Source organism: Dufourea novaeangliae, unplaced genomic scaffold (assembly GCF_001272555.1).
Source record: "Dufourea novaeangliae isolate 0120121106 unplaced genomic scaffold, ASM127255v1 scaffold64, whole genome shotgun sequence".
Lineage (NCBI taxonomy): Eukaryota > Metazoa > Arthropoda > Insecta > Hymenoptera > Halictidae > Dufourea > Dufourea novaeangliae.
The window spans coordinates 2,231,627-2,358,238 of record NW_015373954.1 but is presented as its reverse complement, the minus strand read 5'-3'; the positions used below and the strand labels follow the sequence as shown (position 1 = coordinate 2,358,238).

The following is a 126,612-nucleotide window of genomic DNA, read 5'->3' as shown; positions in this document are numbered from 1 at the left end:
CTTTCCCTTCCACTTTTAGCCAAGGAATATCGTCATCGCGGCCGTCGAGCAACTACCCTGGAGATTTCCGGGATCATAAATATCCCCGACATCGAGACATGTGTCTGCCTTAATGCTGTAGACATGTTTCTCGAGCAACCGTGCGCTATCTTGGGGTCTCTATATTTTTCCAGTTTCGTGTCTTGCGTGATACGTAGAGTGGTTATATGCGGGAAGTAATCAGTAGCTGTAATACACCGTAGAAAATAATAGAGGGGTTGGTCTTGCCAAACGTGATGTACTTATTGTATCGATCTCAAGAACATAATTACTTCATAAAAACTTTAAGGGTATTCCAACGAATCCTTTATCGTGCTTCTTGACCGATGATACCTCGACGACACTAATTATTATTGAGTCGCACCACTAGCAATCAATCGAGATGAAAAATCTTCACTGAACCATGTAGTATCGAACCCCTTTTTCGCATAAAATATATTTACTTCGATTCCGTACATTTTTATTTTCACTGGAGAACGCCTTCACACGCTCGAAAAGAACAGACGCATCGACTAGGTAATCGAATTGCGTAATTACAGTATCTACGGAGAGGATGTGATTGATAGATTTCGGAATTTGTGACTAGGTAGATTAAACTCGATTAACCCGACACCCGTTGTATGTGGCGCTTCGTTAACCCAGGCGCATCGACTTCCTCAGGATTAGGTTTGGTACGTTAGGCTGCATCCTCAAGGCCTTTGCACCTATAGGCACCTCCACCACAGAGGTCTTCTACGACCTACGCTGTAGCTACACCTCAAGGAGACGATGAATCGCGAGTACAGCGACTGCTTTTGGGAATTTAATCATCCGGTTCGAGTAACCGCGCCACTCGCTCCAACCCCCTCGAGATCTGACGGAGTTTCTGCGCTTCAAGGGGCGCGCGTTACTCTGCCTTAACTAAGGAAAAAAACAGTAATTAGCGCCGCTTGTAATAATCACTGTTTCTACCATCGCTTAGTAATTAGAAAATGTAGACGTCGAAATATAGGAGACTGGCGTAACTCGGGGAATTTACAGATTACGCAAGATACGATTAAATGGAATTGTGCTTTGGTGTTATGGAACAAACTTTAGCCACCTTTTCTTCTATCGATTTATTAGGGGTACTGATAAATAATCCACTATCTCTCGACGTAATCAGTATTCGATTCTATGGAAGTCAAGAATCTATACTGTTTTCTGTATCGTTTTCATTCAGCGAATGATCGTGAAGATATTTATAATTTAAAATACAACATAATTAAAATAAATAGTGGATGATTTATTGGTACACCTAATAACCTGCATTGGTCCATACTATTTTTTTCTTACAATTGAAACTGAAGTTTCTAAACAATTCGAAATCGGTAAAGGTATAGATCATCTGTTCCCGTTCAAATCAGATATTAAAAATTCTTGCACAGACAGTCCAAGAAAAGGTATCTAGTATCCGTGATTAAATTGACTCGTTCCTGAGGAAAATACCAAACGACTCGAAGCTCATCGACAGCAGCAGAATGCGAAATTGATTGTCAGCCCCGTGACTTTCCCACTTCCACAGCCGTCAGCTTTTGTTTTTTACGATCACACGACTTGTCACTGAACCGCCTTCACCTAGTTTTTTTCGGTCGTTGCACTTGCCCATCCGCGCGCTTAAAGGCGAACACACACCAACGGGCGACTCCATCCAGTTAGCTTGAAGCCGTAGCCAACGGGAAAGCATTTGTTTTGCAAACTTATTAACATCCTTCGGCTTTGAGAGAGCTCCCGGCTATCGTCGTCATTCATTTTTTTTTTCCACCACCACCACCCCCCGAATAATCTTGCTCGAGAGAAAAATCGACCATCAAAGCTTCGCTAATGAAAAGAATACATTTCGTCCTGTTTTCCTTTCCTGTCTACATCAGCGTCCGCGCGATATTATGGGGCCGAGGGCTTGAAGTTAAAGATGACTCGCAACGACGGTTTTACAATGAAATAAAAAAGAAAAAGGTGGACCGTAAAGAAAAGGGGAACGGTAACTGTACACAGTGATCAAAATCTCAAATTATACACGGCCGGTTTCGAGTATATACCGGGTCTTTCGAGCACGAAATAAAGGGGAAATAGCGGTAGCGGAAATAACTCGGATCCGTTGTGGAATCGGCTTAAACGAAAGACGGAACGCATCACGCTATGAGCGTCTTAGTTCTAAGTTATACGTATCTTTACGACTGAAACCAATAAAAAGCCTCGACTCGTTTTATCGGAGGGCTTTTCCGCGTGAGCTTCGTTTCGCCCCGGGGAAAATACTCGAAAATATACAATTAACCGATACCCCGCCCGACTTCGGTGGATTACTGGTCTTTAATTCCAACCCCTAATTCTAACGGGATCTTTTCAGCTAAAAGAAAAAACAGGTCACAGTCGGGCGATAACGAGCAGGTGGAAAAAAACAGCGAAGATAGATGGAGGCAAATGGAAAGAGGGGACAAAAAATACAACCCGGGAATTAACTATGCGTTAATAAAATGAACGGGAGAAAACGAATGCTTCCTACACTTTCTACCCTGTATACAAGTGAACGTGTATTGTTAAAAGAGGAAGAACAGCTACGAATACCGATGCATAATTTTTATTCTGTCACGAGCCGTCAACCCGTTCCAGTTTATTTACTTCCGAAATGTATACTGCTAGAAATTCTTCCCAGGACAGTCTGAGCACTGTCCTGAGAAAAATCCTTTTACGCCATTAATGTTTCGCCCGGTGAAATCCCAGGAGTTTTACCGCGAGATCAAAGCGGAATCCTTTAGCTGACACTTCCAATATTTCGCCAGCGTCCCCTCTAAATGTTCATTAAGCTTATACGCAACTGGTCCTCCAAATTTGGATCAAAGTCCCCCTTCTTTTTTCGGAGGCGAAACAGGACGGAGTGTTTGTCAACGGGATTAGACGACGGCTTTTCAGAACCGTGAAGGAAATTTTTTTTTTTGTGGACGGTTATTTTGATAACTAATTAAAAGAGTACAAAAAAAATTGCTGGTACGAACAGAGAGAAGAGAGATGTTTTCCGATTTATTTCGTTTCTTTTAATGGAAGGTTATCCTACAAGCTTCTACAGTTTCCGAAATTTTAATGAGTTGTCTGAGGTATGCCTAAACAAAAAACACTAGGAACATAACCACCATATTCATATCCTTATGAAGTCATTATGCTGATACTCGACAATTTTTCCACTAAAATGTACTATACTACTTACTTTTTTTAATCCACTAAAAATAAAATTGACAGATGTAAAGTATTAAGCAGCGAGCTGGACTTATGCAACTTTATGAAACGTTTCTGATCTCAGGTAAGTTTAGAGACTCCCCTGATTGCAACGCCGCCGATCCGAGTGTGCGTCGAAGTTACCTCGGCACTGTATGCATAAAACGAATACTCTTTTGATCCGTTTTCATGCGAGCGAAGGGACCACTTCAGATGGAAACGCGTAGTATAGTATCGCCGACGAAATCGCGAAAAGTTTTTCGTGGTTCATTCGCCTGTCTCGGCGAGTTCCTTGGTCTTCGGGATACCGATTTCGTGGAATAAATTCCGAGAAGAATGCGAAATTACCCGTAGAATAGAAAGTTTCTCCCCCGTAAGGCTCGTTTGAAGGGGGAGGGTCGCGCGAACGGGCGAGGACAGGCAAAGGGAAGACCGTGTTCCTTTGTGAATTCGCTTCTGGCAAACACGGGATTCTCTTTTTTCTTCAATGACACAGCCACCTGCTGCCTTTGCGACATATCAGGTTAGTTTCTGCAACAGTTACAAGACCGCTCGAAGAAATTCTCTGTCAACTGCAGGAACACCAACGGCGCATTGGCGAGATAATCGCAGTACTTTGCATCAAAGATTTCGATTTGCTGCAAACGTTGATGAGGTTAAAGTTCTTTGCACCTTGGCCGTAAATTTCGAGCAATCGGCTATGTTTATTTATATCGGATGAATTATGATTTGTTCCAATTATTTTCAACTGTTATTCAAGGTTGTATAACAACAGGTAATTCAAGACACAGAAGGAATATTTCAAACTGTACGTCGATCTGTGATACGCAAATATGAGTTATGTACATATTAAAATGAAAGAATGATGTATGGAAAATCCGTAACAAATGTGAAAACAGACTTTTATATTTCTCTTTGATAGGATTGACTTTAGGACCTATGTCAATTATAAATTTTTCACTCCTCTCGGTGAGTAGGTACTATAAGCTCCGTCAAAACTTTCAGACCCATTCTTTGTTCACCCTGTCTGTTTTTTTATATCGTTGCACTTCAAACACTCTACACTTTTCACAGGAGAGATATCAATAGAACTCTTCAATATCCTTATCCCAAGATCGTTCTTCGTAATTCAACAAACACGATATACACAGACACTTATTTGAAACACTATCACATAATCCAACACGTCCAAATTCACCACCACGACACATTTCCATGTTGTGTACTATATAAATAACATTACTCAGGCCACACAATGGAACATACATCACTCGTCATCGCGTGTTCGAGTTTGCCAGCCCAGATATATGCATCTCAAAGTCACAGCGTTCTATACAGAGGCAACTTGTTATTCGCGGTGATGCCGCTTTACAGCGCGCGTTCAATCGCGTCCCCAGGAACAAAGGGAGGAGAACATTGAATTTGAAGAAATAGAGCGCGACCCCGCATCGTCGACGGGTCTCATTTTAATGAGGCTACAAAGTGGTAACAGAAGTGACTGCGCGTAACCGGAAACGTTCTTCGGGATCGCGTCCCAAGATGAAACGGTGAACCGTGGCCTTTCGAGGGGCACACGGATGGGAAAAATAAAACGAAAAAGCAGAGATGAAGACGTTCCTCTGGGGGGAGAGGAATACTAACAATGCCTCCCAAGGTACTGACTAGAACCGGCGATTGTATTTATACAATTAAAGCTTATCCCCACCCTCTTTCCTTCGTCTCGCCCTAGCCCCAGACGCCGTTAACGCGCCAGTGAAATGCAAGTGGATCGTGTTATGATTATTGCGTTGATGCGCCGTTTCTAATAAAGACACTTCATCCTATTCCGGGTTAGCGAGTCGTAGCTTTATCTCCGACTTCCACAGTACCCTGCGAAACGCTACACTGCACGGAATTGCTATTCGCGATTTCTGCTTTTCTCCGAAACGGAAAATCGATATTGCAATTAGCCCCTTCGCCGTCGTCTTTCCCCGCCCGACAATCCGAGCGGCGTGTTTACCCAATGTAAGGGTAGCGATCTTGGCGCAACCGTACCGGTTCTCGCTTCTGGATGCGCGAACACGTTGTTTCGTAATACGACGGAAGCGTAGACATTATAATAAATAAACAAGTTCCACGCAGAATATACAGATTGCTTCTTCGAAGAAAACTTAATCCCTGTGGCAATTAAAATGTAAATACCTATCCCAAAAATCTCTGATGAAACACAAGGGCGCACTCTAATCTTTTGATGGATTCTTTGGTGATTCTTGAATTTTTCATTGAAGTATTTTTTAAGTAAATGGTAATCTACAACGAAGTCAAGAAAGTCAAATTTCTTATTCGAGCGGTATTCCTTTTTAACGTTTTTATCTTTCGTGAAAATTATGTTATTTTTTCTTCCACACGTTTCACCGCCATTACTTTCCTTAAGTTCAACGAATGAGCTCAGTTTATGGTGGAAGTAATGGTTTTAATAGAAATTCTAGCCCAAAGAAAGTATGGATGTGTTAGAACAATACTATATTTTCTTTTATATTTGAAACATATTTCTTTCCTATTCACTTTGTATTTGAAGCTGCGCGCTGGTGGATCGATATTGCTGGTCGGAGAGACTCCAGGTGTTCTTGATTTCATTCATAGAACGTTGTACACCATGTTCAATGATCGTAAAATAACTCTTTAGATCTTACAAGCGGCACTTTAGTAATTTCTGAGAAACTCATATCTAAAGTGGTACTATATTTCATGATACACCCAGTACGTATCCTAGGGTACTATACGCAACTAGATTCTTCAGGGTGAACAAAATGGCCATCCTAAAAGTATCTAGATGGAACAGAAGGGCGTGAATTTCACATAGTTATATTACACTATACAAATTGATTAATTTTTACAAAGTATAATGATCCACTGACATCAGAAAAATAAAATTGAATGTAATTATAGTTATCGAATATTAAACAAATAATACTTTCTACCCCTTGTATGGTAGCGTAAGAAACGTCACGCAGATTGTAATCACTTTTAGCAAGAGATTTCTCTCTATACTATATTTCTATGGTGTTAATGGGAATTTTGGCTTGGCAAAGATATAGCCCTGATGCAACGAAGGTTTATGACAAGAACTGTCAAAATATTGGATTATTAATTTTGATGGTGTTCAGAACTTTTACATAATGGACTTTTAATAAACTTATAGTAAGTTTAGTTCTTTATAGATGCATATCATCTTCTATTAAAAATACCTTCATTATATGTTGAATTTGGTATTGTTATGTTTCCCATTCAGTTGTTTTAATAATCATTTTTATTGTTGAATGCAATAGCTTTAATTAAACAGTGAATTAACTATGAAAGATGCATGTAAGTTAATTTAGACTATAATTTAATATATTCTTATCTGTAATTGATAATTTTGTTATTTTTGTAAAATATGTAGTGAAATTTTGGAATTCTAAGTTATTTAATTTTTCAATATAATATCTAAGACATTGCAGAAGGAATATTTCAACACAACATTTATGATGTCATCTGTACAACGTGCTTTTACTCAGAAATTAAGTAAACAACATGCATCTGATGTCAGACGTCAGATTGCTACTTCTACCTCATATTCGCGTGATTTATCAAAGAGTGGCAGTTCATTCTCAGGCTTTTCTTCAACAGTATGTCAAGTATCTACTACAATGTATATATTAATTCATGTACTCAAAGCATTTGTAAATATAACAATAATGTGATTTATTCAAGATGTCTCTATGTGAAGTATTAGAGCCATTAGACTATGAAGAATTTCTAGCACAACATCAGTCAGTGCTCGATCGTGATCCATTAAAATCCATATTAGACTTTCCACCTGGAGATGTGGAATTACAAGTTGTTAAAAGGAAAATTAGAACAGAAGAACCAGTTGTTCCTCATGAATCTCTGTAAGATTTTTTTCTCTTGAATCTACTAAAATTTTCATTATCATTCCACTAAATTAAATTTTGTTTCCGTTTAGGGATATTGTGTCTCCATATGTTAGAAGATGTATAGAAACCTTCACTTCCGACTGGGTAGTGGTGCACCGTAAATACAGGCGTAGAGTATCTCCTATTGCAAGGGACAGACTGTTACAGGACACCCCAAGACAAGATTTTGAGGTACTCAATTGAAAATACCTATGTTACAAATGATCAAAACTTCAGTTTAAAATAAATCTAAAATAGGTGGATCAAGAGGACACAAATGGCTCAGGATCACCAAACGAAGAGGAAGATTTACCAAACTGTGGAGATACACCAAGAGGATCTTGGGCCAGTTTAGACTTGAGGCATTCCCAACATGATCCTCTTCTTCCAAGTTTGCTAGATCGTGTGTGTCCAGAAACTATTGACCAAATGAATGAGCAAAAGCGTTCAGAAGACCGGCAAGTGGGTATTAAATAAAGTAAAAAATAGAAAGATTTTGATGATGATAAAATAAATAAATATGATTATTAATTTCAGGAAGGATTATTTCCACTTTATGCACCCCCAGCTTCCCCGGATGATGAGTGGCAAGAAATTAGTATCGCACCAGAGCCCACAGAGCCCTTTTCTCATAAGATTCTTGTGAAATGTCTTCAATTAAAACTAGAATTAGAAGTGGAACCAATTTTTGCAAGCCTGGCATTATATGATGCAAGGGAAAAGAAAAAGGTACTTTCAAATTATTAACTTTTAAACATGATTTCTATCTAATTCTTACTGTACAACTGCAGGTGTCTGAGAACTTTTATGTGGATATGAATTCAGAAGGTTTAAAAAGGATGCTTGGTAGTCATATCGCATACAGTGATGCCAGCACTTTGGCAAGAAATTGCGTTATGAATATTAGCAAACCGAGTCCAGATTTATTCCTAGTTGTTAGACTTGAGAAAGTATTGCAAGGCGATATTTCGGAATGTGCTGAGCCATATTTGCGTGAAGATAAAAATAAGGAAAAGGTAACTGTATATAATTAAACAATCCAATATGATTGTTAAATAAAATGATTAAATTAAAAATAGGTAAGAGCAGCTGCGGTAGCAGCGTGTGAACGATTGGGGCGCTACCGAATGCCATTTGCATGGACCGCTATCCACCTTTCTGGTGTCATAGGAGGTGGTGGAGACACAGATAGCACCGGAAGTGCTGGCTCTCTAGACAGAAAATCGGGGGGCCTCGAACAGTGGCGCAAAAAGGTAGAACCACCGACTCGGAGAGGTTCCCTTGAAAGAAGAAGTTCTGACAAAAGGCGTAGTTGGTCTCCTGATGATTTTGCTAATTGTCTTGACACATTCAGGTGGAGTATTTGATATAACTTCAAAATCTAACGTGTTATTCTAAATATCTAATATGTTTCGTCTTTCAGGCCTATAACGTTAACTGTTTCAAGTTTCTTTAAACAAGAAAGTGAACGCTTAAGGGACGAAGATCTTTACAAACTGTTGGTTGAGCTACGCAAACCAGGTTCCAATTTGAAACGACTAAAATGTCTGCCAGGCATACTAAAATTAGACCTTAGTCCAAGACCTGAAGAGCTGCCCAGATGTTTAGATTCTGATCTTAGAAGACTATTGCCATACCCAGACGAGAAAAGTCGACCAGTAAAAGAAATACTCGAGTTTCCAAGTGAAGTTGTTTCGCCAGATTTAACATATAGGAATCTTCTGTACATTTACCCTAAGGTAAATTAATATTTGTCATATATCTATTAAGTAAAATCGTGGTCTCTTAAGTGAAAATCTCTAATGCTGGTCATAGGAAGCAAACTTCAGTTCTCGAACTGGTTCAGCTCGAAATATCGCTGTAAGAATGCAGTTGATGGGCGGTGAACAAGAAGCGGATGCCCTAACAGCCATATTTGGAAGATCATCCTGTCCCGAAATGACGCACGAATGCTTCACTTCTGTGTCGTATCACAATAAAAATCCAAATTTTTATGACGAAGTGAAAATTCGACTTCCCGCGGACCTGAGCGCAAAGCATCATTTGCTATTCACATTCTATCACATCAGTTGCCAGAAGAAAGTAGAACAACCAAATGTCGAAACTGCTGTAGCATACACGGTAAAAATAATTCACTGCAATAATGTCCTTCTATTGGACTTCTCTTCTATAACTGCTCATTATTATTTTCATTTCACCATAAAAAATTAGTGTTGATCCAACATACTTTCAGTGGTTACCACTTTTGAGGGATGGACATCTACAATCCGGCGAATTTAGTCTTCCAGCAATGTTGGATCCACCTCCAGCCAATTATTCCTACATTGCTCCTGACGTTCTTCTACCAGGCACAAGATGGGTAGATGCACATAGAGGAGTTTTCACGGTGATTTTGGAACCAGTCTCTAGTGTTCACCCACAAGATAAATACATTGACAGGTATAGCTTTAGTATGCCGTTAATTTTGCACATATTCCGTAGCTGGCATTAAGTTGTTAAATTTATAGATTTTTATCGCTATGTGGCTTCTTGGAAACTGGCCAAGTACCGCCACGTATTGGTGAGGCCGGAATGGAGTCAGAATTAAAATCTGCCCTCCTTGAATTGGCAAGGGCTTCACATTCTGCTCTGGTGAGATCACTACCTCAACTATTGGATCAATTGATATCGCTCTTAGTACGTCCTCCCACGTTACCGTCTCAACCACTGAACGTGGCAGCGACAGTCTTCGAGGCTATAGGCCTATTGGTTCGGAATATCACTAATTTACCGGACGGTCAATTAGATGCACATGGACGACACGCACTGTTGGCTACTTATGTAGCGTATCAGTGCTCTCTACCCAGAATGACCAACACTCCAGGTATCGTGAGAGCCCAAAGTAATCCCGATCTACCCCTAGAGGATTTAGAAATGGAAATGCATTCACGAGGGTTGGATCGAACTGCGTCAATGCGCCAAGAATCACCTTCCATAAACAGTCAACCAACTAGAAGACTGTTGCACGAGGAATTAGGTTTACATTGGGTCGTATCCACCGGACAAGCAAGGGAATTAGCAGTAACATATTCATGGTTCTTTTTGGAGTTAATCGTTCGCTCTATGGTCGTAACACTGTCGGAAATGGGGATGTTGGATGCGCCTCGAAAATCAAGATTCTCTCCTCAGTTTTGTGATGACGTAGCTACACTCACAGCAGCATTGACGTCTGAAGTAGTATCTCGTTGCGGAAAGGAGAATAGAGTGCCCAATAATTTGATATCAAGTCTCGGTAACTTCCTGTCTGATCTGTTATCGATAATGGACAGGGGGTTTGTTCTGTCCCTTATTCGGGCTACATGTTGCTCTCTGTCAGATGCTTCTATGCATATTCCTGATTCAGCTGCTTTATATGCACTTAAATTGGATCTCGTTCGAACTGTATGTTCTCATGAACACTACGTAGCTCTCAACCTTCCTTTTGGAACTGGATATACATCAGGATCAGCACCAGCATCCCCGAGTCCATCTACTGGAAGTTCTGGTAGCTTGATATCTACACTTGTCCCTGGAGACCGCGCCAGATTCTCTGAACTCAGTCAGGAATTCAGGCAACAACACTTCCTAGTCGGGATCGTTTTATCCGATCTATCGAACACCTTGGAAATACCTAATCCGATGCTTCAGAATAAAGCTATTGGAACCATTCGACATTTGATGGCGTGCCACGATGTGGACTCAAGATATTCCGACCCTGCAGCTAAAGCTAGGGTCACTGCCCTTTACCTGCCACTACTAACTATCATAATGGATGCGTTGCCTCAACTTTATCACTGGGATTCAAAGGATAAAAGCGTCTATCCAGATGAGTCTGGATCAATCACACACTCTGTAGCTCTGGCTATAGCTGGCGGAGTCTCGGCAGACACGGCAGGAACTCAGTGCAGAGTTTCTTTAAGTTCAGAGGCCACGCGACACCTTTTGATGTGCGTGTTGTGGGTGCTAAAAGGACTGGAACAGTCTGCATTGGCACAATGGTGTTCGGAGCTAAGCTCCAGGCGTATATTGTGCCTTCTTCAAGTCCTAAATATTGCTACTGCAGCCTTTGAATACAAGGGCAAGAGAGCCTTGAAAAGATTACCTCCTCAGGCTGCGGCTACCAGCGACATTAGATCGCGATTGGAGGATGTAATCCTTGGTCAAGGTAGTGCAAGAAGCGAAATGATGTTGCGTAGAAAAGAACGGATGAGTGGAGATAAATTGAGATGGCGTAAGGACCAAATGCCTTACAGGTAAGTCGGGAAAGATGTAAGTAGACTTGCTTCGTGCAAGCGTGTGAGTAATTTTTTATCTCTGAAGATCCTGCGAGCAATCAGAAGGAAGGGCTGTAGAACAAGATGCTCACATAGAAGGTGCCTTAGCAGCAGAAGCTTCCCTTGTAGTTTTAGATACGTTAGAAACAGTTGTGCAGGCTGATGGTGGAGGAGGTAAGCAGAAACTTTCAATATTTTAAATTCTGAACAGTATTTTCTAATTATTGTTCTCATTATTCTTTAAAATGTTGTAGGGGCAGTTGTAGGAGCAGTACTAAAAGTTCTTTTAAGAGCTTTAGCAAGAAATCAGAGTACATCTGTTTTACAACACATGTTCAATACACAGAGAGCTTTGGTATTCAAATATCATAGTGCTCTGTTTGATGAGGAAAGTGAAAGATGTGGTGACCTTTGCTTAACACTGCTTACCAGATGCAGTTCTCCGTTAAGTGCTGTTCGCAGCCATGCAGCTGCTAGTCTTTATCTACTTATGCGACAGAATTTCGAAATTGGCAATGTAAGTGTTGAAAAATATCTCGTATTTTTCATATCCAACTATGACAGGCAGATAATAATTTAGGATCATTTCAGAATTTTGCTCGAGTTAAGATGCAAGTTACAACATCATTGTCAGCTCTTGTTGGAAGGGGAAGAGCTCCCAGTGAAGGTGCACTTAGAAGAGCATTGAAAACGGTATTGGTATATGCTGAGAGAGACACAGAACTAGCCGATACAAGCTTCCCAGAACAGGTGAAAGATCTTCTGTTCAATTTACACATGATATTGTCTGATACTGTTAAAATGAAAGAATTTCAAGAGGACCCAGAAATGCTATTAGACCTTATGTACAGGTAAACAGTCTTTGAAGCAAACGAAACTAAAACAACCTTGAAATACGATGATATATATTTAATGTTATAGAATTGCAAAGGGATATCAAGGATCACCAGACCTTAGATTGACATGGCTAGCGAATATGGCTCAACAACATATGGAAAGAAAAAATCACACTGAAGCAGCAATGTGTTTAGTGCATAGTGCTGCTTTGGTAGCAGAGTATTTACACCTCTTGGAGCCAGGAGGTGGTGGTAGACCAGTAGGAGCTGTTGCTCTATGTCCTGTTACTCCAAATTCTTTAGAAGAAAGTGCTGTAGGTGATGATGTATTGGCCAGAAGGGAAGAAGGCCTGTGCTTAGGACCTGATTTCTCAGAAAGTGGGTTAGCAGGTTTATTGGAACATGCCGCCAGCTCTTTTCATGCGGCTGGAATGTATGAAGCTATACCTGATGTGTACAGAGTTTTACTGCCAATAGCAGAAGCTGCACATGATTACAAAAAATTGGCGAATATTCATGGGTAAAGTATATGTACTCCTTTTACAGAAGTTTGGGATAGAATTACATTGTAATTTATGTTGTTTTAATCACAGAAAGCTTCACGAAGCGTACACGCGTGTTGAACAATTGGCTGGAAAAAGAGTATTTGGCACATATTTCAGAGTAGGTTTTTATGGAGGACGATTTGGAGACCTAGCTGGCGAAGAATTTGTTTACAAAGAACCTACTTTAACAAAATTGCCGGAAATATTTTCAAGGCTGGAGAATTTTTACGCCGAAAGATTCGGCGCGGAAAATATTGTAATAATAAAAGATTCAAATCCTGTAGATCCAAGCAAATTAGAACCAGATAAAGCCTATGTTCAAATCACTTATGTAGAACCGTATTTTGAACCGCATGAACTTAGACACAGACCAGCTATTTTTCACAGAAACTTTAATATCAGTAAGTATTCCTCAAAACATGCTATATGGGCTGATAATAATGTGTTTTATTACTTTAAAATATTTCCAGGGCGATTTGTATATGCAACACCTTTCACACCTGGTGGTAAGGCTCATGGGGAATTGAGGGAACAGTGTAAGCGTAAAACAATTCTGACAGTAGCTACACATTTTCCTTACTTAAAAACAAGAATTCGTGTGGTTGCCAGAAAACAAATAGTCCTAAGTCCAATTGAAGTTGCAATTGAAGACATACAAAAGAAAACAGCAGAGGTTCTTATCATTTAAAGATTGGCTGCATTTTGTTTTTGTACTTTTATCTTATTTATTTGAACTTTTTTAGGTTGCTGCAGCTACAGCCCAAGAACCACCTGATGCAAAAATGCTGCAGATGGTTCTTCAAGGTTGTATTGGAACCACAGTTAATCAAGGACCTGCGGAAGTTGCAGTTGTCTTCCTATCTGGATTACGTGAGCAAAATGCACAGCCTAGTCGACTCCAACACAAGTTGCGTTTATGTTTCAAAGATTTCTCAAAAAAATGTCTGGATGCCTTGAGAAGAAACAAAAATCTAATTGGTCCAGATCAACGAGACTACCAACGAGAATTGGAAAGAAATTACCAAAGACTGACTGAAAGATTGGCCCCCCTAATTGCATGGAGGTATAAGGAATTTCATTTTAAGTCATAATGCTTTTTCCAAGTATTCTTTGTATAACTCATTACATTATTATGCAGTGGACCGTCTCTAATGAATCAACAGAGTGTACCACAAACATCACCACGCTGGTAAAATGACTGAATGCTGCTCAGAATTACCAAAGATACATGACATATGAGTGGTATATTCAGAAAGTATTAGCAGCATAAACTATGTACGAATTAGACATTAATCATATATTTATATATATTCATTTTTTATATCGATAGACATTTTGACCTGCTAATACACAGAATGTCTGCTTCAAACATTTTAATATTAACTCATATGTAATATGTTAAAAAGAATTATTGCTAGTCTTATATTTAGCAAACTGCAATTCTGTTGCTACAAATATTCCAATATTGATAAAACGAAATTTAAATTTCATAAACGCTGCCTTTGAATAATACTAATACAATTTTTATAATATTGAACATAAGTGAATGATATAATAACTGCCTTTAGTAATTTGTATAGCTGAGTTATACATGTAAGTATCGATTCAATTTTTTATTAGCTACATATCAGGTCAGTCTATGAACTCCTACACATTAAATATATAAGTATTTATGTATTTAGCTGCTAAGAAAGCTGTGATCTTTCAATTATATTATATATACATAACAAATATTATCAACCTTTAAACAATTACAGAAACTTATAATAATAGATTTTATACCAAAAAACTGGTATTTTTTATAGAAGCTATGAAATCATTAGTCAGGATGTAACTTATATTTTTATCAAAAATACTAATTTGTTATTTATAAGGTATAAGTTACTAACATGTTAATATGCTAATAGACACATAATATTCCAAATATCTGTGGTTTATATAACCATTTTTTTATTGTTCGTGCTAAAAGTCTATCGTTAAAAGTTTCTCTAATATTTAAAGAAACATACTAACTAAAACATTTGCATAATGCAATAAATAAATTATGTAGTATGTTTTTACCATATAATTTATGAAAATATAATGTTCACATTTCTAAATTTATAACATTCTTAATATATGATAGAGACTTAAAACTCAATGCTTTGTATTAATTTATATTTGTGACATAAAGTTGTTTACTGCAAGTGTGCATAATAATATTTCTATATAAAAAATTCATAGATTTCTTTTAAAAATTACAAAATGTAAACATTGAAAGTATTATTTAATTACCTATAGTAACAGTACACATTATATTTATACATAATTCGGCAGAAGTAAAAAATGTAAACTTTTATATGTCATAACATATTCGAAATATATGCCCATTTTGTACTTCCTTATTTTCGAATTTTTTGTACATTTTAATATGAAAAATAATGTAACTCACCAAACAACAGCCTCAGAAGACGATCTGCGGTTTCTTGGATGCACATACACAAACTAAACAAGTAAAAATACACTAAATATTTCTATTAGCAACCGTTGAAGACCTAGATTTGATCACCCGTTAATAACGAAAATAAAAAACTGTTATAATTCGTTAAAAAATATTAGGAAACTATTGTCATTAGTTACAGAGACTCTTTAAATACTACTAAACAAGTTAACACAATGATACCGATTAAAATTGTTTAAATACTTTTAAAAATTAATTAAAAAACGCGCAGCGGATCTTCACATCACAAAAGACCGGGAACGAAAGACTGTTTCAATATTTTACCCAGCATCCCTTGCGCGCGAACGTTAACATGAGACAGCAGTATATTTCCATCCTTGTCTAACGTGCACACTTCAGAATATACGAAACTCGCGGGATAAATTGAAATTACTTCATCGAAAACATTTTTCTAAATTTAGATGCTCTTCAATTTTTTTTTTTTTTTGATAATGAGATTTTTAAGGTGTATTTATAATATTGTCTCTTGTGATTTCTTCATTCCAGCAATTCAAATCATTTGGAAAGGTCGATCAATCGATTGGTCGATTCGAGGCATCTCGCGGCGTAAACGGAAAGGTCATTTGAATCAGCTCAGTCCGTAACGTGTTAAAGGAAAAAGTGTACGAAAAATTACGTTAGAATTTTGTGTATGTAAAACATTAATGCTTATAACAATCGTAACGGAGACACGATAAAGTAAGTACCCATTTTATTGTTTAATATGGTTTCTTATTAATTAGTAAACACAGTGTTTTTGATGTTATACATTTCTACTTTGGTTTTTGGACCTATGGTATGTCTATCACAAATAATAGCTAAAACATTTTTATGGGAATTATACACTTTTATGACAATATACCACATGAATCAGGAGTATTTTCGGTTTTGTTGTATTCGTTGAACAGAACTCGTTATTTGTGAGCACAAAAATGAAAAAATCCATCAATCGATAGTTTGTTAAGTATATGGTGCTTTAATTGGTTATGTGTAACTGTGTTTTTTTCATTATAAACGTTATTTATCACAAAAGTTATACATCCCTTGTGCCTAGATGTATTCGGAACACGGGTACAGTCCACCGTTACTCTAAATTAAACGTCCGAATCCGATTTTCGACTTAATCCCTTTGTCCGGAACAAAAGGTTACAGCGCAGATAAAGATATCCCTTGCCCAAAGGGGTACTTAATTAACACACGCGGATCAAGTACCGATACTATGTATCAAACGCTTTGTATTTACGTTAAATCTTCAAGCTTACAGCTAAAACGCGTCTACATACATAACGTATGTAGAGCTAATAGCCCTATACGTTTCAATTACAATTGAAACATTAGTGAAATGTTAATTAAACTTCAGTCTTCAACCCTATACAGGATAAGGGAAACTATTATACAGTCATTGGTTTAGACATAAAGAAGTTGGACTTTCAGATGTTAGAAAATTAAGTTTTTCAATATTAGACGAATACAATTTTAGAAATTAGGTAGTAGGCTGTTAGACGTAGTTTCCTTTAAGCTTATACAACTTAAAATAAAATAATTTCTCTATTGGATATGGTTTCATATCAAAACGTTCCGAAACCATAAACTCAGACATAGCACGCTCGAGTATTTACAATATAAGGATATTACACAGTGTACAGCCGCCACAAATTTATTACGCGAAAAGCATAAAAGGGACAAAGGGCATAAAAACGGGAACAGAGAGAAGGGGAATGAAAGTTCCGCGGCGTTGCGTGGATGATTTCGGAAAAATAATATTCCTCGGTAACCCCTGTGGAAGGAATGCAGTCACATAACTGACAGTTCTAAATAACGTTTCGTCCTGTTGTCGGTTACTAATCCGTCTAATCTGTCCCGAAATGAAATAGTTGCGATTCTTTCGGTGGCAGTTCTTCCCCCCTGCTGATGCAGAAACACGACGCGTTTAAGTGGGTGGAACCACTTGACCCCTGGCGACGAGGGGGACCGGTGAACAAGTAGTTCACATCGAGGGGGGATTATATTCAGGGGACAAAAGTGACTGTCGAAGATACGATCATTCTTCCCTTTAATCGGCCACGGTAACGTGCTGTGTGATCTTTGATCTAGCACCCTCGCGCATAGGAAGGAACGTTTAATGAATCCTCGCTGAATTCCTGGCGCCCATTTCACTCGTTAACGCGTCGATCGTCTGCTGCGTTGTGTTTGATCAGGTCGAATATACAATACGCAAAAAAAATTTCGTAGATCGGCGTGTTTCGTGGACCGAGTTCACCTTTTCAGCTGGTCTGCATTAGACCACGTAATTTTCGACAGTTTTCTTTGTATAAAGCGAAGTAACGGCTAAGTCGTGTACGACTATATTCCCCGAGGATAAAGAATATATACACTTTTATGAGGAAACATTCGTGGACAAAGAATCCATAAATGTTACGGAATAATACGCCCAGCGGCCTCCCCTACTTTTCGCATTTTGATTCACCTACGGTGGCTCTGCGACTCCTCCCGGTTCTCGACACGATGGCAGAGGGGGCGAAGCAGAAAGAGCGGGAGGGTGTGCTGACTTTTATTACCCCGTCTGATGTTATGAATGCGAGCTGTACGCAACCCCTCCGCGTACATCCCCCTTCTATTCTGCCCCTGCAGAGCAGTTATGATTTTTTACGACATGTATATTCGTGGTCGCGATTAGCGATAGCTGTAAACCAAACAGGCGATGAAAAATGTCTACAATTCGAGGTGTCATCGGTCTATCGGTCAATATTCTTGTGAGAGATCATAGGTATTTTAAGACATTCTCATAAACACCGCATACGACGAGTTACATAAATCCACGTTGATCATGAATTCTAAAAGGACATCTTCAACGATCTAATGCGTATAATTCGTTAAAATTTACTTCTCACCATTGGTTAATAATTTTTAAAGATAATATAACGTAGAAATATTGTGGTATCAGGAATAAGACTTCCAGTGCTTGTTCGAAGTGACTCGAATGGGGTGTTCGTTTATGCCCACCGCTAGCCATCGTCTGAATGAGATTGCATCGTTATTGAAGCTCTTCCTGCACCAGTCCGCGACCCGTGATCGAAGTTATGATGTATGGTGTTTGTTCCGGAGATGCAGGTGCAGTCAGAACGTCCACATTTCCCGCGACTAATCGTACCGAAAATATTTGTATGCTTCTCACCCCTTAATAACGGGAGCATCGGTCATGCTGTTCGGTGACGGGAGACAGCGAATCTCGGAAGAATATTGCAATTTGTAGCGGCAAGTCGTTTCGTCCGACAATAAATTAAACGGTGGCCACTTGTTATCGCATCTACAACGTTAATTGGACCGACAAGACGGGGCAGGCCACTTCTGGAACGCGAATCACCCTAGAAATCTCCAGACTCCCTGTCTTTTTTTCTTGCATTCGAAAATTTATTATACTTTGATATTTCCCATATCGTTTAATTTCCTTTGCTGTTAAGAAATTTTTAAAAATGTATTCTCATGGAAAATATTAAAAACAGGGCCTTAATTACTACTCGCATCGGACGGAATAGCTACCTATAATATTTTACCGTTTGCTAATGCGAGTTACAGATCCAGTCATCGTTCGATATGAATCCGTGGCCAGGTTACTGGTATGCTACACGCGAAGGAATGCTCTTTGATCGTACCGACATTTCCTGTGATCACGGCCTCCAACGCATCGTTGCGATTTCACCCTCTGGTCCTTGAAAAATGCGAAATATTAGAGAACGCATCCCTTCCAGAACTCTATAATTTCGTTGACAAACCTATAAAGAAAAGATTCCACGTGTTCGATTGAAAACAAAATTCTCGTGAGAAAGACATTCTGAGGAAATGCTAGAGTTAACAGAAACATTCCAAGTGATAAAGTTAAGAGGAACATCCATAATTCCCGTTCATCCTCAAATTTAGTAGGGAATATTCAGATTTTTCCAACCGATTGGATAGCGACAGAGCCGCGGAATAATTGGTACAAATTAAAATCGAAAATGACCCCGATCGGCGACGATATATAATGGTCCGTTGGCAAATGGAAAACCGATGTGAAGGACCATCCGAGTTTTCCGTTCTGAAACCATTCAATTACAAATATTTGAACGTCGATTATCCAGTTTGCTTGTGCCCGTTTTGGACGTACAAAAAGCCTCGTATAATAACAGGTAACGTTTCCCGTGGTACCGCTTTGACATAATTTCGCGCCGGTTACACCAATTTCCGGATCCTCGTTTCCAATTGGTCGACCTCGAGGGTGCTCGGCAATTAGCAAGCAGTGGGTGTGGGGGGGGGGGAGGAAAAAATCCGTGCACGCTCATAATTTCATAAACGGCCGCCGCTCCTGGTGGAATGGGGGGAGGTTGCTGGCGGAAAAGTAATAAAAAAGCGGGGGCGGAGAGGATCTCGCGGCCCCGATGCCATCGGCAGCCGCTCGAACGAGTTGAATTCTTAGCCGTCGGTTTTTAATCTCGAAACGCACGCGGGCCGTATCCATCCGCGGGCTTACGACCACCGAAAAAGCTGGCCCGCAGGATTTATGGAAATTGGTAGGGGTGTATGTATATGTGTCTACACTGCGGCCAGGGGGGGGGGTTGGAGGCCGGCACAAGCACACAACACACCGCCGATTTTAATATCCGCGAATGATAAACAAAGTGGTATCTAACGAAGTGGATAGAGGCGCGCCGTAATAAAATTTGTGTTGCGCTTCGTCGCCGCCCGAGCGGCAGGGAAACGTCACAAGCGGTTTCCTCCGATTTCAATTAGCCGCGAGCGACCCACCCCCAGCCCGACCGCTAGCCCCCTCTGTACACGCGTATCCCTGGGTTTTCAGGAGCGGGGAAAACGACGGAACAGGCCGAGAAACGGTTTACCAGGGTATTTATTTATTCTTTAGCCCGATACACGACGACAGGGATTTCTGTGCCTGGTGAATTCAATTGACTTTGCGCGAGGGATTTATTCGGATTCGGGGGTGGTTCGTTTCCTTTTCGCGTATAAATGGAAATCTCTCGATTGTTCGATAAATCTAGTGGATCTTAGGATAACAGTTCGCTTGCTTACTGAACGTATTGTCGTATGCATTTGTGGAAAATGAATAAAAATGAATTATTCGACGGGTACTTGGAACTTGGATTAATTACAGTGGGCGATCAAATTATTAGTCACCTGCGTAAATTGACGATTTTACGATTTTAAGTGTATTTTTTATAATTATAGAAGCTAAGGTTAATTTGTGTATACTTAGTGGGCGATTTTTAATTAGAAATCATCCACTGTGGAAACCTCGATACATATTATGATTTTATTTCTACACAAATATGAAAGAACATATTTTTCGTACTCTGGCTTTAATAATTTGATCGGCCACTGTATCTAAGTAACCATTACAAGAAATAGATTATTCATATACCTATATTTATAGTGTTACCTTGCATTTAATATAAAAAAGAGAACATCCGAGTAACAAACCGTACAAATAATTTAACGATGAGAGTGAAAAATTTTTTCATTAAACTCCGAAATGTATCCTGTTGTGATATTATCTGCATACATTTCGGAACAACCAGCAGTATCGGGAAAAGAAAAATCTCGGCGCGGAAACGCGGATGAAAATCGACGGAAAGAGAAAAGAGTGGAGGTGATAAGCTTCGATATCTCGAGCTACACCCCCCTACGCGAGATGTAAGCTCCGCCTATCCCTGGGTTACACCAGGACTTCCAAGACCCCCTGTGAACCCCCCGCCCTCGAAAAGGGGGATAACCCAACCCCCGTTCCATCGTCGTTGGCATCCGCGGCATTCCAATTAGCTCGCGAATCAAAAGAGCCCCACTGCCTTTGTGGGGTCTCACCCTACCCCCGGCCGGTAAACTGTCTCCTTTCCTCTTCCACCCTCCCTCCCTCCACCGTTCACGGTTTCACTTCTCTTTCGCGGTGGCTGGTTCGTCCCTTTGTCCTTCTCTTTCTCCCAATCATCCCCTCGCTTTCTTCGTCCTGCTTTCCCCCATTTTCCGCTAACTGTTCGTGCTCCCTTTTTGATTCTATCCTCGCACTTTTATTTTACGATACGTGTTCTATCGTTTTCTAGGTACAATTTCGACTTGCGTAAAATTGTCTTCTCGCGGGGTGGGGAATTCTACATCCTTCGTTCGTGTATCTAGTATTATTTTTTTGTTTGTTTCTGGATGTTTAGATTTGTGTAATACACTTAGAAGCTTAGAAACCGATCTACACCGGGTAGTGAACGATTTTTTTAGGTAATTATGTTCATCACAAAGTTTTATATTAGAGGAAACGTTGATCATTTAATAGCTCTACGTCGTTTAATGTTTAGTAACTCTGTGTAAACACTGATCATTATTGTAATCATTGCATACGTATCATGCAGATTTACGTGTCAGCTCGAGACTTTATTAATGAGATTAAGACCAACGTAATGTAAATTCGCGAGCCGTTGGTATTAACAACAGATTAGAGTCGAACCATCAGCGAATCCAATCGATATCCCCGATGCCCCTGTGCGATAGCAAAGTCCGTACGATTCTCTATCGAAGGTCCGCTTTCTTTGTAGCCCTTTTGACATGGGTCGACGGCTAATTTATCACGGCGACAAAAGGGGTGCACGTAACGAGCGAATATTAGTTACCAACGTCATTCACGTCAGATTTTTCCATAGAGGAATTACGCTGGTTGACGGACGCGTGTACGTGCAATCAACGACTAACCACTTTGTACCTGTTTCCCCGATTGTCGTTCAGTTCATGTTGATCTGACCCGCTCGTACCAGGTTGTAGCATGTCAAACTTCAGTTTTCAAAAACAATCTTGGACCGATTCAACGAAAAGTAGTTCCGGAGGTCCCAGTTTGTAACTTGATAAATAAGCTTTCAAAGTTTACATCATGTACTTCGATCCCCTCTAGAATGATAACTACGTTTTTGGTTATCGCCACCACGCAACAAATAATATCCGCCTTTCATCGCTCAGATATAATAAGGATATTAAGTTTAATTGAACAAAGCGCGGTCTTCCGGCGCCACGAAAGAACGGGACAGCCATAGCACGTTATTAATATTTAAACAAAAGCCTCGGCGAGAGATTCTCTGCCTTTGTGGGCCTGGCAAAAAGCCCCCCCACCCCCATTCTTGTGGCGGAGGGAATAAAATCCCAGAAAGACCGTGAGACGCAGCACTCATTAATTACTGCCAATTAGTTGGAGGAAAAAAAAGACACAAGGTTTTCTCAAGCTTAATTGTTGCCTTACCACCAGCTTAGCTGTCAGATATTTTTTGCCTTTTTCTATCGGTTCGAAATGAGAAATCTTCATCTGCAATCGAGATCCTATAATATGAACGTACAAAAACTATTAGGAAACTTACTTTTATATTTCCGTTTCCTACAAACGTTAGCTCCGCAATAGTGGAAATTACTATAAAATATTTAAAAGTTGATAATAGGATGAATAATTTTTAATTGTGTATAGTTGTGCTTTCATCTTTTTTACGGTAAATTATATTAAGTAGGTACTTTTCTGTATTCATCAATTAAACTTCATTCATAAAGGATATCACGTAGGGGGTGCAGGATGAAATGACAGCGCTTCATATACAGATTCGAAGGTTTATTCGTTTGCAACATGTACGCGGTACGTGTACACAGAAAAAAAACACACACACACATCATTGGTGTCACGTATATACAATTGATTTGGTGCCAAAGAGAACGGTGCTGAGGGCGAAGATCATCATACACCGAAGGACCGAAAAGCGCGAGGACGCATTGTCAACTCTAGCCCGGTTAGCTTCGCCTATTATGTACAATCGTGCTACTTGTGCTCTTACGAAATTCAGAGGGTTGAACGCGCGTTAACGTCTACACGGCTCGAGGACAGTTACAAAAATATATATTACACAACGAGTAGTGGGGGAGGGGGGTAAAACGATCGAATAAGAGTATTACTATGCTCGCGATATATTCTATCATAGATTTTCACGCCCCAGTGCCATCCACGATAAAATTACAATCAACGGGGGACTTTGGTTTCTACGTACGTACTCGATCAGACACATTTAAAACGTACACACCGTGTGACAGTGTTCAAACGAGGAACGACAAAATTGTATTCGAAAATACTTGCATCAATCCGGAAACAATTAAATTAGAGATCGTCGATTCCAAAAAATGTCACGATAATGTTTCAGTTTTCAAATGTCTTTAGAACATTCGAGCTTTCACATCACAGTTTCTTCGATTCGTCATGATCAGCCTGACACTTTCTCCCGGTGTTTCGATTAGTCTCTAGAGATACTCTTGCTTCGGTGGATCAATCTCGGTCGTAATTATTCGTCGTATCGTGACGAAACACGTGGCACAACGTACGAAATGTTTGGAGAACGTTTAGATTTCTCCGGATCCATGGTCTTTCTGTGGTATCTCGATGAAGCTCGCGTGTACTCGTTCGGAAGCTGGTCGATACAGTCATGTTCGGGTACTTGGTAGATCGTCGGCGACTTCACGTCTCGAGATTTACGGGATTTCATCGGGTATTGTGAGGGTGGGATGTCGCTGACGCCACTCGTGTCCTTCGGATTGTGCCTCCAGTTGTAGCGGGCACAGAACATCTGCTCGTGGCTGTCTGGCTCGTCACCTGGAAAATTCGTTGTTCGCGAGCCTAAGAAGCGTTGAAGTCTTTCACTTGAACATTTAAACATAAATTTCGGAAATAATTATCGATAGACTGCGGATCTTGTGCATTTACACCGTACACGATTGTCTAGAATGCAGTGTAGTTAAGAGTTTCGTAAAATTTGTATGTACATAAATATCACTTTGTTTTCAATTAGAATACTATATGTTATACTATTACTATTTTCTTTGCAATTGTTGAATATTTGTATTCAGTGGTTGAGTAACTGTGACAGAATTACCGATTGGTCCCTTGGTAGGAAAGCTGACGCGATCATCGAATCTGCAGCTGGTCTTCACAGGTGACTCTGGTCTCCTCTGCGTCAAGCTGCCGCAGCAATTGCACTTTCTTGTTTCTCCGAGTTCCGTCTCTATCAGTTGGTCGATTTCCGTTTTCGTGCGGGCTCGTCGAGTCTGGACGGACATCGGTGTCACGACATAACGATCTGGCTCGCCTCTGGATGGTGACCATTGATGATAGTCCGTGGATCTCTTCAGTAGATTTTTCTTGGATGTTCGGACGAAGTCTTCTTCTGATAAGGGCTCGGGAACCTCGTGCTCAGCGACATTGTGATAGTACCTAATTACCAGGCGATGCTTCTAATTAACCACCCTCCAAACGACTGTGATGAATAACTCACTTCTGTTTATCACAGAAATGTACAATGACATAAGAAGTCACTCTAGCTAGTGTCTTAAAGGATAATGTCCATAAATAAACAATTTTGGTAAGTTATACGTGTTATAAGTTTATCATTTCTAGGTTTTTTTATAAAAAAAAGATAAAGCTATAGATGTTGATCACGTAATAGGCAAGAAATAATGGAAGCAAGTATTGGTCCTCAAATGTAAAGTAGAAATGATCGATGTTAAAGAATCATCGAGTTACGATAGAAATGATATATAGTACATATATAAATATATATAGTATGATATATAGAATAGTACGAATTATAAAATGCAGCGTTAAATTTTATGAACCTCGGAATTAACGAATGACCTTGGCCCACAGCCAAGACACGTTGCTGGCAGCGATGTCGTCGGGGATCTTGCTGCTGGTCGGTGGCTCTCCATCGTGGTTGCCTCGCGTCCGCCTCCTTCATACTGGCTCTCTGAGCTCTATGAGTCTGTGGAGACGGGTCGGATTCCTCGTCAATTTCATCGTCAGCTTCCTGCTCGTCGTACTCCTTATTTAGGAATTCGCCTGCCTCCGCGTTATCGTCCTCTGTCGCAGGAAGTTTCACATTTTACAGATTTTTTACAGACACTACATTAATCCCTCTTCAATCTAATCACCGACAAAAATATCAATTCTCATCTATTTTGTTGAAATGTCTTTTGTATACTCTGATCAAACCAAAATAGCTTTCATTTCTTTTTTTTCGTTTATTTTTACCTTCGTCCTCCACCTCCTCGTCTGCGTTATCATCAGTAAAGTTCCCCAACTCCTCGTTAATGTATTTGAACTTTTCGGTGTTCCCTAACTCGTCGTCGTAGCGAGGTTTGCTCTTGGTCGAGACATTGGGAGTGTAATGCTTGTCTCTGCCGAGTTTCGAGTGACCCTGCAGACTGCGGTGTTGCGATACCTCGCCAGCGTGAGGCGAGACACACCTAGGGTACGTTGGATTGGAGCACACGTGTCCTTTCGTTGGTTTGTAAGAAGTCGAAGAGGAATAGTAGCTGACAGGTGCTTCCGTGTTCCTTGAGAGCATTTTCACAATTCTATTGAAATCTTACGGACTATGAAAAATTTCTAAAATCTAAGAGTCACGAATTTCTTAAAATTTCATATTTAAAAAATGAATATTGTACATTTACATCGGTGAAACGCCTACCTGCCATTTCTGTTAAACGAAAGGGACTGGCCCTTCTTCTGTTGATAATTCCAATACGAATCAGGCAGATTCCTACTGTCGGAGAACGACTGGGACGTATATTTGGGCTTGTAATTTTCAGCCGGTTTCATTATTGCGATTTCTTCGTTGAATATTTAAGAATTGTCCTTTCACCTTTTTTATACACCTACTCGACAAGAATTTACATGTCCTATCACGATCTTCCTTTTTCTCGCGCCCTTTTATTATTGCGTTATTACTCGACGAGCGTCTTAGAAACCGTCATCGAGCTCGAATTTTAATCAATTGGTTCGAAATACTCAACAATGTTTGTCCGTTCCGTTGATTATGCGTAGATTCAGTGAGTGTTAGCGAGGTTTAATAAACGAACATCCACTACCCGTGTCCCTTCCTCGAGATCCTCGATCAAGATCCACGATCGTCGTCTCGGACTTCTATCGTTGTTCTACGAAGCTTCCTTTCACGTAATATATTCTTCAGGATTAATCGAAACGAGAGATCATCGGGATTCACATACAGAAATAATTAAAAAAGAAACGTCAGGTGTGTTGGGGATGCTGTCAGAGCGTCTTTATCATCCAGGAGAATTGTCCGTTGACGATCACCGAACTCTCTTCGATTAATCTGATCGTGTACGAAATAGGTCGGTCATATCTGGGATCGAAGAACGGCAACAGCAACACCAAAGGGGGAACGAGGAAACAGATTAACGCTTCTTGATCGAGGAACACGGAGTCGTTTCACCATTTGTCGGTCTCGTTGCTGTCCTCGTGCTCCAGCGACGAGGTCAGCGTACGCTGGAATTCGTGCACCCTCTGACTCTGTTGCTCGTGATGGTGTTTCCGCCACTTGATCCGTCGATTCTGGAACCAGACCTTCACCTGGGCCTCTGTCAATCTGAGTGCGTGCGCCAGGTATAGCCTCTCCGGGCCGACCATGTATTGTTGACGCGCAAATTCGCCCTCCAGCCGTTCCAATTGTTCCGCGGTGAAAATCGTTCGCACCCTCTTCAGCTTGCCACCGCCGCCGGAACACGAGCTCGAACCTCCGTTCTTCGTGCCGCCTTCCTGGCCTGCAATTGGACAATCGATATTGGGGACCGAATGATTTCTACACGATCTGTCCGTAATGTTCCCGGAATAATTCAATAAGGGACAGACATTTTGCAGGTACACAAAATTAATTCTTCGTGAAAAGTTTCCATTTCTATATAAAAAATGAACGGTGGTACCAGTCGTCTTTTAATTTATGTGGGAGGAATCAAAATAGATCGTGCGAATGGTACGTGTTCACCGGTATAATGATTAAAAATAAAATTTGATTTTACTGTTCACTAATGGCAAATCAGCTTTTTAAGATCACGAAATTCTTGAAAGCGTGATGACTGATTTTCGTTGTCGAAGATATGTATAAAAGATAAGAGACTGGATAAGTTCTAATTGATATTTCGAAAGTTGTACAGGTTATGGAAATGTCACGGAGTAATTAATTTCTCTATTTTTATACCTCACTATTACAGTCTCGTTGCGAGAAAGAGGCGAAAATTTGAGGATACGATTAGTTCACAATCCAAATTTGTATTGATTCCAAATCCTCGCGGAGGGGAACAGAAATTTGTCTGCCTATAAGCACAAAATCCATACGAAAATTTTCACCGGGCTGTACAGGAATCAACAACCATTTGTTTTGAACTGAAGTTCGCCTGCGGTGTGCGCTGTCTTGAAAATTTAATTCGTTCGGTAAAGTTTGTTAGGTATTATTAAATCAAAAATCTGACTTTCCGCTGATTTCCATCTATAATAGCTGCGATCATTAGACCTACATAAATACATGCAAGAATCATCGTCTATTGTTCATTCGAAATAATGAAAATCGAAAGAGAAAGAATACTTCGTATAAATACCCTGATGTTTCTTGTACTGTTGCTGCTGTCCTCGTTTCTCCCTGGGATTGTTCCTCAGTCCCAGAATAGCGTCGATAGTGAACGATTTCGCTTGTTGTTGTTGCTGCTGCTGCGAGTGTTGCATTTGCGTGATGGAATGCGGATGGGACAGTTGGGAGGTCAGATTCTGTGCGGACAAATCGGTGCCCAATAAATGAGACCGTCTCATCCGTTCCAGGGCGATCGCCTCGAGGTTCTGGTTCCTCGGTTGCACTTGGATATTTTTGAACTCGTTGTGCTCCAAAATCGGTGGATTCTCCAGCAGACCGGTCGCACCGCCGCGAAGTCTCTCGAGAGCGAAATTACCGATCTGACTGTCTCTCATACGGTCCAACGACAGATTGAATTCCTTCATCCGGTCGAGACTGTAATTCTTCAGGAGCCCGAACTCTTTGATGTCTTTCTCAGTCACCGCGAAATTCAAATCCTTACCGTACCTGTCCAATGACAACGCAGCATGAGCGTTCTTTTCGCGTCCCTCTCGAAGATTGAACAAAAGATCCTTGGCCGTGGGATTCTTAGACCTGCAGAGGCTGCCCGCATCCAATGATTCGTCGTTCTCGTTCGATCTGTCCAGGGGATAGGTCATCTCGTTCAAATTACCCGCCGTATATCCAAAGTTTTTGCTCTTGTTCAGAGCCATTTGTAAATTCCTCGTAGGGTTCTCGAACTCCTCGAAGTGGATCCTTCCGGGTTCTAATCCTAAATGAAAGTCTTTCGGTTCCACGTTATCCTCCTTTGATTTATCCACCGATAAATTCAGCTCTTTGACTCTTTCGTAGTCTTGAAATGCTCGCAGTTGGGTTTCCGAGTGACTGGACTCGCTTCTGCAATCGGACAGATCCTCCACGGTCAGCCGTCCCGACGGATCGCTGGGCTCCATGGTCGTCCTAAATGATTGTATTCGTGCACGATTCAATGTTATCGGAGAACCAAAACAGTCTTACCTAAAATATCGATAAGTTCACCGTAGAGTAACTATGGATTCACTATGATCTGCGATCCAACCCCGTAATCGTTCATCATTTTCCAAATCTACCCATTCGAAACTGCGAATAACTTCAATCACTGGACACTCGGTCGCGATACACGGTTCGTCGTAAGACCTCGCGCACTAAAACCATCACTCGAATCGCGAAAACGACCGGGAATTCGGATCCTCGACGGTCCAAGTGTCGCGTCGTGTCTCGTAGCGCCGACAGAAACGGGAAAAACACGAAGAACGGAATGGGACTGAAGGATGATGAGGGCAGGCTCCGTAGGATGGCCGAACCGCGCTGGCGCTGCACAGCATCCCAGGATAATGATGTCAGGCACGAGGATCACCGCTATCAGAGAGGGTTGGCCAGCAGGACTAAGGATATCCGGCTAATGATCCCGTACGTGACGAGGGGGGTATTCACCCGGCGGTGCATCCCCCGGCTGCTGTTCGCCACTCTCCTAACAATCAGTCCCAACGTTGCGTTTCACCTCCGCAACCCCCAAATGGACCGCAAAACACCCCCCCACGTCGCGGTCAATATTTTTTCGTTCGACGAAGGAAGCCAGAAGCGCGGCTGTGCCGGGAGCACCGATTGGCCAACGGCTGCCATCACCCTGCCGCCTAGACACGCCCACGGTGAGCATCGTGGGGGTTATTTGCGGGGAGTCTGTTACTTTTTTTCCACCCTCCACCTCAAACCATCCAGCCACGATCCAGATCCGAAGGCATCTGCTCTCGTTCTTCCTCTCGTCCTCTTCTAGGCCTTGCGTCCTCTCCCTCCCCCCTTCCCGAGCCCCATTAATAAGCTTTCCCGTGTAGACCAACTCACCCCCTAACCCCTAGATCCTCTATCTCGGGGAACAGTCTCACCAACGACCGTGCACACTTCCCCTGGATCTGGTCTCGTGACACACACACACACACACGCACAGGAACAAGGAGGACGATCCAAGCAAGTGTCTCACGTCTTCCTTCCAACGATGTCATCCGCGTCTAAGACGTTCCGGTAATTAGGTAGCCGGTCTAATGATGATGAGGTCGTTTAATTTTGTCCCGGTGATCTTTCTTGCGTCGCAGCGGATTGAGACAGTCGCCGCTGATGAATTCACTTGGTAGACACGATGATTCCTGGCTTGGTTATCTTCCGATTACTTCCCAGTAGTATTTCGTTTACTGTACAATGGTTTTGGTAATTGTAATTATAGTGGTAAACGGACGACTTTGTTAGTGTGTTTTGAAGTTTGTCTCGATGAGATCTTGTCTTCGGAGAAGTGTGTAACGTGGAAATTATGGAGCACATTTGACTTGCAATTAGCCACTTGTACAATAGGATACTTGCTCCCACTTCTTCACGCTTAATGAACTATAGAATTATTACCTATCTTTGAAAAAATATATGGATTATATAAGCTATGAGTTGATGTTCACACGATTATCACCTATAGCAGCATGATTCATTGAAGAATATGGAAGTTTGCTATTATTATATGTATACTCGTGTCTCAGACATGCAGCAGATACGTATTGCCTAATTGCCCCTTTCCAGCCTGAAACTTCATCCACAATCCCCTCATTAGACGTTGACGGGTATGCGGGAATTTCCGTACCTCGGAAAACCTCTAAGAAGCTTAAGCTCAGGGGCAAGAGCTTAATTACGTCAAGGTTTTACATTGCGTTGACTTTTCTCTCCTCGTCATTGTCTTATACCACTTCTTATCCCGTTTTGTCATATATCATAATTAATAACAATTAATTACATTCAAAAATCAGAGACTTAAAGTGTTTCTCATAAAATCTGTTTTATTTTGAAAATAATATTGAATATATACTTCAGAATCCATAATCAAGTATATTCAATACGTTTTTTTCCATAGCCTTGTTCATTTTTATTATTTCGGAAGTACAACTTGTACGAAACTATTCGTTACGTGAAATACAAATTACTAGACGCCACCACCGCGAAGCCATTATGAAGTTGAGATTGAAACTATAAATCCCAAATTTACTTCGGCGCCTCCTTGCATATTTTACAAAACCGAACAATGGATCCGTGTAATTACGTCGTATATTTCCCAGGTCGCTAAGTTCCCGTACAAGCCACCGAGTAGTTGAAAAGGCGTCATAAAATTAAACACGAAATTGAATTTTTAATGGCCTTGGTCTCTTGGCTTGAACTAAGAACAACCATTACCACTATATCATTCTACAAAGCTCATTTAAATACAATACAACATATCTTTCGATTACGGGAAACTAATACAAAATTTATATTTTTCAGTAGAGGAAATAGTTCTACACTATTTCTCGAGAATGCAAACATAAACTAAAATATATGAAATATTTCCTGGTAATTTGAAAAATAAAATACAAATACTTCATTTCGATTCTGGTGAATTATAATTGAAGATAGAATAGCTTATTTTCTATTTACTACTTTCTAGAGGTAATGTATACAGGCGACAATGGAAGAAAAGCATCCCTTAACGTTCACGAGCGTTCGTAACCTTGTTCCACCCTGTTTTCCACCACTACATTCAAAGACGGTAATTATTAGCTTTCGACTGGAAGAAGCTCCTCTCGCCGCCAGACACGCAACATTGAATGAGATTAGCGACAAATGTTTAAATTAAACTGCTACGAAGCGATGGAATGGGGCGGGGGGAAGGTTGGAAAGAATTTCTATTGAAGCCCGATGATACCCACCCTCTTCGAGTCTCGACCAAATGACTTGCGACTCACCCTTATTACGGGCGGAAATTTATCACGGAAATTTCGGAGAGTATTTTACCCGGATAATTGCTACGCTTTATAAGAGCCACCCTTACGAGCCAATATAGAAGGCAAAGACGACGATCCCAAGGCCGAGAGTTTCGTTCGCCTCGCCGAATTTCCCACCGCCACCCCCGAAACGATCTTTAATTAGTCCACAGGCGTTAAAAATGAACACGCCCGGATGAACGAGTAATTTCATCTTTCCGCTTATTTGGATGATTGTTAATTCAATCAGAAAGTGTGGGCGTCAGGTGTAGTTAATATATTCTGTGAAATGAAAATTTACAAAGCTTGTATACACATATTATTTGAATGTGACCAGGAATATTCGATACATTTACAATCCTCTTTTTTTAAATTATTCCATTACAGCGGTACAATTGATACAGAAATTCTGTGCTCAATTACACTCTAAGCTTGCATTCTCAGCGTACATGTACCCGTTAGTGACCATATATATCGAGCAACTGTACAGAGTGTCTCAGAATAAGTGGGAAATATTTTCCAGGTGGCTTCAGCACATCAAAAAACAATAAAGAAAATGTTCATATGAACACACGTCCTATTTGACTTCGTTTTCATTCGTACTTGATTTGGAACCAAAGAAATCAACAAACACCAAAAGCGTACAGCCAAACTTTCGTGAACATGGTCGCGGTTACATCTCGATCCGATGTAACAATGTGTCCCGTTCACCACTCGCGGCGTCATCCGACGATGACGTAAATTGACTCCGGACATCGATCAATCTCTGTTACGCTTCTCTCGCAAGCGTCCAGCTATCGGGGTACCTCGATAATCACGGGGATCATTAATAAAGCAAACGAACCTCGCAAATTGCCCTCCCCCGAAAATCGAATATTACCGTGCAAACAAGCCCGTTGAGGCAGCCGCGTAAAATCCGCGTTTATGCACGCATACACCGAGATCCAGCATTCGGATGTATGTGTGTATGTAGATGTCACCAGATAGGAACGCAAACACAAAACGGACGCGCAGGCAGCCTCTATTCCCGGTTTCTCCGGCGCATTCTACTCCCTTATCGCCCTCCACCCACCCCCGCAGAATCCCCTCCAGTCCAAGTACCAGTTCTCATTCCACATGCAATATTAAAGCTGAGGCAATTAGCGGTGGGGGGTTGCCGCGGAGAGAGGCGGCGGATGACGACAGTTTCAGCCACCTCTTCGTGGCGGTCCGTTTTGGTGGGGTTGCCTCGAATATGATTGGCTGTCACAGGGGTTAATCCCGGGGGAGCCAGCCACACCCCGCCACGTCTCAATCCACCCCCTACCATCGTGAATTTCGCACTGCTGTTCCAGCCAGCTCGGGAACATGGAGAGGGGGTTGCTCGAAAGGAGGCTTGTCTTGGCAAAATGCAAAGGTTGGATTGATTGAGATCTTACAGACGGCGATCCCCGTTCGCGAGGAAAAACTTGATGGACTCGCTAGGTACGTGGCGTATCACTTGGAACACGGGGAAGCTTGTTAATGGGTCTACAAAGTCGTTTAAGGGAAGATTTGAGCTTTGCTGAGACTTGTATTAGGTGGTTGTTGATGAGATGAGCGGTTTTAGTGATGGATCCAATTGATTTATGAACGAAGATAATATAGCTACGTTTTTTATTACACAGTGTAATTCATTCATTTGAAGGTACTGCGTAATATAATAATAAAATCAATTATGTTAGATTCTGAAAGTAATTAAGGTAGAGAATCAATCTCGTGTTTAAGTAGAAGGGCAGTTTCAGATGAAAAGGGGTGGTTTCCCATTCAAAATCTAAAACGTAGCACCAAGTACGGAGGAATTATTAGGTTGGTCCCATGATTGATTGTGAAAAGTTACAGAAAAATCAACGTGTATCACTTTGCGAACTTATCAGTTAAATAAAGATAAATGGAGTAAGTTTCAATTGTTAATTGGAATTCCGTAAGGCTAACGTTTTCCGCGGCTTTTTCGACGATGGCGTTGCACTCAATAACACGAGCATAGAGGCAAAGTTTGCTGAAAGATGAAAGAGGAATCCCGACCTCTATCTAATAAGAGAACCGGTAATAAAAGTACCTTGCCGGAAGGAAGACGAGAAGATGGGTAGAGGAACGAAGACGAAGAAGGTGGAATCTCGGATCGCACGAAACAGTGAACGCTTGATAAGCAGGAAAATGAGGATTTTTCGTTTGAAAGATCAAAAGGTCAAAACAGAGCTAGTTCCTTACTTTAATGCGGTATACGCGGAATACCGTTTAAATCTGATTAGTAGCCGCCAATGAGACTCGCGCATTCCTTTACAGAATAATTTAGTTACGCCACTCTTTTGTAATTTGTTAAACATCCAAAGGACATTTTAATCCATTTACGATTAGATGAATCTCGTGTCTGTCGATAATTGATATTGGTACTAGAGTCGGGTACTTGAAAAAAAAACTGTAAATAAATTTTATTTATTTTCCCAGTGATATGTATATTATAAACAATAGTAAAAATTATTCAACGCGTGTAAAATTCGAAACTCAATCCAGTGTTGAATGTACCTGTCTTGTTGCTTTATTCAAGAGCTTACATCTCATGCTGTATAGCCTATTGCGACTACATATTAACTATCTGCTCGTAATAGCCCCTTTACCACCAAATTATCGATCACTCGCGACGCACAGCAGCTAATCGTTGAAGCCAGACATCATTGAACGACACGACTGTTGACGCGCTTAACGCTCGGAGAAGTTAAGCTTAGTATGCACTTGATGACTACGTGCAATATTAATTAAACAATTCATAGGTTGTAATAGAAGTATATGGACGAACTTTGTAATCTTATTCCACGCATCTAAAGAATAAAGAAAATATCATACATACATTGATTACGAAATTTTTTTCTTTCATTGTAAATGAAAATCAAGATGACCTCTAATTTTAGAAAAACAAAGAATTTAAATTGTATCAGAAATAAAATATATCTATATCTCAAGATGGGAGAAACGTTTATACGACCTTCTTTCATCCGTTAAATGAAGACAATAACTTTCTAAAGTTTGGCTATATATTTCCCTTACACCCAGTCTATATCAACGTAAAAACACGTCCGCGAAAATGGACTTCTAAGTATATTTCTCGGTAATTTCCGCATGTGCATCGGCCCCGTTCGGTTTTTATTTACCAAACCTGACCACCCAGTCACGTTTTGTAACGTTGTCTTCGTTCCACTTAGGACACCTTATAATTCATTTCTCCCGGCTGTCACACAGGACACTTGCACCTGATCGCAGTTGGACATTGTTTCACAGTGGAATAAGGTCGTTTTGTCGAACGGTGTGTCGTTAGCTCGTGTAAATCCTCGATGTTCTGCGAGGAAACTGGCTACACGCCACGATCATTTTCACCAGACAAACCCCGTGAAAATTCTTTTTCGTCCGCAGGATGCTCTCCTGGGTGCCGTTCAAACGGCAGCGCGTCTACCATCCCAAAGTCGCGTTCGACGGTTATGAGGATAATTTACTTAAAATCATCCCCAAGGTGGTATGTGTGGGAATCAGACCCATGTAAGTATTCTTTCCTATCTCTTATCTTGTGCTTTCGACAGTGTTTAATCCAGTTCTTTTTGCTGAGTTCAATGGAGACTATTCTAGCGAACAATATGGCGTCACTGTCGGTTTCGATAATGAAGATTGTATGAGTATACGAGAATTGCTTGAAATGATAGGTTGTAAGATTATTTTCGGGAGCAATGTTTATTTATTCAAAGAAATTACTTATTATCCGGAATTTTTAACAAAATAGCAGATTGTTAAAAAATTATACTTTTAACATTTTTGTAGAATAATAAGTCTCTCGGGGGAATATTCATTCCTTCATGAATTACTCATTATTTATAACAGATTTTTACAGTAATACCAGTAGTGAGTAGGTGTCAATAATTCATTTTCAGTCCTTTGATGTTCATTTAAGATGTTTTGAAACCGATATCAAAACTACGATTATGAAGGTTAGTCGTTTCATTTGATTTTTAATGTCGTTGTTGATATTCGATTGAAGATTCTCAAGGATCAAATTACAAATTGTCTTAGCAAGAAGATACCATTTCCATGTTTCATTCGATGAATTGTCAGAAATTGTTTCTAAGAATTACCCTTATCACTGATTGTTCGTCTGTCTCATGTTCATTGTTAGTATTCCACTCTGATCTGTTTCAATTTTAGCAGAAAATAATAAAATCGGAGCTGAATGCATACTTCTGTCGCTTGTGATTATACTTTGTCTATCGAAGGCCACTTCCAAGTTATTGTTAAACTCTAAATTTTAAGAAAATATATATATGAAGATAAGAAAATGTGCGAATACATACTCAGGTTACAATCACAACCATCCAGGAGCCAATTATCATTAATTATTATATCCAAGTCTTGTTGATGCTTGAAAAGTAATCACTCTTATCTCCAAGATCTCTAACATCGCAATGATTTCTTCGACACCTCTAATATCCACGGAAAATTACTCAAACCAGTCACCCAACGCAGATTTTTCTACCGCATTGAGCAGAAAATGGGAGATAATTGAAAGTACAGTGGTCCTAATTACAACGTCGAGTGTTAACTGGCAAAATTATACTCGAATACCGGACAACGATCGTCGAAAACAATTATAGCGTCACTGGGCCGCATACAGGGTTATTTATACTGATGTCATAGTAATTTTCACTATTAATAAAACGCGTTAATGGACACTCGCTATCTTATCACGGTATTTTAGCAATTAATACACCACAATAGAGTGCAGGATGTCAGATTTAAAGCATCGCAATCCTTGGCTGACGGAAACCGCAGTATCATTCCCTGGGGAATCACACTTATCTGGCTCTTTATACAGGATACTTCAAAATATACGGGAACTGATTTATAGGAATATTTTATAATGATAAGAAAAATAATGTGATAAAAACACGAACTTTCGAAACAACTACTTTCGAAATACTTTTAGTCGATGACAAAAGAAAGAAAAATCTAAATAAAGAAAAAGAAATTAAATTTTTTTAAATATAGTTGTTTGACTTTGTCAATTTTTTAAAGTTGTTCATAAAAGTGATAGTATTGATGGAATGATGAAATAAATGATGTAACAGAACATTGAAATAGAAATGGTAGATACAACGGTATTATAATCACAATAACAAAGTATCTGTAATCACGTGAAACGTGACGCATACAGAATCTGGTCCAGTCAGAGGAATTTTAACGAGTCACCGACCCGTGACTTCTTTCACTTTCTTATCGCGGACGAAATTCGTTAGGGCGAAACGGGGAAATTCTGAGTTAGACGGACCAGGAAAAAATTTCCGGTGCCCCCTACTCCGTTTGTGTTCACCTTTGTGGTGTTCCCTCTAGGTAGACATTTAATGTGGTGACTGTTTAGTCCCTCGCTTTCATGCACACGGCTCACACGCGAAGCAGTGCGCGTTAATACGGTCGACAATCGAAACGTGAATTCTATAGTAATAAAATCAGCATTATAATTTTGTCAACAGAAACAAATTATAATATATTAAATTCAGGAAAATAATAGAAGAATTTTTTTCAAAGATCAAGACGAAGAAGATTATTACTATATCAAACCATACGCTGGCCTCATTGATATTTACAAAATTTTAATATACGACAGTGAATAATGTACATTTCAACAGTGTCGATTAAACTGCGAACATATTAGAAACAATATTATGGGCGTAGTGATCGGGTTTAATTTAACAGTAACTTCTTGCAACAATGTTGACGGGTTTGGTGAAGCTGAGACGTCGACGTAGGAGGCCATCGAAACGCGCGAACGTCAAACCAGATTTCGAAAATCGTAAAAAGAGTTCGATTGTTTGGAAAGAGGAGTATTTGAAAAATGAACGTCTCTCGATCATGACCGACGATGAGCCTGACTTTTGCGTGTCGAATCATTATCGGGGAAAAAATAATCTCAAAACGACAACTAATTCTTCCGCGACTCTATCCTCTAAGAACTCTACCAATTCGTACGTTATAGTCGCTACCGAAGAAAAACCAGTGATTTCGACCTCAAATTATGAAAATATAAGTCACGATGATATTACGGAAAGTGTGAATTTGAATAGTGCGTCACAGAAATATTGCAGTCCGAAATTCAGTGGTGCGTGGTATTCGAAATTCAGGCGTCATGTGCTGAAGAGCTTACGAAACAAAATTTGCCCGGCATCGGTGACAGGGTGAGTTAGCAGAAAAAAATTCTCGATCATTATTTATATAGCAGAAAATAAAATCAGTGACGGAAAATGAAGTTTAATTTTTATGGTGTTTGTACTTAAGAATTATGAAATCAAAGTTGAATTGTTTTTATACATGCTAGATTTTTTATACTGGAAATTTACTCTAATTTATATTGACATATTTTGGATTATAAAGAATATCCAAACTGTAAGTGACAAATCAGTTTTTTAACAAGTTGTATGTTAGCTATACACCGTGAAATAACGATTCAGTTTTCGTGAGATATACAACGTGTTTGTTCTGAATGGAAATTAGTGAACCATAAAAATTTTCATAAATATGATCGCTAGTTATGCATTCTGAGTCATATGGTTGTGATATATATCTACGTATCAATGTATGTAAGTTGAGGCACGGTATATTCATCCTTTTCGATGCAATCATTCGAAGGGTGAATTTGTAAATTTGATTATTTTAAACAGTTTCGCATGTTTATCGATCCAACAGAAATAGATATACGTATATCGTTTGGTATTGGTGGTGTTGGTGGCTTACTACACCGGGTATATACCGTAGAATCAAATCGATTTGACTAAACGGTGTCGTTGTCCCGTAATAAGTTGCCAGTCCTTTATCTAGTATAGTGAGATAAATCGACGGATGTTCCTTACGATAGTGCACTTCTCACGGTGCTGCACGTGGCTAAGGGAGTTTAAAGACCCACGGCACACCGATGGAAAAGCCGGCAGTCGGTGTTTACGCGGGGAAACCTGCCTGGGTGAGTCATCCAAGTAAATGACAACGGGCTGGTAACGCTCGCGTGCCCACCGTCGGACAACAATAGCCGAAGCAGTCGACTATCCACGGAATATTTAATTCTTCGAGAATTTCGAAACCAGAATTACGGTTCCTCGGACACTGTCGAAATTTTAATACAATCGAATTTGAATTGTGATTATAGTATTCTGTCCTGCTTGGCTAAATTGAGGGGTGGTCATTAAACGTGATTTTTAGATCCTAAAGATGAGAGTTCTTTGGTTCTAAAATTGACTGAAAGTTAATAAACGCGTTGAGTATTAGAACAGTTCAATTATGAAGTGAACTTTGATGTTTTTAAAGTGTTAGACATATACATTTGTTAGGAAATAGCGATAAAAGCAGTAGAGAATATGTAATACATAGGAAACATCATTTTAGCAGTCAGAACAGGTGTCCTAACACGTAAAGGAGTATGTGTCTAATCTAGTCCAGAGGTAAATAGAACACGATCCCTGTATTTGAAAATCAAATGCATTTTACTAGCTGGCTTATCGTTTATATAGAAATTGATTTTCATTATTCTGTACGAATACGAGTCTATTTGTGTGGGCCAACAAAGAGAAATAATATTCTTGGGTCGATGACCATGCGTGCCGATAATACGAAGCCGCGTACACAATAGTTACTAATTACGTATTACTAAAGGGCCTCGAACTTCATTCAGCCCTAAGTACACGGTACGTGAGCCGCAGGATCTTGCGCAGAACGTGCGTAATGGACTTCCGGCGTGCATCGAACCTGAACGCCGCTGGGTTCACACTCTACGATTCGAAACAGCTTTGTGTCTTTCCTGGAAGAGACTTTTTTTTCCAAGCACTCTTTGGAACATCGATTTCCATTTATCGAATCCGCACAATTCGACCTTGATGTTCTCTTTTTACAGTCTTTAAAATATCAATTGACAAAGCTCCATTATTTGTCTATCTGTACACACACACATTTGAAACATAGTTTTCTCATAAAATAATAAAATTGATTATTTTATTTATCATATCTCATTTAATATATTACAAATTTGTAACGTGTCTAATCCAGCGTCGATAGTAAGACACACTTTCATACACTCCTGACACCGTGCCACAATTTTGACCAAAAGATACGATGCCATAAATAGTATTTCTGCTGGCTAATGGACCTCCTGAGTCCCCTGAACAAGAGTCTTTCCCGCGATTTCCGTAACAAAGATGCTGTTGTTTATTTACTAAAAACTCATACTCCGTTGTTTCGTGAATACAGATCTCGTGTGGAACACGGCGAACGTGAACTCCCATTAGAGTATCGCTTATCTTATTCTGTTAAATACAACATAAACATTTCAAAAAGAGACTTCTAGCATGAAATTTCAAAATAAATAATACAAACATGTAAATTCAATATTCGAGTTTAAAATTTCGAAGCATTAATTTTATCTTAATTTGTAAGTACGTCGATTACAATAAAGATTACTAACATTTTGTTGAAAATCCGTGTAACCCCATCCACAAACGTACAATTTCGGAGGTGGACGACTGAACTCGCTTGGCAATCGAACTGCCTGTACTGATTTTGAGAACCGAAAGGGTGGCCGTACTTCGAAAATCGCGATGTCATGATAGTACATGCTAGACCACCAATATAGAAACGTTGTCGCGTTGTAAGCGTGTATCTTTGTTAGCCTGTGCCTCGATCCTCGATAAGGCGCATTCGATCCAGCTCGTACATAATAGTCTGTTGTTCGCTCTGGACTTCTAAGTATACACAGTATAACACAGAATGTAGAGTGAATTAAAAGCGAACGTAAATTCTACAAAAACCACTATTGTAATTTCAGTAATTGTAAAATAAGAATTCTGAAATCGGGTTTGAATATGATTCTGAAATTTTTACATTCTTACACAATTATTCTTTTATTAGTACAAATAGCAAACTCACAGACAATGAAGAGCAGTGATGCCCCATTTTTCAGACAGAATACTGGCACCACATATGAATTCACCAGAGTCGTATAAAGATAACTAAAATAATGAGTGCTATTGTCAAAGTATTCCTGAATTTCTTTAAATAAAAAAGATTGTTAGTACTCACCATGAATGGTCTTCGTTTTATGTCAACGGGATGTCCACCGATAATTCTCGTTTTCGTACTTGTCATCACGTTTTCTACTTTTGTTGTAATAGTCACACCTACGGAAATAAAAAAAGTTTGTCACATATATGTTACTTTATATTCTTTAAAAAGAAGTGTAAAATATTATACATGAGTGTTACAAAATGCATTGTTGTATATGTATGAAAAGAAATAGGATACTTACACAATATGTAGAGAATTGTAGTTGTAGCACGCATTTTACATTACCTACTAACTGCAAGAATACGTTGAATAAATCTGTGTGACAAACTGAGTGCTTTGCATCTTCAAAAGCTATAAATGTCGCGTTGCAATGAATTTTACGAATTTATTGGTATTATTATCTGCACGAACCTAGGCTCGGTGTGTTAAAAAGCGTAACGCATAACGCCATTGATTTACGATGGGACCATATTGCATTCTTCAAATCATAAATATTATACAATTGATAACATTGATTTCATCAATTAACAACATAATACCATACAACATTTGATCTCCGACTTAAAAAAATATATTTTTTTACGAATACGATAATTTAAAATTAGAAATGTTTCACATATATACATATATTTTCATCTTCACTTGATAGTATTATTTAGATATAGTATAATTGTAGAAATAATAATAAAACTTCTGAATATACAGTTACGGCAACATCACATACACATTAAAAGGAGAAGTGAAATAGGCTGTCTGAAATTATGTTTATTTTGTACTAACTCGGTGCATTACAATTACAATGAAATACTTCAATATCTATTTTGCAACGGATTATACATATTTTTATTCATTGCTTCACATCACACAATTTCTGTCGTTACATTTCCATAGACTTTAAAGAATATATATAATCACCCGAAATCGAATCGACAGACTCTTGACGATCGAAACGGATTACCGAACGACGCGTACGCAACGGTTCGTTATCAACATCGAGGGGACGCGTTTCGTTTTTCATTCCATTTTCAAAGCAGAACAAAGTACTGGCAAAGCCCAACGTTTGCATGAACATTGTAACCAGCAGCACGTTGTTCGCCAAACAAGCCAGCATGCTATTGTCGTTCGAACTTTGCTGTCTGCTCAAATGGTTCATGGATTCAATTAAATTGTTCACGGAGGCTTCTGCTTTCTTTAATACAACTGTAAAGGAAACATATTAAAAATGTCAGATACCAAATTTATGAACTAGTAAAACAATAAATTCTTCTTCGATATTAACCTCTGGATCGAGATGGATTTTCTTCTTCCTCGTCACTTCTGAAAAATTCTGAGCTCCAGCCATCATTTTCATTCGATTCTTCCACTGCTGTACTGGTGTCTGTCATTTGCTGTCCGTCTCTACTTCCTTCGTCCGAAGAAAACTCCAATACTCTGTTCATCCAGTCCATCACACACGACAGGATTCTCACGTGGCTCTGCCAGGATTCATTCATAACGTTTTTAATCCCACTGACGAGGAGTTTCTCGAAGTCAGTCATAGAACGATGCAATCCAGAAATTGCTCCGAATATTCTTTCATACATTCCTGTTCTGTAGACTTGTATGGCTTTGGACACTTTCTCCTGCCTGCACACAAACAAATAACTTTACTTATTTAAGTTCTTGCTCATTTACTGAACGAAAATTAAATTCAATCGCACTAACATTCTCGTGGTCTTCTTGTCTTTAGTTCTGAGTACCGAAAGTTTCCGATATTTCCTTAAACCGTTGTCATAAATCGTACAAAACTGGCATAATTCGTTGGCGAACCTTTGACCCCATGGCTTCTTCGCGAAAGTGTCACTAACCGTTTTTGGCGTTTTGCGGGTAGATCTGCAGGTCACTCTGTCATCTCGATTTTTACCTGGGTAAACTTTGCAATCGCTTAACTGCTTGATCGCCTTCATCCATGTTCTATCTGGCACTTTTCTCATTCTATTCTCCGATAGTTGTTTCGTGCTTCGTAGACATTTGTTGAGATTTAGCAGATCTCGAATACAATCGTTGTAATCTGTACCTTGCTCTCCTGTCATCGCGAGGCACAGAAACGCTTGCCACGATTTGTAGGCGGGATTTTTGGGAACATCGTCGTACGAAGTGCTTCGTAAGGTCGACTTGAAGGTCCTCAATGCAACACGTGGAGGATTTCTGGTTATATTTAAAACAGCACGGTTAAGATCGTAAGATGTTTTGCGTCTTTTCATACTTGATACACGGAGCAGGCATTGGGACAACCTTTCCCCAAAGTCTGCTGCGTTGTAGACGACGCCCATAAATTGCAATTCGTCCGATTGACTCCTTGATCGCTGAAATTTCAAAATCTTTCGCTGATTCACTTAACAAATATCTTTATTAATACCTAGTAAGTGTAAATAATCATATACTTTTCTATAAATTACCATCGAGAAATGAAAGTACTAAAACGCAAGGATTATACAAAGATCGAAATAATTCGATATTTCAATTTTCAATTTTACACTTGATTTCAGTCTTTCGACAAACCTGTTTCGTCCGTGATGTCACGTTGCGTTCGCCGAAGTATTGATTAATTTCGTCATCGACTTCGTTGATCATATTACCCACATCTCGCAACAAAAACGCGATCTGTAGTAAAGCTTCGGAGAACCAATCCTCCGAGATCGGAAGCTCACTGGAAGTTTGCTTATACTGTTGAAAGGTGTTGGTCAGATTGCAATCTTTCGCAAACTGCATGAGTTTCTTCCGAATCGAATCGCACATTTCTCGGATCGTCAACTGTAAATTATTCTTCTTCGATCTCAATACAATTGGTCGCTTTACTGGTTCCGCCATCTTGGACAGGAAGCGTTGAATCGATAGTTCCATAATTTTCACCTGTTTCGGGTTAACTAATAGAAAGGAATTGGGATTTTTTCGGATATAATCGGGTAAAATGAGGGAATCATTTCGATCCAAGTGATTAGACACCGAATGCTGTGCGATTGTACCTGTATATAATTATATAAAAAATTATTAAGAGGTTTAATAAGGTATTTTGTTATTTTTAATTGTATACTCACCTAGAAATAACAGAAACAAAATAGATTCGTGAAACATGATGGAAGTTCTGTGTTCCATTCCGTCGTTTCCTTTTACCTGGTTAGCTTCAGGTATATATAATTCTATTTAATTACCGCTACAATCACTTTCGATAATTGGACATGAAATATTGCGGTGTCTTGTCATTTTTCATGTTTCCGGAAGAAATATTCGTAGCTGATAAAGAGTGGCAGTAAAAGTGACTAACGTTAGATAGTGTTCGGGAAGTGTGAAGTAAAGAAGTAAAAATAAAGATGAGGATGGTTAAATGTAAGAATTACTGATTTGTTTGCAACAATGTGTTGTGTTCCATTACAAATAGCAAATACACTATAATTTAACGTCAGTTTTCAGAGACTTATAATATTCATATATGTAAACTATAAAAATTGTATCATAATGCCCAAAAATGCTATGCAACAGTACAAGTTAAAAATGGCGGAGGCCGCAGGTAATCTCTCTCCTCCAATAAAGAAAATGGCGGGTCAACGCCTGCGCTTAAACAGTCTTACTCTTCGGGTTACATCTAATCAAATTCAATTCTGAAGAATCTGTATTCTATTAATTGAGTTAAAATAAATACAACAAGTAATAGAAACAGTAAGAAAAATCAGAACTGGAATGCAGAGTGGCCAGATCATCGACTTCTCGCCAGAAGAGTACGTTTTGACGTGTCAACGACACTCGACGAATTTGCTGAAATCATCTCGTCTATTATCATCCTTGGCAACAGGCTCGTATCATCCGTCTCTAATGCACCTGCAATAGAGACAGAGAATGATGTCATCGCAAAGACAGCTATCGCGTTGACTCATTGATACTTATTCAGGAGTTATGGCACCATCAGGAATACCGAAAGACCAAAGTTAGCAAACATCAGGCCCCTAAATCTTCGTTCCAAAAAATCCGTTGCTTATCACTGCAACGTCGTCAGGCATTGTACACCTAGAATAAACAAAAGAAACGTTTGATAAGACATTCAGATCGACAGAGTTCAGAATTCGTTTGATTCGGTATCCGGGACCCACTGCCATCTGACGGTTGAAGTAGAACTAGACGACCAAGGTACGGCAAAAGTTTCCTCGCTATTGACGACAGTGCTGGCTCGCCCGGAGCTCACATACCGGCGTTCACGTGAAACGTTCACTGGAATTTTTGGCGATACGATAAAAGCAATGAGGTGTTCCTGACCGAGGTGAAACGAAACAGTGACGTTCCGAAACGAGAGAAAGTGTTGTTCCCGTCCGAAGACGATGTTGTAAAGATCTACCTGTGCGTGAAGTATACTTAAACACCTGCCAGGATGGACGAGGAGACTATGTGGAAAGATTTCTATCACAAGATCGTTGAGGAGAAGGAGACCAAGGAGAAGGAAGAACAAGAGAAGTCAGAGCACGAGATAAGGTAGAGAGTGCAGCTTTCGATGCGACACTCTGCTGGGAATAAGGACTTCTGTGACTTACGTACACTTGCACTTAACTCTCTGCTTCTGTCTAACTTGGTCTGTCTTCTAATTTAGCATAAGCAACGCGGTCATCTAACTACTGCGGGGCGTGTTTTGGTCGAGGATGTGCTTTGTTTGGAATCACGAGGCAGTGTCTTCTGATTACTTCTTCAAAATATTCTTAAGTCGATATCGAAACGATCGATTCTTTGGAAAATCAGTTTTGCAAATGATTTCGATTGCATCCATAGATTGCCATAAATTATTAATTTGTTCTTGTTAGCTCTATGAAGACACTAATGATAATTGCTTGCCTAAACGATTTTAAATATTAAGTCTGAAAGTGAATTTTACGTTGCTAACAGTATCATCCCAGGTATTCTAAAGTCTTTGAATTAGAAGTTGCAATTCGAATCTGTCGCTGAATCTATAACAAGTCAATTTCATGACTCACGGTACTTACGCATCTACAATATCAGAGATGAAAATGTAACAGGTGACTTCATGCCGTCTTTGTTTGTCATAATTATCTGTTGTAAGAAGATTCGTCTTATCTTCTCCAAAGAAATCGGTCCCGTGACTAATAGCTTAATACGAATTGCTGAATAGTCACGTGGTTGACTTGGACCATCAAAGTTCGAATTGCCGCCAAACAAACTGATACAGTACTTCGACCCGTTTCATGAACCAATGCGGTCTAATGCACCACCACATGCGGCCGCGTACTATTAATAAAACGAGATTGATGCAAGTCCCTACAACATCTGCGGAGAAATTGCTTCTCCAGGTCGTATGCGAGCTGGTGCGCGCGCGCACGTACCAATTCTTCAAGATCTATGATTCAAGGTCAACGGTTCCTAGTCCACGGTAATGAATTGCACTTGAACTTGACTTCGGGTGTAAAATTGAACATTTATAAAAGAGCAAATTACGGTTCTTTTATTATATTTAATTACCTTTTATGTCTGCAAAAAGTTCAGTATGCCACGTGAATTACCAGTATCATTAATTTTTTTAAATATATTGTTATTATTAAGGTTAATCGAGTAAAAGGAACCACTGATAGAGGCAATCGGAATGCTAACCAGGAATGTCTATAAATAATTTCGTGTCGAGATTTATTAATTAGGTGATGTCACGTGAAGCTGGGCAATTTAGAGAGCGTAAAGAAAGATTTCCTTACATGCACCGTAGCATCCAAAGAAGCGTGCACACAAACAACACTGTTAACATTCTATGTGGCCTCCATAAACGGAAACGAAACAGTGCGAACGTGTACGTCGTGTTAATTAACTCTATTATGATGTTGTCTCAGCTGTTGCTGTCAATGACGGCCATACCGGTGAAAAATACGAATCGTTTGTGTCCTTTCACAATTGGTAAAAACGAAGTAGAAAATATTACTGAAATTTAAATGCCGAATAGGATTGATAAATATTCATCAGCAAGTATATTCAGATTTATCTACTGTCTTATTGATGCATGAGGAAAAGTGGAAGTTGGCATAATAAAGGCATCAAAACCACAACAAACGAATATTACAAGAAGCACAATAGAGAAAACACATACAAGATGTTTAAGTTTATATATTTTATATATTCATAAATATTACTGTCAATAATAGTATTGAAGATGTCAAGTAAAGGGTTGCAAGACATTTTAAGTTATTCCTTTGTATAAACTGTGACTAGCATAAATCATCCAAGACTTCGGAGCAGTAATGCACTCACTGCAGCCATTTACGATCTCCTGAGAAGAATTATAAAGAGTTCTATCGTGCCAAGACACAGACTACCATTATTCACATTGTCTATAAATAGACGATTTAAAATTCTATTTTTAGAAAATTATCTCTCAAGATTATTCATCTACGAAACGATCTGGTTTGTTATTGTAGACTTTTAATTTCTCTTGGGAACACTTTGATCTATTTCCTTACGTTCCGACAGTTAACCTTAATTGCTAATGAATGTGTCCATGTCGGTTCAGTGGAATTAGTTCCGCGCGATGATACTTTTCCCATGGATCAGCAGCAAGTCGGTGTTGTCATGTGCGTCATCAAAGCTGAACGGGAATTCCTTGTTTCCATATCAACTAAGAGACCAGCATGGAAATCGAGTAGAGGCTTAGATTACCGTCGCGTAGGTGAACGTTCGATGAGATCGGGAATTGATATCTGAGAATAATATTCGTATAAAAAGATATTACTTTTTTTTTTAAATTTGATATCATTGGAAAATATCGAGTCTTTCTATTTGTTAACTATGAATTGTACTGTTCTATAGATAAGACAAAAGGCTAGTCGTGTTACAAGTGAAGCATAAGTTACATTGTTGAATACCTCAATTTACAAATATTGAAAGTTATTTCGAGTAACAAAACTGTTATGTAATTCAAAAATATATCTTTATAAATGAAGTCACAATGTAAATAAATTTTAATTAGTTATTCTTTAAATAAAATGCACAGCAGAACGTCGATTATCCACAAATCTGATCATCCCAGATACCAATCATGGGAACACAGAGCAAGTCATGAATATTTTCTGAAATAAGAATTATTCAAACTTATGATCGAATATAGAAGGTTCTTATTTACGGTCAGATTTTTACGGTTTATTCCATGTATTTGCAGATCAAAGCGTGTCCGAGTACGTGGTAACGTGTAAATTGTCAAACATAGAGATTAATATAATGCGGATTAAGTCGGTTCGAATCCGTTTTGAAACGGCGGAGATCACCGAAGGCCGTGTGTGTCTTACATCACTGCAGACCTTGTGCCTCATGCTCACAGACAACACTCCAGTTTCAAATACCGTAAAATTCAAATGAGCTGATGAACTCTAGTTGCGCCAAAACAATCTTGATTGCACAATCAAATATGTGATAATGTTAATATTTACGAAATCCATAAGAACGTTCCAGATTTGGCGAATAGTTAAGATAGTTTCAGAAGAATTTCTCGTAACCTAGAATTACCAATTTTGAATTGCCCTGTAGAAGATAAGATTTTACTACTTTCACGAGTTACAGACACAAGGTCTTACAATGAAAACCTTCATAATGGAAGATTTTTAGTAACAACATAATTGTTCTCTATAACTATTTCTACTTAGGATTAGATCGGATTAGGTCTTAGGGTACAAAATATTAAACGAAAGTAATTCCACCATTTCAGCAGTCTATAGAACTTTTACTATGTTATTCAGATATGAGTGTAAATTATAATACTCACAAAGGTTCAAAACATCTTAATTGGACAAATTGGACGAGTATGTATTGACACCTCACGCAATTCGTGGGAAATTATGTAGATTCAATCGCTAGCGCCAATTCCTTTAAACCATATCCTGCTACCTCCTACTTCTTTCATTTAACTTTGTGAGCTTCGGAGTCTGAAGTCATCGAGTAGTTCCCCGACAGACATGCTTGAACCGTCACGTTTTTACCGGTCTCGTTTCAGTGAATTGTGTTGCTGATAGTGAGTGTAGACCTGAAATTAAATCGGTTCTTTCGTTAAAATGGTAATACACTAGAAAAAGTATCTCATATCCTTTCACTGCCAGAACAATAGTATATACTGCAAAACTCAACAATTTTTAAAATAATTCTCACCTAAAGAAATGATTGCAAATACTTAGTTTATTCTCCAGATATCACAGAATTTTCTAATTTCCTGGTAAGAGTCAAATATAAAATTTAATAGTCTCGAAAGGAAATCGAACGATGAATTTTAAAAGACACTATATATTGCCGCGCACAAAGTTCATCTGTCACTTTTATATAAAGTCCAATACACAGTTGCACACGTCGTAGCACAATTTTGCAAGAAGGAAAACGAACTTTGTCACTGCTGTCGCAAAGTATACCGGCGTCGAATCACGTATTGTGTGTTTTTTCTGAAAGGAATAAGGACCGAAAAATGGCGCACTTCGCGAGGCTGGACGAGAAGCATCCATACTACGCGATCGCCGCGGCCCGAATGTGGCAAAAACCGGAAACGAAACCGGTGACGGTCGCGAGATTCTATTGGAAATTCGCAGCGTTCAACTTCATTCACAAAAGGTGAACCGTGTTTTTTCCGTTGAGTAAGTGACATTCACCCGCGATTCGTAGTGCGTAGCGCAGACAGCTTTCTTTCTGCACTGTCACGTCACGAATGATTAGATGTGCGACGAATCCCTTCTGCTACTGTGTCCTCGTATGTGGTTTGTCTGGATACCTATTGTATCAGAATAATTACGAAAAATGTGTCAATATGTAGTTCAAGAAAATGTTCATGGATGCTATTAATAAACAGAACAAGAATCTCCCTTTCGTTATTTTACTTTTAGACCCTGATATTTACACCGAAATCTTTATCTTTTTGTTTCATGCAGTCATTAAAGAAACACAGTGATACTTTAAACAGGGTGTTTGCCTACTAGTGTCAGAAACGTGTCAAAATAAGACGAAGTAAAACGAAAATCAACAATGATGAAATTGTGTTGGGAGCTTCACTTTCGAGTTATTCACGATAAAAAATTGGGGTCAGAAATGCCTGACACCAGACAATCTGCGTTACAAGCAGTAAGCGTGGAGTACGATTGTCACGGCGTATATAGTGGCGTCGTTTGAAAAAAAATACGTCCTTGCCACTTTATAGCCAAACATGTGATATATACAGTTTTTTTATTACAATCCCAACATTTGCTGGTCATTTGCGAGCTAAGGGTGCCTGAGACTTTGCTTTACCACCCGCTGTTCACTGTTGCTCAACAACTGTGTTTTCATTTGTCCTAAAACTGTCCTTATTGGGAGGCACCTTTGGATTATTTACTATTCCCATTCGCTGCTTGCACATTTTTATTTCCTGCCTGTCCTTTGCGAGGGACTCAATCGTTAACGGAAACAAATCTAGTCGACACGAAGTAGCCCTCGAAGAAGAGCACTTGTGCTTTTTATAGTAGTAATTTAATTTATTATAGTGAGTTTTTTGTTTAGTGTAGGTTAATGTATTTAGTGTATATTTTGTGCGTGTTTACCGTGGCTTTATCTGTGGATTTGAACGAGTAACCAGATGTAATATCGTGCAAGGATTTCAGTGTGCTTTTTTAATAAAGTGCGCAAGAAGATAGTTCAGGATCGAGTGCAAGTACGCATCATTTTTTGGGGTACGAGGTAAAGGTATATTTTTTTTAGCAGACGTCAGTGTACGTGCCTGTGAATTGTTAGCTGTAAATAGCTTGAACAACCTCCAACACAGTTTCATGATCCTTGATATTTCGTTTCATTTTAGTATCATTTACGAGCATAAAATGTAAATCTTAATAGTAATACGGGATGGTATTCTAAACGCGTTACGTATAAATTGACCATTGTATAATCAATGATCACAATTAGCCTGTATCCTAGCGCAATTAACAAAAAACTTTCAGTATCCGGGAAACATAGCAAACACGCGATATTAATTCCATAGAATTTACATGGCATTCGAATTTATACATGGCTGTTCATACAAAAGGCCACCGGTTTAGAATATGATACAATAGTGGTTTGAAATGAAAAATATACTGTCAACTACTCATCTGGTGTTCCTTTATTTGGGAACGTCCTATATAACGAAACACATACTACTAATATCATGACACAATTACTGCTTTCAACGTTTATCGCTGGCTTTTCATTGGGTGGTTGCTGAAGTAATGTGACCATTTTGTTTTACCTAGTATCAAATTAATAATAACGTTAGATTGATTGGAATGTAGCGTTGAATCTTTGGATCTATTTTTACCGCACATATTCTACCGTTTAATGTCTCAGAGTATATCTTTATTCTCAGTCCAAGAAAGAGACGTTTTAATTAGCGAAAGATGATAAAATACAACTTTATTTCCAGTCGATTTAATATTAATTTCTTGGTTATAGTGTCATCGTCCGAAATACTTTACGTTTTACAAATTAATGTAACAATGTTGTTTTCAATAGAATACAGGAGTCCGATGGCGGATTTTTCGAAAATCTCGGCACGTTGCTGGCCGAGAAGGTTCGAGCACAGGAGCAGGTTGAAGGACCATTGCCAAAGAAAAATGACGAGGTCCAGGAGGAGGAAGACAACCTGAGCGAAGAGGAAAGCATCGAGGAGCCTGTGGACGCACTTCTGGAAACCGATAGTGACAGGGATGAAAATGAGCACGCTCTGAACTTCTTGGCTGAATCTATGGGCTGGAATGTAAGCAAAATATTTATTGTTAAATCAATTCAGTTCAATCATTTAATTTTATTTCAATTTTAACAATCTTAAATCTTTTTTAAAGTGAATAGATTAAACGAGAAACATATTTTTATTGAATGATACTGTCGATAAGACTACGGACAGATTTTAATAAATTAATTTAAAGTATATAGACGTCTAGCCCATTACAATAGACGATAGAACCAGGTTCTGTACGAAACCCTTATGTCAACTGTAATTTCCACAATGGAGAACACTTTTCCACGGTCTTTCAAAATCAAAATAGTATCTTGTGCTAAAGATATTTCCCTTGAAAAATCTCTTTTACGTCTGATCTACTTAAAACGGTGTATTTACGTGTTTCTTCTTCGTACTGTCCGATAGACCATAAATTCCTTGATTTACTCCCTCAAGTGTTCATCTCGTTGTTGAATGGTCCGCTAAATTTTCCGCGTCGAGTGGTTTCTTCTTTTAGACACCGACGAGAAGGAAAAAACATCAGAAATCCGCGGCGAGTGGGCCGGTCCATTCGAAATAACAATGATCTCTGGGAACGCGTGGAGTATGGAGTATTTAACGCGTCATTCACGCGAGAAAGGGCGACTTAAAATACTTTGATAAGTACGAGATCGTCTGGCCTTCGTCAGCGCGGATAAGGGGTGGTCTGTTCGTTGTGAAAGCTCGCTTTGCCTGGTGATTTGACCGAAGATTATGGAAAACACATGAGGAAAAATCGTGGGAAAATGTCGTTGTCAGAAAAAGTTACGGGTTAATGAGTATTATCATGTAATAATAATTCTTATTATTCTTTTTACTTTATTTAATGGAAGGTTTAATTAAAATATGAATACGTAAATTTTAGCGTTTCAAGAGAAACATCTGAAGTATATATAGTTCAGCTTTAGTTCAGAACATTTATATAAATATTAACCACCAAATAGAAAGTTTCTTAAATTTTCGTAAAATTAATTTTTCTTTCTAATTCTGTTTTAGATATATATTAGAGAGTACTCCATTTTGTTGTTTTAAAATTCATTTACTTCTTCAACTCCGTTCTCTTCGAATTGAAAAATACGATCAACTATTCCATAACTCCCCTCTGAATTGTTTCATTCCTTATTCACTTCAATTCTCGACGAAATTATGGCGGCGTCGTGTGCCATGCGATGGTAAATATCGATTTCACAAAGGTCTCAGTTGCAACCGAGGGTTCGTCCAAGTTAGATGTCCTCTTCCTTCTCTAATAGTGGCACCAAGACCTACTTATACATTGCCGTAGTCTTGGTTATGTCTGAATTTTATGGTTTACAACAATGGGGATGAGTAAATATGGCGGACCATTCTCTCTGCAGCTCGACGAAAAATATGTAAGTTAAGAAACGAATTTTAATCCACATTAGTACAGTTAAATCGCTGGTAAACGCGAAACTTTTCAATGAAATCCTCTTTGAAATTTCTCAATTAAATCTCCTTCAACTCTCCAAACCGAAGATTGGCTCGTATGGAACCCTTTTACTCGACCTTCACTGATCAAATAAAAAATGACGATGACTGCGATCTTATACCCCGCTTGATTAACAGACCAGAGGATCTTTATGCAAAATGATATTTTCCAAGGCAATTCATACAGAGAAGAGCAAATCTAACAATTTCTTTGTTTTCTTAAATATCACATTGGGTTCAGAATAAACTAGAAAACTCATTGAATCTGATGAAAGTATTGTTCTTCACTGTATTTTACAGACATAAATCCAGCATAAAATCCGCAGTCTAACCATAACAAAATTGAATCTGACTGTACCGTTGTAAAGGGCTCACGATACATAGACTCTATCCCCTATAGGGGACCTAAGTTGGACGATCCAGCGCAGACAATCTTGTCGTTCGGCCCTTTAAATAGAGAAATAAAAGCCCTGAAAAGAAAAACAGGCACCACGTGAATGGCTCCAATTATGTCACCGATACCGAAACGCACACGCGTCGCACGCTCGTGGGGTGTTATCCTCTAAGCTCAATCGGGCAGTTAAAGTCAATCTGAAGCGCGATTCCGGGCCTGTGTACGTGCGTTCGCCACTGCATACAACGCCACTACCACCACCAACAGACTCGAATCGTCGACGTACGACGACTCGGATCCGTCGGTTCCATCTATTCCTAGCAGTCCGGTTCCCGACTTCGTCAAGTTCTTGTCGCGCGTCTTCTTGCCACCGATTATCCTGTCCGCGTCCTTTCGACGTCCTGAAACGCCACCACCGTCTCTCAGCCCCCCGCGATGAAACACGTGACATCCGATTCGGGACGAATGATATCTCGTGATTATCGAAATTTACAGTTCTGTGAACGGCAGGTGTGATCAAAATGAGAGAAATTGTGAAGTGAAGATGTTCCTTGAGATGTAAACGGAGAACTGAGTTTAGATGTTTTGGGGGTAGAGGCAATCGAGTCAGATCTAACTCTGCGTGTGGTTTAACAGGGTTTCGATGTTCGTGGATCAGGTTGGTTTGGTAGGTGATTCGATTCCGATGATTTTTCGAAATTTCTAGCAAATTCGAACGATGAAACGAAAAACGTGGAAAGGCTGGTCTTGTTTGTTGGCAACCGTAACTCAAATACTCTCACGAACCAGCAACCGACTTGGACGCGATTATAAAAATAAATCAAACCTACCGTGAAAACTGGGTTGGGCGGTCTTTTTCTGTTCTGTATCATCGAAAACTGGCAGATTGTCAGCGGACATGGCTTCACGGTGGAGCGAAACACCGGTGAGACACACGTTCTCATCCCTTGTGTACCACATTAATATAACTAGAAAGCTAATATAATTAACAAGAGCTTCCAAGGCTCAGCACCAATACAAATTCAACCAGTTTTTAAAAAAATCATACATTATTAAAAAAACACATACCTTTTCCCAATGAAATATTAATATAATCGACAAGAGCTTCGAAGGTTCAGCGCAATCGAACAACCACCGAGCAAATATCGAGTTAGTCGTTGAACCGCAGGCGAGAAAAAGCTCGCGTTTCCTGAATTAATTCATTCCCAGCACAAAATAGATCCGGCCGTTGAGTGGGCGTGTAGTTGTAGAGCGACAAAACCTGCATAATATCACGAGAAATTGGGCACACTCCGCGAAGGCCGTTCTGTACACGTTGCCTGTATGATTCTTGCCGTTTCCACCCATAGAGGTGTCCGTGCTAAGCGGCAAGAATCATTCGAGCTCGCACGGTGGCCGTCTATGCGCGACTTGTCGGTCAATGAGCTAATTGTCGGTATATCAATTTTCATTGGGCGCAATTGCGCGAGCATACGAACGCATTGTGGTTGCACTTGCCCCGCGGGTCGCCTCAAACAGGATACGGCATAGTTTCCCTTTGTGCAGATTCATTGTCTTGTTTTCACGGTTTCCATTGGTCACCCAGTTAACCGGGAACAGCCAATGCCGTGTGTGCTGTGCCCCCCCCCCCTCGTTTCTCGATATTTAAATCGGTCCCCGGAGACCGTCTGCGAAATTTTTATGCATTATTTAATTGATGCATTATTCTCTTATTTAACCAGCGGGCCCCGAGTCGACTGTCGTTTCCCGTTCAATGGGGCTTAGTCACTTTCGTCTGGTACCTGCGAAGTTGTGACTGCTTGGTTTCGGATACTATGAAGAAATTCAAGTTTCTAATGAATGCTTCGAGAAGTTTTTATTAGGTTGCAACCATACGAAATTGTCTCCCATAGATCGAAACGAAAACGCTTATTTCTTTTCGATTGAGTTGGACACTTTGATGATCGAAAGCGTTCTTAAAACGTGATATCATCTGATACGTTACCGCTCAGAAGTATCCGGGCACTTGGTAGATTTCTAGTAGCAGCAAGTTAGCCATAGAAAAATGTATAAACGAATCGTTAAAACTATTTTTATAACCTTTCTATCACATAGTACAACTTAATGTAATTAGTTTATCGTCGATTGACGAGGGCGCTGAAAGAAGAAAGGTATTACTACTTTCTGAAAAACTTCAATATCTCCTAACTCTTTATATGTAATAACCCCTTATACATATACATATGTTATACCTACTGTAACATTTTATTTCTGTTCACTTGAGTTTTATATTTGCTCGATAAATAGGTTGTTTTACGAAATTGAGATAGATATAGCTCGGCCTTATAAAGGATTGAAACACCTCGAAGTAACGAAGTCGTATTTTAGATTAAGAATATTCAAATTCAGATTAAACGATTGATCGGTTTCTATGCTTCCAGCACTAATTAAGGGGTCAATGCTGCTCAGAACAGCGAACTGCGTACAAATAAATGGAATCTCATTGTCAGAGTCAATTGCTTTTGGCAGCCACTATGGCCCAGTTCTTGCGATTCCCACTGACCCGGTGATCTAAACCGATGTTCCCGGCGTCTGGTCAATTTTCCAGTGATTCATCGTTCTATAATATCGAAACATCGATTTTTCCTTCTTGTTCGAAGAACATTTCTTCCCCCTCTCTTTATTCGTGTTCCTCGAAGAGAACTCTGCTGGATGTCTTTTTCGATGAACCATTTTTCCGCCAACAAGACGAGTAGAATCGACTATTTTGGTCAGACGTCGCCGCATTCCGTCCGACCTTTCAGAGCCGGTCGATCGACTACGTCTTGAGTTCGCTAAAAAAAGAGCGTTAGATATTTGCCCGGTAAACGAAGAACGGGATGAACGCTTTTACCGAGTGCGTTACGCAACAACGAATCGAGAAAAAGTGAATATTTAAATGTTTCAGGGTCGATCCGGAATTAGACGTGAGAATTCGGTCGTGCAACCCTGTTCAATCGTTTGCGCTCGCGTTAGTTTCTGAAAAATAGATCCTAGCTCTCTGAACCGAAATAAAAAAAGGTCAATGAAAATCAAGGGATGATCTAACTGTAAGACAAATCATATTTAAACTATTTTTCGCGTTAAAACAATTTGTCAACTCTTAACGTGTCCTGATTACTCCATTTAGAACTATTACTTAATGTGCATGCAATTAAAAAATTTAAATATCACTTTATAATACAATATGACGAATTGAAATTGATTTTAATCTGTTTAAATCATATGTTAAATGGTGACCAATGAATACTTTAATAATCGTTTAATCGAGAAACTGTATCATTTCTTAGTCTTTATTTATTCAAACTGGTCTAAAAATCGAATTTCTCGTAACATAATCGCCATTTAGTAATGATTATAATAATAACGTTAGACATCGTTTTTCTCTTATCAATTACAAAACCGCTGATAATTGTTTGTTTCACGCACAAACAAAAAATCACAACGAAGTAGTCCAATTCAAGTTTCCTTGCATGCCTAATTCACACGTGTCTCCCGGGCATCTACACGTTACTGTTACCGATTTCGATTGCTGATTTGGTCACATGATCGCGTCCCGATTATGCATACGCACCTACGTGTCAATATGCGTGGACTGGATAAGAAAGGTCGTGGCCACCGTGGAAAGTTTATCTTTGATCGGCGAAGTGCACGCGATTACTAGACTTTTAAGGAAATCACGCATCAATGTCCGAGTTGATTCGATCGAGTATAGCGGAACCATGTAGTCCATAATACGTAATTATGGTTGTGAATAAAGCACAAGTGAATTCGTGACTATTGCAACTGCATCTAACATCGTCACTCATAATATCTCGTGAAGAAAGTGCTAAAATCTGTTGGTAATTTAGTAAACAAGTGGCCACGCGTGTGAAGTAAGAAGTCATATTATGGTTCCAATATCTTGATAGTGTAAAAATTAATAGAACCGTGACAATGTTCCATTACATTGAAAAAAAACAAAATTTAAACATTCTTTGAATGTATATGAATATTCACTGGGTTGTATTATAATAAATGACATACTTCGACAATTTTAATCGGTTCCAATGTTTTTGTTAACAAACACCGTTTCTTTCTTGTCTTGACAAAAATTTGTTTCATTTAAGACTTCGTTTTCTAAGAAAAAACTGAATTTGAAACTCCGCTGGATACGCGTGCAATTGAATAGGACTTGGCTGGCGAGTCTGTTCATTAGATTCCGTGTCTACTTACTACCATGACGAATACACTCGTTTCAGATTAGTTTTCAAAGTCCATTTTCTCAAAAACAAAAACCTTACACTAAACAATTTAATCTATTTTTTTCGAATTATTTCTTCTTATAGAATCTCCACCTGTTGTACCATGATTTTGGAGACAGCTTTTATATAAATAAAGAAAGAAATTAATTTATAAATCTGTATAGTTTCGTAAAACTGTCATTTTTCACGATCTGACATACACGTTAATTGCCGGTGATTCTAATGTTAACGATCGGTTCGAGTAAATTCGAGGGTTCGTAGCAGTCCGCCTTGACGAAAGTGAAGGAAAAGAGAAACGGAAGATCTCGGATTTCCCGATCGAGGCCGCGAGTGTAGCCGCGTAAACGTCATTGTTCTTAACTAAGGAAGCTTCGTTTTACGCGCGATGCACTCGCGGGTCATTGTCGGGCTGTACTAGATCTTCCACCTTTCGAGCGGCTCGCTTGACAGCCGCGAAACCGCTGTTGCTACCGTTAACGATTGTGAGACGAATGTGTGACCTTTCCCTTTCCAAGATCGATTCGAGACTTCCGCCGGTGGAGACGTGTGCGATGCGTCTTTGTGTGTCGGAATAAGTGATTCGTGGGATAAATATCAGTGAGATGATCGAAGTAGTCGGAGGATTGTTGTGAGTGAGCCGAATATGATCAACATGAGTCCGCCTATGGGGGTGGCAACCCTCAATCGGTGGAGGAACACCTTCCTCGGTATGCCCAAAGCGGAAATCGAGCGAAGAATGAATACTTTGCTTCAGGCGATGACGGTGAGTCGATCGTTAGGCGATTGTTTATGGACAGTTAACCCCCACTTTATATAGTTACATCAATAATAGAAGGAACAGGCGAACAATTAACCATTTGACCCTCATTTTTCCAACTTACAGTTTGTTCCTCGACGTCAAATTGACAGAGTGGTGAAATATTAATATAACGGAGAGATTAACAGTTAAATTTGTATATTCTTATTTATATACTTGTTTATCGCGTTAACAGTGCAAATTTGTTTTTGCTCAAAATTGAACTGTATTATTTGATCCCCATGGTAGTTGTTTTTTGGGACATTCTATATAGTGATTCTTGTTATCGTTCAATATTCGAACAAAGTTTGCCCTCTCCCTAATCAGGTCACTCAGACGAGAATCCACAGAGAATTATCGTGGTTTATCTTTTCGTTTGTAATTATATACCCGATTGGGATGCATTTGTCAACACGTCGGGCGGAGAACTTTGAACCGTGAGTATTCTACCTCGAGCGTTTTCAGGAACGCGTCGTGACTAAAATCTCGCCTCGTGTGCGGTGACTGTATTAAGGACTAACGGATGCGTTGTGGGCACAGCAGCAGATGCTACAATTATAAATGACGCGAACTGATTGCGCACTGTTTATCAATAACCCAATTGCCAATGATCACGAGGATAAAGAGTAAACATAAACTACGTCGATGATGTAACTAGAAGGACAATCTTGTTGAGATCAAACCAAAAAAAGAAAAAGAAGAAAACTTCTTCGTTTCGAAAAACTAATTATTTAAAAGTAATTCAATAAAAATGTGTTTCTTACCATCGTCTATATGCAACGACCTGTAAGATTAATCGACCAGAAAACCACTTACTATTTAAAGAACACTGTGTATCGAAATTGGTTTAAGATATTAAAATGACCCGGAAATTGATTAATTTTATCGAAGTCTGCCGAACAAATACTTTCATCGGTAATACATCGAATTTGTATTATTGAATTTGATGTTTAATTATTAAAATCCTTCGCATACCAATTGTCGCAAGATTCGAATTAGTCGCTGAAAAATGTGGTTCGTGATCCTATAGATCGAAGAACTCTACGCAGCTCTGGTCTACATGACCCAACATCAGATCGGCTACGACGTATCGAACGAGTGCGGGCAGGAAACTCTGCTGAATCATCTTCAAAATGCGTTTAAAGTCGACAATGAAACGCACGAGAGGATTCTGGAGAAAACGCGGAAAATGGAGGTGGAGATTATATTCTATAACTCTGAAGGAAATGATTAATTGCGACGGTTCGAAAGGTTCATTGTTAATTACAACATTCACGATTGATTTACACAGCCGCCGGAGATGCACTTAAACGTCGAAGTAATCGAGGCAAAGGAACTCGCCTCGAAGGACGCGAATGGGAAAAGCGATCCCTTCTGCGCCCTTTATCTCGAATCGGCTCCAACAAGGCGATACAACACCGCCGTGAAAACGTCCACGCTCAGTCCTGTGTGGGAAGAACACTTCGAACTGTGAGTTAAATATAACACCTGTTCTCCATAAAAAGTTTCATTCGTTCTTCTTATTCTAAGATCATCGTTATCCCCACCGTTTAACTTCTCTATTGTAAACATTTCCTTTTCTTTCTATCGTTCTCGACGTTTTCGACAAAACCAATCTTGTTCCTCTATTTTTAACTCAAAAAATTCATATAATTCAACAACTATTTAATGTGCAATAGTAAATTCGTGACATATAGGAAGTAAATTGAAACACATATAAAAGCATATTCATTACTCAATCGAAATATTTTTGTTTCAAGTGTCTGAATAGTTTTCAAATGTTCTCATTGATCCGTGATTTCGGTTGCAGACCTTTGGAGGATGCAGAGAACGACGTATTGTTCCTAGAAGTCTGGTATGTCGGAAGAAAATTATTTAACCGGGGTACAATGTCTTTAGAATGATATTTTCTTACTTCAGGGACTTCGATGCGGCGGAGACAGTGCCTGAGAAGATGAGCAAAGTCAAGGACGTTAAAGGGGTCCGGGGATTGGTCAAATTGGCGAAAGAAATCGCAGTTACGGCCACGACAGGCAGCCACGATAACGAATTTATCGGTCGATGTCGAATAGCTTTAAAGGTACTTTTATAAATAAACAAACAATACGTATTCATTCCAGACTTCCAACCATGAATTTAACCGTTCTACGCCATTTTTCAAACCACAAAGACTCCTTTCTCACAATTATCCTACATACTACAAATACTCTAGGATTTATATAAATTACGTATCTTACCTTCGACATAATTAATTTAACCAAACAATTGAATATATTATACGTACAATCGACTCCTACTAATCTCCAGACCAGCCCTGCCTATGTAGAGTGTATAGCCTTCACGGATTAACATGAAAATTCCCAAATTACATAAGCCTCGAAACTCCAAAAACCAGGATCCTAATCGTTCTCCACACGTTTCAGGACATACCAACCACGGGACACACGATGTGGTACGCTCTAGAAAAGAAGAACAAGTCGAAACGTCGAGGAGTCGTGAAACTGAGGCTTGCGTTCAGCGCCGAGCACAACGCCCAGGTGGCGGCGCAGGAGCACAGACACCTGGTCAGAGTGTTGCTGTTGCACGAATTAGAATCGGAGAAGATCGAGAAATACTGCTGGTGCGGTCGATGGTCGGCGCCGGCCGAGGTGCTCCTTATGCAACACAGCGCGCAACGTGGTTTGCTCACCAGGAACGTCTCCCTGGCGCAGTGGATCGAATACGCGAGGATCCATCAGGAACACCCTCTGAACTTCGTCGTGTTCAACAGACTGATAACAGATCTTCTCAGGCCTATGGAGAACAGTCTGTTCTCCAGCGACGAGACCAGACTCTTCTGGGACGCCACCAAGAAGCTTTTGTATTCGTGTCTGAACAGTCTTCGAAAAATTCGGAGACTGACACCTGGTGACAGAAACACTATGGTGCAGTTGTCCGCGATTTTAGGGTAACTATCCGTTTATGGAGTTTTTTTCGGGAATGTATTTACATCATTAATTAGGAAGGTCAGTTCAAGTCAGTTGAAGCTACTTTCGTATAGATTACTGATCAGAATATTGAACTTTCTTTTAATATAGTAAAGAGTTAGTTTTACGATTTTGATGCACATCTACTGATGCTAGTTTAAACAGTGCATTATAGAAGCAGTTGAACAAAATTTCTATGAGTATACTTTATAGGTATTAGCATTCGTTAGATACATTATCTCCTTCTAACTACAGAGAACACATCATCTGAAGTCTGTGTTTGATTTAGGATCCTATCGTCTATATCGTGCCTTAAAGTTCCTGAAGATGTAAATCTGTTTCCCGCCAAAATGTACCCATGGTTCCCAGACCCGGACGATAGGTCAACTGTCCTTGAAGCTTTGGAGTACACCGTCGAACAGGGTGGTGCCGAATGGTACGACTGGAATGTTCACCTGTTTTTTGGATATGATTTAGGCCATAATTTCACAATTTTTTAATATCTCAGGTTCGAGCACTTATTGAACAACAACTTCCCAGAAAGCGATTCCGACGAGGACGCGCTTAAGTACCATATAAAGGTGATCCAGCTAATTAGAGCTGATCTGCAGGGCGCCATTGATAGCTATGACAAATTGTTCATCAAGTAAGGACCTTCAGAAGCAATTTGAAGCGCCGCGGTGCAACGAACCGAATTGATCGAGACATTTGCAATTTCAGACGAATCAATTTCCCCTATGCGAGGTCGTTGTACATGATGTACGAGAAGAGGATCAGCGACATGTGCATGGTTATCACTGAGGACATCTGCGGCCGACTGAAAAGGATCGAGATCAGCAACGCTGACGTTGAACTGAGCACCGGGACCACGTTGTTCGAACTCTACTTGGCCTTGCAGCGATACGCTAAGTAAGATTTCAGTATTTTAGGAATCATTGAATGATAGATGAGGTCACATGAGACAACAATACTGATTTCAAATGATGAATAAGTAAATTTGATGTCGACATACCCTGTCTGGGTTTAATATCAGTAGATCAATATACAAGCAGACACGTCAGTATCTCACCTAAGTCTAACAGTATCAGAATCCACAAGGCACTCATTTATATTTTTTTAAAATACACAAAAACTACAAAATGGTATGAACATTTCTCGATATTTGAACGTCTAGAATCCACACTGTGAAAATGTCCCACATTTTTACCAACAGCATAATGTAGCGTGACATTGTCACTTCCAAGTGTATGATGTCTCTGTTTCAGACTTGGTCAGGTACTCTGCGCGGAGGGTGAACTGGAGAACATGAAGGTGCAGTACTACTACGAGTGGTTCAGAGCTGGCGTGGCTCACTGGTTGGGCATAGCCGAGTACAAGGCTCTGAAACGGATCGACAGAGCGGTCGAGTTCGATCCGTTGCAGCCGGTCGATAACACCGTTCAATATAGCTCGAGTGCAGTGGATACATTAACGATATTTTACCAAATCAAAGTGTTTTGGACGCAGCTGGCCTGGCCGGACGTAGAAGGTTCCTACACTTTCATAGGCAAGATTATAGATGTGAGTTATCGACAGCTTCCTCTATCGAGCTTTTAGCTTCTCCACGTTTAATACTGGGTCACTCATAAGTACTTGGATTAGATCGTGTATAACTCTTCCGCCATAGACTTTGATAAATCTACTAAATAATAAGTATGATAAAAAAGACTAAATTCCGCCATAGTGACTCAGATTAGTGACGAATAACACGGTGTAATAAGTTAATGTTACGTATAAACTGAAGAAAGGGAAAGAAATATGGACTAAGAATGAGACTAAGAAATGGATGGAACGACTATCATGGCCCTCAAAAATCATTTTCAGGATATCTGCAAATGTTCTATCATCTACGCCGATAAGATGGCGAAGAAGGCGGAACTGACCACAGAATTGGAGCAGTTGTCCGAAAGTAGCGTGTACGAGAAGAAATTCTTCGTCTCCACTGCTTGGTGTTTCGCAATCAACAATATCGACTACATCAGGACCTCCATTGGACCGTTGGCCAATGATTTAGGGCTTCAAAGTATCGTGGACGCTTTGGCGGAGACGAATACACAGGAAGAGGCGTATCGTTGCAAGCAAACACTTGAATTGATCATCAACAATGCGACCGACACCGTTAAGAACAAAATCATAGAACTGCTGCAAATTGTCGCGAACAAAATGGCGCCTGCTATGAGCAGGTAACGATTGATCGCCAGAGGTGCCTAGATTGATGACTGTGGAAATTTATGCAAATCTACATTTTCATCGACAAATGCAGGAACAAATGAAATTAAATGGACTTTTAGTTCCTGCACTAATAATTCTAGTCAATTGAAACAAAATTCAAGCTTTTTTAAAAAAAACTGTTAATGTATAAAGATCCACAGTCTAGAAATCAGAATGATAGACTAATATTTTTCTTCGGGATTTTAGGTATCTCATGGAGGGTGCAGAGCTGATAGACACCACCAGCAACGCTATGGACCGACTTTTGCAATATTTGGACAGTAATTTGACAACATTGCACGACAACCTCAACGAGGATAATTTTGAGAGAGTCTTACTTGTCATTTGGGAAATCATGTCGGAGACATTGTACCAATTAGTTCACAGTAATTTGGAGGTACTTGGATAAATGTTTTTCAGTAGAATATATTAAAATTACCTACTGTCACTCTCCAAAAAGATTATTACGTTATTCTATTAGGGTTCTTGCATTTCCTCGCGGATATATTTTGCTAACTATTCCTTTTACAATTACGATATGCATTGTAGGTTCTATGGATATTCCAAGGAGTATACTTACGATTTTAATTGATGTTCTTTCGCAGAAAAGAAGGCCACCGTCATTCTACTCGAACCTCCACCGCACCCTCCACACTCTTGTCCGATTCTTCAACGTCGGTGGGGACGAGTCCTCGAACGTGCAAGTATTGGAGAAGATTGAAAATCTGTTGGAGTTACACGGACTCGAGACAGCGGAGCTGATACATCGTTACCACCAAGAGCGTATCAAAGATCAAAACGAGCTGGATGACTCCGAGTACGGTCAGCTCACCGTCAAAGCGTATTTCGTCGACAACATTTTGACCATTCAGATTCTAAACGCGAGAAAGTTACGACCGGTAGACAGCAACGGTAAGTCGCCATTGACCGTAATCGAACTGTTCACGAGAAACACAGGTGCAAACCGTATATTGGTACATATATGTATGTATATATACGCTTCGAAATAGCCCGATTATACATAACTGTATCTCTCTCATTGTCAGTTTGATACCAGTTATCTCATGAAGTTCTTTCGTTCCCTTGTTTGACTTATAGTCCACGACCGGAACGGCCGAGTGGTTTGCGACGAACGGAGAATGACATTATTCTTTCGATTTTGTAGGCGATTTTATAGGCAAGGTGTCTACTCTCAAACGCAAGCTTCATACAAAAACTAAAGAAAGACTGAAAGAAAGGAAGACAAGTATGTAAATGTGGATGTAACGAAAAACACGTTCTTCCTGTTCATCATTGTTCCAAATAGAATCTCTCATTCGGTTGCCTGCCCTCGCGAAAGATAAAGATCAAAGACATGCATGATATACATATGACATTTTTCTTTTTCCTCTTTTCTGCCAAACTGTCACGTTGTACACAAGTAGATCGACAGTATCTTTAGAGTACACGATGATTTTCCTGATTTGAGAATTATGAGACTTGTCATTGACAACAGTGTTAGTCGCCTTCACCGTGCATGAGTCCATATTGGGGTACTCCAGTGTTAAAACTGAACACCTTGAGATGACAGTTCCTTCTGTTTTCCAGGTACCTGCGACTCGTACGTAAAAATTAGGCTACTTCCGGAAGAAAAGTTTTCCGACGTGAAGCTACCGAAAACACACGTGCAGAAGGAGAACTTGTACCCCCTCTTTGATGAAATCTTCAACATGTGAGTGGCATATGAGTGTTATAATCTTTAACTACTCCGAGATCCTATAGTGAGAAACAAAATCTATAGTACCTCTTGTCTTCCATACAATTCTGTTTGTACAGTTACTGGTCCATTCTATACGTGTTACATGTTTTACATACCCACCCAATTAACCTTATATTAGTGCATAAATTACGTTTAACCACTTAGGGAGGAATAGAAAAGTAAAAATATAGAATTCAAATTGGATTGTCGTCTCACGAGAAACGTAATGGATTATCAGGTGTGTCTGGTATTATTTATATTGTAAATCGTATAAATGTTTTCAGTCCTCTAACCGCCGAACAAAGAGCGACCAAAGACGGAATAATCGCGTTCGAACTGAAAGACAAAGACTTTCTCAGATCGAGATTCCTAGCTGAAGCGTTTCTCCCGTTCACTGACATCGCTGACACGGGACCAGACCAAGGAATGGTGTCGCTTGGTCAAATACATTTGATGCTTTCGCGCCCGACAAGAAGAAGTACGTTTCGGCTCCTGTTTTTTTTTTTCTGTTAATTGACGAATTACTCGTTGAACATTCTTCCTTTTATTTTATGTCCAGGTACGGACGTGATACAAGCGTTAGAGCACAGGAAGGGGGACAATCAGGCGATGGAATTCTTGTCAAAACTCAGTTCGAAGGCTGAACGGAAGTAATTGTTTCCATGTAGAAAAACAAGAGAGAAAAATGAATTATAGGTGCTATTATAACAAGAACGTCGATATTACGAATGTGGACCGTCAACTAAATTAACAATTCAAATTCAATGTGTGTGTGATTGGAAAAAGTTCTTAATCGAAGAAGAGGAAGAGAGAATTCGTTCACGTTGTTTAGAAGTGTGCATTTTATTGAACTTTTTATTCGGCTCCGCGATAACGTCTGAAACGGACCAGAGATCTTCGGATTCATTCTGATCGTCGAATGAATTTTTTCACCGTTGTCTCCTTTTTCCATTTAGAAGATCACGTATACGGTCCCATTCATGTGAAAGTTTGGAAAACTCCGAAAAAGAAAGTATTGTCGAATGATAATAGACGTATTTTTATAAAGATTTTACGAATACGTTGTTTTGAGTGGCTACAACCGTCACTGGGCTGTGCATCAATTTCGAATCTCACACACTTACCACCGTCGAAACAACGTCGAACGTCGCATTTCATGACTATAAACAGAACTGTAAGGCTGAGTGAGTGCTACTTACGGGTAACATTGATAATTACGGTGTTTTCGGGGTACACGCTGTTGCAAGAAATACTTTATTAAATCGTTGGATCTTGTAAGGATGAATGTATCGATACATCTAACGACTTGCAATGTACGTCTACCTAGAAGTGCAGCTATGTCGAGCACATATTCGTAACACAGGAAGACAGCGTAAACAAAGTGGTTCTTATTTAGTAATAACGCATTGTTTCATTCGAATCATTAAATCGTAAATCGTGTTCGACAGTTATTATCAGAGATTTTCCGAAAGTGCTCTTTGTACATAGCATACTTTTTATTATAGGTCGATGAGTATTTTTATGCGACTCTGAAACCGAGATGTCTTGGAATCGCAAGAAAAACGAAAAGCATAATAAGTCTGTTTTAAATATTTGTACGTGAAATAACTGGTCGTCGCGTAAAATGATATAACGAAGAAATTATAGAAAACTTCAACGTATTTGAATTATTTATTTGACCTATACCAAATATACAGGATGTCCCAAAAATGTTGTAACTCCTTGAAAGAAGTGATTCCAGGGTGATATGAAACAACTTTTCCCTTAGCGAAAAAATTCTATCTTGACCAAGCATTCGATTTAAAGATTAAAGAACGTAGATTAAAGTCGGCATACTGTTAACAACAATAAACGACCAAAACACTGTTAAAATCGCAATTGTTCAAAATAGTTGACAGTGAGTATCGTCATTCATACACCGTATAGTTCACTTTGGACAGTTCCTACTGCGTTATGAGGACAGCTTTCGGCTTGACAAAACAATAGATTTGAAGCTTAAAGAACGTAGATTAATACCCGTATATTGTTAATAACAATAAATGACCAGAACACTGTTAAAATCGCATTTAATCGCGGAATACCACTATTTTTTTGACCGGTGGCGCCACTCGTGGCGAATTGCTCAAACTGCTAGCCAAATTATACCGACAGGTGAGTGAAAAATTCTGCAGTTGGAAAAACGCGAATATCTCAGTAATTAGGCATTTACAATGAACGCTGTTGGAATCAAATTATTCCTGACAACCCAATGCATCGACTCAATACCGCAAACACCCAGAATTAGAAGTATTATGTATGTATATGTTATCATATGTCCTTACGGAGATAGCAATACATACATATTACTCCAACATGATTCAATCTTATTTACATGATTAAACGAACGCCGAATTTCTTCCTCCAGCACTAGATTTCAAGCTTAAAGAACGTAGATTAACACCCTTTATTGATTGATAAGCCATACTCACACGAACAGTGTGAAAATCACAATTCTTTGTAATAGTTGTTAATGAGTATCGTCATGCATACCCCGTTTAGTCCACTTCGGACAGCTCTTATGCCGTTATGCGGATAGCATTCATCTTGACCAAGCATTCCATTTGTAGCTGAAAGTACGTAGATTAATCCACTGTTATTGATAATAACAATAAACGACCAGAACACTGTTAAAATCGCAATTTAATCGCGGAATACCACTATTTTTTCGACCGGTGGCGCCACCCGTGGCGAATCGCTGAAACTGCTAACCATATAATTGGCTAGTAGTTTGAGCGATTCGCCACGGATGGCGCCACCAGTCAAAAAAATAGTGGTATGCCGCGATTAATTGCGATTTTAACAGTGTTCTCGTCGTTTATTGTTATTAACAATATACGGTGATTAATCTACGTTCTTTTAGCTTCAAATGGAATGCTTGGTCAAGATGAATGCTATCCGCATAACGGCATAAGAGCTGTCCGAAGTGGACTAAACGGGGTATGCATGACGATACTCATTAACAACTATTACAAAGAATTGTGATTTTCACACTGTTCGTGTGAGTATGGCTTATCAATCAATAAAGGGTGTTAATCTACGTTCTTTAAGCTTGAAATCTAGTGCTGGAGGAAGAAATTCGGCGTTCGTTTAATCATGTAAATAAGATTGAATCATGTTGGAGTAATATGTATGTATTGCTATCTCCGTAAGGACATATGATAACATATACATACATAATACTTCTAATTCTGGGTGTTTGCGGTATTGAGTCGATGCATTGGGTTGTCAGGAATAATTTGATTCCAACAGCGTTCATTGTAAATGCCTAATTACTGAGATATTCGCGTTTTTCCAACTGCAGAATTTTTCACTCACCTGTCGGTATAATTTGGCTAGCAGTTTGAGCAATTCGCCACGAGTGGCGCCACCGGTCAAAAAAATAGTGGTATTCCGCGATTAAATGCGATTTTAACAGTGTTCTGGTCATTTATTGTTATTAACAATATACGGGTATTAATCTACGTTCTTTGAGCTTCAAATCGAGTGCTTGGTCAAGACGAAAGCTTTCTGTATAATGCTATAAGAGCTGTTCGAATATGCACATACAAAAACAGAAAGCTTTTGGTGGGAATGGTGACAGATGGCGCAAAAGTTTCCTGCACAAACATCACGTTATTAAAATGTTGGAAGGTTATCCATACATTGGTAGTTATAGATTATAGATAAACATTAGTCCAACCATAATGTTTTATTAATGATTGAAATATCCGCAAAAACTTAGCATGTCTACTAGTGAATGGAAATGTCAGTACCGTCTACCTTTTGTATACTGTCGTAAATTATGGTAACCCTATAACATTAACAGTACGTATCTGGACAACAAAACTAATAAATTCTAGTTACACTAGCAGTTCGTTAGTGATTCCTTTTATCTTCACGAAATGTATACATTTTGAGTGCGTATCCTACCTTGATAAACATCATTTTTGGATAAATGTAAGTATCTTATTTCGACGACAAACGTCACTATAAAATATTTCAATTTCTTATAAATTCTTTTTGATTCGTAGATTACAATAATTACACCCCTGTGTTTGCAGTGTACATAAGTAAACAACGACAATATTGAATTCAACAAAGATGTCTGAGAAAACATCCCCCCTACATTACACTAGTATAAACGACCTTCTGCAGAAGACAAATATCAACTACAAGAATAAAAAACCAGCTCATATCTATAACAGATTACCTCAGATGTACAACATGGCTGAGGACAGCAGGAAGAATGGAAATGAAGAGGTTCAATATATTATGTTAAAGAGATGGTTAAATTCCATCGAATGGCTGAAAACTACACATGAATATAAAGATGACAAGACACATTCCTTACCACATATGCATGCGAATCAGGTGAGAAGTTGCGTATGCTTTATTAACCCTTTGCCGTACTTTGAAGAGTGTGATTCGTCATCAGAACTTTGTGCCGAACATGAATATCACAAGTCAGACTCATGGTCACAATTTTGGGCCAAACAGAAATGTCACTAATAAGTTTCGTACTGTCAATTTTGGTTCATATATTACGCACTAGGTATGTTTATGGTGGAGATAACTACTGATCGGGATAAGGGCTAGAATCTAAACAGTCTCAGCAGTAGGAAACTTAAACAGGAAACTCACCATTTCCGTGCATCTCTTTGGCCCGGATTTTGCCAGGCAAAATGTTACGGCAAGGGGTTAAATTCACTATAGGTAAATGCTTGCACTTTATACGATTTATTAAATTGCTTGCTACCTCGGAACTAACTTTATATATTGACAAACAAGAGATACATGTTCATATATCATGTTTACATTGCAGATCAATGAAGTAAAGAAAAAACTTGCAGACCTGAATGAAAGATTAGATAAGCGATACAAGCAGAATAGGAAAGAGAAATTGTTAGGAAAGAATAATAGTGTGGACAAAATGGATATTGATAATGTCACAGAAACAGATTCTTATATGACTCCAATTGACGAACCTATAAAATTACCAGAGACACCAACAAGAGATCCGTTGGTTGGTGACAATGAGGAAATTATAAACTGTAACCAGCTGTTTCCATTGGTTCAAGATATATATGGCAGATATTTAATTATTGATATTAGACCTAAATCACAATTTGAAAGTTCCAAAATATTGTGCAATCATTGCGTTAACATTCCAAGCAGTAAGATAAAGCTTGGGTAAGTATCTGATGCTCGTTTGTGTGGACAATAATACTACATTAAAATAACTTTTTTCTAATAAATTGATTTTAGTTTGTTAGCATCTCATTTCGAGAAATTCCTTCATAAAGACAAGAAAGCTTTAGACTTGTATAGACATAGGGGAGTGCAGTTCGTCGACGTTATAATTTTACTCGATTCGAATACATCGAGTAAGACTTTGACGCCAAACAATTCTTTAAGTATATTCAGGAAAATTTTGGAAAACTGGGATCCTGGTATAAAACATGGGAAGATTACAATTTTGGATGGTGGTTACGCAGAATGGATAACTCGTTATCCAGCATTCACGACAAACCCTAATATTTCGGAGCCGACGCTTAATAATACTTCGAACGAAATGTTGGATAACATCGAATACCCTGAATGGATACATTCGGATGAGGAAGATAGTATTAATAAAACACATGAAAATAAAACAGTTAATGTAAAGACTATAAATACGGAGAAGGTATCGAGGATAAATGTTTCAAGCGACAAAACGGATGTTTCGAGGAAATATAATAACAATTCATTGGAACCTCAATACAAAAGAACTTTGACTACAATAAAGCGAAATGATATTTCCATGAAACCAACTGTTGATCGTAGCAACAAACCAGTATCATCAGATACATTCGCGTCCGAAGCTAAAGCTGTACTGAAGCTAATGGGGCAACTGAACGAGCTCGCGAAAAATAAGCATAATTTGGAACAAGAGATTTTAGAACAAGAACGTGCTTTGTACATGCAGTACAGTTCCGAATACAAAAGCACAAACGAAGAAGAGCTTATCCGCGATAATTTAAAGATTTTGCGCCTGAAATTAGAAGACAAGGTAATAAACATCATACCATTGATATTTGGGCGGTGAATTATTTTCTGTATGATTCGTATAAAACAATTGATAGATTTGTGTTTATAAATAGCAAAAGGAATATGAGAAAGTTGAGAATGACCTTGCCAAGAATTACCCCAAAATGGCTTTAATTAAATTTAATCCTGCTGAGGAGCACGAAAAAGGCGCCCTAGATCTTAAACTTGGTTTGTTGAAAATGGGTATAAAAAATGTAGCCGCAGCACGAAAGAAATTACAAGAGTACGTACATTATATGATGTTGCAGTCGACTCCTTATTATTTGGTATCATTTTGTATGTTCTTATGTGATTAGGAAATCTATGAAGAATGATTATAAAGAATTATCAGCAAAGGAGAATGAACATAATATTCATCGAGAACCTCTGAAATCGGACAATTCGTCGTCTATGGGTAATTTGGAGCGCTCGTATTCTAGCCCAAATTTGCTACAGGTACGACCCAATTCAAACTCAACAGTCACTTAGTTAAAGAGTGTTGTATAACAATTGAATAATAATTAAAATTGTTCTATCAATCGTTTAGTTAATAGACCGCAAAGCACCACGAGTGGACAGAACATCAAAGCCACAGACACCATCGCAGAATCAAAATGGATCTCTCAGCAACGAGACTAAAGTGTCTCATGTTAGTTGGGCAAATCGCGAAGAAAGAATGAACCCTGTTCATGGAAGCGTGGTACGTATTACTATTCCAATTACTATTTCACAAATAATATTCCGATTTTTCTGCACTTACGCGCGAGTTACCGACGAACAGTTCTTGGACTCCGAATTCAACTTTCTGCAAATCAAATTCAACTTTTTATAGATGATATTGTACGTTGATGTGAATTTGATTTAAAAAAGGTAAATTTGATTTGCAAAAGGGTAAATTTGATTCGCAAAAAGTTGAATTTGTAGTGCAAAAATTGTGCACGTGCTTTCAATACACGTGGTTCGATCGTGACAGTCCGCTGGAAATAACATTCTGCAATCATTTTACCGAATATCTGTACCTTGCTTGGAGTGAAATATGAACTGATTTTTAGTAAGTCTGTTCATAAAATCATAAGTTAAACATTTTACGATTAAGGTTTACTTAAAAAATCGTGCGATTTTTATATTATACTAGAAGTCTGTCTAACGAAAACGCACGTGAGCATAGAAACATTCAGTTCCTGTAAGGTTTCTCAATCCAATTTGATCGAACCTTTCCCGAAGCATTGAATCATATGCGTTAGTATTTACGCGACTATCGTCACATTAATAACCGATACCCGTTCATTTTTTATTGAGCTTCAAAGGGACTATGATCCAATGCACGGATATAAAGTTTTAATGGTGTACTGTAGAATGTCGTGTCAGACTTTCTGTAATACTTCGAAACACGCGGGGGAACGTTTTATGATTAAATAGTGAATCGAAAAATGGTAAACTTATCCAGAAAATTTGTACCACAATTTAATGTTAACTATTTTCGAAAGGTAAGCAAACAAACGTTAAAAGTGATATTATCTTGAATAGATTTTATTATAGACTTCTTGAAAAATTAGATAAAACTGATGGTTCTCTAAACGAATTATGCAAAATAATAAAAAAAAATAATAACTAATTCTCGATTATTTGAGTTTTTATAAGAATAGTCACGGTGTTTAGTGTATTGACGATTCTATTACAGCATCCAGGTATCACAGGGTTAAAGAACTTGGGTAACTCGTGTTACATGAACAGTATTATACAATGCTTGAGTAATACAACGCATTTAGCTAAATATTTCACGGATAATTTGTACGCTGACGATCTCAACACAAGTAACGATAATAGTACACAAGGGCAAGTCGTGGAAGAGGTGGCCCAAGTAATTAAAGTACTCTGGAGAGGCCAATACAAGAGCATATCGCCTCGCGATCTAAAGGTTTAAAAGAATTTATATAAATTAATATTTGTTTTTTGCACGTAAAAACATTGAACTCCAAAACACTTTTTATTATTATCTATGATAATTGTTAGATCGCAGTTGGGCAGTACAAATTGCAATTCGAAAGTTACGAGCAGCAGGATTCCCACGAATTTTTGACATTCCTCTTAGACTGGATGCATAACGATCTGAAGAAGGCAAGGTTTTATATTTTTAAAACTACCTCTGTATTTGTGTGAATAGTGGGCTGATAGATCTGGATCGCATTGCATTTTACAGAAGTGCAAAGTCCCCTTGGAAATGACTGTTGCTGAAGAAGCATGGGACAAAGCAATGGGATCGCAAAGATCTATAATATCAGACTTGTTCTTTGGTCAGCTAAGATCTACCATAACCTGCAGTTTTTGTAAGCAGAGCAGTACTACGTATGAAACTTTCAATAGCTTGACAACATCATTGCCCCATTCGAATCGGTGTACATTAAATGTAAGTTCAAACATAAATAATTATTTGCTCTTCAATCAAATAAATTTACTTTGCTTGTGTAGGATTGTATATTGAAATTCGTAACTGGTCAGAAAGTAGTCGGATGGAAGTGCCCAAAGTGTCAGACGGCAAGAGAGGCTACAAAGAAATTTGATTTTGTGAAACTGGCACCTATCATAGTGATACATTTAAATCGTTTCGCCGAGAGCGGTGGTTGGCTCGAGAAAAGAAATACTGCTGTTGATTTCCCTCTCACAGGCCTTAACTTGAAGCCGTATTTAGTTATGGACAGCACTTCAGCAACCATCTCGAATATTCGTAGCTATAATTACAGCTTATATGCCATGTCTAATCATTACGGAACCATGGAAGGTGGTCACTATACAGCGTTTTGTAAAAATTCCAATCAGAATAAGTAAGTATATCTATATATTATTATTTACACTCACAGCTTGTTTTCCCTCCATTGAATTGTGTAACGAATTTTTTTGTTTAGATGGTACAAGTACGACGATCAAACAGTAACAGAAGTTTCTGTGAATCAAGTAAGGTCTCAGAATACTAGTGCCTACCTGTTATTTTATACATCCTTTTCGAGCAATATTATTTAGTATTAATATAAACAACCACTAGATATGCTTATGTGAATTTATTACTTAAATAGTCACAAGTGTTACGTGACGATTGTAGATATTAAATATTTTTTGTATGTATATGTATTAAATATGCTATAGGATGACGGCATCATTGAAGGATTGTTTGGTGCTGGGATACGCGAAGTATGTGTAAATAATGTAATGTACTTTATAAGTATACTAAAATAGCAGACTGGTTAACATTAAACGTGAATCAGAAAGTTATTTAATACTTATGTTAGTACTGTATTCCACTGGATTCGAGTAATATCGTTTTACTCTGTAATTTATCTATTTACTCACATTTCTTTGTATTCGTACAAATTAAATTCCTCCCTATTTGCGAATTATTTATAAAGAAAGTACTGTATGCATTATACAGGGAGCCACTGCACATTATATAATTTACTGTCTGTATCACTGTTTTGCAACATTGCACTTGCAACAAATAACAACCAGTCAACCACAACGACATATAAATAAACTGAATAATTATTACGGGGAATATTCTTAATTTTGCAACACTTCTAAACAATCACATTATACTATAGCAGTTGAGGTACTATTTTGTAATGTAATTTTTGTATGGACCTCCTGTAAGAACCAAATTAATGTTTAAAAACGTTCAACAATAAGCGCATTGTGTTCAAGTGCTATTCATGCTTGTGAAGTTGTTATTAATGAATTATTTATTATGCATCAGACACGATTATTTCTAAAGTGCCATTACTTGTGTGCTTATTTTATATATGAAATAAAATCTTTCAAGCTTATAAACTCACGAGAATTCGCCTTTATTTACAATTTACATTTCTTTCTAAATGAGCAACGATTCAAAAATCCTGATTTCCTATATCCTTTCAATTAAATAAAATACTAAACGTGGAATGTCTTTATTTATAATATTGCATTTTTTAAATTTTGTTAACCTGCCCCGCTAGGATCATGCATGTAATTTAAAACCTATACATATGCGTAGAGTATGACTACCGTTTTTTTAATTCAATATTAACTATGAAGGACCGATCTTCTTTCACTTCTAAACTTTCTCGAAAAATTTGTGCGTGTTGCCATGCGCAGTCTCCTTGGCCACCGGAAAATTTAACCGAAAGAATTATTTTTACTGCTCCCTCTAACAGGTCTGTGTAATAATCGGTACAGTCACTGATATGGATCACTACGGACCTACTTTCATCTGTGTTGTCAAAGAATGCTTTCAATTGCCATGTTACATTAGCTTCATGAAATACCTTTATCACAGTTTGCAAATAAAACTTCGATACACATAAGTTTGGATTGCTCACTACAAAATTCCATTTCACTTGGCCACACGTGGCTTCAGGAGAACGAACAAGATACACCATTTTCCAATCGTTCTCCGTTTTACGGAATATCCCGCCTTCTACCTCATTCACACCACTCTGCCAACCAGACATTTGTTCTAATATTCTACCCTCCCCATTTAGTACCTGATATGTGTCCTTAACAACCGAATAATTTAAGTGAAATGTTTCTCCGTTTTTCGAAATGTCCCAGGAATAGTTTCTTCCCGAAAATGCCTGAGAAGTATAGATAAACATATTTTTATTGTTAATTTATTTTTACTAACTTTATTAGTTGCAGTTGGTTGTTATACCTGAGAAACTTCTCCTCTTTGTAGTCTCCACTTGTACGAACCAGTAGATCTTTCTTGATAGTTGTCATGAACATCGGAATTCTGTTCATTCGGCATATGTATTAATTCTACGAGTTCTAATAATCTCCGCTTGATCAAGTATTCCCTACGCGAGGCACTGTAATTGGCGGCACACTGTCGGTGTCTGTTCAGTGATTCAATGAGTTGCAACAAATTATTTTCGCTACAGATATTTCTTCTTTTCATTACGCCTACTTGGTCCCGTGTATATCGCCACGTAACATCCTGTATCTCATCCTTTGAATATGCTATTATGTACGACAATTTCTTCTTCCAGCCTTTTTCATACATCAGAGGACGATCTATGACATCTTCGCATGGATCTAAATGAATCCATCTCTTTTCATGTATGGACCATACCTGACACATTAATTTATTTCTAACATATTACTACTGAATTCTAACTAAGATAGATTACTAAGTAATGAAAACAGAATGTCAAGATAATTGCCATTACACATACCTCTGTCCAAACATGATCTGTTTGGTCACATACAAATCTGGAATCGTATCCTAATGATCGGCAGAGTAGCGTGAATACATTCGCCCACTCTCCACAACGTCCGCGTCTCAAAGTCAGTAGCGGTTCTGGATCAAAGTAACGCGGAAATTTGACAAGTGCCTTGCAATTAGTACACCTATAACAATACACAGTTTTCTTCTTAAATTTCAGATACAGATATATCAAATCAAAAACAAAAAAACATTGGCATATTACTTATGTATTTCTATTGTTGAACATCTTGGATCTTCAGAACGTACAACGTCGTTATATTCACAACTACCTAAGCATGCAGAACAATTGGGACTATCAACCCATGTGAAGAATTTGTATTTAAACCAATGCATAACCTCCATGAGAAACAATTGCTCCGTATCAATGTCACTCTCTTTATATTGTCTCTCAGTGGGTTCCTCTAGACTCTCTTTGCTTAGCTTAATTCGTCTGAAAACAATCTAGTAAAGAAAGAACAAAAAAACATGAACTAATACAATGTATAATTCCATAAATAGTCATTACGCTTGTAGTTCTCTTATTCTATTCATGGTTGCTATCTTGAGCTCTGTTATAGGTATCAGCTTCCTAGCTTTCTTCTGTAGAATTGGATTATCGAAATGCATAATCCTTTGAAACTCATGGACAATTTTGGTTAAGAAAGCTCTTTCTTTCGGATCAGTTGTTTTAGGCAATAAATTATAGGCTGCAGTGTTGTCTACAGTAACTGTGCTTATGCAACATGTTTCAGAAAGCAGATTTTCTAGAGCCTGTAACTTAGAGAGCGATGCTTCTGGTGGTAAGATAAGAGAATCAGCTGCCTATTAAAACAAAATAGACAAAGATATGGTGACTGAATTTCGAAATTGTTGAATGAAATTTTGTCTGTTCTAATGGTAGTTACCTCAATGAATCCTATGTCAAATAAGCATTCCATGGCCCCAATAGCAGGAAGCAGTTTCTCAACTATAGGATCATCCAGACACACCTCTCTAAACTGTTTGTCATTCGGATGAGACAAGATGTTCTGACAGACAGTGAATAATGCACTTTCGGCATTGCATCGAACATTTTCATCGTTCTCCTTTAATAGATTCAAGCAACGTTGTAAATCTTGATCCATAACGAAACTGAACAATCATCAAGAATGACACGTGTAAACGCACGAGAAAAATGCAGCTACTGCAGATGTAACATGTATCGTGACTTTATCAATCGTTTTGTCAGCGCTCTTGATGACATTGCACTTAAGCATTTTGTTATGACGATTTACCGTGTGCTAGTCAATTACATATCATAGTTAGATAATTTACCATACAAACATAAATTACCATCAGAAGGCATTTACCATTTAATGGTAAAATATTATTTGAAGGTAACACCCTCTACAAATTCGTTTCTAACGACTTTTAAATCTGTTATACATTTGGAAATTAAAAAGGTTCATTTAAATCAAGCTATCAGACTAGTCATTAGTAAATGAAAAGAATAAAAAAAATACAACATATATAAATTGTACTCATTAACTTGTTCAATTGTGTAAATAAAGAACATTCTGCAATTGCTATACTATAAAATAAATTATTTAAAAAAAAAAACGACAAAACACTATAAATTTATGGAACACATAAATTACTTTAAAATGAGACCTGTTAAAAGCCATAAAAGTCCGTTCCGTTCGAAATGTAACGCGATGTCTGTGAACAACATCGAAGTCTATTCCACGTTACTGATATCGCGAAGGTGCATCGTATACGATGCAATAGAATGGCGGCGAGATAAGAAAACTATGGGCCATTGCAACCCCGAATGGTTCAGAACTGTGTATAACGTTTGTATGAGAACGACATCGTATATTCTCGGGACAAAAAATAATTCCGTGAGCTTATTAGCACCCGATGACTGGTTTGTCCCTATGCAATTAACAAATATAAAGAACAGAAATAAATTTATAACGAATAAGAAGAAGAAGAACAGAAAATTAGGGTACATTTTTTTTCGAAACAGAAACCTCTTCTCGCATTCTTCATTGGCGATTGTACTACGACCTGATTTTCTACGACGTCACTTTCTTTCAAACTCTGGACAATTGGTCGAAAGTGGAGCAGCCCCTTTGTTCCATTTTTGATTATGTATAGCCGCGCCAGCATCACATTCTTAAGATTGCCAACTCTCGGAAAGTATATGTTTCCTATCCCCACCTCGCTGGTTGTTCGATATCCCAATCTCGGGATAACCCAATATCTAAACAAACAGGAAATACAGTGATACCGGCGACAATGTAATCAGTGGCCCGAGTGAATCGAATACTGTACCGTCACGAGATACATTTCGTATGCTTGTTAGCGTCAGTCTTTTTTAGTAAGGTCGAAGGCGGATGGACCTGAGGCGTTATTTGGCCCTTGAACGATTTCTGCCGTTTCGATTATTGAGATGATTTATGGATTTTCGTAGGGTTTCAGAATGCCCTGTGGTTTTGAAAGAGGATACACACCGTCCTAAACAGACCTGAAAAAAATAAAGAAAGCTTCTTATGTTTTTCTTTTTTTAAAGTCCTTGTATAATTTATCCTTGTAATAATTATATTTTTTCATGTCCTTTAATATATTGTACTTTGGTAATTTAACTTTGCAGATATTATTGTATAATCATAGCGTAACACTTGAAAATCTAGTCTCTCATTTTTCTGATGCTTTTTTGTCCCTTTCTTTGGGAATGTTGGTAGTTTTTGTACAAAGTGTAATAAAGGAACGCGAAAATTTCTACAGAGAGACCAGAAATTTGTGTAATTGAACGCGCACAAGAATAAATTACCGAGTTCACGCGGAAATAAACTCGATGGACAAACACGATGACCGGAGCGGGGCGTCGAGTGGCACAGATGTTTGCAGTCGCACAATTTTGCTGATTTCATGGAAGTTACGTGCGAAACACACATTCGCCGTTTCGAAGTGAAGCTATATCGAATTAAAATAAATTCACATTACTGTGGCCTGCGAGCCGCTCCGATAACATTCGATAAATCGGTAAACTTCGATTCGACTGTCGATTAAATGTAATATTTTGCAGTAGTAACGTGATATTTTCAAGAAGAACAATATTATTGGCATAGTAACCTGCCAAGCGCATACTTTGTTGCCATAGCTCGAGCTTCGGGCAAAAAATAAATTTACGAGAGTCTGAAGCATTTCTCCCTATAAAATTATTGTCTTGGTGCGGACCCGAGTTCGGAACGATAATCGAGTGGAGTCTGTATATCGCATCTGGCAGATAAAAAATGATCGGAACCCGTCAACTTCTTTCCGACGTTAAATACGGGAAACGAAATAATGGAAGAAGTTCCATATATGTTGGGTGGTATAGGTTTCAGAATACGGTATTGCTTTCAGAAACCAATATTTCAACGCGGCGGATGAAGTTTCCTACAACGTATCGTTAATCGGTTTCAGTTTCGCGCGCAAACATTCTAAACTGGTAAAAAACTACAGGAAAAATTTCGAACGATATTTATAGACCACTGGCCGGGAACTGCAAAACTGAATTTAATCTGAAAGTTTGTAATTCAAATTTATCGAAACTTTTATGAGAGGGAGAGAGAAAGAAAGGAAATAATTAAACCGTTTATTGGAATAATTCGAACTTACGGGGATTACTTTTATATCGGTACACACACACATATATACACGTTGCACAATCATTTTCTAAGCGTCCCCCACCTCTCCCCTGTGTTAATTAATTCTCCTTTCAGGCGTCGCTTCTTCTTTGTCCCTCAAAAATTTCACTGAGATTATCGCGTACTCGACACTCGCGCGTTTCTCACATTTAAGGCACTTTTCCCCCATCCAATCCCCTTCTCTCGCCTTTTGTCCCGTAATAGTTTTCTTCTTTCTCGACATCGGTCTTCACCTTTCTTTTTTTCTTGCATTATCTTTCGCCAAGCTGCCCCTTTATCTTCTCCGTACTTAACTCTGAAAGTTATTTAAACCTGATCCCTACCAGTTTTCAATACCAACCTGAAAAAGTTCGTTATTTCACGATTGCAAAAAGTAAATCATAAATGTATAATAAACTCTTCTGTTTCGCTGAAATGAGATCTCGATCGGTGAAATTTCCATTCCCTTCTGTTGAAATATCGGTCTAAAATCTTCAATTCTTATGTATTGTGGTTAAAATAAAAATATACCACGTATTCCATGTCGGAAATCGTGCGTTGAGAAATAATGCTTTTCCAGAAAAGGATAGACTATATATATTCCCCAGAAAAAAGCGGTTCGTTTTTATTTCAGCCATAATACATGAGGATTGAAAATAGAGTGATTTTATAGTTACGCCAAGCAGTGAACATTGGTTTCATTAAACTATAACTTAAAAAGAAAAATTGATAACGTTTCTTTTAGGACACCCTTGTATCACCTGAAAATTCGCTTGGCCACTAGTGCTCATGTCTCCCGATTAATTCGTACCGTCGAGCCTCCACATTGTGTACGGTAACGAGAACATTTGCGAGGCAAATGATTCGCCCCCACCTCTTACCAGTTTACACAGTTCCCACAAAGCCCCCCCCCCTCCTAGACAAAAATAAAAATAGTAAGGCGCGTCGACGGTGGGCAAAGCCTCTTTCTCGCGCATAATGATCCGTTGGTCGCATCCGTGGCTCCAACAATGAAGATCGATAATTCGAAAAGGTCGAGTAGCCGTGGCTCGCTGGTAAAAAGAATTCGCGAGGGCGGCCTACGGGGGGATCTCTCCTTGAGAAACACGCCCCGTAGACGACGGGGGCCCGTATATTTCAAAGGATTCCGTGACAATTCTCGCCCAGCCAGGCACCCGAGAGCTTTGTTATCGCAACTCGCCTTTCTCTGCGGGTATACACACCCGCCCGCCTCGCACACTCGCCCACTGTATATCTGGATATACTAGGTCACTGCTAGCCAAACCGTCGAATTTCACACACCGATTCCCTCGATGACTTGAACTTCGATCGTGCGCCCGAAATGTTTATCGTTTCGAACGTACCGTAGGGGCGGTAATTAATTCGGGTGTGGTGATTGGAACAGGAGTGGGCAGAAACGTATGCGACTGTGAGAATTCTTTCAAGATCACTTTTCCCTATTCTTAGATACACAGGTTCAATCATTTTTGGAATTAAATAGTCGAATAAGATGACCAGAAGCAACGCACTGTGTGTTCGGATAATAGAGACAGCGCCTAATTTTGAGAGACCTTTCGCGTCCAATTAGAGAGGGAATCGAGGTATGCTGCGAATGGACGTACCTATCGGATACTTGCGCGCACGTGGACACGCAGCATTAGACTTAAGCTCGTCTCTACAGAGGAACACGACACTTCGGTACCAAACTCGTTTGGTGTTTCCATCCGAACAGTTATCGAAACAATGAGGTGTTTTCCTCCAATTAAAACGATCTTCTTCTTCTCGATTACACTGACGCTTGGCTGATGGTGCCCCGTAAGCAACGTTTGAAATGCAAAAAGCGACGCGTCTCGGGTATTAACGCAGCCAGGTTTTCCACCGTGTAAACGAACGGCAAATCTCTCGGTCGAATAAACGTACGCGACCAACATCGCCCCCTCTCCACCACCTCTTCCCACCTCTCACCCGACACAACGGGGTTTGAATATTGAAAATTTATCGGATGCTGAATAAGTGGATGAACTCGCGCACGAGGCCGGGGCTATTTGTCGGAAATTGAAATATTGAATTTTGCATGCACGTGCCGAGGACTGTGTCGTCGAAATTCGCTCAAGCTCCACCCCCATCCATCGGTTTAATACCGAATGTCACGTGAAACATTAAAAGACGTGGATGATATAACCGGCCTAGTGACTTCTTCATACGTCTGGAACACTTAACGGGATAGATTTGTACAGAGTCGATCCCCAAAATTGATTCATATTACGTTTAACATTCTATTCCAGGTAATCGTGTGTCCGATCGTCCTCAATCAAATTGATTTTCCCGAATACTTCTGAAACACATCAAGATGCAATATTAACACAAGTACAGTAATAATATTCTAAAATAGAAACGACGGACTCTTTAACCGGAATTCATTTTAAAAATACACAACTCTCGGTTTTCCTTAAGAGGACTAGGCATTCCTTAGAAATTATTTACAAGGAAATCAATACAAATTGTGCGCAGCACGTTTGGGCAACGTTTATTAATACTGTAAACTGTAAAAAGATGGGCGTAAAAAAATGTATAGGCTTATCTATATAAAGCATCTTTTTTTTAATACCACGTTGTTGTTGGTGGAATGATGGTATTGGAAAAAAGATGCATCGACCTTGAAAAATTGCATTCCTCTATGTATATATTGCCCAAAAAATTTAATTACAGTTTACACTATTAATAAACGTTGCCCAAACATACTAGTCGCAATTTGTGTTAATTAATTCTCAAAGAAATAGTTACATTTTTACCAAAAATTTGACTGTCCAGTAAGGCCATGATATCCTACAGTTCCCGTTCTCGCTTGTTTCTTTTCCCTCCTGCTATAATTATGTAAAGTATTGTAAAGGATCGCTTCGAAGTGGAGATCGACGATCGGCGAGGGTCGTTAACGAGAGAAATCGGCTCCCTCGTATAACGAATTCATTGAGTCATCGAGCTATTATTGAAAGTTTCGAAAAACGAGACCGAGTTTGGTGAAAATAAAAGAAAAAAAAAAGATCGGTGGAAGATAGAGGATAGAGGAGCAGAGAAAAAGAGAAAGTTGGTCGACGGAAGTTCGTCGAGCTGCAGTAATTTTTCTCATTTAATGATCCTGCCGCGATGTTGCTAGCTTCGAAGTGGCTCTCGATGTAGAGTCGTGGCCCTAATAAACGCCATTCAAAGTCCCGCGAAAAAAAAGAGGAAAAAGAGATAGAAAGTAGAGAGAGAGAGAGAGAGAGAGAGAGAGAGAGAGAGAGAGAGAGAGAGAGAGATGGAAAGAGAACCAGAGGAAGCGCCAACGTCCGCTTCAACTTGTCCGAATAAGAAGACTCTAATGGGCTTATTATACAGAAATTAACGTGCACTAATACGTTCACCACGGCTCTCGACACGCTCGACTTTCACTAACGATTCCTCGAGGATGGTAGAAGCACACTGTTTTTCTTCTTATTTGCACGCAACGTATGGAGTGTTTCAACGAAAACAATGGCGTCACTTTTGAGAATCCTACAGAATATTGCTGTCCGTTATTATTAACTTGTTAATTGCATTTGTCTATTTTATCGTTTTACGTGACAATATCTGGAACGTTTTTTGTCGATCGGCAGTACGAAACTTTTTCGAATGACATCCAAACATCGGAGGAAAGGAGCTATTATGATTATTGATTTGTTCCTTATCGTAAGCAAACACATTATTTATAAAAGAAATATTTTTAAAAATGTTTCAGATTGGTCTTAAAATGACTACATATCAGTTGTTAATTTTTATGAAAAGAAAATTTTTGTACAAAATACCAAAAGGATCTGCAGTGAGCGGGTTAATTCGTGTAAATGATACTGCAACTTCAGGAATTATGGATTTGAAATGCTAGGAAATGATGTACGATTGAAGGTCATTCCGAGATATATTGTACCCGTGGAACATAGCCTCGTGAAGAATGAAATCGGGAAAGGCTTTTAATGGAATTAGCGACACACCCTGTATGTGCACGAATCAAGCTGGACTCGAAAAATCAGTTAGACTTCAATTCCAGACGACAGCCATTGGACGGGATTGACTTGTCGGAACTTTGATCGTACGGAATATTCGTAGACGGATAAGTTTTCGATTTATAAGATGACATTTTGGAGCATATCAAGAAATTATTATTCAGGTTGATTTTGTACCTCAATGGGAAGGAATTATTTTGAAGATATGATCGATAGCCGGATATTTCGATGTCCCATAGAAGCATCATTCGAATCGACGAGCTTTTTAAGTGGTGTGGATACAAAAAGACAGTAAGGGAGAAATTTATTTACGACGAAATGGATTCGTTTATTTCCAGAGATTACGTAAACCCTATTACAACGACGACCGAGAAAAGAGGCTATCAATGGGTACGTATAGATCCGTGGTGTTCCTCGAACTGTGAATAATTCGATTGCGAGTGTCGGTATTTGACAAAAGATATCGTCCAGCGGAATTCGACTTGGCCCTCTGTTCAAATGATACTTTCTATCTGGAACGAACAGCTTCATCTGTCTTTACAGCTTGTGGAAATACCTTGAAATCAATTCCCCGTTTCATTCTGTATTAGATCGTCTCAAATGAAAAAAAAATGATTACCTTGGAAACAAAGAAAAATATCAGTTAGTCGGAAGAAAGCTATTGATATTTATTTTTTTGTTCTTTCTTTGGAGCAATATATACATAATTCAGCGAAGAAGAAGCGGAAGATGAATGAAAAGTTAATGGGGGAGCCTCAGGTGCGGCAAGATACAAGAAACCTGAAATACTTGGGTAAGAACACGGAAGAGATTCGACGTGTATAGGAAGAAACAGGAAGCAACGGGGATACTGTAGCCGAACGGAAGATGAAACCTGGGCTACGGAAGCAATTCTACTTTAAGGGAAAACAGAGAAGTATGTCGAGACAGGTGTAAAGAAGATTGCAGGAGGAAAATCGACGGGGGGAAAATGCGAAATACGCGATCGTCCTCGCAGAAGCTGGCTTTAAATTAAAAATCGCGCGTTTCACGGGGGCATCGCTTCGCGTAAAAAGCCGCTTGAATATGTAAAACTGATGGAAAAAAAGAAAGAAAAGAAGAACAGCGAGAAGTCCATTAGCGGAAGAAGATTCGGGGCGTGGGGGGAGGAATCGAGATAAGTTCGGATTCTTCGTGGAAATTCGTGTATGAATAAAGGACCGCGTGAATTGTAATGTCTCCTTCGTGCATAAAATTACAGAAATCTGCGAAGAACGTAGTGGTGGAATGGATAAAATCGAGTGAAAAAGTGAAGGTAGGAAAAGTTTCGAATATGATAAATTGTATTCGCGACATTTTATTTATTACTCATTTTGTTCGATTGGCGTTGGTGTATATTGCAAAGTGTAGACAGATATTTCTACAATTTCATGGAAGAAAAGCTGAAGTAATGATAAAATCGTCGGTGGAAACAGTAGCGACAAAAAAAAGGGAAATGATCGTCTAAGTAGTATAGGTCAGTCATTGATCAGACAATCCTTTATCTTCCTTCAACGGTAAAATCTTTTACAGTAGAAAGTTTTGGGGGACGGGGGCATAAATAGTTTTTCCATAGGTCCATCTTTCATCATTGTCACTTGATTGTTTGCCATACTTCAAATTGCTATGAGTTTAAAATTACGCACTTCGGAGAAAGAGGATACGAAGTTGGATAGCACACCTCATCTGTGTACTTTGGCTTATAGAGTATACCTATGCATTACACCGATGCTGTAATAATACAAGGACGTCGATAGAGAATTTTGTAATTTAAACGTAATACTTCCAAGATTTGACAGGAAACTTTTTCGAATCGATCGACTTCACGTTGAATTAATTTTTGATAAGCAGTTGTTCGTTTAACAAGAAAATATTCAAGATTAAGGATTTTCGTTGAAAAATTCAAGGACGACGATGGATAATCAACGGGATCCACTTTCATACGTTGTTCCTTTAATTATTATTTAGGAGGAAAGTTGTTGGGAGCGAGCGGGTTATAAATTTCCTAGTAGGTAACGAACCGTATTATCACCTCGACATCAAGTATCATGTCGCGGGGCTCGGAGGTGTGCGGAGTTTATGTAATAAATTCAACTTTGCCATCCAAACAACTCATAAAATATTCAACGCTGACCTACAATCTGTTCCCGTCATTTGAATACCGTGTCACGGACGGTAACAACATCCACTTCTGCACGGATTTCGTTATGATAATTTCCCGTCGTCGGACACGGGCAACGGATTTACGAGGATTGATCAATCATTCCGCTTAAGGGATGCACAGTTGAATCATTCAATCCGCCGTCGCGTCGGTGAAACCCATTCGATTCGTTGATCATCATGGTGCAACAGCGATCTAATATTAAGGATCGCGGATCAATTTTAAGACATCTCGAATGTCAGGTTACGAGTCTTCAACGTTTCCAAGCAACAATGGAGAGATAACGTCTCTGAAAATTCAGAGATTTAAAATGATAATATCGTAATATTCAATTTTTGTCCGGACAAACATTGCAAACATTCATTTTTAAATAAGATTAGATACCCTTTATCGGAAATTGCCGTCAGGAAGCTCGTAATCTGGCCGAACGAAAACTCCACTTCTCGTGATTAACAACCGAAACAAACAATGAGCCGTCCCATTAAAGGAATGAATAATAAAAACGCAGCGACACGTACAATACTCCCCGAAACGAGCAACTATCCTAAAAGCCGTTTTCATACTGTGTCTCTCAACAAAGGGATTACGCGTTTTCGGTATCCATCGTAAGAAATTTACGTATCGTACGGCCCAAACCTGCAAAACCCCGTAGAAAACTAGAAATTTTCAAATAATACCAATCTAAAATACCTTTTGACTCATTTCGAGATTATTGTCGTTAAATCTGATAGTTTCACAGAGATAACTCTTTGATCCGAAAGTTTTTAGTTCACAGACACCTATACAGGCTGTCCATTATTTAGAAAAAAAGGAAATCACCTTTGTGCAAGTGAAATGGTACCTGTAATCGGTTTCTTCTTGTCTTCCCATGGCACCAACGTTAATGTTCCAGTTTGGAAGCGACGTATCGACTGGCAGAAAGTGCAAAGATACGTAATGACGATACGGAAGTTAGGGGTCGGGGAGGGGAGTATAGGGTGGAAAGGGTGTGGAAAAAATTGACCGGGGGAATTTGTAGTTGGAAGAATACACCAGATATCTCCGGTATGGATCTGGCCGCGGGTGACAATGGCGGCCGCCAGCTATTGGCCCGTTTCACAAGCACGGCCCATATCAATACCCCTTTGTTGCACATGACTGAGTTCGGGATAAAATCCTCTCTCCTCCTTTCACCGGGGCCGGCAGAAAAGCCGGGGAAATAATGCGCAAACTTCTACTCGGAGAAAAATCCTTTGGAAAAATATTTCTTACGCTTCCGTGGAACACACTTCGGCCCCGTTGCGGTGGCCGTTCCTTTTTTTTTGTCCCGGGAAATATTACGGTTCCTTGCGGCGGCCTCTCTTGTCGCAAAGTGACAATCTGTGAATTACCTTTTTTTTTCCTCTTTCTTTAGGATTTCTTTTAACGAACATGGGGCAACAGAGTATTTAGCAAATGGAAGGAACGAAAGAATGATATTTAGCAGAAGAAACGGTCGAGAACAATTAACAGTTTGATAAGATTTGAAAATTTTCCAGTTTGAAGAGAGCTATTGAAGGTTCTGGCGAGTCCAGAAATGGTTAAAGGTCAGAGGTGAAATAAACAGAGTATAAATAGTTAATTTGCTTTCGTGCATATCAGTGTTTGTCAACACCGAGCTTCAAAATTTAGAATTTACTGACGAGAAGGTGGTTTATTAAAAATTCCCATGGAAACACACACGTTCCTTCCATATTTTAATATACATACTAAATCACCGTCTCTGTCGGGTGTTATATCCTGTATTTCATAACCTCTTTTCATTGCACATTTTTGCCATATTACTTCATTCATTCCACATTTCATTTCTTTGAAACCATCACGAGAAATGTCGACTGTCAGCGCAACCACTGACCCACTCGCGATTAACGAGAACCATCAGATTGGAAATACTTAATCGACATTTCTCGTTGCATCATGCACTAGTGACCTAATGAAATCATTACGATTTCATACAGTCACCGGGACAATATAAATTCTCGGTTAAAGAGCAGCCGGCCAGTAGAATTGGAGTCAGATTGTGTCAGTCAGTCTGTAAGTTGAGGCTCATATTCGTCAGTCGTGCCAGACGGTGCTTCGTCGGCAAGCTGAGCGACAACGGTCACTCAACTGTTCAGATCGGGTTTCGCGACGATATCTCTTCCGTGTGCGACGCGACTTTGCGATTACGCGCGGCCTAACAGGCGAGTTTGATAAGACACCGGACTGCGGTCATCACGGCTCCGAGCGCCAGCAAGTCTTCCGCCCTTACAAGGACCTGTAATCTCGATCAAACCGACTGAAACCGAAACGAGCGTATCATGCATCTTCATCACCATTGGTATATTAAGACTTATTTGTATCTTTTATTTTTATTTGGATTGTTAGAATATATCTTATTATTGTTATAAACGAGAGTGATTTCCTATTCCTCCCGTTCCAAATCCAAACCGCGTACTTCACCGAGAAGTTTAGACAGGGCGTGCTTTAGCACCTTAAAAGAGCCAGGACCCGAAATTATAAGTAAGGTAACGACCGCAATGCGAGACGTAACACGGGCTTTTTATTAAAAACTTTCTCATTATTTTCGGTATATTATCGCGGCATTCGTCGAAAAGACGACGGGAAATGGTAAATTCATTTAAACGGGAAACAGGAACACGCGGTCCAATTTTAATCAACGTCAAATATCCACGAAATGAAAATATCCAGACGAGTTCACATACGAAATATAAGTTCTGTGACACCGCTGTGTAAATACATTCACATTAAAGGGTCAGATATATATTCCTTCCGATTATAACAAATTGATTTTTCTCACTTGATACGACGTTAACCAACCAGTATAAACTGTAATCCGATTTCGACTAATCAGACCTTCGGATAACGAAACGAAAAATAGAAAGCAGGTCCAATCACGAGAATTCCAGAGTCACGGAAACTTTTCCAACATTTTCCCGTAATCATTATTCCCGCCACTTCCGCCCCCGAAAGACGGAATTTAATTTCTCACTCGACTCGACGCAAACGTCTCTCTCTTGCTCTACTTGACTCTGTCGCAAGTTCTCGCGAACGAAAGCACACGAATTCTGGTTGTTCGTGTTAGAAAGAGAGTGAAAAAAAAATGGAAAAACAGACCCGCCTATTAGCCAGGTCTACGTTCGTGTGCGCCACGACTCACACAGCCGCATGATAATAACCGTGTCGGACGGGGGCACAAAGGCGACAACTTACTTGCAGATTAGAAGAAAAGTAGTACTCTCGAGGCACACTCCTGAAACGGTGACGGGCGGTCTTTACAAGCCGCGTTTAAGTCGGCCGCACATGTTTAAAGAACGCGCGGTAAACTTTGCTAAAGGAAAAGCCCGGCTGAATTGCGTCAAAGCTCTTTCTCTCTCTCTCGCTCTCTTCGTTGGTCTTTTTTACACGGCGGCTGATTCAGGTCCAATTAAACGTAATAACGATCGCGACGTGAACACATTTCCCGCGAGAGGGGACACAACCGTGGTTGGATTAACCCTTTCGGTCCGTGGCAGACACCGGCCCCTCGGGCGTGACACGTGGGTTCCAACGAGGGCTCTCGATGTCTTGAAACGATAAGCTTTTTTTAGGCACCTGGTATGTAGAAAATCGTTACAGAGACAAAATTCAGGACGGGTAAAAAATTCGTTTAGGTGATTTTATTTATAAAGCTGCAGCTATCTTGGATTTCGATGATTTTTTAATATGTTGTAAAAATCAATACTTTGCACGACTTTTTCCTTTGAACTACTTTTCCTCGGAATACTGTCGGTACCACTACAGTAAATCATCAATGAGTATTCGAAGGCTCTTCGGCAATGAGTGTTCAGACGTCACCCCCACCACTGAGCGCTGGATTGATTTCACGGGGGGCACTCCCACAGTGGTGGGGGTCGTCTAAACACTCAGCGTCAGAACCTTGGAACACTCTTCGATGATTTACTGGACTTTCCTGTTTTGGGTTGCTGGCTAACACAGAGTGGTATTTGATGGGATGTTGGGAGCGTGGTTAATACTGGTTTAGGTCTGGGTTATATTGGTAGGGACTGGTGACTTGGCTAACGTGTCTGTTCATTGCAATCCGTTTCTACTTGTCGCCCAGCAGTGATACACAGACAATCATTTTCTGTTAATAACTTTTTAACCAACAACGATCTACGGCTAAAACCTTCTGAATGTCACTCAGGTGGGTGACCTTAACAACTATGTCAGGGGCAAGGTCATTAGAGCGGTTATAGCAAAATTAGTTTCATTCTAGTGGTACCAACAGTTTTTCGCGAATATCTGGGAAATTAAAGCCAAGCAACGATAATATGTAAAGGAAATAGTTGTTCGAAATGTTGATTTTTACAAGATATTAAAAAATCATCGAAATCCAAGATGACGGTAGCTTCCTAACCAATTACCTTTGTTTATTTAATCGGGCATTAACGCGTGACTTTATTGGAACAGTATTTCACGCTCCAGATATACTCGTGGCGCCACTCTCTTCCCCCCATCTATACTTGGGTACATTCTTCATCTGACACCGGGGCGATAAGATAACTGTGTTCGGGTCAGCAGTCAGTGCGACAGAGAGGAATTGAAAAAAAAGAAAGAAATGGAAGTGAAATGAAAATGAAGTACTATTCCGTAGGCTGAAGGTAATTTATAGTGCCCATGTTTCTAAAATCGCCACCCGTTATACCTCTCAGAAGACATATTGTAATTACAGCTTCATGTGATTAATAATTAAAGAAAGCGATGTATTTTAATGACTTTTAATTGTACTCAGAATTTATTGGACTGCGACAATTTTACCTCACACACCTTTCTTAGACAATATTATGTATCTTCACCCTATACACGTTCGAAATCAGAACATTTCGAAGAATTTCCGAAAAACGTTCACGTAAAAAGGGACATTAGGTGGATCGGTCCAGTGGAGGGTACACCGCCGAAATTAACGGGTAGCTCAGTTTAAACACGCGACGAGATCGAACGAGGACTGACGGCGACTCGGTAGCAGATAATGACGATCGTGGAAACGGGGACAACAGACACCGGAGATCCGGCGAAAAAACATTTGTCCTGATATAAATTCCCGGGCACAGATAACGGGAGCGCACTCTTGACCCGAATCGGAAAAAAAAGGCAACGGGAGGAGGGAGGGGGGAGAGACAGAGAAGAAGAAAAAAAAATGTTACGCCAACGAAAGGAACCGGAGGAAGCTCGTGGCCCCGACTGTCGTCGTTCCTTCTCTCAGAGTAATTGTGGTATTTGTACGGGCTAGTTCGGCCGTGAACCGGGCCCCCGTTCCCCCCAGGTGCGCGGCTTTATTTCATTGTACCGGTGAAAAGTTATGGCGAAACTGGAGGAGCCTTATAGTCTCGCGGGGATCGTACGGGATGCTGTCGTTGAGACGGGGGGTACAAAAAGAAAAAAAAAGGAGGAGACTCACCGGATAATAAATCTTTGAATAATTGTCGAACCGACCCAGCTTCGGCACTCACATCTCGGGAGTAGAAGTTAAAACGTTATATGAAATGTCGAGTCCTTTTACGAGGCGTGAAGTGTGCTATATCGTTTGTCTGTAAAATGTTGAAACTTGAAATCGTCGAGCTGTCGCGGTCTCTCACCTTTACCACGAGGATATTAGCTCGGAAGTGAAATTTATATCTTTCAGTGGAAATTGAATATTTCGTGGCCTGTACACGCAGTAAATCTGAATTTATAGCAAACGAGTTGATAGCATAATTGTGTCCATTTTTCATTGGATATTCTGAATGTATTAGCGGAAATGTTCTTGGTTGTTTGTTCGTTTAGTTTCTAATTTTCTGTTAATTGTTTCTCGTTTCAAGAATCGTTTCAAGGGAAAGCTGGCCCAGATATGGGACTTGAAGTTCATCGTTTTTGCCTGAGCTGGGCGCTCCTGGTGGTCGCGCTGACGTGTCTCGCGGAGGGACACTTTATTTTCAAGAAGCCTGTCGTCATGCAAACGATCGAGGATACGTTTAAAAACGTCAAAGGAGAGATCTGCGATAACTTAAGAGCGGGGTTCAATATCATTTTCGGAGGACCACGGAGTGAATCGACGACATCCAGGCCCTGGACGACCTCGACGACCCGTAGGACCGCAACGACTTCGACGACATCCAGGCCCTGGACGACCTCGAGGACCTGTAGGACCACAACAACTTCGACGACATCCAGGCCCTGGACGACCTCGAGGACCCCTAGGACCACAACGACTTCGACGACCCCTAGGACCACAACGACTTCGACGACCTCGACGACCACGACAACAGAGGATCCCCTCAAAATTGTCCCAGGAGAGACAGCTATAAGTTTCAGGCAGATCATAACCGCTCCCATCAGATGTCCGGTGGATCATAAACTCGTCGGGACAACGTGTCGCAAGGTGATATAATGAAATTCTCGAAAGAACACACAAATTCGATCCCGACAGACGAGAAATACGCGTTATGATGGTTAATAAATGGGTAACGGAATTTGATCAAACCGCCGTTCGTCTCGATCAATGCGAGTAATCATCGATAAACCAAGATCGTGTTCGAGAGCTCGATAGAAAAACGAGGGTAGAGGAGGGAGGCGTGGGAGGGTTCAATGGAATCGAACGCGAGAGGTAACATCATCTTGCGCAACTTCTTAGCGGATGGAAGGGGGGTTGCAGGGAGGTGGGAAATTGAAGAACGTAGTAGCAAATAAAACGCGATGGGGGAAAAAGAGTTATCGGATGGAGGTTCTGCGAGGGGTGGTGGGTTTACGAGGGGCGCGATGAATCTTGCGTGAAATGAAATGTGAAAAACTTATCGAATAAAGGTACCGTGTAATTTTACGAGGGCCAACTGAATCTTCCGTCAAATGAAATGTGAAATAATCTTCGAATGGAACCCATCTGAGGAGGGGGGGAGGGTGGTTCTCTCTCTCTTACTCTCTTGATTTATGCAGAGCAAGCTAACCGAGCGTGAAACGACTTTGAAAAATAAAAAACACGTCTACACACACACACACAAACACATGCGCACACACTCTACATACAAGAATAGAGAGAAAAAAAAAGTGGGAACGTTTTAATCGATCCATCTGTATTTAGTTTTCCATTCAGTAAACACGAACCGGCCGTTAATGTACCGTACAAATGGAGCTTCACTGCCGCCGTGTATATTGTACTCAACGCAAAGGGTTGAGGGGGGAGGGGACAAAAACAATTTTCATTTGAACAACGCGCGACTCGTCGATCGCGTTCGTACGATAAGCGAATTGAAGTTTGCGCGCGACACGATCGTTACACCGTGTTAATTTTATCGGTCGTCGGTAATATCTGATCCCGATACGGATCGGGTTCCACGCTCGCGATGAAAGCACATGGAGTAGGAACTCGTGGAATTTACGAGGGTCGAACGACGACAAATCGCGACCTCCATACATACACACCCCTACGTCGCGTTTATCGTCGCGATCGCTTATTAAGTAAATTCCACCTCCCGGCCAATTATCAATTACGACAGTTCGCCTGTGATTCATGATTTTTTCGCGTGACACACGCCGTGACACGGCTCTGAATTGAAACACAGCGATTACACGAATGGGCGTACGTCCCTCAGCGTTAGAACGAACGATTGAATTATTACGAATAGAATTTTGATGTTTAGTGTACATTGTATATATAGGATATAAGCAGGAAATAGTACGTGTAAAAATGTATCCCGGATTAATATAAGCGATAATAGACTGTGGATTTTTATGCAAAATTAAGTTTTATGACGTGATCCATATAGACAAGAAGGAACGGTGAGGTTTATTGCCTACCTTAAGTATCTCGTTGAGTTAATAATAACATAAAAACCTCGTTGTATATGATGAAACTTTCGCGCCTTTTATTGTATTTCAAAGAGGGCTATAAATGCATAAAATCCGCAGTCTAGCGACAAGTGTTCAACATACATGGTTCGACAGAACAAATTCCTTCTGAAAAAAATAACGTACTTTCTCTCAAATGTGTCTTGCATAAACAAACCTACATCATGGATACCCAAACGAATCAACGCGATGACCTTATCCACTGCGTGAATAAGTCTTTCTCGATTCTTTTTCAGTAGGTTGATCACCTTTATTAATTAGGGCCTTCAGTGAATCACAGGAGGGTTGGTCATCCAACAATCGTTAACAACAGAAATAATCCATATCCATTCGTTCCTTTTTCCACACACACGTACCCAACGTAACTGTCCACCAGCTCGTGTAGGCGAAGGTGCAGTGGGCGTTGGGGGGGAGGTTGAATGAAATACCCCCCTTACACCGAACTGCTTGCTCGCGTATTCGAGTCAGCCGGATTTTGTACTCATTGTCAGAAGTAAAGACCCCCTCGACACTTGTTGCTCGCCATCGACATTTGTCTGCTCCACGGAGGTTATATACCGTCCTCCCCCCTCCCTCTCCTCGTCGAGCGTCGCGTTTCGCTTTCGTGGTCGCATTCTTTGTCAAGTTACACATGTACGACAGGGGCCCACGTACACGCTACGGTGACTTCATAATGGCCACACCGTGTGACTGGGGTATTGCGTTTCCGTTCCCGTTTCCCCTCAGTTTGCGGTGACGACGAATGCTTAGGAACGCTGGAAAACGATTCTGTTATGGAGAGAATCTGGTCTTGGCTCCGGGGTATGTTAGGTATGGACCGAGGATAGAATCTAGAGTGTATACGTACATTAACGGCTAAAAGTATGAGACCAGAGTTCATGATTGATGGAATGGGAACTCATTACTTTGTTACGATACAATCAAAGTTACGGAAACAGTACATATACAATTATCCTCTCTGTGTTGTTTAGACACGTGATTCGTATAAACACACATAACTATAAAAGCGCCCAAAAATCTTCGATTCTTATGTATTGTGATTGAAATAAAAACGAACCAAGTCTGCCACGTCTGAAATCGTGTTAAGAAAAAATGCTTTTCCATAAAAGGATAGATCATATTCCTTAGAAAAATGTAGTTCGTTTTTATTTTAACCACAGTATATATTGATTGACAATTTTAGGGTGGTTTCATAGTTATGCTACGCAGTGTATAATATTCAAGAATGGAAGCATTCAAATTGTGATTATTTATAATTCTAATAATAAAGGACGATGATACCAAGACTGAAAACCGTACCGGTTTGAAATCGAGGGAAAAGAAAAATTAGTTTAGCCAGTGAGGAACGCATTACAAATTCCGTGGACGTAGCGTCATCTGCATCACTGATGCAACCCTCTTCGCTGTCGAAACAAATCCATTACATCCACGTCCCTCCCATCGCTGTGTTGCCTCTCGGTGCAGAAATTCCGAACCGTTTGGAATTTGGAATTTTCAACCGTCAAAAGGATTTTCGTACGGACGAGGAATTAAAAAGTTCCATAGTCTTCCACGCAGGAGACTTCTAAATCCTTTTTCAGAGCAGGAGGGTGAGGCAAGAAGTCTGAAAGGTACTTTTATTGAAAAAGTGTAATCCGTTTTCGAAAGACGCGACGTGGTTCTAATTACAGGACGTCACACGATTGTCGATATTTCGTGATCTATCGCCTGGAAGATCAACGCTCTCAGAGAAAATGTAGGTCCCGTTTCGTGGCTGTAGCTACAAACAGATGACGGGATATTGCCTTCAAGGCAATAATCCATTGTCGTTACTTCCTTACCACCTGCGTTATTGCCGTCAAGGCAAGAATCCTTTCGCTTTTAGATTTTATCGAACGCTGCTGGTCCTCGACACATTTATTTTAAGAATAAGATAATGTGACGAGACAGAACATTTATTTCAAGAAATAAGATGATGTGAGGGTAAAAGAAGGACTTAACCTTTCGCCCTCGTAATTCCAACCCCACACAAGATGCAACAGTTATTCTGTATGGCACAATCCCTCTCAAAAAATGAAACATTCCCCACTATCAAACAAGTGTACACAGTCATACGATGCTAATTAAATCGATTCGGAACTCGAGGAGTTCAAAATTAAAGAAAAACTTATACTTGCAGGGAAACCCTTTTCCCCTCGAGTAAAATAATCCTTTCAGCTTATCCATTATCGAAACCAGCGTGAATCCAAATACTTCCGATTCGGTCAATCAATTTTCCAAATACTTCTGCTTCCACGAATCGATTTCACCCCCGCCGTTCCCACCCTTCGATCCTCTATATCTCTCTCTAGTTTCTGACTGGAAAATAAAAAAAATTCGACACACACAAGGAGAGAGAAACTAAAAAAAAGGGCGAGGGGGAGAAGAATTCGTAGATTCTGAAAGTTGATTTAAACGTTTCCCCCGTCGAATACGAACAAGGGGGAGACATAGAAAAAAACGGGAATCGGAACGGAAAAATTACTCGATTCGATTCACCGAACGACTAAATACAAGCATCGCGAGAAGGGGATGAGAGGGTGGGTGTGGAGGAAAGGGGGATTGGATAGGCGGCGTGACACGAAAACGAATTCGTTTTTCTCTTTCTCTCTGCCCACCCCTTTCCCGCGACTCGTCAAACACCGAATTTTTTATCCTGGCCAATATATCTGGTCGCGGTGACGGGGGTGGTGGGAGGGGATGATTTTTGCATATCCATGAGCCACGGCGTCGAACAGCATCGATAACCCATAATCATTGGTGTCCCGCCGGCTGGCCAGAGGCTGGCATTCAGCATGAATAAAACAAACATAAGTTTCGCAGCGAATTCAATATCCCCCGCCCACACCATCTCCCGTTCCGCCCCCCTGCAAACCCCCGTCAAAGTAAGAGGAACGTACTGCAATCGGTTGCAGCCGCGTACGTAGGCTAAATGCGGCTATATTGTAGCCTCGTAAGCAAAAGTCCCGTTTCCCCGGGAGATCGTCCCAGAGAATTGATCTCTTTTTAATGGAACATTATAGTTTCCCCCCCCCCCCCTCCCCTCCAACTGGCATTAAACATACCTTGCATTGATTCGGTTGTGTAATTTTAAACAGTAGGTACGTTATAACCAGAATCACCGTAAAATTGCGGATCTTGTGACAGATCGAAATTCAAAGATTGTAGTCGGTGGATTCTTGGAGGGTTTGGAAAGTGTCTATGACAATCTAACCCCGATGTTGGTTCAATACAATTTGTATGAAGCCGAAATGATGTACTTCTATTCGAATAAAATCGTAAGCTTAAAAATTCAATACAGTAAATCCTCGGTGAGTGCTCGGAAGCTCCTCGGCACTGACAAGGAGAGTTCCCCAAGTATAACATTAACTTTTCAATGAAATTTAGCACCGTGATAGAACTTGGGATTCTGAAGCCAATGATATTTGTTACAGCCGCATATGACCATTAGTTAATGAAACATTTAATATTCAGTGCGGAGGAGCCTTCGAACACTCATCGAGGATCAACTATAACCGTGTACGACATCACGTCTGTACAGACTCCTCTCGATTATCTTCTGGCTTGTTCTACACGATTATTGTCCAATCGTTATCCTCACAGGGAAAAAAACGAATTTACGAGGGTCTGAAGCATTTCTCCCTATAAGATTATTGTCCCGGCACGGACCCGAATTCGGGACGATAATCGAGAGGGGCCACAGTTCAAGCACATTTCTATGCGTTCGGCAGTAGGACATACACACACAGATCGTGGTCACAGTTTCCACATTTCCGGTTGTTTCTGGTCCCCTTGCACACGCTGGCGGAATCGTGGAAACACGACGAGGAGAGTGGCCTGGCGAGAGCGAACGGCGCGTTTCGGGCAATGCCGCCGCTTTGAAAATCGATAAGCGGCTCCGCGGTAGTCGACCAGTCAGAGGAGCTTTTCGGCGTGTATCCGTGCGCGAGAGATCCTGGCTGGTCACGTGGCCGTTTCCCCATAGACGAGCGTTCGCGTGAACCATCAAGAGCACAAACCTGACGTGATTCCTACCCTTCGATCACAATCCTTTCACCCCGCCACCGAAGAAGATCACAACCTACAATGTTCTCGATCGACCCGTGGTCCTGTGTCTCATTGCACTCCCATGTGCAGGCTTCATCGATTGAAACGTCCGATTGGACGTATTTGCATCGTTGGTGGGGTCCTATCCCCGATGATTGATCGAATTAATCAGCGACGGGTGAACAAAAAAAAAAAAAGAAACATAATCCGTCCCTAGTAATGATAAATGGCAACGGGGCCAATTTAAACAGAGGATCGAGTAACGAATTCAGCTTGGCCTGGTGACTCGATAACATCTCGGCCCATTGATTATTCCCATGGATAAGGATGAGTGGGGAGAATTCGCTGGAAGGGGGAGGTGGTGCGGGAGGGTTGGGAAAGGAGGGTCAAACATCTCGAAAAGGTCGATTCATTAGGGATCGCGGTGGAAGGGAAGCTCCGGTAACCGGTACAGATGTATCCTCTCTCTCTCTCCACCCCCCTAGACACCCTACCCACCCATCACCGCCGAAGGGAGCAAGAAGAAACACACCATCTTTCTCGTGGCCTCCGTCCTTGGAGCACTAGAGTCCTGGTGGCCGAGCGACCGACCGAGCGCCGACTGCGCAGACGTGCACACCTCCTGTTCCACCGAGGATGCCCGAAAGAGTCGGCCCCCGCGGAGGCGCGAAACCCTCGTTTCACCGTGTCCGGAAGCATCGATGTCGGGGGTGAACCGGAGAGAGGGCCACGGCCTCCGTGGAGAAGGATAGAGAGGAACGAGTACGAAAAGCAGAATAGAGGGTGAAAACCGTGAGAGGGTAGGCAAGAGTACACCAAGAGAGAGAGAGGAAGAGAGAGACGAGCGATATCGTAGAGAGGGTGGGTGCCACGGGGGAGGAAGCGCATGCGTGTCGAGCCACCGGAAGGACTGACAGAGATCTAGATGGAGTACGGATCGGTGGAAGAGAAAGAGAGGTAGGTTAGAGAGGGTAAGAGGAGGAGGAGGAACGTATACAGAGAGCTGGCGCTCGTAGGGCAGTCGTTCCTCCTTCGTCGTTCCTTCGCAAGAGGCGCATAGAGCGCGCCTTTTAACGAAATTATTCCGTGAGGGAAAAAAAGGCTCTAGGGCCCTGGGCTTGCCGTGTAGCCAGCCTCGACGCGCCTCTGCTATCGGCCACCAGGAGCAGCGGCCCTCGTGCCTCGTCTCCCACGGATAATTCGGCTGGGTTGTTGTACTCGTGTGTTACCAGTCCGTTCGTAGGGACAAAAGAAACAAGTGTGTTTGCGAGTGGTGTGAGAAAACCGGTGGAAGAATCGTGACGAAGGAGGAAGACAGGGGTGTGAAGGTGGTCGAAGGGAATCGCGACAAACGTCGTCGTTTTACAGCTCGTTCCCACGGTCAGTATCAGTCGTAATAGTAGAACCTGCTTCTCTGATCGTTTGTGCTCCATGGTACCTTGCTGTCTTCATGGGCTTTTGGGGAATCGACACTACTGTGTTATTCCGAGAAATCGAACGGATCCCCAGGAACGGGGGAAAATTCCTACGGTTACACGTTTCCTCGACGATCGCCATTTATTGATTTCCGCAGTCAGGAGGAACGGTATCGCCCGGTTTTACTCGTCACGCGAAAATTTTGGCCGCACCATCCGCGCGTTTTGCCGATCGATTCGCACGTTCTCGTCGTCCTCTCCCACCAGTCGCGCGCGGCCTACCCTACGCGAACCTCTCCTCTCGGTGTCTCTCTCTCCTCTCGGCGTGTCCACACGGTTATTTTCCGTGCGTGTGTCTGTGTTTTTTTGTTGTTGTTTTATCTTTTGAAGATAGATTTATAGGCTACTTAAGTCGTAATGGAAATATATCGATTCTCACAAAGAAGGAGGAATCCATTTCTCGATCGAACTGACTGAGCGCTTTAAGGGGTGTCGAGATCGCGAGGATACGCGAGTGTGTGTGAGTGTGTGTATGTGCACGGGATATGTGGATGGTGCAACCCCCAGAGAGTGTGTTCGTTGGCCTTTCCGAGTACCCTGATACCGATTCTATTTCTCTCTGTCATTTTCTGTCTCGTGTAAGAAATTATTGAACTAGTCCAGACGCATTCCATGGGATGAGTCGACGCAGGAGAATCAATGAGAACCGTGAGTAGTCGAGTCATTGCACTTCGCCGTGGGGTAAGAAGGTTTTAATTATTCTACGTCGTTCTTACTTGGGAGGAGGTGGGGGTAGTTTTCGATTGGCGGAGAGAAATAGGCAGGGAACACAAAAGCGTCGTTGAATTGAACGATGTATATAGGATATTTCGAGGGCTGTGAAGGCTAGGGCCCTCGACTCCAATAATTGCACTCGAGTGGAAGAGAGAAGAGACCCTCCTCTTTCTACGACTGATTAGACAGTATTCGAACTAGAAGGGCTCCCTTTGAAAAAAACAAAAGATTTGAATCTTTGTCGATACGGGACAATTGACTGTATCATGGAATGCCTGATCAAGTGAACCTATAGATGAGTGTTACCAGCATATCCTGCGATAGGAATAATCATTGTGAGTAAATTTTCATTGCTTCGAGTATACCAAAGAAGAAGTCAAATTCTTCGTTTTTTGAAGAAAGGCGGAAAATCTGATTTCCGTAGAATATTTTCTGTTATTTTTCCACACCATTCTGCGCCATTTTTGCCGAGCACAAGGACGGTGAGGTGTTTTGAGGCGAAAGTATATTGGCGACTTAAGACAGTAGCTTTCTAATACGTTAGATCACTTATCTGAATTGTCTTCTTCGTAGTTAAAATTGGATGTATTTAATTCGATCGGATGGTAGATAAAACAATTTCAAATTTAGTCGAAATTCCTAAGCAAACGGTCGATTGCAAATAAAATAGAAAAAAATTGCGTTAGAGGAGAAAACAGTTGCCTTCTTGCGGCAAGTAAAATTTGAATAAGAAAGTAAAATCCCTGTCGATACTTTCAACAAACGATTCCTTATAGATATATTGACTCAACACCCTATTAAGAATCCTGAAATATTAACAATGAAATAAAGACACTTCTAGAGCTCCGTTCGACCGAAACAATTATATCACTGAATGAAAAATTCAGGTGGTTATCGACACTCAAGAGAATTGATTAATTACTCGATAAATCAACTCATCAGCCCTGGTAGAATTGCCCGGGAATAGGAAAAGTCGTGACGCCTCACGAATAATTGGTAGGAAATTCAATGACATTCGATAAACAACTAAAATATTCAACGCCGATCACGGTAATTAACTTATCCTAACTGAATCAACTTATCACGCAGATGAAATTTTTATATACATATACAGAGTGTTTCCGAAATTGTGATACAACCATAGAAGGATGTAAAAGTAAGTGGAAAATATACAATACAATCTTCTCATAGGGAGCTCTATTCTCGTGAAAATCGAGCTTGAAGATTCATCCGTGAAACGTCTGTATTCATCTGGGCAATAAGTAGAAACGGAATGTAATGAACAGACGCGCTAGCCAAGTCCTATTCAATTGCACGCATATGAGGCAGAACATTCCAATTCTCGATTATCTTGGAAACAAAGTGTCACACGAACAAACTCTGTTCTATATTCCCGACTTACTTTTACACGAGGAATCACTGTTTTAAATATTAAATTTCTCAATTATCTTGGAAACTAAGTATAAATTCTATTCTCTATTTTCGATTTACTTTCACACGAGGAATCTTTTCAAATATTAAAATTCTCATTTTATTCACATTTAATATTCACATTTTATTCCACATTCTCGACATACTTTTACACGAGGAATCACCTTCTCAGTTGTACCACGATTTCGAAAAAAAACCCTGTACTTAACGGACGAACGAAAAATCTCTACGATCCTTCGGTCCATACTGTGATCGACTTATTGCACAGGAATCATCTTAACACTCCCCGGTTAGAATGCAGCGAAAAAGTTGCACAAAAGACGTATGAGGAAGAGTTCGCGTCGGAACGAAACAATCAGTCGAAATTCAATGAAGAACCGTCTGGGGTAGACACCCGGCCGAAAGAAAAACGAGAGAGGATGGAGGGTGGGATGGGGGGTGAGAGCCGAGTCATCGTACTCGGGACACACCGCGTTCGGAGGGCTCTTATCTCGATTCCGCCGGTGTAGGTTAGAGACACTCCGGGGTGTCCCAGCGATCCTCGGGCCCGATACGAGAGATCGGATCGATCGATCGAACTTACCGAACAGAGACTACACTCTCGAGTTTTCCCTGACCTAAGAATACATCGGTGAAGTGTCGTATGGAACGGGGTGGAGTGGACGACAGAGGGTGGTTGGAGGGAGGCGGAGGGGAGGACACGAGTGGGGAACACCGCCCCCTTTCGAGCGTACCGACAACGATGACTGCAGATTTGTCTTTTCTTTCGTGTTCGAGCCGTTCCGCCAAAGACACACACCGGTGCCCCTGGAACACAGAAAGGGGTTCAGTAGCCCCTGCGATCTCGTCGGCGATCGTCGCGTGACACCAACCAATTAAAACTCACCCCCGCGGTTTGACATTCCTGTTTATTTGGTGGATCGATATCCGTTATTCTTTCGTCACGAAACACGATTCGCGCCTCGGTGAATTTGGAAGATCAGTTACTCGAGGGACTGATCAAGATTTCTCCATTTTGTAGTGGGCATTTGGGAATTCTGATCTTTCATCGTTTGATACAGTGCGCTCTTGGAATAACGAGTTAAATAACAGTGACGTTATTTGTTATCAGACAATTACGTTCCCTAGTTATTGGGACACGATTGGCAGCCACCACGTGGGAGAGCGAATCTCCTAAACACGTGTTCGAGGATCGATCAACTGGTATCATATTTCTTTTTTTTTTCGTAGAATCGAGACGAATGATGTTCAATTGACGAAGACTGCGCAACGCTAGGAATGGCCCCATTCAGTTCCGTTTTCCTGGGCGTCTGGGGAGTGTTCGTTATCGTTTTGATACAAGGTATCCATATCGACTCACGCGTACAATGTTTCTGTGTGTGTGTGTCTTTTATCAGTGGTTCTTAACCTGAAGGGAATCAATCGCGGCACACGTTCCCCCTTTCTTTCTTCTATTTATTTTCGGACGGAATTGGGGACGAATCCTTTTCGGGTATTATTGTTCTCCCGCGGAACGGGAAAGTGTATAATTGAGACCGAGTGGCTCGTTATTCGGGCGAAGTGTGGCCAAATATCCTTGCCACTTGACCCAAGGCGTGTGCCACCTGGGTTCTAGGTTAAGGACTGCTGTACCGTAAACGACATCGCGGAAATTCTTGATAACGAACTATTTGCAGAATCTAGGCCCGTCAGCTGGGAGGAATGGTGGACCTACGACGGTATTTCAGGTAAGGAATTCTTCCCTCGCGGACCAGCGAATCGTTAAGTGGTATCCTGTCTTCGGGTTACAAAGAATATTTAAATATTCGTTTAAAAAAAAACCAGAAATTTCTCTCATAACGAGCATCTTGATATATCCAAGAGAAAAGAAAAACAGATAATTATACAATAAAATTTCCTTTTCGTCCTCTGAAGTAGGGATGTTCGAATCTCAGTCGTCAAATGTTCCCAAGGGATTGAATAATCCAAAAACTATCCGGCTGAGAGTCGAAGAGCTTGTTTTTAGCTTAATTTTATAAAATCATAAACACGTTGCCACTTGACTCTCTCCCCTCCTCCTCCCTGATCCCTAAATAATTTCATATACCGTCGCTAATCCCCGGGCTTAACGTCGCGGAAACTTCGTATCGAACTTGTTAACGGTCTCGAGGGTCCGCGCTTTCCCGGTAATCGATGCCCGTTTAACCCACGGGTGCTTCGAGTGTGTTTAATTTGGCGCAACGATCACGAAGGTCCCGGCTTCTGGGGTCTGATCAATCCGGACTGGTGGCTCTGCCACAAGGGCAGACGACAATCGCCGGTGAACCTCGAGCCGGCCAGACTTCTTTTCGACCCGAATCTCAAGCCGTTGCATCTGGACAAGCACAAAGTCGCCGGTGTACTGGCGAACACCGGGCACAGCGTTGTCTTCGCGGTGGACAACGACACGCGTCATCCCGTGAACATATCGAACGGTCCGTTGAGCTACCGTTATCAATTCCACGAGATCCATTTGCACTTCGGCTTGGACGATCGAACCGGGAGCGAGCACACTGTCGATGGACATGCGTTTCCGGCGGAGGTATGTACACCGAAAAATAATTAACACTTTGCTGGTAGGAGAATTTTTTGTGTTTGCAAATACACAACTTCGGGTGTTCTAAAAATACAGGATGAATCAATAAGAACTACTATCTAAAATAATTTGTTATCTATAGATTGTATCAGAAAACGTAACTATTAAGGGATGCTACGCATGGATCAAATTTGAATTTTTTTTTAGATATCACGATGACCTTGAGTTTCTTCAAGGTGAATGTATTTTCTTTGGCTGATCAATTTGATGCTTCACGATTAATCCTTTTTTCGTTCAGTTTTTTGGTCTTTGTTTACCCCTAGTGCACAGACTGGGTTGATTCCACCCGAAGCTAATGTCTGATTCCCTCGATAATTGTATCTGTTATTTATGGAAATTTGTGAAGTAATTTCACACCGATAACTTACGTGTATTATAATCTAGCGATAGGGAAGTATATTTCCTTAATTTGATTCTATTCGTCCAATGGAACATTAAACAGTGCACGAGAGTTAAATTTTCTTGATGTTGAAGGAACATGTTCTTGTACTAACCAAGAATATACTGTATAAGTGATTCTTTTTAGAAGTAGGTGTTGATTTATGACCAGACATTCTTATTCCACTTACGACGAATTGAAACATCTATAGCAGTCTGGCCAAAGGCCGACGTATTCTACTGACAATCTTAAAACTTGTTTTTTATTTATCGATTCACGGAAAGAATTCCATTATCCAGTCTTCTGTACACACTCTTCTCATATTTATTCAAGAGAAATATTGTTCTAGTATTTTCCGTGAAGTCTGTTGCGAGCGCCTGACCATTCGGACTACTGTTCCACTTAAATCGCTAAAGAGATACCCCGTTTACATTCTTCCGTTTCTTGATTCCACGCCAAGAATTCAACCCTGTTTGCTATACACATTCCTTCCTATTTCCATTCAGACGAAATGTTTTCCCTTGCATCTTCCCTAAACTGTTCGGACGGGCGTCTGAACACTTACTGTTCTATTCCACTAGCATTCCTGAAGGAAAGCCTCTTTCCACCTATCCCTTTTCCCATCCTGTACATATAGGATGGTACACTCAGAAAGGGGCGTTTCTACATGTAAAAATAAGTAGAAAATAAGGACAAAAATTTGTTCATTTAAGGTTCTGTTTTCGAGAATATAAAGTTCGAAAAACTGTTGACTGCCCGTGCAATTGAATGGGACCTGGCTAGTGCGTCTGACCATTGCATTCTGTTTCTACTTACGATCACGATGAATACACGCATTTCAGATTAATTTTCAAAGTCCATTTTCTCGAAAGTAAAGCCTCATACGAAAAGATTTCATTCCACATTGTCGACTTATTTTTTGTTTCCAGAATCACCACCTTTCCTGTTGCACCACCAGTTATCGATCACCCTGTTATTTATATTGTCCTAAAATTTCACATATTTCGGTCTGACTAATGACATGCACAGTCTACTGAAACTACTAGCTACTTATATTTTATTTACCAAAACCTCTTCCCTTTTCATAAGAAAAATTTTCATTATTTAGGGATAAGCTTTCGACTAACATCATGTTTCTTTCGTTCGCAGCTACAAATATTTGGCTTCAACTCGCAGCTGTACAGCAACTTCTCGGACGCGTTACACAGGGCGCAGGGGATTGTCGCGATCTCGCTGCTTCTTCAGGTACATGCCTAATCTGTCGCGCGCGGTATATCTCGGCCGGTGAGATCGGACCGGGCGATGAGGAAAGATCGCAACGAGCGATACGTCATAGATACCCGTTCTCGGTTGGCTTTCAGGTGGGGGATCTCTCAAACCCGGAGCTACGGATATTCACCGAACAGCTGGATAAGATCAGATACGGAGGTGAGAGCCGCCAGTAATTTAATACCGTCTAGGAGAAAACGCGAGAACTACCAACCCCTCTGGACAGATCCGAGTTCAGAGGGGCTTATCGGGGCCTATTCTCGTTAGATTCGATAGAAAAGTTCGTGAAATCTCACCCTTATTCGGTGTGGGTAAGAAATTCAATATAAATACAATCTAATTGACTTAGGGGGTTAAAAACATGGTGTCTGAAATTTTATTCGTTAAATTAACGAATTCGATGAAAATATTATAAGAAACTTCGAATGATACAGAGGGCATAAAAAAAATGAAGCAGGCGCTATAAATTTTAAGACCGATAGAAAGAAAAATCCATTCTTGATATATTACGACCCACCCCTTTCGGTTCTTTAAGTGACATATGTGGTATGAGGTCAGCCCCAGAGGGCTGTTTCCGTCAGGATGCTCATTTTTTCCAATGCAACTAAAACGTATAAATACTCCTTCACCTCGGAACAGAAATCTCGGCACAGTGAGACGGCGTTTCGCGTGATATTTTCTAATCCAGATGCGGAATTTTCGGATGAAAATTTCTCACAAAAGTTACCATCCAACGACTCGATAAAAGTAATGCGATAAAGATAACTGGAAATTATTTGTGTACACGGAATGTACGTAGATATTCCGTAATTTTTATTATATCCCAACGGAATAATGAGTTACTGTTCCATCAATCATGAACACTGGTCCCACACTATCGACCGTTAGTGTGTCATCGTCCCCTAAGGAGCAACAAATTTCCATCCAAACGCGAAATCATCTGATCCATCCACGACGCCAGGTGTCTAAAGAGGTTCCGATGCTTACGATCGGTATGGTGCATAAAATCAACCCGCCTCATTATTAACCGTTCGATAAACCGACGCTGCTCCAGCCCCACGTATGTATCACGATCTTCGTGAAGGTGTATAAAGCTGTCCACGGAGGCGCGAGGTAGCATCCGTTTCAAAATTCCTCGGGCAAATCGACGTCACCCTCGTGCAGGACTCGACTTTCCCTCGATCGCACGATATTCCAGGACACGTTCACAGGAAAGGAGGTTTGGGAGGGTTCGATCGCGAAATTGCCAGTGGGGTGCACGCGAACTTTTCTCTTCCCCCGGCTATTAGCTCTTAAGTGACTGGGAAAACGCGGCGGGCAGGTTGTAAGCGGGCTGGAGTATTACATTTCGGTAGCGGATGTGTGTGTCTGTGTGTGTATGTATGTAGAGGCACGTCGATGCTAATTGGGGTACGTATGCGCGTCACGGTGCCTTGTCAGATGCCGCGTTTATCGATCGATACCGATTGTGCACACAGGTCAGGCGATGGAGATTAAGCGTTTCGTGGTGCGGGAACTCCTGCCGGACACGAAATATTACATGACGTACGACGGCTCCACCACGATGCCGGCCTGCCACGAGACCACCACGTGGATCATCCTGAACAAACCGATATACATCACTAAGCAGCAGGTGAGAATCGTCACGAGATACTACAGAGGTTGGGGACAACCTGTTATAGGTGCCCGTAAACAAGAATAGATACAGTGTCTAAAGGATTTTATTATTTAGATATGGACTTTCGAAAATTAAGCCGAGAATGACAAAATTTTATTCTATATTTTCTTTGTATTTTCTCACAAAGATTCACGTGATGCCCACTTTTACATATTATTCCGCTGGCTAGTCTATGCATGGCAGTCTGACCAACGACCGACCTATTCTACTAAACGATTCTATAATATACAGGGTGCTGACCCTTTTACAAACAAAATGTGTAAACAAAATATCATCTAAACAGTCTACTGGGGTTGGGGGAGAAAGCATTTTGTTCGACGCCCCCACCCCTCGGAAAGGACGCGAGCCAGATTTTCGCGCGACCGATATCGCGCCTCCAGGGTTGACCTTATTCGGCTCGTGGGGATCGAAGAAGCAGTTCCCTGATCGTTCAAGGGTCCTAGAACTTCATTTTGTTTCCATCAGGGCCGCCTGTTGGGGATCGTATCTGGGTGCCCGCGACGACTTGAGGAATCGCGGTAACTCACGCACGAAAGTAGTTTCTGATGTTCTTTTAACGATTTCGCGTGGCCCAGGATACACCGCGGGTAATCTGGCGCGCACGCGGGCTCGCACACGCTCCTGAACAAAAGGAAATTGGTTTACGTGGCTCCTTTATCTCCCTCGAGATTTACCGCTCTTTGAAACCACCGTATCTGTTGGACAATGAAATAACGAGCTGGTTAATTAATGAAAGCGGGCGAAGCGAGTGGTACCTACTTGATGCTTGAGCGTCGTAATAATTTTATGATAATTTGATATCCGATGTCGTGGGAGTGTTCCGTAAACTGGGAAATAAATGGAAAGTAGAATAATCGGTTCGGGGAAGGGGAGGATATTTTATTTCAAAACGTCAATTAGTTAAAAACGTAATACCCTGAAATAATGAATACAGGGGTTTATTGTTCTTTGATAGAAAGCAAAAGTGCATTGTTTCGGAGTAATGAGGTTTCGTTTCGATTAGGATAACACAAAGATTTTCAAACGTGATGTCGAATATGGTATTAAAAATGATACAATAATTTCAGCCGGAGACGAATAACGAAATAACGGATATACCGTTACGGGCCCAGTTCATGATCAGAACCCAAATTCTGATCAGTAGACATTATAGAGTTTCAGGAAGATTATTCAGGTTTGCTTTTTATTTCAAACCTACTGAAACCCTTGACAGAGTAAATAAATTTTTGGTTACCTCCAGTTTCGAGAAATTAATCCATAAAATTTTATATTTGAATTTACTGTCCAGTTTGGTACATAGACGCCATATATTAAAAGTTGATTAAGGTAAAATTTTATTCCCAAAAATTACTGAGTAATTATTAAATATTTTGAAGTTCATATGTAAAATTTTATGGCTCAGAGTGAGGTACAGATGTATGATTCTCATCATTTATTTATTTTTACATTAAAAATCCGATTACAATTTAATTATTATTGCTTTTGCACTTTTGTGAGTAGCAATTCGAAGATAGAACATATTTTGGTCAATTTTTCTATTTACCCGTTGACAAAATCCGCGATAGTTACTCTTAAGCGATCAGGAACTGGGTGCGTAACGGTAAGTCGTTTGTTTCACCGATACGGATTACCGATTTATCATTTCGAACAGCTGCTTTTGAGTCGATTTCGTTCGAATAGCATCGAAATCCGATGAAAATTCGCTGAATCAATCAGCCAAATGGAGACACGTGTGCCGACGGCCATTTCCGAGAATGAACAAAAAAATACGAACAAATAAACACCGTTTCATCTCACGGCGACGTTTTAATATTACGCGATCGAAAGGTCGAGTCGACGCAGTTTTTGGGGTGCAAAAAAAAAACGTGGAGTAAACAATGGGCCTGGAATTCAACAATCGGAGAGTCCATTGACTTCCGACGGAAGCGTGGAGCGGTGCCCTTTTGTCGGACGTTTAAACCATTCGCGACAGTGCTCGGTTTCCCGAAATTAATCATCGACTCGAAAAATCCGCCCGCGGAATAAATTACTTTGCTGTTCTCGAATGAAATAAAATATCGGTCGACGGGAAACAAAAGTGCATCGAGCTCTCGCCCTCCAACCCCCCTGCGATATTGCCGCGGTGAACGAAGGACAGAAATAAAGAGTTTCCCTCGAGGATCTGTGATTCGATAATTGAAAAATGGCCCCGCAAAGAAAATGTAGAGCGGAATAAAATTACAATACTGTGAAATTTCACAGAATTGCCGCCGTTCCCTCTTCCGTCGACCGTGGAATGTTAATATATACAGGGCGATTCATGAAAATTGGACCGATGCAATGATAATACTCGTCAGATACAGAATACGAAAATAATGGCTAGCCGAGTAAAGGAAAAACAAGAGGGGAACGATGAGTGAGTGAATAAAAAAAAATGGGGACGAAGTACAGTGACACAGGTTCATTCACAGACTTGTAAAATAATAGTTAGGTGTCAAAACTTTTATGCAATTTCTACACTGCGTGGCATAACTATGAAACCACTCTAATATTTTCAATCTTTATGTATTGTGGTTAACATAAAAACAAACCACGCTATTGTAGGGAATACAATCTATCTTTTCTGGAGAAACATTATTTGTCAACACGATTTCAAACATTGCATACCTGGTTCGTTTTTATTTTAATCACAATACATAACAATTGAAAATTTTAGGGTGGTTTTATAGCAATGTTACACAGTGGATTTATATATTCTCCTTATCATTACTTTTATCCTTTTTTCTGACAAGTTCTTCGTAATTTCGAAATAAAATTCGCATTTTGGTGAGTAATTTGGTCAAATATAAGTAAGAGCCCCTCGTGAACAAACTTTCGAATCATTGTACTTAGAGTAATAAAAAGTGCTCTGAAATTAACATATTGAATGGACGTGAACTAAAAAGAAACACACACTCTGCTTCTCGAGGTCTTGGTAAAATAGATATTTCCGATGTGAATGACAAGTTTCGCATTAAAGTATTTAGAATTAAGAGTTCACGCACATTCACGTGAAAAAGTTTCGTTTCGTCGAAAGAGTGGATAAAGTACTCGAAACTGTTTGGTGCGCACAGAAGCGGAAATGTTTCTGGTAAAACTCGTTTTGGTATTTAATACGCGTCAAGGCCGTGTGGAAAAACAAGTTTCGTGCCCCGGCGAAGGAGTAATTATTTAGCCCCGGTCGCGTGGACACGCGCGAATTAATCTCAACGATGTGCACGCGATTTATTCGCAAACGAGAAGTATACCTGTTCCCCGTTCTCGGGGAGGGTGTGGAGGGGAAGAAAAAAAAAATTGTTGACTGGAAAATTATGTCGACACCGTGTCGTTGAGAGCAAAATCCGGTGTAATTAATGGAGAGGGCGGAAATCTCTGCTCGTAGCTTCGTTCGAGGGATAGAGGGTGATTCATGTGGAGAAGGCGGCCACTGTTTTTGAATGTAGAGGATTAGAGGCCGCTTCCTTTTGTTCCTTTTTACGCGTTTAGTCGTGGAAAACAGATCCTTCTCCCGTTGTATAACCAATTTTTCTGGGGTTTCAGTTTTTACACACAGTGCGAGGATAATATACAGGACGTTAAAAAAAATGGGGTCTAAGGTTGAAGTTTAATATTGATTGTATTTAGAAGATTCAATGCACCTGGTTTTTATCACCGTAAGGATGGATTCTGTACTCTGGATCTCTATTGTCTGTGACGGGGCAGTAAAAATAACCAAAACATTCACGTGCTAAGCCCAGCTGCGACTGTTTCTATCCTTGTCCCACGTAAATAATTATCACCTCCCTTTATTTATAGTTACCGACTCGAAATGAATTTAGAGTCCACTATTATAGTTACTTAGTCGAAATGAAACAATTTCGCGTACAAGCGATATAAACACGACAGTCACTGCGTGGACATTGGTGTCGTCTCATAAAAAAATACACGTTTATCTTTGTTACCAATAAAAGTGGCGTAGAACAACTGCACAGGCGAGTCTGAACTATCTTCATATAAAACCGTTTACTCGGTCAGATACACAAATGAAATCACACAACACGCGGAGAATAAATGACAAATAAATTAAATTAAATTAAACGGTAAAATTCACTATAATAAATTAATGTGATTATGAAAAAAAAAACACAGATGCTCTTCTACGAGTGGTATTTACGCAGCTAGATGTGTTTTCCTCGACGGCTACCACTATACTAAGAGTAAACGGGGACAACATTTGGAGGACAAGCGAAGAATCTGGGAGGTCGAGGGACCGAAAACAGTCCGATTGGCGTGTTTCTGACCCTAACCTTCGGTTGTTGATAATTTAGAAACTGATACCTGGAACACAATTTCGTGATTTTCGTTTTATTTTGACACGTATAAAACATCCCTTAATGTTTCTAGCACACTACTAACCTTGTACATTACCCAAAAACCGTTTATATTAATATTTACATTGACAAAAGTCGTTAGTACACCGTAATTTCGAAACGAATTTCAAGAAACTTCTGGTGGTTAGCTTGTATCAGTGAACGAATGGGATTATACTTGCTAATTTCCCGCGACAAGTTACACCCAACGGCATCAAAGAGATGCAAAATAACCGAACAATGTGTCGTGGGTTACTCTGAAACAAAAAAAAAACCGAGTGGGTGGAGAGATACCGCCGCATGTATCGAATATTTTCATACTTACCACGAACCCCGATAAAGCGAAGCTATATGGACTATTATTACGGTGCATGCATGATTTTCTGATTATTCCCCTATACATCATCAATATTAATTAACGGTGCGAAATTCTTTTCATCGAATCATCCTGAACATTCTACAGTATCGTTTGATTCGTATAATTTCCTTTCAGCGTTCAATCGTATCGATTCATTCGAAGATAAACGATTATCCAAGATAGAAACAAAATGTAAAGGTGAGAATCCATGTGAAAAGCTGATACATTTTGTCTGTGTTCTCTTTTTTTTTAGCTTTTAGCACTGCGACTATTGATGCAAGGCGACAAGGACCATCCGAACGCGCCTCTCGGGAATAATTTCAGACCGCCCCAACCGCTACATCATCGCCCTGTTCGAACAAACATCGACTTCAATGTGCAGGTAACGATAACAACCGACGGCCTTGTTTGAGCTTATGTACGTGATTGTTTAAACTTCTGTTCCTTTTTTCTGGATCCACCAGGGACCGAAGAACTGTCCGACCATGAATAGGGAAATATATTACCAAGGTATGGAGTAGCTGGTATATACATATATACTAATGACCCGGAGGTAAAAATGGGAAAAGTTCATTGAATATGCCGCTTGAAACTAGGACTGCGCAGCCGCCTAATTTCGATCCGTTGTAATATTTCTGTTTTATCGTGGAATGACGGGCTGGAACGAGGATGAACAGAGTCGGGGCGATATTTCGTTCGGAGTATGGTAAACTGGACCGCAAAACTGGAATCCTCGGTCGAATAAAATTGCTCACGGTGATCACGATAAACTAATAACTATATTTTCTATCAGTAGCACGGTAGAAATACGGGTTTTTAAATATACTTTTTAAATGACAATTTTTAAAGATACTTTTCAGTAATCTGGATATAAAATATCAAATGATAAATAAAAGATTAAGACAATTGTTGATTACTACAGAGGGTGATCCAATACGAATTATCACTAGAATATCTCCGTTATTTTTGGAGACGTGAAAATATTCCATTGATAAATGTTCTTCATTATACAGAGGGCTATAATATGGTAGTAATAATTTTGTTACACCTGGAGGAGTTTCAAAGATTTCAAGGTCACCTCCACTTTGTAAAATGAAATCATGATATTTTTTATACATTAATCGTTGCAATTCGACATTCTCTATAAAAAAAGTATTAGCACGTCGAAGGATTATTAGTTTAAGAGACAGGTTATGGAAAGACGAACGACGAACAATGTTATTGTTAACATGATGATTTACTACTAATCTCATCATAACTCCAACAATAAAGGTGTTCAAGTAAATATTTATTATGCCCTTGCGAATCTAACATTCTAAATTTAAACGCCCTACATCTTGATTTACTTGCTTGTAATGCAATCGTTTTTCCACGACCTATCTCCTAAATTTAGAATTCTTTGACATAATACTGCTTGTTCTCGCGACATTTAAGAATTTACATCGCAAGTTCGCTCCCCAAGCACCTTCGCCAATCGAGGTCGATAATTACTGTTCAACACATAAAATACCTCATAACTGTTAATACGTGTTTCCAATAGATCTTTCTGTGCTGAAGAATCTGCAAACCATTTTTTCCGATCACGTCCACTTTTTGAAAAAATTAATTTTTCTTAAAAATTGCAAATTTTCAACCTTGGATGTGTGTTGTTCCTTTACAGTAATAATTATTTAATGTTTATTTACACGAAACAGTTCTCTGTACTCTTCCGACCAATATGATGTAAATTGTTATTATATTATAGACATCAAAATATGTTTGAATAATGATCAAAGTGAAAAGGACACTGAACACACACCAATGTTTGCTGATATTCTCGTATTCAATGAACTTGACCCGACTATCTCTCTCTGCCTCATCATATCCTAACACTGAGAATATACCTTAAACGTGTGTGGTCACGGTGTCATTGTCGGTCGACTGTTTCAGCGAACAGCTGGAAATAACCCTGAGGAGCCGAGGGAGACGGCTGGCGTTCGCAGTTAACTACGCTTTCCCCGGGACGAGCTGGAAGTTCGCTGTTACGAGCATAAGAAAATTTACAAAAACAAAAAAAACAACCCACTGACATATCAATTATACAACGCGCTCGATCGGAAGCCGGTTAGGTGGTCGTCGATCGGATCGATCTGGCCGTGTCTTGCGCCGTTGTCGTTGAGAACGCGAACTGAGAACGAAAGAAAGAGAGAGAGAGAGAGAGAGAGAGAACGAGAGTTTGAAGCGAAAGTCGAGAGAGAGAAAGAGCGCGTGAGAGAAAAACAGAAGGAGGAAGGAAATTCGAAATAAAGAAAAAAAAAGGAATATGAAAGAACGAAAAGGAAAAGAAAAATGCTTCGTTGTACTATTAGACGTGAACTGCCAAGTATATTTCCAGTAATGAGAAAAAAAACACACACACACACAAACACACAGAAGATATACCTATATATATATATATAAATATATATATAGATTACAATTTAGTCGGAGATAAGGTAAACGGAAGATTACACAAGATATATTATTATACGTATATCGATCAACTATCAGAAAGCTATTGACTATCGTGGCCTGCGTCGATGTCGTGACGGAAATGACGTGAAGAAGAAGATATGCGCGACTCTATGTATAAAGGTTCATGCGGTGACGGTGCACACAGATCTATACACATACAGAGAGAGAAAGAGAGACACACACACGACACACACATCACACCACCCATATCGAACGAAAGTTTATACTATATTCTTGTAATAAAATGCTGAAAACGTAGACGGATGTACGAACATCGAAACCTTTACTTTTCGATTCTGATGGGCACACGAATAATCCTCATCGATCTGTTCCACCATCCACTTCTTTTCTTTTTTTTTTTTTCACGAGATAATATCCACACACCCCTGAGAGTCGAGTAGTTTTGCGTGACCGACGGAGGCTCCGTTTGTCAACACCGGATGTTTCGTTCGATATTTTGGGGCGAAACTTAGGGGGGTTAAGGCAGTCGCATAAACACGAATTGCTTTTCATTCTGAGACCACTATTAATCCTTTGTATTAGTTAAAACAGATTGTAGAATTCGTGGTTTGATATCCTACCGGCGAAACGGAACCGGCGACCGTATCCTTTACGTTATAGTAATCGTGAATACACTGACGGCCAAAAGTATGGGGCCAGAGTTCACGATTAATGGAACAGGAACTCATTATTCTGTTACAGTAGTGTACAAGTTATTAATCATGCAGATATACAAAACATTTCCAATCAGTTTTAGTAGATTACTTTTATCAAAACATTGGAGAATAATATTTTTCTCTTCCTTTAATTATCAGAGCTGGTCTTATATTTTTAGCCAGTAGTGTAAATAGTGCAGTAGGGAGATTTTGTAAATATTATAAAACACATAGATATCATTGTAAAGCATGTACATATTCAACAGCATATATAAATATTGTTTCGTATCACCGCTGGGATGTCAAATAAAAATACGAATAGTTCATTTAACAGATCATGTGGCCCTTACTATGAAACCACGGTGATCCATAATCACAGCCATCGTATTACAAAAAGTCTTTTCAGTCTTCCCGCAATTGTGCTTATACCACATTCAAAACCAGCGCTCCTAAATTATAAAATACTCATGCCTGAATTCCCCTCTTCTTATTGAACAAAGCACAAAAAGAAACGAGATCTATGAATGAAAATAATTTATCGATACTCAGCACCCTCGTTTCTCTCCAGTTTCATTGAAAACCCACTCCTTCGGTACTTCCCCCGCGTGCACGAGCTCAGTCGATAACGTAGAGATTCCCATATCCATCGAGGGGGATGCCCCCAGCCGCCACGGTCTTTTACCAATCGATCCGTTCTATCAGTATCCTCTCCCTGACGCCAATTAATTCCCCGCGCGCGTCTTCAGAGGTTAGGGCTGACCCTTACCCCCAGCCCCCACCCTCCTATACATGGGTTATGTTCCATCGGCGTTCCATCGAACACAGGCCAAAACTCGAAACCCATCGGGTCGGTGTCAGAGTCAGCGGTTACAGTAGGGTTCGTGTGAGCGGAATCCTCAACCAGGAAAGGGCATAGCGGGGTCGAAAGGTTATGGGGTAGGGGATAGGGGGGTGGTGGAGGGGGTGGTTGGAACGGATTTCATTGAACCAGAATTCGACGGTGCTGCCCGCGGACGGTCGTCTATGCGGCAAGGGAGTCGAAAAGGGACAGCGAGCGAGAGGTCGTCGAGAAGGGAGGGAATACTGGGTGGAAGGGAGAGAAAGGTACGGAAGTGGGGGGAAGTGTATCAGAGAGGGGGAAGCAAGAGGAACAGACACGGGGATACGGAGGCATCGTGTCGGTGGCCTCTGCAGCAAATCTGCAGGTTTCTACTGGCGTGTGTTGGGATCAGTGTTAATAAACGGAAAATCGTGGTTACGCGAGTGATCGTGGTTTTCCAAGTGGAATTCTCTCTTCGGTTAACCGTGGATCGGTTGGTGACAGTGGAAAATCTGGGTGCCGGGCGGATGGGGGGGGCGATATAGTAATACGTTGTGCGTGTTATAACAAGGAGGAGGGATGAAAATGTTCGATGGAGCGGCGCGGTCGCAGCATCCGCTCCTCCTCGCCCGTTACGCCACGGCGGACGCTCGACGGCTTAGACAGGGCAAAGCCGATGGTTGGCGGTGAAGCTTCTTACCGGCCTGGCACGGGAGATTGATTGATCGGCCCAGAAGAGGATAATAGAAAAGTACGTCGATGCCAGTCGACGACCCCGCGGCACAGGTGGGGGGTGTCCTCTCGTGAGAACGGGCGAACACACACACACACACACACACACGCACCGTTCGTACTGGGGCCGATGCTACGCGTGGAGAGGAAGCTGACAAGTGCATCGTGTCTGTTCCTACTGGTTTCTAAAGGCTTCCTCTTTTTATCTTCTCTGTGTGGTGTGTGTGTGTGTGGGAGGGAATGGGTGTGTGATCATTGTCGGAACGTCCGTCTAGTGTCTCCTCTGGTGAATAAACACGAGAAAACAAGGGGGGAGGGGGGGAAGGGATGTAGACAGAAGAGGGGAAAAAACGAGTGACTCTGTGAAACAGTGTTGTCTGTTCAGGCGCTTGCAGGATTTTACACGCGTCCAGGAATCCTGAGGCTAGATCAAGCATAACCATCGTCAAGAGACACTGGTGAGATTCGATCCCATTTGGAATAATTCGAGAATCAACCCCCTTTCGAGCACGAATCGACATATCGGTGGCTACTTTCCCTTTACCCTGAGGATTCAATTAGCCCCCTTGGTTTGTGGTGTCCTCCGTCACGAGGGTTACGAGAAAGAGAGAGAGAGAGAGAGAGTGGACTTCCGAACCGTATCGGTCGAACTGAAAATTATCGGTCGGGGCTCCCCACCGGTGCAGCCGGGTTTATGACTAATTTATGATCGATATAAATTTCGTGGCGCATTACACGCGGGCATACCATTAGCGGAGTCAGCAATTAATATGCCTTAGTAGGCGGCCGGAAGCGCTCGTGGCCCCCGGGACACCCCTCGCTCCGTGGGGGTTGGAAATATCCTGGAGGGGCTTCGAAACTCCCCTGTTCGTTTGCCCGATCAAAGCGGTTTTCGAGCCGTCACGGAACAGCCGGGGGGTGAAAAAACAAAATCGTCACGCGGACGAAAATCGACAGGAAAAATAAAATCGTATTCGGTCGCTAACTGGATATTCGATATTCTTGCTGATAGAATGTAAAATAAAATTAAGAAAAAATAGTTACATAATCGGATCCTGGGGGGTATTGTTGGTCTTTGTTGCAGATTAGAGGAGAGATCCAGCCGAGGAAACGGAATCGGAGAAGTAGGCCGGGGCCCACGCCACGCCACGACGCCGCTGTTAATCAGAATGAAATCTAAGAACCCGTCGACAATGGATCCGTGATGCCTGAAGGAGACCGGTCGCGGCGAAATGAAAGCCCCTGAGAAACAATGGAAGCGTCCACGCAAGCATGACGGCCCCATTCAAACACGCAGACGGCATGCTTAGTGGTGGCCAAACGGGACGATCAAGTAAGAACGAGCGGGGCTTCGGGGATCGCGTGGTTGTTCTAATTCAGATGTGGTATCAGTACTGATGTATACACAGATAGTTGAGTACAGGTGTTGGGAACGGTGGTAGGGTTCGTTTTGATTTAATAATGGAACGCTCTTCTGGTTTCACCGGTGGGAATTTAAGGTTGCTGGATGTGTAAGAATTCTACAAACGAAAACGGAAAGTTCGTAAAGAGAACGGGATTTTGATTTTAAAAAAAAGGTACACGATTAACCATCGATAATAAAAGCTGAGTTTTTTGTTTTCTAATTTTGTTTACTTCTCTGCCCATTGATTTGGGAAAACATGCAGCGATAACAGAGTAGGTCAGAAATTTATTCGAATACTACATAGGGAACAGCTGCAGTATCTAAGGGTATCGTTCTGAGCTTTAAACAATTAATAAGATTAAATAATTGTTTGCCGAATGTCGACTGAGTCGAGAAGAAGTATTATTTGTATTATGCAAATTTGAATTTCCACGTTTGAACGATTAAAAATGATGAAGTACTTTTTTATCTATTATTTGTTATTCGAAACTCTTTAGATAATGAAATTGTGGTTACTGTTGAAATTCGTTTGACGCATCTGTGAATTTTTATTTCCATTGTCCTGTTGATATTCGAAATCACTGTAAATAAATTGTTAATCTTTTATAAATGTGTCTGGCATCATTCAGGTATGCCATTAGCTGAATTTCATATGGTTTCATTCTTGTCAATTCACTTCGAATCATTACAAGATTGAAATTTAAAAAATACTTTGTTCTCGCGACAAAATGGCTTTCAATGATTTCAAGGTACATTTACATTACAAATCTTTGAATCATAAATTCTTATCGCGATCTTCCTTTTCAATAGTTTCGTTGATGAATCATTCACTATGGTCTATTACCAGGGGACCTTTCATAAAACGCACGGTATAATGTTCTCTAAATTCTTCCTTTACGTGAAAAGTGTCCACACAACTTTCGCGTTTTATAATAAAAATGGTCCGTCTCACACGTTTTTCCTTTTATATACCTGCCAGAGACAAAACACGTGAATTTTTTCACGCATATCCAGCATAATAACTAATTACGAAAATTGTTACGTGGCCCTGTTTTCTAGCGATTTGTTACCTCAAAAAAGCCTTTACTATTTCATTGTTATCCATAATTGGTTCTCCAATTATACGGCACCGTCGGTGGCCATTCGAATGAACCGCACCGATAGACCTGGATAAATAAAGTAGCCACGTACGATCAAATTTATGAGTAGCTGAATAAATGTACGCCAAGTATAATCGAGAGCAATTCTTCAGGCTGTTGCACAGGTAGTGCTCGAGAGTCACATTTGCTTTTTTTTTTAATGGTCATTGTGGGCTACGAAAATGAAAATCGACGAGCACGTGTCGTGTTTAATCAACAGCTCACAATAACGCGTTAAGTAGCACCCGCTTACGTCGTGGAGGGCGTGTTAATCCGGAAATTATCACGCGTAATTTTACATGCTAACGCAAATGGGCTAAATGACAGAGCGGCCGGTACCAACGATGCACAGAATGTTTCAAAACCGTTTCGCGTGAATTGTAGCATTTAATCATCGCCAAGCACCACACATGTCCAGGAAATTGTTGATTATCTCAGTGTTTTCGGGACAAACGGTACCCAGCTATACCATTTTTTTTCGTCTATGCCAACGTGGTTCACCGTAGACCGGATGAATTCAATCAAGTAATTAATTTACATTGAAACATGTAAACGAGGAATATGGAAATGCAGGGAATATCGGACGGGCACGTCTTCAAAGGTGCCTCGCATCTCTAACGAGACCATTGGAGTGCCCTTTTCGTTTAGTCAATTTTTCCCATATTTTTCTTCTTTTTTTTTTTACTACAACGATCTAAAATACTACCCCTTTGGTCAAAGAATTCGATGGATTGGATTACGTTCACGGAAATTTCTTTAACGTCAAACTCTATGTTACACTGCATTTTAGAATTATAAAACCGTTTTAGAATTATAAAACCGTTTTAGAATTATAAAACGCGTAAGATGGTGATCTTGTCTTCTTACCAGGATAACTCATTCGCTTTATAATTTACGCATTTCACAGAAAAAGATACTGACAGTGGAAAAGAAAAAAGTAATAAAACACAAAGAAATCGTCGATACTAGTATGTGTTCAGGATGTGATAAATTGCATGCATATCCACCTTTGGAAGACTTGATACACTGTTTCAAGTGCTTAAACTGGTTGCATAAATCTTGCACGAATTATCGAAGAGCTGGGTTATTCACATGCCAAAATAGTATTTATAAAATTAATATAACCATCTTACCCCAGTATGTTCACACTCCCACCCAATGGTCGGGCAAAGTGACCAATTTACTCACAAATTAGTTTTTAATTTTCCACCAAAGATTATTCTAAAATAATTTTTTTTGTACAAGTAATAAAAAAGTTACTTATTTTCGCGTAGTATCTCAACCGCGAAAATACATTGAATCACAACGTATCAAGATGGTTTAATAGTTACTGGGATGTTCACTGTACTTCCTAAACCCTCAATTATATTTGCTCACGAACTTTCTCCGCTGTTGCAGACTTCTAATTGGCGTGAGGAGACGAGAAAACAGACTGTGGCATGATAGGGACAAAGCAGCACCCTCTACGAGGGCACCTACTGCTTGCCATACTCTTTCTGCTGGGCACGTTCGCGTTGCTCTCGCGAGCCGCCGCGTTCCCCGATTGGACGGACTGTCCAGCGGTGTGCCGTTGCAAATGGACATCCGGGAAGAAATCGGCTCTCTGCCCCGACGCCGGCTTAACATCCCTGCCAGCATCCTTGGACCCGGATATGCAAGTTCTGGATCTATCGGGAAACAAGATACCAGCTCTCCAGTCCGAGATCTTCAAGCGATCAGGCCTGCTGAATCTCCAAAGGGTGTTTCTGCGTAACGCTGGTATCCACCAGATCCACGCCGACTCGTTTCGTGACATGAGGATCCTGGTGGAGATCGATCTATCCGACAACCACGTGAAGATCCTCGAGCCAGGCACATTCCTGGGCAACGAAAGACTGAGGATCCTGATCCTGAGCGGCAATCCACTGGGTAGCTTGACCAGCCACCAGTTCCCGCTTCTGCAGCATCTACGAACCCTAGAGTTGCAAAGGTGCTCGTTATCGGAGATACACGGTGAAGCGTTCGTTCATCTGACGGGGTTAGAATCACTGAGGCTCGATCGCAACGAGCTGGAGTACATAGAGGCTCCGGTGATCTCGAGTCTGCCTCGTCTTAAGACCCTAACCATGGATGGGAACCGATGGAGCTGCGACTGCAGGCTCCGTGACTTCCGCAGCTGGCTGATCTCCGACGTTCCGAACAAACTCTATTCCGTACCTCAAGTGTGTACAGGCCCGGCACGACTAAAGGATCGTAAATGGGAGGACGTGAAACCTGTGGAGTTCGCCTGCGAACCGGAGGTTTTCGTTCTGGCCAGTAGCATACAGGAGGAGGTAAACGGTAATCTGAGCCTGGCCTGTTTAGCAACTGGTGATCCTGAGCCTGAGGTATGGTGGCAATTGAACGGTGGTCCAGTGAACGCCACCAAATTGACTGATCAAACGTACACAGGGACATATGTCGCGTACGCAACTCCCGATGTCAGTATGGCCTACAACGAAAGATCCACCACTGGTAAGCTCACCGACAGGTGGAGCAACCTGACGGTCTATAACGCGAGCGACGGTGACGCCGGTGAATACGCGTGTTTCGCGAAGAACATCGCCGGACTAGCAAGGGACGCAGTTAGTGTTGCTATTCCCCGTGTGTACACAGCCCCGACCCTATCGCAGAGCGACAATTGGTTGCTTTGGGTCAGTTTGGCCGGTGGCGGTGCAGCTGCGTTGTGCGCCTCGATCTCCGCGGTTCTGTTGGCGTTGTGCGTGTGCGGTGGTACACGTCGACAAAGTGCACGGGAGAAGGTGAAGCTACAGGGTAGCACGAGCTTTGGTGATCAAGAGAAAAAGCTTCTCGATTTGTCCGTGACCACAACGACACCTGGGAACAGTAACGAGCAGGGAAGTGGTCATGGTAGCCTAGCAGAGGCATATGGGTCCGGTGATCTGGAACTGGCGGAAAGAGGATCGATCTGCGATCCTATGAGTGCTGCCACTGTCACTGTTGAGAGACTAAGACCAGAGGTGACTACTGGTTCCGTGAACGCGATCAGATCGGTACAGTGCTCAACGATGTTCCCGCCACCGCCGCCGGAATTCACCAGCGGTGTTCTTCCAGCTGGTATCTTCGGGAATATCTTCATCTCTGTGTCTGTGCCCCAGGATTCATCCGAACGTTGTTATCCAGACTTGCTCGACATACCTGTGCACGGCGGTGTGGTGAACAAATCGAGCGCAGCCTCCTCAAGTGTCTCGAGTTTCGCGACGTTACCACGTAGAGCTTTACGCTCGACCGATTTATGTTCGCCTTACGACAATATGGGGCCTCGTGTCACTGCGAACGGGAGCTCGGCGTTCTCGTTGACCGACGTGGACCTGCGGTTATCGCCGCCGCCGCCGCCGCGGATCATTCAACCGCCCCACGAGTTCGTTTCTTTGTAAAAACAATACAAGACACAGGCGAAACACGCCGGCTTTCGAACAAATAGTCGGTATACTTGTTCGCCAAGCTGATCCGTCGCTTTCGTCCCCAAACAGTTCAGTCGCCAAAGTCCACCCCCTACTCCTTTAAACGGTGTCTCGTTCGTTGTTCGGGTTGTAAATTTCCATGTGTATCTGTATTTTATACGATGTGAGCCGTGGGCCTACCAGGTGAGGCACAGAGGTTACAGTGAAACATCGATGAGTGTTCGATGACTCCTCGGCACTGTATTCAAACGTTATTCAAACTACTGGGTGGGTCCTCTGTGAAACTCGTCAAGTGCCCAGTGGAATGACGTCGGAACATTCAGTGTCGAAGAACGTTCGGACACTCATCGATGATTTACTGTATATTGCACCGGGTCTCTTAACCACGTTTTTTTTTTGTTAACACCAATCATGGTATAATGTTTTTCCACGAAAGCATCCTCCAGAATTTCCATCGCGTGACACAGAGAAACACGTTGAATGGTTGAGTCGATTCTCGATTGCGTGGTCTCTCGAATTTTTATATGATCTTGATCGGAATAGTTTGTTTTCGAATCGCTTGGTAACCAAATGGCTCACGTTTTTCTTTTTGTTCTTCGAACCCCCAGAAACCACATCGCAAGCGTACAATTGAGTATGGGACCTAGAAAGTTTGTATCTTGTGCGTATACATTAAAAAAGACGTCCGGCAGATTTATCGAAAGTAGTATACAGAATATTTGATCGAATTCAATTCAATTGTGTCTGTCCATCCTATTCGATTACGTGTAAGACATCGGTGTGTCCCGAAACTGCACGTTCCGTTCGTTAAACTCCAACGGGTCGTTCATAATTGATGGCCGCTAATACGTTTTCGCGATCGAATTCATTATTCACTCGGGGCTATTTCGATTCCTTCGGAAATCACGCTTCACTGACTGTGTCGAATACATTCGATGTTCCATTCGTTACGATATATCGTTCCAATTGGGCACCAATAGACGCGAGAAGGAGGACCAATGGTGCCTGCTTAATAATTATTTTCCCTTTGAACAATAATTTTTTGATTTTGCTTTCACCAGTAAGTTGTGATTCTATATTGTTCGATCGTATCTTCGAATCACCATATATACAGTGTACAGCTTCAAGATGGCCGTACGTGAGCCAAGAGAACGTGCAGTTTCGCGAAACAAAATCCCCCCAACACCTCGTCTGTCTGTTCGCTTGTGTCTGGCTTGCATGCTTGGTTGGCGTACAGTTGGCTGCCTGCAGGAGAGAAGTGTGTACGTTGAGTGCCTGTGTCACCTTTAGGATCTAAGTTTCTTCTAGTTGCCAATATCCACTGGAGCCGGGTGGTTTGTACATAAATTAAGCCCGCGAAGGGGTCGACCATCCCTTGTGGCGGAAGGAAGGAAAGACGAAGTAACGTTACCGGTTATCTCCCTACACTCATTCTCGAACTGTATCACTAGTTTGTTACCGTAACTCTACGTGTGTACATATTTGTTATCGCAGTACACGTAACTATAGCGTGGCCGATACGTCGCGTCGGTATTCATTATGAACACTTTGTCAATTAATAAAACGATTGAATTTTACACATATCGTGTTATTGTATTAAATTTATTCGGTTGTACCAGCAGATATCCCTCCCCTAGGTTGATTTTGCGATAGAACGTATCGTTAGACGAGGTTAACATTGCCATGTGAACAACAGTTGAATTTTGATCGAGAATTGGTAAAAAGATCTGATGAAACTAACGAGTTTTCAGTTCTACTTAAACTACGAAGGGTTAAAGAAAGAAGGACTAGTGAAAGAAAATAGGGATTATTCTATAAAGAAAATTGAAATTTGAGTTCTATGATACACTACGAGTCGTCTCGATGCGTTTCCATCGATTTTACCGCCCTCGACCGATTCATATCTCGACGATCATCATCCGTTTTCCAATTCAAGGGAAACACCCGACGGAAATTTCAATGGCTGATATCAATTGCTGAATGTATTCGCGAGAAGAGAATACCAGGAGAAATAGTCGGGAGAGAAAGGAGTAGGATTGGCTCATCGGCCAAGTGGTTTCGTTCAGAAAAGAAACATAATTTAACGGTCTTTTATTACTTCCTTTCTTCTGTCAGCGAAAACTCTCTGGACGATGTAGTGCACATCCCTATAGGTTCACAATTGCCGAAACAAGTATAGATTTTTCGAATATTCTGGATACTCGTATACGGGAGACTATTCGGTGAACTATCCTGTAGAAAATCAACGTCGTGGATCACTGATGCGGTTCAAAGACGATTTTGTTTTTAGGTGACGAAGAGCCCAGGGAAATATGTGCATCCACGGTGTCCACGTGAAAAGTTGTACGCTGGGAAAGCTTATGCTGATGATCGTTTGCTCGTTAGAATTCCGTTTCGCGTCCCAGTCTTGGCATGTAGTCGTTCACGGGCAGTTGACTGTTTCTGGTACCTACAACGAATGTTTTTAACCAGTTTTCTGGAAAACTATTCCTCATCACATCCAGAACCCTAGACTAACAATAACAAATTTTCATACTAAACTTTCCCATTATTATTTCCCCCGAATATTTTCCATTGGTATAAAAATCACTTCCACAGTGGGTTACGATTACAATAATCGTGTTAAAGATCGATTCCAAATACTAGGTTACTGTGCACAAAAATTCCTACCCATAACACTTACGCCGTCTTTTACGATCGAACCATATTTGGTCGGCGAATTTCGGGGACACGTGTGATTTTCGCGTTACAACCGACATTGTTCCCCTTAAATCCGTTCCACGTGATGTAACGCGTCGGAATGGGAACGGAATACGATCGTTAAGAGGGGTGGGGGGGGGGGGGCCAAAAATTAAATTGGCATTTGGATCGTGCCACATCAACGGAACATTCAACGATACACGTCCGCGCTTTTACTCGCCGATCACGTATCGACGGGATAGATTTTCACGCGGATCCGTCGTCCCCACACATCCCTCCCAAAAAACACTTCGTGACTAGCACGAGAGTTTTACGGACGATCCGGAAAAGAAAAACCGTCGTAGAAAGTAAACAGATAAATGATCGAAACTCCGACGGAGGGAACATTAGCGCTTGTTTTGTGAACGCTTGACGGCCGAAATTGATCAAACTTCTGAACACTGTGGTGGTCGTCGATCTTTCGAGTTCAACGATCATCATTTCCAATTCTATCGAAATTCCCCCCTTCAATTCACACCCGGACACATCGTACCTTGAGCTTTGGAGAAAAA

General features: G+C 40.5%; 11 protein-coding genes across 14 annotated transcripts in view; 5 read left to right on the top strand and 6 right to left on the bottom strand.

Annotated features, from left to right (window-relative positions):
* Nucleotides 1-6,773: 6,773 nt before the first annotated feature.
* LOC107186237 (dedicator of cytokinesis protein 7) lies at nucleotides 6,774-14,135 on the top strand. Its single transcript, XM_015574063.1, has 19 exons — nucleotides 6,774-6,914; nucleotides 7,000-7,178; nucleotides 7,253-7,394; nucleotides 7,461-7,664; nucleotides 7,740-7,931; nucleotides 7,994-8,218; nucleotides 8,282-8,556; nucleotides 8,626-8,941; nucleotides 9,018-9,323; nucleotides 9,436-9,641; nucleotides 9,710-11,473; nucleotides 11,541-11,668; nucleotides 11,749-12,011; nucleotides 12,086-12,345; nucleotides 12,416-12,850; nucleotides 12,924-13,276; nucleotides 13,346-13,548; nucleotides 13,619-13,938; nucleotides 14,014-14,135. Exons 1-19 carry the CDS (start codon nucleotides 6,774-6,776, stop codon nucleotides 14,066-14,068), a joined length of 5,967 nt encoding a protein of 1,988 aa, XP_015429549.1. The 3' UTR covers nucleotides 14,069-14,135.
* A 9,558-nt stretch (nucleotides 14,136-23,693) lies between these two features.
* Nucleotides 23,694-26,005, bottom strand: LOC107186227. Its single transcript, XM_015574049.1, has 5 exons — nucleotides 25,875-26,005; nucleotides 25,436-25,761; nucleotides 25,050-25,264; nucleotides 24,282-24,639; nucleotides 23,694-24,001 (listed from the first exon to the last, which is right to left on the bottom strand). Exons 1-5 carry the CDS (start codon nucleotides 26,003-26,005, stop codon nucleotides 23,694-23,696), a joined length of 1,338 nt encoding a protein of 445 aa, XP_015429535.1.
* A 630-nt stretch (nucleotides 26,006-26,635) lies between these two features.
* On the bottom strand, nucleotides 26,636-28,720 carry LOC107186304. The gene is made up of 2 exons (XM_015574136.1): nucleotides 27,799-28,720; nucleotides 26,636-26,967 (listed from the first exon to the last, which is right to left on the bottom strand). The coding sequence occupies exons 1-2, from the start codon at nucleotides 28,718-28,720 to the stop codon at nucleotides 26,636-26,638; spliced, it is 1,254 nt and encodes a 417-aa protein (XP_015429622.1).
* Nucleotides 28,721-39,633: 10,913 nt separating this feature from the next.
* Nucleotides 39,634-40,950, bottom strand: LOC107186226 (trypsin 3A1). The gene is made up of 5 exons (XM_015574048.1): nucleotides 40,917-40,950; nucleotides 40,691-40,788; nucleotides 40,538-40,620; nucleotides 40,077-40,353; nucleotides 39,634-39,918 (listed from the first exon to the last, which is right to left on the bottom strand). Exons 1-5 carry the CDS (start codon nucleotides 40,948-40,950, stop codon nucleotides 39,634-39,636), a joined length of 777 nt encoding a protein of 258 aa, XP_015429534.1.
* A 572-nt stretch (nucleotides 40,951-41,522) lies between these two features.
* Nucleotides 41,523-43,789, bottom strand: LOC107186225. The gene is made up of 6 exons (XM_015574047.1): nucleotides 43,753-43,789; nucleotides 43,217-43,680; nucleotides 42,380-43,020; nucleotides 41,955-42,301; nucleotides 41,634-41,875; nucleotides 41,523-41,546 (listed from the first exon to the last, which is right to left on the bottom strand). Exons 1-6 carry the CDS (start codon nucleotides 43,787-43,789, stop codon nucleotides 41,523-41,525), a joined length of 1,755 nt encoding a protein of 584 aa, XP_015429533.1.
* Nucleotides 43,790-44,887: 1,098 nt separating this feature from the next.
* Nucleotides 44,888-66,084, top strand: LOC107186238 (protein unc-13 homolog D). Its single transcript, XM_015574064.1, has 19 exons — nucleotides 44,888-45,175; nucleotides 49,121-49,279; nucleotides 51,182-51,425; nucleotides 59,354-59,518; nucleotides 59,615-59,793; nucleotides 60,134-60,178; nucleotides 60,244-60,403; nucleotides 60,747-61,270; nucleotides 61,579-61,725; nucleotides 61,798-61,935; nucleotides 62,010-62,198; nucleotides 62,555-62,849; nucleotides 63,153-63,511; nucleotides 63,747-63,936; nucleotides 64,145-64,451; nucleotides 64,705-64,785; nucleotides 65,127-65,250; nucleotides 65,562-65,755; nucleotides 65,837-66,084. Exons 1-19 carry the CDS (start codon nucleotides 45,075-45,077, stop codon nucleotides 65,929-65,931), a joined length of 3,696 nt encoding a protein of 1,231 aa, XP_015429550.1. The 5' UTR covers nucleotides 44,888-45,074; the 3' UTR covers nucleotides 65,932-66,084.
* A 2,098-nt stretch (nucleotides 66,085-68,182) lies between these two features.
* On the top strand, nucleotides 68,183-74,438 carry LOC107186230 (ubiquitin carboxyl-terminal hydrolase 8). 4 transcript variants are annotated; one of them, XM_015574053.1, is made up of 13 exons: nucleotides 68,378-68,411; nucleotides 69,122-69,252; nucleotides 69,357-69,666; nucleotides 70,118-70,485; nucleotides 70,561-71,344; nucleotides 71,436-71,605; nucleotides 71,679-71,817; nucleotides 71,909-72,061; nucleotides 73,043-73,279; nucleotides 73,375-73,479; nucleotides 73,562-73,768; nucleotides 73,831-74,183; nucleotides 74,265-74,438. In XM_015574053.1, the coding sequence occupies exons 3-13, from the start codon at nucleotides 69,397-69,399 to the stop codon at nucleotides 74,377-74,379; spliced, it is 2,901 nt and encodes a 966-aa protein (XP_015429539.1). In that variant the 5' UTR covers nucleotides 68,378-68,411; nucleotides 69,122-69,252; nucleotides 69,357-69,396; the 3' UTR covers nucleotides 74,380-74,438. The 4 variants fall into 4 exon arrangements, with proteins under 4 accessions (XP_015429541.1, XP_015429539.1, XP_015429540.1 ...); XM_015574055.1 differs by lacking the exons at nucleotides 68,378-68,411; nucleotides 69,122-69,252 and adding an exon at nucleotides 68,183-68,253; XM_015574054.1 differs by lacking the exons at nucleotides 68,378-68,411; nucleotides 69,122-69,252 and adding an exon at nucleotides 68,921-69,120.
* A 585-nt stretch (nucleotides 74,439-75,023) lies between these two features.
* LOC107186320 (peptide-N(4)-(N-acetyl-beta-glucosaminyl)asparagine amidase) lies at nucleotides 75,024-77,718 on the bottom strand. The gene is made up of 6 exons (XM_015574161.1): nucleotides 77,500-77,718; nucleotides 77,121-77,416; nucleotides 76,818-77,045; nucleotides 76,563-76,737; nucleotides 76,040-76,459; nucleotides 75,024-75,962 (listed from the first exon to the last, which is right to left on the bottom strand). Exons 1-6 carry the CDS (start codon nucleotides 77,716-77,718, stop codon nucleotides 75,390-75,392), a joined length of 1,911 nt encoding a protein of 636 aa, XP_015429647.1. The 3' UTR covers nucleotides 75,024-75,389.
* A 21,997-nt stretch (nucleotides 77,719-99,715) lies between these two features.
* On the top strand, nucleotides 99,716-114,752 carry LOC107186268 (carbonic anhydrase-related protein 10). Its single transcript, XM_015574100.1, has 10 exons — nucleotides 99,716-99,768; nucleotides 103,239-103,350; nucleotides 103,685-103,735; nucleotides 104,240-104,568; nucleotides 106,151-106,246; nucleotides 106,363-106,429; nucleotides 107,749-107,903; nucleotides 112,927-113,055; nucleotides 113,138-113,183; nucleotides 114,603-114,752. The coding sequence occupies exons 2-10, from the start codon at nucleotides 103,287-103,289 to the stop codon at nucleotides 114,617-114,619; spliced, it is 954 nt and encodes a 317-aa protein (XP_015429586.1). The 5' UTR covers nucleotides 99,716-99,768; nucleotides 103,239-103,286; the 3' UTR covers nucleotides 114,620-114,752.
* Nucleotides 114,753-118,519: 3,767 nt separating this feature from the next.
* LOC107186289 (leucine-rich repeat-containing protein 24-like) lies at nucleotides 118,520-123,446 on the top strand. Its single transcript, XM_015574122.1, has 2 exons — nucleotides 118,520-118,707; nucleotides 121,317-123,446. Exon 2 carries the CDS (start codon nucleotides 121,358-121,360, stop codon nucleotides 123,332-123,334), a length of 1,977 nt encoding a protein of 658 aa, XP_015429608.1. The 5' UTR covers nucleotides 118,520-118,707; nucleotides 121,317-121,357; the 3' UTR covers nucleotides 123,335-123,446.
* A 2,296-nt stretch (nucleotides 123,447-125,742) lies between these two features.
* The window catches only part of LOC107186224 (CAPA peptides-like), a 2,198-nt gene continuing 1,328 nt past the window's right edge, over nucleotides 125,743-126,612 (bottom strand). Inside the window, exon 4 of the mRNA XM_015574046.1 lies at nucleotides 125,743-125,810. Within this exon, the coding sequence (XP_015429532.1) occupies nucleotides 125,743-125,810 (68 nt within the window). The remainder of the gene's footprint in view (nucleotides 125,811-126,612) is intronic.

Coding starts and splice junctions, on each gene's coding strand:
- LOC107186268 (XM_015574100.1), top strand. CDS start 103,287: ATGGCCCCATTCAGTTCCGTTTTCCTGGGCGTCTGGGGAGTGTTCGTT. Junction 103,351..103,684: donor CGTTATCGTTTTGATACAAG/GTATCCATATCG, acceptor AACTATTTGCAG/AATCTAGGCCCGTCAGCTGG. Junction 106,430..107,748: donor GGATAAGATCAGATACGGAG/GTGAGAGCCGCC, acceptor TTGTGCACACAG/GTCAGGCGATGGAGATTAAG.
- LOC107186289 (XM_015574122.1), top strand. CDS start 121,358: ATGATAGGGACAAAGCAGCACCCTCTACGAGGGCACCTACTGCTTGCC.
- LOC107186304 (XM_015574136.1), bottom strand. CDS start 28,720: ATGGAGCCCAGCGATCCGTCGGGACGGCTGACCGTGGAGGATCTGTCC. Junction 26,968..27,798: donor ACAGTACAAGAAACATCAGG/GTATTTATACGA, acceptor GTCCAATTGCAG/GCCAGGAAGGCGGCACGAAG.
- LOC107186320 (XM_015574161.1), bottom strand. CDS start 77,718: ATGGATCAAGATTTACAACGTTGCTTGAATCTATTAAAGGAGAACGAT. Junction 76,738..76,817: donor TCAACAATAGAAATACATAA/GTAATATGCCAA, acceptor GTATTGTTATAG/GTGTACTAATTGCAAGGCAC. Junction 75,963..76,039: donor AAAGAGGAGAAGTTTCTCAG/GTATAACAACCA, acceptor TATACTTCTCAG/GCATTTTCGGGAAGAAACTA.
- LOC107186227 (XM_015574049.1), bottom strand. CDS start 26,005: ATGAAACCGGCTGAAAATTACAAGCCCAAATATACGTCCCAGTCGTTC. Junction 25,762..25,874: donor TCGTTTAACAGAAATGGCAG/GTAGGCGTTTCA, acceptor AGATTTCAATAG/AATTGTGAAAATGCTCTCAA. Junction 24,640..25,049: donor GCCAGCAACGTGTCTTGGCT/GTGGGCCAAGGT, acceptor GTGGTTAATTAG/AAGCATCGCCTGGTAATTAG.
- LOC107186230 (XM_015574055.1), top strand. CDS start 69,397: ATGTCTGAGAAAACATCCCCCCTACATTACACTAGTATAAACGACCTT. Junction 69,667..70,117: donor CACATATGCATGCGAATCAG/GTGAGAAGTTGC, acceptor TTTACATTGCAG/ATCAATGAAGTAAAGAAAAA. Junction 73,480..73,561: donor TGCATAACGATCTGAAGAAG/GCAAGGTTTTAT, acceptor TGCATTTTACAG/AAGTGCAAAGTCCCCTTGGA.
- LOC107186226 (XM_015574048.1), bottom strand. CDS start 40,950: ATGCGTGCTACAACTACAATTCTCTACATATTGT. Junction 40,621..40,690: donor TAAAACGAAGACCATTCATG/GTGAGTACTAAC, acceptor TCATTATTTTAG/TTATCTTTATACGACTCTGG. Junction 40,354..40,537: donor ATCACTGCTCTTCATTGTCT/GTGAGTTTGCTA, acceptor GTGTATACTTAG/AAGTCCAGAGCGAACAACAG.
- LOC107186238 (XM_015574064.1), top strand. CDS start 45,075: ATGGACGAGGAGACTATGTGGAAAGATTTCTATCACAAGATCGTTGAG. Junction 60,404..60,746: donor GATGTCGAATAGCTTTAAAG/GTACTTTTATAA, acceptor CACACGTTTCAG/GACATACCAACCACGGGACA. Junction 62,850..63,152: donor TCATAGGCAAGATTATAGAT/GTGAGTTATCGA, acceptor AATCATTTTCAG/GATATCTGCAAATGTTCTAT.
- LOC107186225 (XM_015574047.1), bottom strand. CDS start 43,789: ATGTTTCACGAATCTATTTTGTTTCTGTTATTTCTAG. Junction 43,681..43,752: donor TTTGTTTCTGTTATTTCTAG/GTGAGTATACAA, acceptor AATTATATACAG/GTACAATCGCACAGCATTCG. Junction 43,021..43,216: donor TGACATCACGGACGAAACAG/GTTTGTCGAAAG, acceptor TTGAAATTTCAG/CGATCAAGGAGTCAATCGGA.
- LOC107186237 (XM_015574063.1), top strand. CDS start 6,774: ATGTCATCTGTACAACGTGCTTTTACTCAGAAATTAAGTAAACAACAT. Junction 9,324..9,435: donor AAACTGCTGTAGCATACACG/GTAAAAATAATT, acceptor ACATACTTTCAG/TGGTTACCACTTTTGAGGGA. Junction 13,549..13,618: donor TACAAAAGAAAACAGCAGAG/GTTCTTATCATT, acceptor GAACTTTTTTAG/GTTGCTGCAGCTACAGCCCA.